The sequence below is a fragment of the Sturnira hondurensis genome, unplaced genomic scaffold (assembly GCF_014824575.4).
Source record: "Sturnira hondurensis isolate 20B ecotype Veracruz unplaced genomic scaffold, ASM1482457v3 Scaffold0021795, whole genome shotgun sequence".
In the NCBI taxonomy this organism is placed as follows: Eukaryota; Metazoa; Chordata; class Mammalia; order Chiroptera; family Phyllostomidae; genus Sturnira; species Sturnira hondurensis.
Genome location: NW_028094426.1, coordinates 9,165,882 through 9,304,637, shown reverse-complemented (window position 1 = coordinate 9,304,637; position 138,756 = coordinate 9,165,882). Strand labels below are relative to the sequence as shown.

General features: G+C 38.1%; 1 protein-coding gene across 1 annotated transcript; it reads right to left on the bottom strand.

Moving 5' to 3' along the window:
• Window positions 1–18,848: 18,848 nt before the first annotated feature.
• On the bottom strand, window positions 18,849–103,221 carry SLC15A5 (solute carrier family 15 member 5). The gene is given in 14 exon segments (XM_037033952.1): window positions 18,849–18,915; window positions 18,917–18,994; window positions 23,561–23,666; window positions 50,503–50,639; window positions 58,282–58,372; window positions 58,375–58,467; window positions 69,066–69,252; window positions 75,720–75,931; window positions 83,321–83,422; window positions 83,425–83,489; window positions 93,942–93,950; window positions 96,731–96,944; window positions 102,859–102,898; window positions 102,901–103,221. Coding segments are annotated over 14 exon segments (1,722 nt in total).
• Between the last annotated feature and the right edge of the window lie 35,535 nt (window positions 103,222–138,756).

Below are 138,756 nucleotides of genomic sequence, written 5' to 3'. Positions count from 1 at the left end.
AGCCCCGTTGGAGACTAGGGGCAGATCAGTGAAGTTGGCACCTAGTGAGAAGTGGCAGGACGGAGGACCAAGGAGACACCACTCCTTTCCTCCTGGGCTGCCCCTTTAACAATAGCATTGACTCCCTGTACTGTGTAGTGCCACGCCAGTGCTGTGCACTACAACCAATCTTCTTTTACGTGTAGAGATACTCCTACCGGCACTCCCTTTGACTCTTCATGACTTGGCACTATGGGCGCACGCTTCCATGATGTTGGGTCTTAACATTTACTCTACTCAAAGGTCAGATATTGGGCTCACTTAAAATTTGGATGTTTGCCTTGTAATTGGGCAAATTTAATTTCTTTTTCTATAGCACAGATTTTATCAGGGGAGGCATTTCCTCACTTGGGTAATGGAATCCCTATAATAATTAGATAATATTAACACTAATTGAGATCCAATTGGGCTGTTTTAGTAGAAAGGCTGACAACTAAGTTACTTATGGTTGTGACCTGGGAGACTAGTCTTGTGGGTCCCAGTTTTGTCCTGTGGATGGAGAAGAAGGAGGCAGGCTTGAATCAGAGTATTGAGTTAGTTTTCAAGAAGCACCAAATTTGTTTTAAGTAGCAAACTATTTATCTGGGCTAAATCCTTGAACCAAACACATGCACGCGCACACACACACATCTATCAAGAAAATCTGATCTCTGCCTAATTATAAATAGAGGGCAAAGGGGTCAGCAAGATTGTTCTTTAAATAATATACAGGTTCTGTTTAGTTGCCTGAGGACAAGATCACACGTGTCTCTCAGTCATGTCCTTAGAGCATTTTTGAGTGACTCCTACTTAACTTTTCTGCAGTTTTTCCATTATTAAAATGACCCAAACCTTTACTGTTTTCTGTTCAGTGAAACTCTTCCATATCTCTGGAGAACTACATTTGGAGGTGAGGTCAACATCTGAGGGAGCTGTAAAACAAAGAGATGTGAGTTCATCAGCTTTCTGGAGTTATATCTGAGTTTTCAGGAAATAGAGCAAGTGTGAGAGAGGAAATCATTTAGATGAGAACATTCCTTTTAGATGGGTCACAGATGAGAAAAATTCAGTGGAAAAAAATGGGAGGAGCCAGTGTATTTGCAATGGAAAAGAAGATGTAAGACTTTGGCTTTGTTATATCAACCGAGGGAGTAGATGCCAATCAAAATGTTCAGGATTTTGACAGGTTCTTTCGAATATTTCTCAAGAGACTACAGAATAAGAAGTGATCTTGATTGTATGCGGGCAACTTTTCCACGCTCCAGGACAAATGTGGCTGATGCCAGAGCTCTGAGTGTCTCAGCAATCCCTGCCCCATTCTTGTGGTTTTTCCAGTAAGAGGAAAAAGAAAGAAATATCAGGTTCCTAGTTCTAGGTTTGCCACTTACTAGCTGAAGAAAAAGTTTCTTCATACGCTAAGAAGAAGGCATTGTACTAGATGACATCTAAGTTCCCATTCAGAGCTAAGTTTCTATAAAACTTGAGTCCAAAACTTTTTATGACAGAAGCTTCTGGGGGAAATAGAGCAAGCTTTCTATAATTTATATCCCTGTAACTCCTAGTTCTGAACTAAACCTCAAGCTCAGACCTTTTTCTGCCAAAATTCATCATTAGAATTAAATGACTGCTAGTGAGTTCCAACCTTGAGTCTAAGATGCTGTCACTGGAGACAGTTGGACACATCTCCTTTTGGCAAAACCAAGCCAGTGAGATCACTCAGCAAGAGCTTATTTGCACAGTAGATCTGTCAACTCTGTGTCTTCTCTGTCCAGGAAAGTAATTCTTAGGGAAGTGAGTTCTAGGCACCCAAGATTGCTCCAACTACTAGCATTGGAGGTTGAAAGGATTTTGAATACATAGGTTGTCTATGATTTCTATTTGCCTCTTTCCACTGATATCACTGAAAAAGCTAAAAGTGCCTGGCTACTTTGCTTTGGTATGTGTGTGGCAGAGCAGAGCACAAGATGGGTAACCTCCTTGGTAAAGTACAAATACGTGGCTTTGGCAAATCGAAAGCCTTCAGAATATAAACTCTCAAAGGTTCTAACAGAGTAATAATGTCAGGAGCTGTCAAGATACCTAAAGGCTCCAACAAGGTGGTCTGGTAGTGGTGGTACCTGAATGGGGTGGTCTTGGGCATGCTGGGAAGCAGGACCCTGGCAGTTGGTGGCCTTACTTGGATACCGGCTGCAGCTGTGCCAGTGAGAGCCTCTTTAGTGGCTTTTTAGGGAGTGTGTGTGTTGAGGGGGTGGGGCACAGTAATCAGTACTCCACATGGGGTGGAGAAGGCTTCTCCATGAGAAGTTGTTGGTCCCTCAGGGTAAGACTTTGAGTAGAGCAGATGCTCCAACAATCGCAGGTCTAGGGGTGAGTTGGACAAACATGGTATATAACTGGAAATGTGACCTCATTTTCATACTCCCTCCTCTTCCTCTAACACCTCAGCCTCCTCTCTCTGACGACCTCTCGTCCCACAGCTGAACAACCACTTGGTCAGGAGTAAAATCTCATGAGAAGTCTGAACAGACCAGAGCTAAAACAGTTGAGGTGCTGGGCATTGCAATATTTGAAAGCAGTTCTTTCATAAGAGTTAAAAATAGGAATGGTATTTTGGGGTCCAGGTTAATCTGATGGTAAATGTATGATGATAATGGTAAGAATGCAGGAAAAATGCTAAAAGAAGCATTGAAATGGGATATTCTGGAACATGGAAGTAAGTAAAGAGAGATTAAGGAGAAAGAGACATTGAGTTCTGATGCAATCGTGAACTTTCCATAACATCATATCAAGAGACCAGGACTGGTTTCACGGGTGTAAGTCTTGTGCAGATGACCAAGGCCCTATGCTCAGAAGGACCCTGTATTTGGTTTAGTGCTCAGCTGTTGCAATCTTGACAATCTTTTTTTCATTTATTTATTTTAAAAATAAAAAAAGATTTTATTTATTCATTTTTAGAGAGGGGAAGGGAGGGAGAAAGAGAGGGAGAGAAACATCAATGTGTGGTTTCCTCTCACACACCCCCTACTAGGGACCTGGCCTGCAGCCCAGGCATGTGCCCTGACTGGGAATCGAGCTAGTGACCCTTTGGTTCACAGGCCAGTGCTCAATCCACTGAGCTACACCAGACAGAGCATAATCTTGAAATTATTAATACATTTTATTTTTGAACTTGTGGTTTGTAAGTGAAGCTCAATGAGGCAATAGAGCATGTGTGTGGACAGAGGAGTGTACATAGTATGTGTCTGCCATTCCTTGCCACCTCTTCTGCACACAGCATTCACGATGAACCAAAAGCACAGAATTCTAGTGAGCTCCACAATGTGCAGAGGTTCAGTGAGACTGAAGGCAAGAACAAGGTAAGCCTGTCATGTTTATGACTGAGTAAGCAGGGTGCTGACAGTCCGGAGAGGCCAGGCTTTCCCTTTGAATTGGAATTTACTTTGAATGCCGGAGGAAGGCAGTGGCATTCTAAGAACCACAAATGACCAAAGCACCCAGTCAGATCATCTCTTACTTGTGTGTTACTTCCCTGTATAGGTCAACCACTTACACTGAAAGTTGCGACAGAAGGAAAGAGAGAGAGAAGAACCTTTACTTCCTTTTCCTTTTAGTTCTTCCATGCTTGTCAATAAATCTAGGCTAGTGAGTGCTGGTAGAATGAATATCGAGAAATGAAATAAACACAATTAAGTTAGTTTCCGCAGCATTTCCATTGTCCTGGTGAGAATGACGAACATACATATGCATGTGCAGGCTACGAAATCGTAGTTGTGCAATATCGGTGATGTGGCATGGAAGTTAAATGTCCCTACATTTACATTTAAAATTGGCATTGTACATTGCAGAGATGAACGGTAATCTTCAGGCTAATAATTTAACATTTTCTTTTCTTTTCTTGGAATCACTTAAATGGCACAAAATAAAACAAAAACATTCAAAACAGCCAAACAACACCACTACCAAGATATGTTAGAGGAAGGCAGAGGAGAAGGGGGGAAAAGCCTAGTGTTTCAGTGCCTTTAGTGGCAATTTTTCTTCCTGCATTTTGAAACAGAGGCACAACATTTTCATTTTTCACTGGGTTTTGCACATGATATATTCAGCCCTGCAAGGGACTTGTATTATTTGCTAGGGCTGCTATAACAGAACACCTACCAGACTCTGTTATGTTAGCAACAGAAATTTATTTTCTGGAGGCGAAAGACCAAGATCAAGGTGCTTTCAGGGTTGGTTTCCTCTAAGGCCTCTCTCCTTGGCTTGCAGATGGTGCCGGTCTGCTGCCTCTTCACACGGTCATTACTCTGTGCGTGTGCATCCCTGGTGTCTCTTTGTGTGCTCAGATTTCCTCTTCTTATAAGGACACAAGTTAGATTGCCCATATGACCTGATTTACCTTTAATCATCTCTTTAAAGTCCCCATCTCCACGTTCAGTCACATTCTGAGACATTGGGAGTGAAGGCTTGGACATTTGAATTTAGAGGTGTTGTAATTCAGTCCACAACTAGACTTTTCAATAGCATGAGCCAATACATTACTGGCCCCCCTTTTAAAATATTTTATTTATTTATTTTTAGAGAGAGGAGAAGGGAAGGAGGAAGAGAGGGAAAGAAACATCAATGTGCAGTTGACTCTTACATGCCCCCTACTGGAGAACTGACTGCAACCAGGCATGTGCCCTGACTGAGAACTGAACCAGCGACCTTCTGGTTCATAGCCTGTGCTCAAACCACCGAGCTACACCAGCCAGGGCATATTACTCCCCCTTTTCAATGTCAAGAATATTGGAAGGCCTGTAGCTGGTGTATTAAATTAAGAGTATGCAGATTATGGTGTGTTTGAATGAGGAGTCACGAGCTACCCAAATGGGGTTGGCAGGTCGCTCCCTTAGCATCCAAGCTTCCATTTGGGAGAAGTGAAAACCCCTGTATCATTTTGGTCAAAGGTGCAGTTTCAATACATTCACTCAAAGGAAGTTAAATCACAAGATTTATTAGAGACTCCAGAAATGAGGTGATCTTGGGCAGGGTTGGTAGGTGCAATGAGCCCAGGAAAGGGCAGTCTTTTGTCTCAAGTCATGAACAAGCAGGAGATAGAGAGCAGGGTAGTAACAATGCATTACTTATAAAGTGGTAAAGGCAGAGGTCACTAACTTTTATTGGGGCCCAGTGCTAAGAGGTTATTTTAAAGGGATAAAAAGGCTGTGGTGCACTCATATATACACAATGGAATACTACTGGGCCACAGAGAAGAATAAAATCTTACCTTTTGTGACAGCATGAATGGACCTAAATGGTATTATGCTAAGTGAAGTAAGTCAGACAGCGAAAAACAAATGCCGTATGATTTCACTTAAATGTGGAATCTAAGAAACCCAGCCAACCAACCAACCAACCAAATAGAAACAGATGCGTAGATAAAGAGAACAGACTTACAGAGGGGAAGGAAGGTTAGGGGCTTGGGTGCCAAAGGCGAAGGGATTAAGAGGTATAAACTGGTACTTACAGAATAGTCACAGAGACGGGGAATGTCGTCAGTAGTCACGGTGGGTACATGTGGGGCCAGATGGGTGCCCGAGGTATTGGGGTGAGGTTGAGGGGACCCCTCTGTGGAGTGAGTGGTTTTCTTGCCGCTTGGCTGTGCACCTGAAGCCGATGCAGGATGGTATTGAACACTAACTGGAATTGAACATTTAAAAGGTAAGTATAAAAATGGAACAACAATAGAAGAAAGGTGCTTTGGGAAAACCAAAGCAGGAACTTGTAGGGGGGGTTCCTACACTAAGGTCTTAATCTAAGGGTTCAGACCCAGTGTGAGCAGTGTTGTGCTGTGAAATGCCTGGGCAGCAATTCCAAATGCTGTTTTCTCATCATGTCAGGTTAGGTTGCTTGTTTTGATACTGCATCCCAAGTGTAGACTCTCAGCTCCCCTCCTCGGTATTCTGCTCTCCATGACAAAATATTTGTAATGTTCTTAAGAGAATTGGAAACGAGGGACTGATAAAGTAGCCATAAGTGCAGCAAGGTGCGTATGAAAATATACCTTCACACTTTGAGCATAAAGCTCCAAAAATATCAGTGGTAGTGGCGATCAGGTGTGCAACCACTTCATTTTCACAGATAATAGAGGAGAGCTTGGGGAAGTCAAATTAAATCCACATAGTTTGGGAAGCAAATACTAGAACCCACATCTTCTGATGTCTAGGATTCTTTCTGTAATACTCAATGGTATTTACCTTAATTGTTCAGAGTACGGAAATGAAGAGTATAATTTTGACCCCCCGAATTAACTCTCCTGTTTGATTAAAACCTCACCTCTTTGTAGAAGCCAAAGGACTTATATGTACAACCCATGGACATGAACTTAAGTGGGGGGAATGCGGGTGGGAGACAGTGTGCAGGGTGGAGGGGAATAAAGGGGCAAATGGGACAACTGTAGTAGCATAATCAAAAAATATATTAAAAAACCCTCACCTCTCAGGTGGTGTTTGTTAATGTCTTTAAACAAGAATCATTTGAATGAAATATGCACTGATATACAAAGATTCCTAACTGAATTCATACTAGCAAAATATGTGCTATAGGACAGTGTTTTCTCATTCATAAACAACTTTTTAAATGTATAGAAGTGATGCAAATAATTGCATTTCTCATTCAGGAAAAAAATCACAAATGCTACATAAACAGATCTTTGTAGATGTGACTTCAATTACAGTAAGTGAGGGGTAATCAATAATTATAGAAGGCAACTTCTCTAAGGCAGCATTGCACTTCAGAACCAGGATTGAGATTTGAAATTTAGAACACCCTCTACCCATCCCTGGAGTCAGTTCCACATGCACGTCATAGACTTTGGTCTCAAGAAGGAACAAGGAGCAGAAAAACACTCTTTTACTTGCATAATTTTCAAGAGGAATCACGTACAGGGTGTATGGATATTTTTTATTTATTGAATGTTCTCAGCATATCATATTGGTGTCTCTAAGCAGCAGAACTAAGATCAATAGTAAAACATAAAGTTGCAAGATGGGAATGAAAAATGAGATTAAGAGCAATGCTCATAAAAATGCAAAGATGCCTGTAGGAGAGACAGTGCAGGCCGTAGGACCAAGACCCTTTCTGGCTCCTCTCTTCTTGCGTGACAAGCACTTATGCCGTGGCTTTCTTGAAAAAGCTCTTTCCAAAGTGAGGAGAATTATAAGATTCTGGAGACTGAGACAGTGACAGAGAGCATGTGATTTTAAGGGAAATGACCACTCAGTCAAAGTTGAGAAGTTTGTCACTGCCCTAAATATCCATGACTAAAATAATGTGACCATTTTTTCGGATTGGTTCTTGTTTTTCACAAGTATACTAATTCATCCACATTAATGCTTTCATTCCAAATAGTCATCTTGACAATATATGTATTACAAAAACAGCAGTCATTGCTTAAAACAACTTTGGGATTGCTTTCATTCTTTGAGTATTATACAGAGTTAATAAACATGATGTGTTTATTGAATTTTGGAAATGGCTTGTGCCAAGCTTTGGTGAATAAATCCATGATTTAAGCAAATCATTCACTCTCTCCTTTTTTACTTGCTTTCTTTTATAATTGGTAATCAAACATGGAGAATCAATATAAACTAATGGAATTGATTTCCCTGTATGGCTTATACAATAGTGCTGAAGGCTTAAGAAAGAGTTTGAACAATGACAACATCATAAATAGAACCTCCCAAGGTGGCAGTTCTGAAGGATCCAATATTCAAGTACATTTGGTTATGTTTGTAAACACATACACACACACAGCTTGTATACAGATTGTAGTATTTTCAAGTGTCTTCACTGTATTAGAAAAGATCTTAGCTTTATATATTCAACTAAATATACATTCAAAGACACCATTAGTCCCTGTTTATAAATAATACAGTCTAAGTCAATTCTGCATTTTCTTTATTTTTGGTTTAAATTCCATCAAGCCATAACTTCTCCCTTTTTCCTAGGACTAATCTAAGCTGTAATGTTTTCATAGTTCCAGAATAATAGCGAAGAGAGAGCTACTCCTTGTCTTTGCTTGTCCTGCACTGTTTTCTCTTAAGATACACAATTCCTTCATGCTACTTCCTGCTTCTGTACCTTTCCTCATGACTGTCGGGTCCACTGGGGCCCTTTTTTTCTCTTTCTTACTTTCACTTTTCTTTCAGAATTAACTTCTGTAACCTGAAAAGACGGGAATATGGGAAAGGTCAGTGTGTCTCCCACATTGTCTGGAGTGCTGGAGACTTGGAGAATGTTGGGACCTCTGCCCCAGAAATCCCATGAAGACGTCTGGCTTCACTGCTGCCTTGCTCTAGTGGCTAAAAAGGAAAGTCCTATATAGATATGCCCGGCACCAAAGGGTCCCTCTGAATATCATTGATTACTGACTGAATGGATGCGCATGCTGTCTCTCAGGGTTCTAGAAGGGATGCAGGGAGCCTATGGCTTCTTTTGGAGTCCCCAAATTATCCAAGGATTTTATTCTTCTCTCCAGTCTTTTTGAAACTAATCCTAGAATGGGAGTAGAGAGAAGAGGATGAGCTCCCTGCCATGAGTCTTTGCAAGAATAATTCTAGATCTCCAAGGACTTCCTGTATCAATGTATTTACTTGAGGAGCCACCAAATATCCCATCTTGCTGGGTTAAATTGTAGCTGTTTTTTAGGGTTTAGATGAGACCTACCTGTTTCTTTTTCTCTAGACTGTGTGCCCCGTGAGTAGTCTTTCCTGTCTTCATCACCTTAGTGTTATTAAGTATTGAGCTTGATACCAAGCAGTCAGTACATATCTTTGAAATAATATGAATGTGAATAATTGAATTATTTGAATCAAGCTATTTTGACATTTCAGAGGGTTATTGGTGCTTTCCAGGTTTTGCTAGTTTGGTTCTCTCAGAAGACAAGAAGTATTGTCTTGGTCCTGGCTACAACTTTTCAAATCTGGAGATAGCTTAAGAAATCCGGCTTAAGAGAGTATTCCCAAGGAAACATCTCTGATACAGCCCAAACATGGGGAGATGATCTGGTTTTAGGATGTTATTTATTTAACTTTACAGATAGCGGGTCAAAAATTATTTCTGCACACATTTAAGATCCTATCAGAGTGTTTTGGGACAACTTGAGAACCAACAAAGTCTGTAATTGTATGTAAATTTTTGGTTATATAACCAACAATCCATTTCTTAGAGTTCAGATTCCTCAGTGACCATAAATGACTTTGAAAGGAAAAGTAATCCTCACCAACTACTACAGGGAAATCTCCAATGGGCACTTTGCACAGTGAAGATTAGGAATGGCTGGTAAATCTTTAATGGGCAATTGGCTCCACTCTTCCTGGGTTTATGAGAACATCTGTACCAGACTTACTAAATTGTGATGTTCTGCTTTCTTCTGAAAAGGGTCAACTTTTCTGCCTTTCTTCCCTTCTTCCTTTCTCCTAGTCCTTCCTCCCTTCTTTACTTTCTTTATTTTTATTTTCCCCACCTCATTTCCAACTCCCATGTCTTTAATCTACCTAATTAGATCTGCACATTTAAAGTAATTCTACTTATGATTGGCATGGGGGGTAAGAAGAGTACTTATTTCCACGTGTTAAACCTCATCCATGTCCAATTCAGCTGTACGTAAGAGCTATATATATTTAGGAATGAACTTAAAAGCCAAGGGACATATCAGTAGACTGGAATTTCCTCTGAACATATGCCTCCCTTATATGAGATACCAAAGACAGGGAGTTATTATATATCCTCAGAGTCAAGACAAACGTTCATCACGTGCATGTGATATATGTTCTTTATTAACTTGGGTTCATCACAATGAAGCAGCACAGTCAACAGGAAGGATGGGAGTTAGACAATGTTCATCTTCTATTTTAGATCAGGGCAGAATATTTAACTGTAGTTTTGAAATCTGGAGCTTCTTTCACTGGGGCAAATATACACATTTAATATTTTTTCCCACTTTCCTTTATTTCTGACAGTGGATCTCTCAAACATTAGATGAAAAACACCAGGTTATCAAGAATCATCTATTAAGCACCTTTATGCCATTGACATACTGATAGCCTTATAACCAAGCACACTTTAAACAAATTGTTTTTGGCATGGAATGTTTCAAACACAAAATACTGAGGCTGGATTATAACTCTTATGCACCCAATACAACTTCAACATTTGTCAACTTATAGCCAAATTTGATTGATCTCTACTCTCCCCACTTTCCCTCACCCTAAATTATTTTGAAGCAAATACTAGACATCACAGCATTATATCTATCAGTATTTCTATGTGGATATCCAAACATAAGAAGTCTTTTAATAAAACATAACCACTGTGCTTTTATTACATCAAAAATGAACAATAATCTCTTAATATTATCAAATATAGTCAGTTTTCAAATTCATTCCCATGTTTTGTAGTTTTCAGTATATAAGTCTTTCATCTCCTTATTCTTATTTTATTTAATTTTGTTGCTATTGTGTATGGGATTCTTTATCTAATTTTATTTTCAGAAAGCTTGTTTTTAGTATATAGAAATGCAACTAATTTTTAGTTGTCAATTTTGTAACCTGAAAATTTATTAAATTTGTTTATTAGTTATAATAGCCTTTTATGGAGGCTTTGGAATTTTCCACATATAAGATCTTATCATCTGCAAACAAGGACAATTTTGCCTCTTCCTTGGTTGCCTTTTATTTCTTTTTCTTGCCTACTAGCTGTGGGTAGAATTTCCAATACTAAGTTGAGTAGAAGTGGAGAGGGTAGCATGCTTGCCTTGTTATTTATTTATTTATTTATTTATTTATTTATTTTCTTTAGAGAGAGGGGAGGGGAAGGAGAAAGAGAGGGAGAGAAACATCAGTGTGTGGTTGCCTCTCTGAGTCCCCTACTGGGAACTGGCCCGCAACCCAGGCATGTGCCCTGACTGGGAATGGAACTGGCGACCCTTTGGTTCACAGGCCTGTGCTCGACCCACTGAGCTCCACCAGCCAGGGCTCTTGCCTTCTTCTTGATCTCCGAGGAAAAACTCAGTTTTTCACCATTGAGTTGTTGACTGTGGGCCTTTCATATATGGTCTTTGTTGTGTTGAGGATATTTCTTTTTATTCCTAGTTTATTGAGAATTTTTATCATGAAAATGTGTTAAATTTTGTCAATGATTTTCTTCATGCATTTCAATAATCAGATGACTTTTATCCTTTATTCTGTTAATGCAGTGTGCCAAATTAATCCAGTTTCATATTTTAAGCTATCCTTGCATCCCAGGGATAAATTGCACTGGTTTTAGTAATCCTTTTAATGTGCTGTTGTATTCAGTTTGCTAATATTTTGTTGACGATTTTTGCATCTATGCTTATGTGGCCATACAGTCCTACCAGCATTTCCAATGAACAACAAAGAAGACCAGTGCTGAGAAATGTTCTCTGAGTAGAAAATTGTATGTCCACAGGGATTTAAAAAACTCTGAACAGCAAATACATTTTCTTAGTGATTTTCAATGTACATAATAAAGTTTCTGTGCAGTCCTGAAAAAGTCATACAAAATTGATAGATAAATCCAGCATTTGCCTATGGACACTTTTCTTCTTCCCTGATAATTCTTTGGCGAATCCATACCGTACTAAGCTAGACTGTGAGTAGGAAGTCCTGGGAGCTTTACCAGTTAAATAGGTGTTTATCTATGGGCGAGTTGCCTCACCTCTGTATCTTCATTTGTAAAATAAAAAGGTGGCTAGATATTGCCTCATCCAGGTATCTTCATTTGTAAAATAAAAATGTGGCTAGATATTCCTTAGGATCTGTTTTAAGTATAAATACTTGATATTCTGAAGATAATAATAATTCCAGGATATAGAGTTAGTGAAAATTATATGAGGTGATTAAATGTACAATGGAAATTCAATGAACGGTTTCTTCTTACTACCCTGCCTCTGAATCCCTTAGGTTCTTCCCCTTTCCCCCATCCACAGCACTGCCACCCTAACCTCAGATCTCATTATCTCTTAACCAATATTCACTTCCAGATCGTCATCAACCTGGGCTAACTCTTATCTAGTTCTGACCAACTTATCCTCCCCTTATTTGAGAGAGTAATCTGTTTGAAACACAAATTTGTCCTATTGTTCTGTCCTTGAATTTTGTGCCCCAGTCAAACACCTCTTTGAGGCAGAGGGCCGAATGACTTGCAGCCATTGGAATGAGCTGTGCTCCTTCACACTTTGCTATTTTGCTTATGTCGCTTCCTGATGGCGGTTGAAGAGCTCCTGCCACTGCCCTTCGTCTATCAGATATCTGTTCCTCTTGGAACTTAAAATGCCACAGCAACATTTCTGGTCCCAGCTGACTTTCTAGAATCTCGCTCCTTCTCATCCTGTCATGAAGCTTGTTTTCCCTTTCCTTAAATCTAGAAAGTCCGGACTTTCTGATTACCTCAAAACATACAATGCAGAAGTGATGTTGTATAACCTCGCAAGGCTAGGTCATAAAAGGCAATAGGGTTTCTGCCTGGAGTTCTTTTAAGGGGATGATGCTTGCCCTGGGATAGCAGCCACCCAGCTCAAAAGAAGCCCAAAGTAGCACATGTAGAGAGTCAACGTGAGAAAGTCTGTAGGGAAAGCACAAAGGCTCGTAGCCAATAGTCAGCATCAACTACAGGCTGGAATTCTCTCTCTCACTGTATATGTATGTGAATATGTATATGTGTATGTATATATATATATGTATATATATATATATATGCACATGTGTATGTATATGTATATTTGTGTAGACATATAGATCCACAAAAATGTCTGCCTACGTGAACCACAAATCCTCTCTAACCTTATGTCCATGTGTAGGAAATAAGGATGCTGGAGAACAAGAGATGTCCTCAGTGAGGCAAGAAGAGAGGAAAGTATCATTTTAAATGGACTTACTCATTAATGTGAAAAGTCATTTACAATTTAGCATAAATTAGAAGAGAAAGCTGGAAGGAAAGAAGCCCTTGGATTTTTTCCACCTGCTCATCTAACCAGTGAACTTCACGGACAGTGAAACATTCAAGCTTCTTCGTAATGTCAGCCCTATGTGTGCTGCATATGTCGATCTGAGCTAACCGTCTGGGATGTGGCTCCTGCTTCAAGAGAAACAATAAAGTTTCTAGCACTCAGTGTGGTTGTGGGAAGCAGACTGTTCTTGAAATGTTATTATTAATGAGAATTACTGCTGGACAGCTTGAACTACAGGATAATTTATTCTCCGTGAACTTCTAATTGCAGTAAAATGGTTCATTCACTGCCACACTTGTCCATCTTGTTTGTCCCTGTTGTTCAGGCATGGTTGGCTGCAATGCAATAAGGCAGAATTGCACATGGTACACGAGAAACAAAAGTCTGCATTTCTGGAGATGCCATAGAGCCTAGTAGGAAAGGTTTAATGCATGTAAAAGAGGCTTGGGAAAGTGCCCAAAATCATTCCAGCATGCTCAAGGGGGCATAATCAATGAATATGAAATGAGGTACCTACTGTGTGCAATGTGTTATGTCAAAATGGGAAGTCAGTGTTTCCAGATGGCCTCTTGCTGCTCTCGCTTTTGGAGCTCATGCTTTCTCTCTAGCATTTCTCAGAGCTCTTTCTCTTATTTTTAAAATATAGCATATCCTCTCTACTGTCTTTATCATTTTGCTTCAAGAGATTGCTTTGGGGAAATAAAAATTGTCTGTGATAACATGTGTGCTTTCTTAGCAGTGTCTTTGATGTTGTTGTGTCTTCCCCCTGATTTTTGCCAAATTTCTGCCTCATCTTGATTCAATTTTTCTCTATCTTTTATGTCCAATAGAACTGTTCCCTGCTCTTTGCATAAATGTCGTGAAATGTGCTGCTGACTAGCTGCTACCATGGTAATAGGCACTTGTCATAGGTTATTGAGTCATTACTATATTTATATGCAATTTGGTCACTTGTGGTTTAGCAGGCTTAAGAAGCAACCTGATTCTCAGCCAGCAAGTGAATTCAAACCTGTCTAAGATGGATGATAGATTGGGGTTTGGATGCTATCATTATTTAATAGTTAGTATGGTCTCTGAGTGGAGAAGTGACAGTGTAGCACCTTGGGATGTGATCTTGGCTGTCAAAGAGCATGCATTCTAGACAACCTTAGTGGGATACACATCCAGGGAGAGAGAAATGGAGGGAGGGAGATAGAGAGATAGATAGATAGATAGAGAGAGAGAGAGAGAGAGAGAGAGAGAGAGACTGAGTCTTGTCACCACTATCCATGATTATCTTTGACAATTTTATACTCACTGGAGAACAGGCCTGGAGGAATTCCAGGGAATGTCTGCGTAGATGCTAAGGAAGCAAAGAACCTAGTTGACCTCAGGTTTCCATATTGATTCAATATGACTTTTATTTGAGAAAACATTGGTTTGTACTGTGATTTAAAGAACACTGGAAAAGTACGCATACAACAATTCTCAGATGCACTCACTCCTACACAGCCTGAAATTCTGCCTTTAGAGTCATACCATTGACTTTAAGCAGAAGACAGCAATTATTCATGAAATGGGAGGGAGGGGGCACAACCTAAGGATGTTAAGAATAGAAAAGTGGGGATAACTGTAATTGAACAACAATAAAAAATATTATTTCAGTTGAGTAAATACTGGATGGAAAGAGTCATATTCTTGTTAATTGGGGCAGAGGAAGACTGAAAAATATTGGACTAGGTCACTGTATTCCCTGGAATCCCCCTGAGGATATATAAAAGCCTATTGTAGACAAGAGCTGAACTAGAGGCAGTTATGAAGAAAGGGCCAGCCCCCAGATTTTGCAGCCAGACTCTCTGGGTCCAAATTTTCACTTTGTCCATAATGTGTATAGTCTTTGAAAACTTATTAATTGCTCTATGCTTCATGTCTCTCATCTGTAAAATGGTTTTAACAGTTGTTCTTAGCTCAGATGGTTATTGTAATAATTAAATGAGCTAATATACGAAAAACACTTAGAATGGTTTGTTGCTCTGAGCAAGTGCTTCAGGCATCATCACAATTATTAATAATATTTTTGGGTAAATTTGTTTTTCTCAAGTTGTCCATTTTAAAGGCACTTTGGATTGATTGCTGCATCTCCAGGGTGTTTTGAGGAAAAGGATATTTGTGAGCCTGAGATGTCCTCCCCGCCCTCGCAGAGCATGGTCAGGCCGAGGGCGTCTCTTCAGTGGGGTGTTTCTGACAGACTATGGTCCACACGAGGGCAGTGCACAGCCTCCCAGGGAGACTGAGTGAGGGGAAGAGATGTGAGGAAGACACTTGTTAATCATTCCGTCAAGGTCTCCAGCTCCCAGGGGTCTTTTCTTATGGGTGATGTAGACACTGTTTGGTCTAAGTGCTTGGGGATGATCCAGTGTCGGTGACCTTTTGAGCTCTGTTTGTGGAAGGAGCTGGCACTTTAGAGACAGACCCATGTTCAGGTCCTGTCTGTGGCATCTACTATCCCTGTAACTAACTCTTGATTTAATGACTTGGAGCTGCAGTTTCTCACGGCCAAAATGGTACAGAATGTACCAGAATGTACCAGAATGTACAGAATGTACCTATGTCTCAGAGGGTGGTGCTAATCAAAAGTGATATGTGTGACGGCACCTGGCAAACTCTAAGGGGACATTCAAGCAGATCTGAATTTCAGCAGCACCTGTGTGCCGTCATCACCAGGCTGTTGATTATGTTTGAAGGCTTCACTCTTCAGCCTGTGACCAGCCATTGTACTCCGGCTTCTCTCGCAGTGGAGACAGTATTTGCTCATTGCTGGACTGGTTCAGGGCACAAACACTGAAGCTCTGCCCCATAAAATAAGGACACTTGATAGTATTCAGGAGGGGCGATTCTCCCTCCTTCCAACTGTAAATCACACAATATTAACAGGAAACTTTGGAATCGTGAGCTGTGTTTTGGTGATACCATTAATCTGGTACTCAATAACCCACTTTCAGAAACCAAGAGAATTAGAGGTTGGCTAGGGTGGAGTGAATGGTATAAATCAAGATTACCTGGAGGAGATATGAGAGGTTAGGGATTAAGCCAAGTAAAGGGATATAACAAGAAGAAATATCCAAGAGCTTGGACAAATTTCTGAGAGCAGATATTTGAGTGCAGTTTAAAAAAATCACTCTAATGGAAACATTTTCATGTAGTAAGAATAGGGTTTTCTTGATTTTGTACACAGGCTGCATGTAGTGACTTTTGGCTGCATTGGATCACAGTGCTGCCAGAAAAAAAGATGAAGAGATGTCTCCGTTGGTTGTGGACAGAATCAGATGGGGTCAGGCCTGTGCTCTGTGGGTCACAGAAGATGTTCTCAAATACCTTGCCTTTCAGGTCTCCATCATGGGGAGAAAGAGAGCACAGAAGGGGCTTGGGGGGAAGGCTTAATTTTCCCAATCTTTCACATCTGAAAAATAGAGCAAATGAGTGGCTGGGCACAGACCCTTGGCACCGAGTGGCTGGGAGTAAATGGAACACTGCAGGGACACAGAACTCTGCCTGCCACTGAGCATATTACCAGAGAAATACAGTAGACCCAGCAGGCTTCTGCAAACAACGCATCCCTTTAAGTTAATTGGTGTTATATAGAAGCTGAAATGCTCCGCTTATTTACAAAGCTACAGATTTATGTAAAGCAAAACCAATTACACTTAATGCCTAAACTATTCCAGGTGCTCAATGATAATGTTGCTAGGCACTGGAGAAGAAACTGCTGTGTGAATGCATCCCGTTCCGAGTGGAAGCGTGTGTAGTTACTGCAATTTAGCTAATCACGAGTGTCAACTCCAACGTGAGAATTCTAAGCTCTTTTGGTGTTTGCTTTGGGTCAGCTTTATAATTCTGTAGCTCTCTTTTCATCTCTAAGGGTGAGTGAAAGCATGACAAGAGCCTTTTTCTGTTATGATATAGAAATTAAGAGAGGAAGGCACATTTGGGGGGGCATCAAAATAAGATAGACCCCTTTTCTAATGGTGAAGAGAATGTTCTAATGTTCTAATGTTCTCACCCCCTACTGAGGTGAAGTATTTAAAGTTTTCTTGATCTTTTGGGTGTTCATTAAACTCAAGTTGTAAACTTTGCATTTAACCTTTTGTAGCAAAGAAAGCATCTAAGGCATATCAGGGGTTGGCCTCGCTGTTTTGTCTGAGAAAAATGCTAAAAAAGAAAAAGAGAGAGAGGGATTCTAGAAAGTTACAGGGCAAGACTTTATGTCTGTAAGAGCCAGTTTCTTCACTTGTCCTCAAACAAGCCGGCAAACAAATTATAGTTTGAGGAAGAGAAACACCTGGCACTTTACAGCTGCTCTTCTGTAATTAAAAATGCATATCGTACCTAATCAAGACGAATAAATCTTTTATTGTACAGATCTCAAATAATTCAGGCATACACAAGGGACGCATTTAATGGCAGAATCATGTGCAATCAGTTGATAGACCCTCCTATCCTGTCCTACCCTACCCTACCCTACCCTACCCTATCCTATCCTACCCTATCCTACCCTACCCTACCCTACCCTACCCTACCCTATCCTACCCTACCCTATCCTACCCTATCCTATCCTATCCAATGGGAACTATCCCAAAAGAAGTGGCACCCAAACTTCAGGGAGCGCAGTAGTCACCTGGGTGAGTCTGCTCACACCACTGGTGGCTGGAAGGAGATCTGGGTAAAGGAAGTCTGTGGTGGGGGCCAGAAGGTGCGCCTGAAGCAGGTGGTCTTCAGCCAAACTTTGCTATAAAGGCACTGCCACAAAGATATGGGACATTAGTTTCATTTACTTTTTTTTTTTTTTTTAGAAAATGAGTTTCCGCATTATTTTGATTAAATGGTAAAAATCTCTTTGGGGAGATAATTTTCTGGACATGTTTGAATGGGTTGCAGTAGTGACCCAAAGATATCATTTGGGCTAGCGTGTCCTTTAAGCCCCTCTATTTGATGGGCCACTTGCTTTCCTCTCAGCGTTCATTAAGCCTTCCTTAATTTTCTTCTTTCTTTTAACCTCAGTTATTCCACAATTTAAATTTATTGTACAACTTTCTCAGCATGTGGACATTTGCTGTTTCTTAAAGTCCTCTATTTTAGTAACATTCCCTTTCAATTCTGAGAATATCGATATCAAATAGTATGTAGATTTATTATTTGCTTGGACACAGTATATGATCAAATTGCATATAATGAGTGCTCAATGAATATATTAAAAGGAAGAATATAACATACTGTTATTTTGATTCTAATGGCACATTAGAACTCAACCCCCCGCAAAAGCCCCCATATACAGGGTCTGGCACAAATAATGCCCCCATTTTTTATTGCAAAATCTTTTATCACAAGATCATAAACATATAATTCTGTAACATAGCAATATCATACTCAGCACATCATATGACATTTTAGGCCAAATATTCAAATTAAAGCTGTAAATTATTGCACCCATATCCTTACCCTACCAACCACACTCAAGCAGGTGTTACTTCTGCTGGACCTTGTATGTTGCTTTTACTGGCCAAACCATTGTAAAAAGTTGTAAAATATTGTGCTGTATAGGAAACTGTCATTTTGGTTTTGCAATTATTTAGACTCTGAAATCACTTTATAATTTTAATGCGTAGCACATTAATGCAAAAGCATAATGGTTTATTAGAGTCATAATTAGTCTTTGTAAATATAGTACACAAATAATATTCAAAAAGCCACTCCTTTACATATTGGCTCAAACTAAAATGCATAAAGTGTTCCGCTGAAGAAAACGATGAATATTTTGCTCATAAGACAGGTGGCGTCAAATACAGTTTCATAGGGCTGTCTCCCAAAGATCAATACTTGAAGAAAATTCCTGCGTACTGCCATAAAATTTCAGACTTTTCACGGAGGAGAAGTGTTTCTTCCAGATTACTCCCACTGATGTTCTGAGCATTAAAGTGATTTAGAATACAATATCTAAAAAAGAAAGAAAGAAAACTTTTTTTAGGGCCAGATGTAGATGACTTGATAAATCATTTGCTTTGCTCCTGAGAATGTCTACCTTTTATTACGGGCCCATATATACAGGCCCAACAGTGACGATTATTTAAGAGCACTGCTCACCACAACAGTCTCTATGAAACAATAAAAGGAGTTTTAGAGTGTATGAAGGTGTCTCACAAGGACCTTTAGATGGCGCTATTTTACAACACACAGTGAGTCTGTTAGTGAGAAAGCAAAGTCTGAAACTCCACCAGCGTTGTCGATTTCAGGACAGCCAAGGCTCCCAAAAGATTTATCAGACGCCATGGGGATTTGTAAATTTGGTGCTGAGACTATATGGAAAACATCAGCGTTGAAGAAATCCATGAATATATTTCTACAACAGCATGTGTACCCTTGCCCCAAGAAAAACCTGCTTTACCTAAGTGCCCTCTAAGTGCCAAGCACCATGCCAGGATATAATACTATACTCACTCAACTTACTGAGTTCTCACTACAGCCCTGGAAAGATGGGGTCATTCCACTTCACAGGTAGGGAAACAAGTTCTAGGAGGTGAGGTAACTTGCTTAGGTTTCCTATGGATAGTAGTTGGCAAAGTCTGGGTTTGAGGTCAGAACTCACTCACTGCTTAGACTCCTGGCCTTTTCCCTCTATGACAGGCTGCCTCTAAAGGCACACTATTTTGTTGGACACTTCTGAGTAAGTTCCAGGGTAGGAGTTTCAGACTGCCTTACTCAAACTGCTGTATTCCTAGTGCCCTGACCAGTGCCTGGTACACAGCAGATGTCCAATTTATATTTGTTGAATGAACAAGTGAATATGGGTCATACGTTCAGTTCTATCAAGTACATATAAGTCTTTGAGATCAGACATCTATTTTTGACTTGTGAAGGTTTCCAAAGATGATTTTACCTTCTTTTCCTTCTCAATATATGGCTAAAAATAACTATAAGAGAAGAATATGCATAAATAACTGGACATTTGTATCTGACTTATGTTGCATTCAATGACTGTTTCAGGTTATGCACAGAGGTTACTGGTGTCATTGAAAAAATAAGTGCAATAATACATATCAACTCGATAAGCTGTGTTTTGCAGTGTTGGAGGGATAGTGGGGTTGTGATGAAACACCTCCCGTGAAAACATCTATAATACCTGTTATTATTAGCATTCAGTGAGGACTATATATTTGTATTAAGTACTATGGGGATGCTTATCTAATAGTTTTCAGCAAGAAAAAGACTTTGTTCGTTCTTTCTTTACCTACAACCTGGAGATCCTCAGGTATGACATGTCACCATTGCCCCATTCAGATTTGATTGAGAGGAGGACTCTGTACAAAGCTTTTCTTTGACCAAATGAAAGGTGAGCCTGGCCTGACACTCACAGATAATTCCTAACTGTACTCAGGTGGTAACTCAGGGACCCAGACAAGACTTGGATGATTTTAGCACTTACACCAGGATTGCATCACACTAATGTAAACTTGGCAGTGGGGTGGCCTCTGGTGCTAATACAGACCCAGTGGCACCTACGTATTGATGACTATGCTTTTTGATAATTAATCTATCATCCTCAAAGTCTTGGGGACAAGAACAGCTTGGGACTGTGCTGTTCTTAGATGTGTCACTGTTATCTGGCTCTGAACACCTTCAGGTTTGGTAAAGATTGAATTATGATTAGAGGTGTATTGCAATGTATTGCAATCAAGCACTATCTGACTCATAAATAATATGTTTCAATAATACTGTCCCTGAGACACGTGTTTCCTCCTGTTTCTTTGCACACTTATTGACAATAGCAGTCAGTATAGAAAGAAATCAGAATCACACACTCCTCACTGAAGTCACTGACTTTTCCACCTTAAATTCCATACAGTTTCTTACCTAACTCTTCTGAGTCGGCCCATTTCACCCCAACGGGCAACAGGTACTCAAAGCAATGGGTGCCTTTGCTCTAACAGTTGGTTCTAGCAACTCAGTCTTTGCAGGCAAAATTTTCAGACTCTCTTCTGTTATGTGATACTCATTCTTTTCCTGTGGAGTGGCTGATTAACAGATGGTGGCGGTTTTAGTTATTTTAACTGAAGGGACTGGTTTCCTCCCTACCTACCAGAGTTAAGGGGTTGTGTGTGTGTGTGTGTGTAAGAGGTGTAGGGGGAGAGAGCAGGTGGAGGGCTCTTCTATGGAACTTAGAAGCGGTAGAGTATAGGAGAAGGTGTATGGGCTTTAGACGCAAACTTGGGTCTGAATCTCGGTTGTGTGAATGTACTCAATTTACTTACCTATTTTCTCACTTTATTTTTTAGAGTAGGTAGTTGGTAAAGATTAAGTGAGGTTACTTTTCTGTATCTAGCCATGTACATTAAAAATTAATTTTTCCTTCTTGCTTGTTTCATCCTCTCTTTTTCCCCTTCCCTCAAAAAGCGTGCAGAAAAAAAAGAGAAAAGACAGTATAAAAAAGATGAGGAAGATGGTAAGAATCAGATTCATTTCTAAATAAGCCCTATATTATCATTTAGTCCCGTCTCATCTTTGGTTTCTCCAGTCTCTGGTGCTTTGTATATTTTTATTCTTGCCTCTTCTGCATCCCACTCCACCATCTCTTACTTCATAGTAACTCATTTGCTTGACAACCACAGAGAAAGAATACACTTACATATTTTAATTTGAGAACTAAATGTTAGCTTCATGTAGACTGGGACTTTGCTTTTTTCTATTCTACTTTTCTAGTTCCTGGAACAATACGAAGTATGTTGGTTGAATGAGTGGATGAATGAATAAACGAATGAGTAAATCCCTTCGCTGATAGTTTCTGGTCCTAGTGCTAGTTCTACCTGAAATCAGCTCATAATCATAGTCCCTTGGCCACACCTCAGCACTAGTCTAGAAGAATACAAAAGAAGAAGAAGGGAGCCTGAGGCAAAGTAGGAGGCTATTATTATCAATGTTGCTGACTTTCTGAGCACTTACTCATCCTCACAGCTTTGTAACACAGTTGCTATTTATATTGTTTCCATTTTACAAAGGGAGAATCTGAGATTTAGCAAGGTGAAACAGTTTGCTGAAGTTAGTACAGCTAGATTGCGGGACTGAATTCAACGGGGCTGGCTTCAGGGACTGGCTTTTAAACTACTTAAGAAAGGCAGGGGTCAAATCTTACAGCGAGGGAAAAAGTAAAAATTGAGAAATAGTACAAGTCTGTGAGAATTGGCAGATGGGCACCAGTGATACGTTTGCAGGCAATTGGTGGAGGGAAAAAAGACCTTGCTTTAGCTTCAGATTTTGTTGCTGACTCTATTTTTACTATAAAGCTGGGGATATTCTTGCTGGGTCCTTCTGCAAGACTTTGGTTTTCTAATTTTATTTTCAGCCTAAGGACAAAATAGAAATTTTAGGGAGATTATACATTATGGAGGGTCAATTTGATAACTTACACTCTTTGGCAGGTAAAAATTATGAAATTCATGTAGCCATTAAGATTTTTTCATTTGTTTTTGGGCTCTTTAATTAAATTTATTGGGGTGACATTCATTAATAAAATTATATAGATTTCAAGTGTATTCAAATTCTATGATATATCATCTATATGATTTTGTTATTAATCCTGCCTCTCATACTGGTCCATAAGCTCTGTGTTAGCAGGATTACATGGGGCACTACACATTATTGACTTACTGACTTTGTGTCTTTCTTCTTGACTGCAGTACCTATCACATGACTGATGTTCCAAAAGAAATGTATTAGATGAATAGAAGAATGCTATAGGCAGGAAAGAAGTGGCAATGGATGGGATAAATATGAGTAAATAGACAAATGAATGGAAGGAAGTGAGGAAAATGAGTATCTCTTTTGTCCCCACTATATGATAGATGTTGTGCTTGGCCCTTGATCAGAATTCATCTCCCTAAAGCCCATAAAAGGTTGGTATAATTGTTTTGATTTAGCTATGTGAGAACAGGGGCTCAGGAATGTTAAGACAGTTTGTTCAAAAGCTCACAGCCATCCAAGAACATGTCGGAGAGAGAGAGGTGCACTGGCAATGGAGGAATGGTGGACGAAACACGTGAAGTCACTGAGTGGTCTCAGGTGACTCGCTAAATGACTTTACCCAGTTTATTATTGACCTTGAAATGGTCACTGCTGATTTAAAGGCCTGAGTAGAATCGAAATCTTAAGCATCATTAGATTTCTAGCTATTTATTTAATGATATTTGCTTTTAATGATAATGATTCATTCATTTTTATTTCCAGTATGGTCATTTCTAATTCCAAAGTGGTACTACATAATGGAGAAAATAAGTTTTCTTTAGACCATGTTTCAGAATCAAGTAAAGGACTGTTTTTATTATAAGGATTGATTGAAAAAGTGAAGTCTAAATGGGAATTTCTTGCTCTGGATAGTGTTAAATTTGTCTAATGTCTAATATGCTAATTTGTCCAGTCATGGCATATGAGATCCCTGTTGGCTCGGTGATGGTTCCCAAGTCAATATTTCATGAACTTAGACAGTGTTCACCTTACCACACACACACTTACCTTTGTGAAATACTCCAGAATCCCAGGATGTTCAACAATGTTAACGATGCCAAGAAGAAAAAGCTTTCTAAATTACCTTTGTTTAATGTGTTTGGAAACCAATTGCCTCTTTGAAACAAATGTAATTGTTATTCAACTGCAGAGTTGTACGTTTCTGAGAATATTTTATCATTCCACGATTCATAGAGCTTTATTTGCTTCAATAATATCCACAAAGAAAAAGGGCTCATCTGAAACTCATCGTCAAAATTTATTTAATTCTGTAAATATCAGTAAAATGACAAGCAAAACACTCCAAGGTCAGAAGAACTTAATTTTCATAACACAGTTTAGATGTCGGAGGAACTGGACTGTAAAAGTCACCCTGATTATCCTATTAATTTTCAGGAACCATCTTTGTCTTATTCATTTCTAGTGTGTAGAACAATGGCTGGCACATAAGAATTGTCTAGTAAATATACAATAAGTGAATTAAAAATATTTACCATGACCAGAGAGTCTGTTTCATATGCTAATTTTAAGGTTAGTAAGATAATATGTGTAGATGCCAGATGTTACATTATTTTTGATGACTTATATAAATCTAGTGTTATCTTATAATGTTGATCAAATTACTTGCAATCTCTGGTTGACAGGAAGATATTTTTTGAACTGATGCTCAACGCCTTCAGTTTAATACTTCAAAATCCTTCTGATGTTGAACTAGTATATATGAAACCATTCAATAAGTATATATGAAACTATTTAGGATTCAAGGTAATTGTTTTTAGTTTGCTCTTAAATTTTGACTTTTGCTTTGGGTGTTTGCCATAATTCTCTCTCTCCTCTCTGATTTCATATCCAAATCTATATCTGTATGTTTATCTCTACCTCTGCATCTCTTTCTCTCTGTCTCTGTGATCTCTATCTCTATCTATAGCATCTATTTTTGTCTATGTCAATATCTATATCTATATGTCCATCTCCATCTCAGCATATTCAATTTTCCTTTGGTGGATTTTGAGATTTAATCATTATATGAAATATATATTATATATACAACACTTATGTTTATGTAATACTTTCAAAACAGCAATGGGATCTTAGTATCAACAAATATATAATATGTAACATATATTATATAATCTACATAGTATTTCAGACTGTTTAAAAGGGTGTTTAAAAGCCAGAATCTCATTTCATAGAGAGAACTTTAATTCAATTGGAGTTCTGCATGTGCAGAATATTCCTAAATAATGTTATGCATTATGAGAAGAGGAATCGATCATCTTTGAAAAGTCAGATGTCAAAGTACTTGGCATTTTATTTTTTCATAGGAGCAGCTCCTACAGTGGGTTGTGGAGAGGGTGTGGGATCAGAGCAATCAGTCTGTATGCCAATAGACTTGATTTCCAGGGCCATCTTCGGCACATGGGTTGTGGGTTGCTTCCTGAACTAGAAAATGGTTCTTGGCCTCTCCCTTGACAGTGCAGACTTTTAAATGGGATTTGAATTAAATGCTCTGTTCAAGGTTGATAGTCAGCAAGTGCATAAGTATGACAGTTGTGATTAATTGTGCCACTTCCCATTTAAAGCTGTTTCTTCTCTGTCATTTAGCTTCTCAATGACCATTATTATGGATCAACCATGAAAATAAGCTTTTGTCCATTATAGTCTTGGACCTATAAATGAAACATGGTATCGAGTTTAAAGTGATTCTGTAAGTTCTACTTTCCCATTTTACTAATTTGTGTTTCATGACAATAGAAATTTATGGTTTTATTGCTATGTTGACATGATACCTTCATTGGCTGTTTAGGAGCAGTTTCATGGAATGTTTCCTTCTGTGTCTGGCTATTGCATATTTTGTAACCCTCTCAATGTGTGTGTGTGTGTGTGTAAAAACTAAGCATTTAATTGTGCTTAAATGGGAGGGAGTTGGGGGTGGAGGCCAAAGTAAATTGAGATAATATCACACATTTTCAGAAAAAGTTAAACCATCCGGCTAAGCCAATTCAAACAGTCCTGTTTTCTTATTACTCTTGAATTAATATCCCAATCATATTTCTGCCCTTTTCATTTCACATCAGCACTTGGCATGTCATACAATTATATCATTTCATCACTGTGTTTCTCTGACTAGAGTAAGAGGAGTTTGCACAGAATATGTGAAGCCTCAGAATTAACATGACACTAATTCTTGGAGCACGAATTTTGGTCCATAGTAAGTAATAGAAAAGACCATCATTATATTATAACAAAGTCAGATGAGAGAAAAGAATATACATTCTGTAAGCTCTTTAAAGGTAAAACATAATTTTTCTAAGACAGTATGCAATTACAGCAAATACTAGCCTATTGGGAGACAGCACCAGGTCCCCTGGGCACACCCATGTGCGTGCGTCTGTCATTGGGGACATGGGGTGGGCACAGATGAGAACCACTATGATTTGGTATTATGGGCATGAGGGGTGACAGCAGAAAGTCTTAGTAGAAAGGTTAGAGGAAGGCAGTGGAAATTTATAAGTAATACAAAACATTTTGTGAGTATAGTTATTTAAAATTAAAATGAAAGGTTGCCATATCACTTATTTAAACTCTCCTAACACTCACATTCCTTCTGAAATATCATTTTTAGAGTTCAGCTTGCTTTCTAATGCTGCTCTTCACTTTAGTCCTATAGTTTTCCTTACTTAGCAGTAATTTAACATTCTCTGTGTAGCTAATTTATGTGGAAAGCTACATGGTAAAGAGAGCCATCACCTGAATTGATAGTGTGGAAAAAACACTAGCAGCAAGTTGGGAAAAATTTTTAGAAAGCCTAAGATTTGCTTTATTTTTATGAAGATTATCTATGTATGCAAAGAGATAGCACTGGGTATAAGGAACTATAAAAAGAGCATGGGCTGTGGAATCAGAGAGACTTTTGATGTCAAATATTGTCTCTATTATTTAACAGTTTTGTTGGGTTTTAGCCCAACTCAACCTCTTTAGCTTTGATTTCCCTTCTCTAAAATGGAAACAAACCTCTCTCACTGAGCTGTTATGGGAAGCAAAAGGGGTAATAAAATTAACAGTCAGACATGGAGGAAGTAACCCACAGACATTAGATTACCCCCTCCCCATCCTTACTTTTAAGTGAGCTCACCCAAAATCATGTAGCCTGAGCTTGATCTTGGGCCCATCAGGATCAAGTTCAGACAATTCCTGTCAGATATTTCTTCATGTTCTCTGTGCTTTTTTTCTTTTATCATTATCCCAGGACTGGTTGTAAAATGTTCCATTTAACACTGTCAGTTGACTCAGCTCTTAGGTACTATAATTTTATTTTAAGAGCTTATAAACTTTTATTGTCGTAATTCACATTTGTGCCATTTCTCATCTGACACTTCTAATAGCTGATGGGAATCAGGAGTATCCTTGAAGAAGCAAAGAGAATTTGGGTCTAGAATGGTACTAACTGAACTCCAAATTGTAGGTGGGATGGGTAGGATGGATTAGAGCGTGAGAAGAAAATGTGCCTCAAAAAGAGCCTGGGGATCAGTAAGTGATGTTCACTGATGTTCACGGTGAAATTTAGTTAATTAAATACTTTAATGGCATAACCAGCTGGTAAATAATGAGTTTAGGTCACTGAGATAATACAACCCATGAAATATTTGGACTCACTTAGAAGTCCCCCGAATATTTTCTGTTCAGCTGTAGTTGCTTGTTTTCAGATCACTGAAGGAATGTTCATGGAGTAGGACATGGACATTCCAAGTTGCTTAAGAAAAGAAACAGATCAATAGGGGAGATATACAAACAGGGGATTATTCTGGAGTATTAATTAGACTTTATAGACACTAAATAAAATATTCCTACTTAAATTATCATGATCATTTTAGAAACAAAAGGACTGTAGATTACCTAGACTAGTTCTGGTATTTTACAGATTAAAGGGTATAGGTACAGAAAGGTAAGGTGAAGCATCTCTCAGTAGAACGCTCAACTTCTTAACTGTTTCAACTGTACCACTTGTATGACTTTTCCTAGCATCTTCTCAATAGTTTAGGAATGTTTGGACAGCAGACTTTGAAATAGCTTACCTCAAATATTCTCTAAAGTACTTAAGAGAACATTTCCACCTAAATCCCTGGATTGACATTCAACCTATTGTGAAAGTCTTAAAGAGTTATTTACACTAAGTTTAAGGCTTTTGAAATTGGACTGAGAAACATATGGTGACTTACACATGCTGTGATACTATTATAGAAACAGCACAGAGTTGCTAATACGAAAGAGGAGTATTTTTTATTCTTGTCCCACATTATGCCCTATATTGTAAGGCCCAAAAGTTCACATCCTACCTTTATGTCTTTGGACTTCACAGGGCCTCTAATGTCTAACCATATTATGTCCCTGCTCTCATCAGATATGCTTCCCATCCAGTGGGAAATTCTGTACCCTGGCTAGTCAGTCCTCAACAACTTTCACTTCCCTACCAGACTTGTTATTCAAACAACAATCACATCCTCCTGCAGGAAACAGGGGGTCATCTCATTGCTTTGTTACCACAAAGCTTGCCTCCTAAGACCCTGCTTGTTCAATTTATTCCCCAGTGCAACCCCCATATCAGTTCTAGACAGAATATTAGTAGCTGCTCTTGCATGAATGCAATCTTTTTCTTGTTGCAGCTTGGGTTTTGATGGGGGCACTTTCGCAGACGACTTTACCAAAAACATGGAAAGAAGACTATGGACAGAAGACTGTGGGCTAAGGGAACCCACACACATTTTTAACTGGTAAATACTGCCTCTCAGAAAAATCTCTTCTTTTGAGGATGAGTATATAGAAAAAAAGGCCAATATGAGGAAGAAAAAGTGACCATAATACATATTATATTGTGTTGGCCAATAAGTCTGTATTTTTTTTTCACAAAATAAAAGACACATTTTTCATTTTCACCATTAATTTTATTGATTTCAATATTGTGAATATGTTGACTATCTTCCCTGTAGTAGAATGTTGATTGTTCTCAATTAATGTCTCGATGTGATCACTACCAGCTTCACCTGGTCTACCCACTAGGAGCATCATTGTCCAGTGAGAAATCCCCAGCATGAGACTTCGCAAACCACTTTTGACACATCTGAGCAGTCAGCGCGCCTCCTCCATACCTGCACAAATCTTTTTATTTTGCATTTCAGTTGTGTTTTTACCTTTCTTGAAATAATTAAGCATAATATTTTGGAGATCAAACCCTTGTCCAAGGTATCATTTGCAAATATATTTTTCTGTATGGAACTGGAGTACATTATGCTAAGGGAAATTAGCCAGGCAGTAAAAAACAACTACCATATGATCCCACCTGTAAGTGGAACCTAGTCACCAAGACAAACAAGCAAGCAAAATATAACCAGAGACATGGGAAGAAAGAATTAACTGACAGTAACCAGAGGGAAGCGGGGTGAGGGATAGTGGGGGAAAATAGGGAAGGGCCATCAAAGAACGTGTGTAAGGAAGAACACTTGGACGAAACCAAAGGGGTAGGTCTGAGGGTGGGAGGTAGCGATGGGTGAGGCTGAGGGAGGTGGTGGGAGCAAAATGGAGACAATTACACGTGAATGACAAAAATAAATAAATAAAAAGGAAAGCATAATATACTGAAAATGTTGTGTTATGTTCTTTCATCTTCAATATTAAAATGGCTACAGAAAACTTCACTAATTTTGAAGTTTTTTAAAAAACACAGTGATATGACTACTGTCACAATACAATCTAAGAAAATTGTTTTGAGTGACGTTAAAGACACCTAAGCACTACTAGAGCCATCTTGTGAAAAAAACAAAAGAACTTTTTGGCCAACCCAATAATGCTTGCTTACCAAAAACACATCTAAAACAAAATGACAAAGGCAATAATAATAATAATAATAATAATAATAATAATAATAAAAAATAGAATAGAATTAGAAACAGATAAGAAAATGACAAAAATAAAATAGAAAATATGTATTTTAGGTAAAGGTGAATTTATAGGAAAAACTATGTCAAAGGGACACTGAGGATCTTTTTGTATTGATAAAAAGTACAATTCAAATTGAAGAAAAGTCAAAAAACATCTAAGTGGAGAAAACATAAAATCTGTTGGAAGCACAAGAACAAAAACATGGTAAACAATTCTAGTGAATAATTACATCACACTTTGATCAGTTTTTGATAAGACTGTTAAAAATAAAATGTATAGAATTAGAATAATATGATTGATAATAGTTTAATAAAGATTACATTTTTTAGTCCAAAAAGATAATATACTCTTTTGTAGAGCTTTAAATATTGGTTTGGCCAAAAAGTTCACTTGTTTTTTTCCATAAGATGACTCTAGTAGCACTTAGTTGTCTAACTTCATTTGAAATAATTTTGTTAGATTGTATTATGACAGCTGTCATATCAATGTGCATTTAAAAAAACTTACCAAAATTGATGAATTTTTCTGTAGACATTTTAATATTGAATATAGAAGAAAATATACCACATTTTTGGCATATTATGCTTTATTATTTCAAGAAAGTTAAAACTGCACTGAAATGCAAAAAAAAAAGATTTGTGCAGTGTATGGAAGAGGGATGGATGCTGACTGATCAGATGTGTCAAAAGTGGTTTGTGAAGTTTCTTGCTGGATATTTCTTGCTAGATGATGCTTCTGGTTGCTAGACCAGTTCAAGTGGATAGTGATCAAATCGAGACATTGAGAACAATCAACATTCTACCACACAGGAGAAGCTGGCATACTCAAAATATCCAAATCAATAAAGTTACTGATGAAAATGAAAAATGTGTGTTTTATTTTATGGAAAAGAACATACAGACTTTTTGGCCATCCCAATAACATCAATAACAAACCAAATCTAGAAATTAAAGATGCTGCCTCTAATACAGTTGGTCCCTGAACAATGTGGGCATTAGAGGTACTGACTCCTTTTTCAGCCAAAAATCCACATATAATTTTTGGACTCCCCCCAAATTTAACTACAGTTATCTCTAGGTATCCATGGTGATTATGTTACTGAACAGAGGTACAAGGGGGGGGGGCAATATTTGGCCCACCCAGGGATGCCAAAAACTGTTACAGAACAACAGGGGCCCCTCCCAAGGACGGTATACTAATACCTACTGGGCTCGTCTATCCACCGCCAGAGTAAAGACATCTCTCAATGCCAGAGATTTGTAAAAAGGAAAGGAAAGTTTTATTAAAAGCTATACAGACTTGAAGTAATGACCCGGTGTCCCCATTAATATATCAAAGTCCTTTAGGATAACCACAGACACCTACAGTGCTTCCTCCCCTCCTGCCCGAATTTGGGGTACCGTATCTTAGGAAAAGAAGCACACATCTGTGTTTTAGGCTGCTGGGACCGTCAGCTGTGTCACCGTCCAGGCAGGATTGCTAATTACGCCAAAGCCATGTGGCACCTTTTCATGGCCTACTGGCAAAGAGTTTCTTCACCCTTCTTTCAAGCAAAGTCTCTCCTGCTTCCCAGGCCACGCAGCCAAAGGGAGCATCCCAAAGCTGTGTGGGCCTCTTCTACCAAAGCTGCAGGGGTCTGCAGTCTGGCCAAAACTGCCTGGTTCTTACATGTCTGCTGGGCTCCCCACCCTATCACAACTGCATGGCTCTCTCCTCACATGGCTGTGGGGGTCCGGACTCTGGCAAAGCTGTGTGGTTCTCTCCTTCACCTGGCCAAGAGGGGGTCCTCACTCTGCTAGAACCACATGGCTCTCCCCTCAACGGCTGCCGCATCTGCGTTTAAATCCCCACGCCAGTCCTCCTTTGCAGACCCATTTCTGACTCTTCCTACAATTGGCTGCACCTGCCAGGACTCCCCTATCCTCCCAGCTTTACTGGGCTGCCACAGTGAGTCTGGGCAGGTGTGGCCCCATGGTGTGGAGCCAATCAACTCCAAGCTCTCACACAGGCACTGTAACCAGGGGGTGTTGCGTCCCAATTACATCCTGGGTGGAATTCACTCCCTTGTCCCTGGCTCAAAGTCTGGCCACAGCTACTTAACATATCTATGAAACCAGTTAAAGGTCACAGATATGTTAAATGACTACTCTAGAGGTTATCTGCAAAATTGTTGCGATGCAAAACAATTCTCAATGGCCCTGCTCCATTTGTCCCTTCCCCCAACTGACACCTGTGTGTTTTGAGGGGAGAGGGGTGAGGACATCTTATATGTCTTTCTAATATTTCATGGACACCTTGAGTTCTGGACCACATTCTAAATCCCTTTTTTGCCCCTCCCCACTCTTGGCCGTGCCCTGTTTTGCTTATTTTCATGACCGCTGTGGGTACCAAAATCCATGGATACTCAAATTCCTTATATAAAATGGCATAAAATAGCACACATAGTAGGCCCTCTGTGTCCTTGGGTTCCCAATTGCAGGTGGAAGGTATTGTTTTGGATTCACAGTTGGTTGAATCTGCAAGTGCAAAACCAACAAATAGGGAGGACCAACTGTAAATTAAAAAAAATCACGCATAAGTGGATCAGTGCAGTTCATACCCATGGTTGTCAAGGATCAATTATAGTTAGTCAAAGAGGAAATAAAACCAATTGCAAAGTATTTAGAAAATAAAAGTGAGGAAATTGCATTTACAAGCTTAAGGGTACAGATGTAAATTCTACTTAGAGGCACATATGAAACATGTTTGTAATTGCAAAGTAAGGATTGTTAAACACATACATACACACACACACAAAGCCCCAAGAGACCCAAAATGGAGTCGCTTGCCCCAGATCAGCAAACCAAAACTTAATTTGGTTCTCTTAGGAATTTGACCTTTAACCAGTCAATCAGCAGTTTCCTGACCCGCATTAGGTAATCTTCGTGATAGACTCCTACCCTTCCTCCAAAAGGTGACTTTGTCTGAACAGATCTTTTCTTTTGCTCATAACTTTCTTGTCACACCCCTTTCTAAGAAAGTCTTCTATTTTGAACAGCTTCTTAGAGCTTCTGTGTACTAGATGGGATGCTGCCCGATTCACAAATCATTGAATAAAGCAAATCAGATATTCACATTTACTCACTGCGTCCTGTTTTTTAACAGATTGAAAATAAATGGATTCAACATTAAACACACAAAAATTAGAAAACAAATAAAACATGTCTAAGGAAAATAAAATGAGAGGAAATAAAGATGAGAGAGGAAAGTCAATATATTAAAGTATATCAGATTTAATAGTTCTAAAAGCTGACTCATTACAGAAAAAACATAACAACGAAAACCCTTAACAAGTCTGTTTAGAATATGTAACAAAAGTGTTTAGCTGTGAGCAATCTATCTTATTGTCAAAAATCTTATAGAAATGGGATAATTACCTAGAAAACTGTTAATCGCAAAAACTGAATGAAGAAGAAATAAACAATCTCAGTGGCAAGAAATAACAGGGAAACGTTTCACAGAATTGTCTTCCAAACAGACAGTAGGTCCTGAATGTAGCTTTTAATTTTCATGAAAGAAGTGAACCTTTCCTAGATCTTTCCAGAGTGTAGCAAAAAGATCATCAAGTATTGATGCTGTCAAGTATTATTTATTCCTTGTAGGTAAAGATGATTTAATATTGAAACATCTATTAATTAAATATACTACAATGTCAGGAGCAGTAAGAAAATAAAATAGCTCTTGAGAAGCTGTTTAAGAAGAATTCAATAAAATCTAACCTGATTTGTTTAAATCTCAGAAAACAAGAAATAGAAATTTTCTTATGCCAAAGAATATCCCTTAAAATTATCTTTGCATATCTACAAATATGCTGCACAGAAAAATAAGAATGATCTTAATCATGAGCAAGATAAAATGTGATTGCCTTCTGGTATTACAATTGCCCTAGCTGTTCTGTGTCCTGATAAAGACACAAAACATAAGAGGTAATATTAGAAATATGGATAATAAAGTATATTTAAGATGAATAATTTTGCTTTTAGTTTAAAGACTAAAATACTCTCGTAAATTTACTAAGGAAGTTAAAAAAGTTCAATGAAACTGTAATCTTCTTATATAATAGGGATTATCTCATGAGTTGTAATGAAGGGAAATGATTCGGTTCACAACAGCAAAGGAGAAAACGTTCCTACAGTAACTCTGACAAGAAATGTTTGGGATACATACAAAGAGAAGAAAATCTTGTTGAACCGAATTTTTAGACATTGACTAAAAAAGTTATGTCATAGATGTAGATGGTGCACTAAATATTGTAAAATCTTTATTTTCTATAATTAACAAGTTTTACTTGTTAGAAATAAGATTGGGGAAAACCAATAAAATCATTCTAAAATTCATCTGGAAATATAAGCTATAGGAAATATTATCTTTATTTACTGAAGCATAAATCATAAGGAGAAGTATGGTTGGCAAAACCTGATATGTAATTTAAATAGCCAATATGTAATAATTAAAAAGAGGGTGATACTAAGTGCAAAGCAAGAGGCAGCGGAAGAGAATAAGACGAAGATAGCTCCCTGGCAGTCCTAAGATCACCTGAACACTAAGAATACGTTAAAGTACACATCATTAGCTGATTGGTTTCATTCCATACATTTCATGTTTGAGTAATATTTTTGGTTTAACTAACTTTTCACAACTTATATCAAATTATGTTGTAAAACTTGGTTACATGAAGCAAATAAATGCTTTCCTTGCTTTACACAAAAATAAAGTACACATGGCTGAGAAAATTGTATTCAAAAATTAAATACTAAAATTCCACAACCATAGATAAATGTAATAAAATTAATCACAGTGAAAATGGTTCATAGATTTGATTACACAGATCAGCAAAATTGTGTAAGAACAAACTCAGCTATAAAATTGTAAGGTGAGTTAAAAGTTGAAAAATATTAGCAATAAATAGGACTAAATGATAATATCCTTAATGTATAAATAATATGTACATAAATAGGAAAATAACATGGTGAAGAAGTGGAGAAAAGGGAATCCTTGTGTACTGTTGGTGAGAATGCAAATTAATGCAGCCACTCTGGAAAACAATACGGTCCTCAAAAAATTAAAATAGAACTACCATACAACTCAGCACTTTGATTACTAGGTGTTTATCCAAAGAAATCCAAAACAGCAATTCAAATATATGCGCCCCTTTGTTCATTACAGCATTATTTACAGTGGCCAAGACAGGGAAACAACCTCTAACTGCCCATTGATGACGAATGGATAGAGTAGAAGTGGTACGTGCATGCAATGAAATATTACTCAGCCACAAAAATAATGAAATCTTGCCATTTGTGGTAATATGGATGGACCTAGAGGGCATTATGCTAAGCGAAATAAGTCAGACAGACAAAGACACATGCTTTATGCTTTCCCTTATCTTTGGAACCTAAAAAATAAAATAAATGAATAAAAACTGAAATAAGCTTATAGAGAACGAATGGGTAGTTGCCAGATGGGAGGGAGTTTACAGGTATGAGTGAAAAAGGTGAAGGATAAGAAATACAAATTAGCCCTGGCTGGTGTAGCTCAGTGGATTGAGCACAGGCCCTGTGAACCAAAGTATCTCGGTTCGATTCCCAGTCAGGGCACACGCCTGGGTTGCAGGCCAGTTCCCAGCAGGGGGCTCATGAGAGGCAACCATACATTGATGTTTCTCTCCTTTCCTTCCCCTCTAAAGATAAATAAATTTAAAAAAAGAAGTACAAATTAGTAGCCATAAAAATAGTCATGGGGATGTAAAGTATAGCATAGGGCATGGAGCCAATAATATTCTAATAGCTCTGTGTGTGGTATCAGGCGGGTTTCAGACTGATCGTGGTGACCACTTTGTAAGTTATAGGAATGTCTAGTCACCATGCTTTAAACTTGAAACTAATATAATATTGTATGTCAACTGTTATTAAAATAATAAGATTATTAAGAAGTAAACAACTACCACCACAAATAAAACAAAGCAAAAAAGTACCCAAAACACAAATACAAGTCTACCAAAGGAAAAATGGGGCAGAGGATATGCTTAAGCATTCTGTTGATGGAAGAAAAATAAAAATGTTTATAACATTCCAGATGTCAATTTCCTGTTCTAAAAAACACAAGTTAGCTCTGGCTGATGTGGCTCCAGTGAGTTGTTCACGTGGTCAGTTAGTTCTTGGGATTTGATGTGTTCCTGGGAGTGAGGAGTTGTCTCCAAGCTTTGTGGTGCCCAATTTGGACTCCGCCTTCTGGTTGGGAGGGGGTCTTGTTCAGAATATGGTCTTTTCAGAAGGGTCGTGGTTTTTGTCCCCCTCAAGCCTCCTTCTATTTGTGGTGTCAGTTTTCATTATAATGATGATATACTGAGCTTTAGCATCATTCCCTTTCCTTCATCTTGGATTAGCCTGGACTAACTGGTTTTTGTTGTCTGTCTCCCTGACTATGATGATTTAAACCATCTGCTCTTATGCATCTTCAGTGAGGGAGGACAGGGTCTTGTGATTTAGTAGTTGGCTATTAATTGCTTAGCCCTCTGGCCATTATTCAACCATTTGTCTCAGTTTCCTCATTCCACTTGCCAAGGTATTTTCCTAGTTTTTAACTAACTTGTCTCAGAAAAAACAATCCCATTTCCAGGATGTTTTTCAAGGAGACAATAAGGGATGCATTTAAACATTATATAAAAGAATGATAGTAATTAGTAATATTTACAGCATTGAAAAATTGGGTAGTGTGGGACAAAAAAAAAGGGAAAATTGGGAACATCCTAAACATTTCTTAAGAAGGAAGAGGCAAATTATTATTAATATTTTAAAAGATTTTATTTATTTATGTTTAGAGAGAGGGGAAGGGAGGGAGAAAGAGAGGGAGAGAAACAGCAGTGTTTGGTTGCCTCTCTTGTGTCCAAGCTGGGGACCTGGCCCACAATGCAGGCATGTGCTCTGACTGGGAATCGAACCAGTGACCTCTATTGGTTTGCAGGCTGGCACTCAATCCACTGAGCCACACCCACTAGGATGGAAAAGGCAAATTCAATTAAAATATAACCATGCAATAAAATAAACCATATAATTGTTAAAAGTGAGCTGCTTTTTAAGAAGAATTTCAAATGGCATGGAAATATGTTCAGAATTTTATTTGAAGGAAGAAATAAGGTGGATACTTGATAGAAATTTGTTTATTAAATATTCCATAGGGTTTGTTCAGACCCTAATTTAGTGTAAAATCCACACATATATAAATTTAATACGTACACATGAGCACACAAATGGAAAAATACTATAAAAATGGAAGTGAATAATAATTTTCATCACCTTTTTGAAGTCTTTCCCCCCTCTCCTTTACAGTGTTAGTTTATTTCATCATTTATAGCAAAAAAGAGAAAATAATATTTTAAGATCACTTCATCAAACATACTCTTGAAAAAATTTGATTTCTAAACGTCATTTCTGACTTACTCTTGTACAACTGCAGGAAGGGGGGTTTTCCATTAAAACTAATTCTTCTTCAGCAACTGACGTCCTGAATTCCACCCTGGACGCTGTAACTTGGAAGTTCTGCGCCATTTATGAAACTGTCCTAAGATGTTCTTTTGAACATCGTGATACCACAAAGTAACAACAACAGTTGATTCTGAACCCTAAGATTCACTCACTTGAGTATACATGAAGCACCCGAAGCACACATGTCATTATTTTCTGTGCTAGGCTTTATTGCTTTTGATTCAAGACAGATTTCTGCCATCTCTTTTTACAAGAATAGCATTTCCTCTTTTTTACTAATTACTGTTCTATTTTTAATCTGATGGAAGTTTGAAAATCTTAAAATGTGCCCTTGGAATCTTTCAAATAATAATAGTTGAATGTAGTAAGCAATTCTTTTCCTCAGACTTCACTAGTGTTCTTTTCTTTAAAGTTGTTTTTTGTGGTGCTGGTATTTATCAATAATCCAAAATCAGCCCTGGCTGGTGTAGCTCAGTGGATTGAGCACAGCCCTGTGAAGCAAAGGGTCACTGGTTCTATTCCCAGTCAGGGCACATGCCTGGATTGCAGGCCAGGTCCCCAGTAGGGGACACATGAAAGACAACCATACATTGATGTTTCTCTCCCACTCTTTCTCCTTCCCTTCCCCTCTCTCTAAAAATAAAATAAATAAAAGTGAAAAAAACCACAAAGTTATTTAAAAAAATCCAAAATTGTGGAGACAAAACTGAAATGGATTTTATACTTGCTTTATTGTAGACACAGCTATGCTTTTTGGATGGGAGTGAAAAAGTAGACAATTAGAAAGATGTAACAGTTGCTCTCCTGGGCGGCTGTGCTTGTGTGTCGTGGGAAATCAACACTGGGCAGTAAGAAGGGCTTTGGTCTCGGGAATCCACCATAGCTACATGATTTAGGCAACTTATATAACTTTCTGAGCTCACTTTCCACATATATATATGATGAGGCTACAAATATCTACCATCAGAGAACCGTTGTAAAGATTTAATGAAATAATATCTTTGTGAAAGGCATACAGCAAGGTCTGCATATAACTGACACTTAATAAATGTTAATTTCTTTCCTTCCTCCTTTCAGTAACCTGATTTAAATGCTTCATTTGAGATTCATAGCTCTCCTACCTGAGTTAATTTTTAAAACACATTAATTTTCATGATACCTGAAGGAAATAATACTTAACAACTATTTCTACTTTGACTTTTCTATCATCTTCCATATTCATCTCATAAGTACTCAGATTATCACCTTCAATTTACAGATGAGGAAACAGAGGCACAGAAAGCCTGGGCTGTATTCTGAAAGTCCTGTAAAGAAGGCGGAATAAATATGTATTGCATAAAATGGGTGAACTGAGATTGGGTCCCAAATTTGCAGGAGCTCAGTACTCTCCTCTCATAACAATGTCTGTGTGGAGACTGTAATTTGCATTTCCACTTCTTGGGAATTGTGAATTAAAATAAAGCTTAGTTGCTGTTTCTGGGAAGGGACACTGTGCCTTTCAAAGCTGTAGAGAAATTGCTATGCATTGTTCGCCTGAACTGTACAGAGAAAGGGCATCGGTAATATTTGGGATAATAAGCTTTCTTACTCCGTGAGTTCCTTCTCTGGAAGAGCACTGGGAGGTAAAAACCCATCAAGATAGTGTGTTCTCGTGATGATTTCAATGAATTATCATGGAAATGAGTTTTAGAAGAGAGGTAATGCTTTGTGATAATAGCCTGATAATGTCATTAGCTATGAACTGTAATTGTAATAGCATTAGTCAATGAATATATCTGATATTAATTTGAGTGTCAACTATTTCTATAAGGTTCTCCTTGTTAATTAAACATCAGGTTTGGTATTAATTCAGTACTTGCACATAGTAGGGACCCAGTATGTACTTGTGAAGTGAATTAATAAGTTAATCTCTAAGTGGAGCTACTTAAAATAGTAAAGTATTTGATTTAAATCAGATAATGGGTATAGCAGGAACTGACTTTGCCCAATATCTGCTTGTTTGTATAACCTATTCTCTTATTTGCAACTCCAGTTAGACAATGATGTAAACTTATTTATTTCAGAATTGGTGAAGCAAGCTTTCCTCTTTTTTTTTTGCATATTTGGAAAGAAATGACCTATAAGATTTACCAATAATTACTGTAATTTAAGAGTAAAATTAGTACCTTTCTTCCTGTGTCTTATAGTCTTTTTTTAAAGATTTAATTTATTTATCCTTAGAGGGGAAGGGAAGGAGAGAAGGAGAGAAATATCAACGTATGGTTGCCTCTTGTGTGTCCTCTGATGGGAACTGGCCTGCAACCCAGGCGTGTGCCCTGACTGGGAATCGAACCACGATTGTGTGGTTCTCAGGCCCGCGCTCAATCCACTGAGCCACACCAGCCAGGGCCTGTGTCTTACAGTCTTTAAAAATCTACCAGGCAGCTTCACACCTGCCTTGAGCACCTGAATATCCCTAGGCAAAATCATGCTTCAAGTAGTTTGGTATTATTCTTCATGATCACCAGTATTAACTGGACCTTCAACACTGCCATCAGTCTTATCATTTTTCTTCTAAATCAGCTTTGCTCACTTTTACAATAAGTCAGTTCTTACTCCCCTGTTCTTCATATTCCTTCATTTCTTAATCCCCTTTTGCTCTCAAAGCAAATTGGAAGCTTTGAAAGGAAGGGTCCAACATCTTTCCAAAATGAGAACAACACATCTACTCACACTGGCACCAGCCTCTCCTTTCTGTTTCAGTGCAGAAAAGAAGTATCCATTCCTTGATAAGTCCATTTTCCTTCTTTAACTTGCATTTTTAACTTCCTCTGATATTTTCTTCACTTACATATGCCCAAGATCTCTCAAAATAGGAAACTATCTTTTTTTAAAAAAATATTTTATTTATTTATTTATTTTTTAGAGAGAGGGGAAGGGAAGGAGAAAGAGTGGGAGAGAAACATCACTGTGTGGTTGCCTCTCATGTGTCCCCTTTTGGGGACCTGGCCTGCAACCCAGGCATGTGCCCTGACTGGGAATCGAACCAGCAACCCTTTGCTTCACAGGCCCGTGCTCATTCCACTGAGCTACACCAGCCAGGGCGAAATAGGAAACTATCTTGAACCCACGTCTAAGCTTCCCTGATCAAACACAATTCACAGTTACATTTGGATTTCAGAATAATAAATTATTTTTAAGATGAGTATGCCCTGAATATTGCACAAATAATTCCTTGCTTATAGTAGGTTCACAATATTTCATGGAACATACACAAAAAATTATTTACTATCTACCTGAAATTTAATGTAACTGGGTCCCCGTGTTTTTATCCAGCCACCATTTATCTCTTAAGTCTTCAGTGCCAAGTTCTTCAAAAGAGGTGTTTAAATGCAATACCTTTATTTCCTCACTTCATAGATGTTTTTGCCTTATTCCAATTTGGTTTCCAGTCCCCTCTTACCACTGAAGTGACTCTTACTAAAGTTATTAGTGATTATAGTTGCTAAATCTATGAATGCTCTTCATTCTTTATTCCATTTGATTTCACAGTGGTATTCAACACAATTTATTACTTCTTAATTGAAATAACCTTCTCTTAATCTTCAGTGAGACATATGTATCTGCATACACATGCACAGATGCACCTGAATGCACGCACATATGTGTGTGATATAAGTTTTTCTCCCACATCTCTGGCTGCTAATTATCATTCTTTGGCAGACCATTTCTCCTCTATCTAACCTCTAATATTGAGGCTTCTTGGGTCTAGGTCCTGGGCTCCTTTTCCTCCTCATTCTTAATGTTCACACTAGGTAATTTCATTCATTTCTATGGGTTCAAATGTTATTTTTGTGTCAAAGATACGTATTTATGCATCTGACCCAGATCTTTTTCCTGAGCTCCTGATATTTTTATTTGGATGTCAAACAAGTGTGTCAAATTTAATGTGCTAAAAATGAATGGGCAAGATGCAGGACGGCAGCAGAGTGAGTAGAAACTACACTCACCGCCTCCCAGGACCAAATTGGAATTGCAGCTAAATTATAGATCAATTATCCCGAATAACCAACTGGAGAACAGATGAACAGGAGTCTGACAACCAAGGATTTACTGACTGCATAAGAAAACAAGACCCATAGTTCTGCTGTCTGCAAGAGATCCACCTCCTAATGAAAGATACACATAGACTAAAAGTAAAAGAAGGAAAAAACACCTCATGCAAATAGAAAAAAAATCTGGGGGTAGTGATACTTATATATGAAAAAATAGACTTTAAAACAAAGGCTATACTGAGAGACAAAGAAGGACGCTGCATAACAGTCAACAGAGCAGTCCAACAAGAAGACATAACCCTTGTAAACATTTATGTGCCCAACATAGGAGCACCTAAATATGTAAAGCAAATCTTGATGGGCATTAAGGGAAAAATTGAGGATAATACAGTTATAGTAGTGGTTTTAAGACCCCACTGACATCAATAAATAGATCTTCCAGACACAAAATCAATAGGAAAATGATGACCTTAAATGACACATTAGATCAGATAGATTTAATATATATGTTCAGAGCATTTCAACCTAAAAGAACAGAGTAAACATTCTTTTCAAGTGCACATGAAACATTTTCTAGGAGAAGCTACATGTGAAGAGACAAAATAATTTCAATAAATTTAAAAAGATTAAAATCATATCAAGCATCTAGGAATAAAATAAAATACCCAGGAATAATTTCACCCAGCATAGAAATGATACTAAGGTTACTTAGAAAGGATACCAAGGATACTAAGAAAATTATAAGGCACTGAAGAAAGAAACTGAAGAAGTAGAAATAAGTGGAAGCATATACTATATTCATGGATGGGAAGAATTAACATTATTAAATTTGGATATTAACATTATTAAAATGTTCATACTACCCAAAGCAATCTATAAATTCAACACAATTACTATCAAGATATAAATGTTATATTTCAAACAACTAGAACTAAATATTCCAAAAATTTATATGGAACCACAAAAGGCCCTGAATAGCCACAGCGATACTGAGAAGAAAAAGAGCCAAGTTTGAGGAATCACACTGCCTGATTTCAAAGCACAGTACAGGGCTGTGGTGATCAAACTAGCACAGTACTGGCATAAAAACAGACATATAGATCACTAGAACAGAATAGAAACCCAGAAATAAACCTACACCTTTATAGTCAATTAATATTTGACTAAGAAACCAAAAACATACATTGTGGAAAATATAGTCTATGCAATAAATGTTGTTGGGAAAATTGGACACATATGTGCCAAAAAATGAAACCAGCCCACCTTCTTACACAACACACGAGAATAAACTCAAGAAGGATTAAAGACTTGAATGTTAGACTTGAAACCATATAAACCCTAGAAGAAAACATAGGCAATAAAATATCATACATCTCTTATAGCAGTATTTTATCTGGCATATCTGACATATTTCCTTGGGCAAGAGAAACAAAATAAAAAATAAACAAATGGGGCTGCATGAAAACATCAACAAAATGAAAAGATAGCCCATTGAATGGAGGAACATATTTGCCAATGACACATTTGATAAGGGGTCAATACCCAAAATTTGTAAAACTCAACATCCAAAAAAAAGCCATCAAATTAAAAAATGGGCAGAGGACCTAGGCACTTCTTCAAAGAGGGCATACAGATGGTAACAGACATATGAAAGGATGTTCAATGTTACTTATCATCAGAGAAACATATACTAAAAGTACAATGAAATATCCCTTCTATCCTATTCTCACACCTGTCAGAATGGCCGTCATCAACAAATCAACAAAGAATAAGTGTTGACAAGGCTGAGGAGAAAAGGGAACCATAGTAATGCAGATTGGTGCAGCCACTGTGGAAAGCAGTATGGAGTTATTTAAAAATTAAAAGTGGAACTGCCTTATGGCCTGCCATTTTACTTTTGGGAATATGCCTAAAGAAATCCAGAACACTAGTTTAAAAACATATATGCACCCCTATGTTCACTGCACCATTATTTACCATAGCAAGATCTGGGAGCAGCTGAAGTCCCCATCAGTAGATGAGTGGATAAAAGCCCTGGTACATTTACACAGTGGAGACGAACCTGGAGAGCACTATGCTAAGTGAAATAAGTCAGAAAGAGAAAAACAAATAGCATGTGATTTCATTCTTATGTGGAATCTAATGAACAAAATAAACCAGCAAAAAGTAGAAAGGGACTCATAGAGAACAGATTGACAACTGTCAAAGGGGAGGGGCCCTGCAGCATTGGCTGAGAAGATAAAGGGATTAAGCAAAAAATAATAATGACCCTTATTGACAGACAACCAGTTGGTCATTACCAGAGGGAAAGTGGGTATAGGGAGGTAAAAGAGGGCATAGGGGGTATATATGGTGATGGAGGAGATTTGTCCTAGGGTGGTGAACACACAGTACAATGTATAGCAGTATATTATAAAATTGTACATCTGAAACTCACATAATGTTATTGACCAATGTCGCCCTGATAAATTCAATAAAAACATGAATGGGTGACACGTTTTTAAATCTAGTCAACTTCTAGTGTTCTTCACTTAGAAAATGAAAGCTTTGCCTACACAGTTGCTCTCAGCAGAATCTGGGATTCCTTCATGATACCTGTCTTTTCCTTGTACCCTATTGTCCTCTCACTCTATCAAAACAATCACTGAGGACTTGATTCTACCCTTAAAATCAAGATTACATCCATTCATTTCTCTCTGTCTGCGTCCTTCCCGTTTAGTTCATCACTATCTAGATTTGCCTGCGTGGCTTTCAATGTATTCTTCTTGCTTCTCCCAAACCATTCATTTTCCATTCCAAATGGCATTGCATCCACAGTGATCCTCCAACCAAATAGATCATGTCACTAGCCTGATGCCTGTATGATTTCTTATTACCTTCAAATTAAATAAATCCCTGTAAGCCTAGCTGACTTCATCTGATTCTCTCCTCATATTCTCTCTTCAGAAAATGTTTGGTGAGTATTTTCAGGTTATTGGTCTCCGTGTTTTTCTGACGTACCTCAGGGTTCTCTACTTCCAAGCCTTGATACATGTACTCCCTATCAGAAATACTTTGCTCCTATGCTCAACAGGCCAAATACCACCCATTCTTCCATCGCATTTCCAGGCACTCAGTGTGAACATGGATGTGATGCTAACTCTACCTAGACTTCGAAGTTTGCCATGCAAAGGAAGCTACACTAATGACATGGGTCCATGAGGCCAAGAAGAGTCTCAGAGCACTGATTTATTTCATCTCATCCCGAAGTAGATCTGCAATGGAAGCTCAATAGGACAGTGGAGCTTTGCATTTATGGAGCACACTCTTTTCTGCAGAATTATTAAAGTGCCTTCCCAGAATAGCATATCCATGATAAACCTTGCACACTCCAAAATTATTGTGATCTCCCTCAAATTACAATGGCAACAACAAAAATCCCTTTTTTGTGCTTTTATTTATCTGGTACTTTATATTTACTTCTTCTTGTCCTCATAGAATTCTTAGAAGCTATTAGTGACACCATTCTAGAAGGAGAGACACTGGCACTCAGAGAAGTTATATAATGTGTTCAAGATCTCACAATTTTTTAAGAGTTGAGTCTACACTCAGATTTGTCTGACTCAGAGTTGTGCTTTTTCTATCTCTTATGGACCAATAGAAATTAACAGTTGTTTTCCATAGCCTACCGCGTAATTTGGGCTCTGCCCTGATACTATTCTGAACCCTAAGGCCCCTGAGTAGCATTACAGATTTTTTTGTGGAGCCAAAGGTTGAGGGTGCAGAGTAAATTATTTCTGAAATACATAACCCCACTGTACAAGGAGGACTCCGTATCTAAGTCTGACTGAGGACCTACAAACAGGGTTTGCCTGTGGGAGCTGCTGGGGGCATGCCTAGTTAGCCACAGAAACTCTGGCATGGAAGTAGTTCAGACAGCAGAGTATTGGCTGGCTAACGGTTTTCAGGAACATCTATAAAGGACACCTGGACAAAACCAAAGTCAAGTGGAATCAAGGGTGGGAAGTATGGATGGCTGGGGTGAAGGGGGGAGTGGTGAGGGAAAAATGGAGACATCTGTACCTGAACCACAATAAAAAAGTTAAAAAATGAACATTGCTTATATATTAAAAAAATAAAGCTAGATTACAGGGTAGTTGCCACCTCTTTTTCCCTCAGGGCTTAAAAATCTGTCATCTTAAAACCCATGCGAAGTTGGACCCGAAGCTTTGATCTGGATTTGAAGAAATGTATCTCTTGGAAAATAAGCACGGACCTGTGAAATCCAGATGAACACCTTTCCAGATGCATAAATATTTTCTTTCACATTTACTGCAACTCCTATTTCAAGAGCAACTAGGTGATTCACGCTGATGTGGCTGTCAGTGGCCTCAGTTACCACAAGCATTTAAATGAGTTTAAAAGATCACATTTTTTAATGTAAAATGATCTTGTTCCTTTCCAGAATTCCGTGGAGGGAGGACCAGCAGGGACACAGAGATGTACACTCTGACCTCTTCATTCTGTCCAACTACACCTCTTCCCTTGGACATTTTGCTTTGGATCTTTCAATCACCTGCACCTCCATAACAAAGATGTCGTTTTCCACTGAACGCTATTTTGTTATTTTCGTCAAAAAGTAAGCTCGAACTCTAGAGTGTGAGAAAATTGATCTGGTTGCTAATGGGATGTAGTTGAAATAAGCAGTTTGACTGACTGACTTCTTCACTTCTTTATATTAGCATTGCTACTTTTAGATAAACTATTCCTGAAATGATTAGTGGAGGAGGATGGGTTTAGTCTTGTATCTTCTCCTTTAAAGCAGTCGGAGTTAGAGATCCCAGAAGGATCAGTTTTCTCACTTGTACTGAAAATGTCACTCTAACAGTTATCTGTCTGCACAGTCAAGTTTTGAGAAATCTTTTGAATTTACCGCATTCACACCATTCTCCATCATGGTGCTAAAAATGACTAATGCAGCTTGGAGACTGGGAGACTGTGATAGCTGATTATCTTTTCCAATCATGCACTAACACTTACACACACACTCACATACACACATGCTCAGCTGACATGAATCCTTAAAGGTTTAAAATATCCTATGTGCTAAATGGAACGTGGAGGCGTGTGGAATGCTTAAGCACATAGTAATAGTGAATAGTGTTGGTTTCGTTGTGGTCGGCTCAGTTACAAAATTGGTCTGGTTGTTTGACTAAATAGAGTGATTTTGTAAAACCAAATAGACGATCTTTATCCGTATTATAATATATGACTTAATTTTGTATTTAAGATAATCTCTGACATTAAACTTTTCAAAAGCCTTATTTAATTTTATCTTTTTATCATCTCTGAAAAAAGTGAAGTGCAGCATTTCCTTTGATAAATAAGAGGTAACAGTCTTAGAGGCATGATGAGTTACCCAAAATCCGGCATAGGGTCAAAGGATCCCTCTCTTTTAAGGGCCCTACTTAGTCACTATAAGTCAGCATAAGGTCACTAGAACCAAATCATGTAAATGAACTTCATTTCCTTAATTGGTGAATGCTATTCTGATGACTAAAAGGACTGTCATAAACACAGCCATATCCTGTTCAGAGAAAAACATATGACAACGTGTCCTGTGCCCATCAGGGAATGATGGAGAAGTACGTGGGCCGAATACAGTGATTAAATGCAGTGGGACCTGACTCAATCCGAAAAGAAAAGTTCAGTTGATTGTCATTAACTTGCAGTGAGGTCTCTAAGAATTTCCCATAGGCTCTATTTTTGGTTGTATCCAGTTCAACAATTTATCCATTGCCTGGAAGATGTATAGGTACTTCCTTACTAAATGTACAGATGACAGAGTTAATAAAGAAGGGAAGATTAGTAATTCAATGGATGACAGGACCAAATTTTAAAAAGGTATTATTTAGAATGATGGGCTGACATTTATTAAGGATAATGATAAATTCCTGCATTTAATTAGAAAAAAATTGTGATGAGTGGAACTGAATGGAGAAAGGCTGCTAAAAATAGAAAAACACCTTAAAGTTTTCATTGACCATAAGCATGATGCAACTACTTAAAAAGTCAACAGAATCCCTATTGGCATTCAGAGAAAGGGACAGGGAGATGGGAGGCAGGGGAGAAGGAGAGAGAGAGAGAGGCTAATTAAAGTGACATATCTGTCCACCTTGAGTATTGTGTTTGATTCTGGACACCATATTTTAAGAAAGATACTGACAAATTGTTGCTTGTTTAACGGATGGAGGGGCTCCTATAGTAAAAAAATCCATGTAATCATGCAATGTGAGAAAACTGGGGTGGTTTGTCTATAACATCATAATATTTATCTTTATTGAGCACTTACCATGTGTAAACCTTAGAACAATGTGCTGAATTATTTGTTGTCATTATTGGCATGGAAACTGAGGACACATAGCGAGACTTTTTGGATTCAACTCCAGAACCTACTTTCTTATGCCACATTATTTCTCCAAATATTTATCAAATGTTTCAGGAGTTGCTATGTGGGTAGAAAATTAGACTTATTCTGTGGCACATAGTTCTCAACAGATGGGCAGACTCAGGTTATATCTCAAAGTAAGGTCTTTTTCTAGGTAGTAGCAGATTGGAGTACATCTAGTTTTTAGTACGGTGTTAGACTAGATGACCTCTAAAGTAATATCCAATTATAGGATTCTAACTTACGGGGATGTGATTTGATATAATGAGGTTATTATGACAGGAAAACTCTCAGATAAGAAGTAAATTAAATTAATCAGTGGTAATTTTACATGGTGTTCTCCTGAACACAAATTTAGAGTGCCCCACTGCACATCTCATTTGGCTAAGATGTCCTCGCCATATGTCCTTAGTAAACTTCCCTTCAGACTCTGCCAGAATTACATAAACTTTCATTTATCTATTTTCTCCTTCATCTAGAACATTACCAATAACGTTGTATGCAGAGCCCATCCGAGGCGGTCCTCATAGCTGCCCGGTGTGTTGCAGGCAATGCTGGCATTGGTTTCAGAACACTGAGAGGGTGAGAGCTGTCAGATTCTGGCTGTGATAACGAGCATTTCATTTCCTTTTTTTCCTGCCTTAATTGTTACATTTTGAAACAAGGACCATTATATCACCTTTACAAGATTGTTGGAATTAATGCAACAATGTGTATAACAGCTCCTCCATCTTTTGCGAATTCTCAATAGATATTTAGGTTTTGAGTGAAATTCTTACACGTAGTGAAGAATTTGCTTGGCCTTGTCCCTGGTCCCTGGGATGTAAATTTTAGACTTCTTGCATTTCCTGAGTAATTGGAGTGTCTTTATTATGCATGGTGGGCCTCCCAAACTTCACCTGATGCTAAAGAGTTGACTCAGGATGGAGGCTGGCCAGCCAGGAAAACTAATCATGGGACTAGAGGATTGCAGCTCTGAGCCACACCCTATGGGCTCAGCCTTAGAGGTGGGAAAAGATGCTGGAAACTAAACTCAACGGTATAGCCAGTGATTCAATCAACTCTGCTTACATAATAACAGCTCTATAGAAGCTCTGAAGCTCAGATGAGTTTCCCCGGTTGGCAGCACTCTGCATGCTGTCACGCAGTGATGTGCTGGTTAGGTACTGACCCAGTGAGTCCCTGAGGGTGAAGGAAGTTCTCCTTCTGGAACCTTTTCAGAACTTGTTCTAGGTGTCCGTCCCTTTGGCCCATTTTGATTTCTAGTCTTTTCCTGTCATAAAGATGTAGTCGAAGTGTTGTGCTCTCCTGAGTTCTGTGAGTCATTCTAGCAAATTAGAAAACCTGAGGGAGTCTGTGGGGACCTCAAATTCACAGCCAGCTTATCAGAAGTGATGGCAGTGTGGGGTCTCTGAACTTGGGGCTGGTGTCTAAAGGGGAGACAGTCTTGTGGAGAACGTACCCAGTGAGGTTTGGACTCACTCTGGGTAAGTTGCTTAAGCACGCGAATGGAAAATTTAGATTTATATAAAAGATAAACTGGTATTAATGCTTGACTTTATAGTTCTTCTAGAATACATCAAATATGGTTCGATAATAGAAATTTACATGTTTAGCAAGAAACATCTTCATTGTGTAATGTGAAGAAAAACCCACACATTCTTTCTATCTAATACGTTTCAGGTAGAAATATAGGTAAGAACTTTTCCGGTCTATAAAATTCTAATAACAATGTTTTATTTCTTGTTTATGTATAAAGATTTGAATCACCAGAGAAGTCAACACAGTTCACACAGTTGGTTGTGACAGTTTGGATTTGAGCTCTTTGAGGATTGGATCTATATCTCACATAATTCAGTGTAGTACAAGACCTGGCACATAGTAAGTATTCAATACATATTTTTGCTTAACTTGCTCAGTTAACTGGGACCAGGGCAGGGTGTGATCTTGTTAACCAATCATAGATTGTATATTTGTTTCCTACAACTTTATTTATTGCACTTATCACTCTTGATTTTATTGTTTCCTTGCAACCCTGGTTGGAAGGAAATTTTATGAGAGTTTGGAAGTATTTGTTTTGCTTTTTTTTTGTATCATTAGTGCCCATTTTGGTGCCTGGAACAAAGAGGCTCCTTGATAAATATTTTTTGAATAGAGACCTAGAGTTAAAAGGAGTTTCTAATTCATAGCAGTTATTTTTTTCTGTAGTTCAAAAGTAGGTAAATTAGATTCGTTGGTTACAAAACTATACAAACCCATATTTTTTGTATTATTTTAAGTGCACAACATAAGTATTTTTGAAAATAAAAAAGAATAAAGCTTGTGATATTTTCCATAAAATAAGCAAAAGTAAATTAAAAAAATTAAATTATGTTAACATTTTAGAACAAATAAAGGAAAAAGTTTATGGTTTTAAAATATAGCCAAAGACATTTCACTGTGACAGCTAATCATTATTTGCACCATGTCAGATTTTTCTACCAGAACGTGGAAGAAGAGTATTTTTTATGTTTGCATGTGATTTTTTTGTTTGTTTTTTTCTTCTGACCAAACTTTGCATGGGAAAGAATTTCCAAGATCATTTGTATTCATGCACAATTTCTCTTTTGTTGCATGTGCCAGATTTCTGGCAAATTACCAAATCACCCCCACCCCAAAAGAGATCATCCTGATACTCCTATTTACACAGAACTCACCTTTTCTGAGGGTTATCTATGCCGGCTCTGCAGCATTACTGAATAAGACCTAATATGATTATAATAACTAGTTTGTTTTAGAATACATTAGAGAAAGACAGCAGGTGGGGTCTCATGAGAAGTGACATTTTGTAATCACCTCTTCCTATCAAAAGAAAAACAATTCTCAGAAATTGGTGAATATAGCAAGAGTCTATTTCCTACCTTAATTGCAAAAGTGGATCAACTGAAAAAGAAAGACTACACTGGCAAAACACCTCTTAAGGTTTTGTCCCCCAATTCTCTAGTCATCAAATCTATCTATCTGTATATAAGCATAACATAAACCTATTTTTACCTTCTAAGATGAGATATACCAGTTCCACCAGCAGTGCCCCCACGAAGCAACCAAATCCACTGAAACAGGGTCAAAAACTCATTAGGTTTCTTCTGATGGTACTTGGAACAAATCTGTATGATACAGAAACTGAGAGGAAAAGAGGTCAGAATTTAGAACATTCTCTTTAACATACTTTCACAGATATTATTCAAGTTAGTGTTGTTTATATCACAAAGACATTGTACTGATATAGTTAAAATCTTGGTTAGACTTTGTTAATATTACTATAGTAAGATATATTATGATCCTAAAATTTATATATGTCTAAAAATTAAAATATGGGAAAATATATCTTGTACAGCTACAAGAAAATTTGATCGATTAGTGGTTGGGTGTCCCAATATACTGCTCAGCCATAAAAAAGAATGAAAAATTGCCATTTGTTACAACCTGCATGGACCTGGAGGGTATTATGTTAAGTAAAATAAGTGAGATGGAGAATGACAAATGTATATGATTTTACTTATATGTGGAATCAGAAAAACAAACACAATTCATAGATACAGAGGACAGATGGTGGTTTCCAGAAGGGAAAAGGTATCAGCAGGTAGGTGGAATTGGTGCAGGGTGTTGAGAGCTACAAACTTTCAGGTATAAAATAAATAATAGGGGTGTAATGCACATCACGATGACTGTAGCCAGTAATTTTGTAGTGCGTGTTTGAAAGTTGCCAAGAGAGTATGTCTTAAAAGTTCTCATCATACACACACACACAAAAAACCCACCAAAATTTGTAATTTTGTAAGGTGACTTATGGTAACTAGACTTACTGGGGTTATACTAGATTATTTTGTAGTGTATACAAATATTTAATCATTAGGTCATATACCTGAAACTAAAATAATGTTATACGTCAATTGTCAATTATACCTCAATAAAAATTCAATTAAAATAATTTTTGATATCAGAAATCAATGAAAATAAGTATATATGACTTTGTACATACCATATTAGCATAACTACTAAAATATGCATGGCAATCTTAGTCACATATGCTAAAATATTTATAATATTTATTATAATATATCTGGGATGTGCTTCAACATTGCACCACAAGGAGGAAGTGGGTGTGCAAACAAGGGTAGAGATAAAACAAGTTTGGATGTGAGTCAAAAATTTTTGAAGCTGGAATGTGGGTACACCAGAGTGGCACAAACTCAAAAGAAAATACACTGAATAACAGGAACAGTTTTAGCCTAGATTACTTGAATTATTGGATCTGTAATTTTTTTTCTCCTTGCTCTTTTGTACTTAGCAAATTTTTCTACAATGAGCAATCATAAATAAACATTATAGCTCATTTTAAAAAGTGGTGATAGAGCCCTGGCTGGTGTAGCTCAGTGGATTGAGCGCGGGTCTGTGAAGCAAAGGATCACGGTTTGATTCCCAGTCAGGGCACATGCCTGGGTTGCAGGCCAGTTCCCAGCAGGGGACTCACCAGAGGCAACCATACATTGATATTTCTCTCCTTCTCTCCTTCCCTTCCCCTCTAAAGATAAATAAATAAAATCTTTTAAAAAAGTGGTGATAGAAAACTAATATTCAGTGACCACTAAACCTTTAGTTTCCTTGTCTATAAGAAGAAAGAGATCTTATCTTCTCCCTACTTTACCCCAGGAAATATATTTGTCTGGCTCTTTTAAACCAACTTACTAATACATAATGTAAATGCACTCATGTTCTTTCCTGCATTCATTTAACATTTCTGTTTTGCTTTCTGCATGTCTTCCACATGTTTTTACTTATCATCCAATACATTTTGAAAGGTGTCTCTATTTGTGCCTAGGAAACACGCTGAGTGCCCGGGCGGAGGGTGGGAAAGGCATGGGTACCTCCTTCCTGGGTTTTAAACTCTGAGAGGGCAGAGAGCAGATATGCATGATATACTGAGGGCAGTGCTAACCAGGCACTTAATACCACAAATACTTATTAGAGACAAAGATAATGGTGGTGATAAATACAATACTGTGGAGAAGGCCTTCACATATTGGTGACCAGTGGCTGTGGGTACCCCAGGTTTCTTGGGCAGTGCCAAGTACCAGCAGGAGCCTGGGGCCAAATTGTAAGTATTTTCAGGAAGATTCAAAGGCGGGGGCATGAGGGAAACGCTAGAGAGTCATTGGAAGAAAGGATTTACAGTTATAAAAAGGATTTGGCTTCTGAACTTTCCTCACTATAAATATAAGGAGACAAACAATGGGCAGGAAGACTAAGTTGGCTGATTTCTTTCACAGAGAAAAAGCAGAATGTAGGAGCCTATTATTACTCTGCTAGTTAATTATTAATCCTACGCTTTTCTCTTGCTAGAACTTCTGGTGCTGTATATAATTCATGAACACACTTTGCCAGCCTCTGCCTGCTGGTTAATCTCTCTTTGGTGTCATTTTAGTTGTTGTGAAAGCCTCTTGTTCCCTTTCACAGGACTTTGCTTTTCAAGTCTCGGGCTCTTCATATTCAGGCACCTCCTTGCGTGGTCTGATCTTTTTAGACTTTACTGATCATCACTTGATGTTTTGCACTCCACAAAACCCCTTTTAGCACATTATGCTATGGATATAGTCAACAAGTCTTCCACTATTGTAAAATTCTCATTTTACCATGAAGACACAGTAAAAGTTACTCCAAGTGGATGCAAAAGCTGGTTCTCTTGCCAACGATAGCTGAAATGTGCCTCCAGGTGGAGGCTGATGAGTGTTTGCAAAGATGTCCCATCACAGCATCTGCAGAATCTACAGACTCTGGGGCCATAAGCACCTTCCTGAGGCACCTGGTACTGGGGACTCATTTCTAGAAATCACTTTAACTCCAATTGTTCTTAAACAGTTAAGATGTGTGTACTGTATTTGGTCAGAAGTTATTTTGGCCATGTGGAGAAGTACCACAGTCCAGAAAATGGAACTCTGTCCGATGATTACTTTCAGATCTTTATTACTTTTTTCATGCCTAAAAAGCTTCAGATTTGAACCTCAAATTACCTGATTATATGACCTCGTACTTACCTTTTGTGTTATCATCTGCCAATTTTTAAGCCACTTTCCTCCATTATCTAGTTATCAGGTCATTTCTCACCATCATACCTTCCAGTACTACTCCTGCCTTAATTCTGGGCAGTTTTAACATATATATATATAGAGGCCATCCTGTCAACCTTCCATTATGCCAAATCTTGGTTTCTCATTCCCTGACCTTCTGTCCAATCTCTGTCCTCCACTCTACTCTGGCCATTGGTCACACTCTGAACCTTGTACCCCAGACCGGGAGTTGGTGAACAATGGTCAGGAATGATCCAGCTTGACCCATTTATAAGTACAGTTTTATTAGAACATAGCCACATCCATTTATTACGTCCACAATCGTTTGTGTGTGACAGATTTGAGTGGTTGTAACAGACTGGTGTGCAAAACGTAACTATTTATTGCCTGACACTTTCAGTGAAAGTTTGCCAACCCGCACCTTAAACCAATAACTGTAAGCAAGCACTCCATAATCTCCTCTTTGTGCACTCCGCTTTGACTTGCAGCTCCTGTCTCCCCAGCTTCCTCCGCACCACATCCATACGAACTGTTGCACTCCTCCCGGGACTCTACTCCATCGCTCCTTTTATTACTTTCCCCTCTCCCATGCCCTCATGCCCTCACTACACTTTTTACCCACGTTAAGTTTCATGGTCAATTGTTATCGTCACAGTCATTTACAATACTCTCATTCCCTTGTCTATCTCTTGCTTTCTAGAACTTCATTGGTAAAACAATTCACTGTCTGCCATCTCTGCTCCTATATCCATGCAGCTTCACGTGGCTGAAGAAAACTCCGTAACCATGTTGTCCAGCTTATTTTAAATTCCTGCCCCAATCCTCAAATGGCCTCCTAGTGCTCCCAGAAAACATTTCCTATCTCCCTCATTTGTTCACTCTCCCATTGTCCTAGACAATGATTTCATACCTCTGCATCCTGCTTCACTGAAAAAAATTGAGTCAGCCAGAAGAGCATTTCCACAGAATCTTCACGCTGTATTTATGCACACATGAGCTTCTGAACCTACAGACTCTGCCTTCCAAACTGTTACTGTTGATAATGTATCCTCGCTACTATTTAAAACTAAATTCTCAGCTTGTAAATTCAATCTTAGCCTCTTTCTCTCCGGTATTTCCCCTCTCCCTGACACCATTAATGTCCCTTCCCCGTAGAATTATTCCCACCAACGTACTGTATGATTTCATTATTTTTCTTTCCTTTAAAACAAAATATAAAAAAACAAACCTTTGCTAATCTTATCCCTTTGTCAGCTACTTTTCCATTTCTTTGTTTCGCTTTGAAACAAAATCCTTTGAATGAATTGTCTCCAATTCTCCCTTCCCACAATCTCTTAAACTTATTCTAATTAGGCTTTTGCACATGAGAAAGCTCTTGTTAAAATCACTAATAACCCACAAATTGCTTAATCCGTGGTCAATTCTCGGTCCTCAGCTTGATTGACCTAACAGCTGCATTTGCCAAGGTTGATCACTCCCTCTTCCTCGATACCTTTTTCACACTTGACCTCTAAGATAGTACTCTTGGCTTTCTTCTTTTCTCACCAGTCACTTCGTTCTTCCCCCAACTGATAACATTCTTTATTATTCTCACACACACACACAAAAAACACCTCAAATATTATTTATGGTGAAGTTGTGATGTACAAAAGTGTTTCATAGCTGTGTTTAACTTGGGAAAATTGCTCAGCCTCTCTGAACCAAAGACTCTTCTTTAAAACTTGTAATTGAGTTTATTGAGGTGACATTGGTTAATAAAGTTACATAAGTTTCAAGTGTACATTTCTATGCTTCATCATCTATGTATTGCATTGTGTGTTTACCACCCAAAGTCAAATCTCCTTTCGTCACCCTCTGTCTGACCTCCTTTACCTTTCATGACCTCCTTCCTACCCTCCTTTCCTTCTGGTAAGTACCATACCATTGTCTGTGTCCATAACTTTTTGTTTATTTGTTTGTCAATTTATTCATATGTTGCTTTCAGTTTTATATCTCACATATGAGTGAAATCATGTGGTTCTTGACTTTTTCCATCTGACTTATTTCACTGAGCGTGATATTCTCAAGGTCAGTCTCTGTTGCTGCAAATGGCAGTAGCTCATCTTTTCTTATTGCTGAGCATTGTATGTTTGTACCATATCTTCTTAAAGTCACTTCTCTTTTTATCTCCTTTGCAAATTTTCTCTGGAGGGTCTTAATGATGGAGTGCCTTAGGGCTCAGGTTTTTGATTTACTTCTCTGTCTACTCAGACCTCCTATGTACCCTAACTCCCTTGGTGATGTCACCCAGCTTTGAATACTATTGATATGCTCATGACTCTCAAATTTACATCTGTCCCTTATTTCAATACCAAATTACAGACTTGGATATCCAATCCCTATTTGATATCTCTATTTGACATTTTATTCTCTAAATGTCTAAAACGAAGCTCATGACCTTCTTCCCCAAACTGGCTTCACCTGTAGCCTGTGATGGCTCTGTAGATGGCAACTTTCTCCTTCCAGTCGCTCAGGTCATAAACTTTGATGTTGCTATTAACTTCTCTTTTTCTCATACCCTATTGGTTCTGTCTTCGAAATAAAAATAAACTTTTACTATATCTCACCAAGAACCCTGCTGTTTCCCTCCTCTGAAACTCTTGTCTTCCCTGGATTACTGTCTCCACTCCTTTAGCCTTTTCCTCATTATTGTGTGCTCTCCTCACACGAAGAGGTGTTCTTTTAAAGTGTAAGTGATATCATGTCACTCCTTTTTATCATTTTATTTGGAGCCCAACTCAAAGTCTTTATAATGGCCTTCTACCTCTTCTTTTACTATTTTTTCCTTCCTCACATTCCTCCAGCTGCACATGACTCCTTGCACTTTCTGGCCAAACACACTTCCTCTTTGTATATACTGACTCCTCCACCGGCAATGATTTTCTTTACAGATATCCTTGTGGCTGACTCCCTCAACTTTCTCCAGTCTCAGCTCAGAAATTAACCTTTCATTGAGGTTTATCCTGACCAATCTCTTAATGTTACAACTTTCTACCTTCTATGCATGGCATTCCTAATTCCCTTCTCTGGCCCTACCCTCTGTTTTTCTATAGTACTCATCACCTTTTAACATGCTGAAAATTCCATGGTGCCAGATTTTCTTTAAACTGATGTGTCTTAAGCATCTAGAGCAGTGTCAGGCATATTGTAGATACCCACACGGTATTGTTGCAATGAGTAAATAAGCACAAGTATTGAGATAGTTGGGCTACATACTGCTATAATTAAGACTTAATTTGAAAGTTTTCTGTTTTTTTTTTCTTGTAGATCATATCCAATATGTTTGATATCATGTGATCTGCCTCTTGTGTATTGACCCAGCGTTGCTAAGTTGTCAGGGGATTTTCTGTCTGTGTTCACCCATCACCTTTATTCACTACATTTCTTCCTACATAGACCACAAAATTTTGGCTGACAACTTCCAACAATTTTCTGGAAACAACATCAGGAAAGTCACAAACATTTGCGTAGTGGCATTTTTTATACTTTTTTTCATTCCTCACAGTGTCAAATTACATCCACATCTTAGACTCTCATAAAATAATTTATTTACTCAAATATAGGCAGTGAGATGATTTAAAATTATAAAAAAGTCTCACACATATGGCTATAATTATACAAACTTAATTTTATTTTGACATTTCTCAATGAATTGCTTTGGTATATATGTATGTATGTATGTGCATATATTTGTATACATATATCTTTATTAAATATATTTAGTTAAGAAATTTGAAGATAACTCTGAAGATAATAGAGTAATTAAAGTTTTAGACATAATTGAAATGATCAGAATTATCACTTAGTATGATTACTATAAAGGTTGTGTGCTGAGCAGATAGAATGTGAGAGATATTGAAAGTAGAAAGATAAGAAATTATAAAAATAATCTTGGTAAAATATAATTGGGCTTGAATTATAATCAGAGCTCTCACTTCAGGGGAATAGAAAGAGGTAGAAATATAAGACAATATATTACACTGATAAATATACTCACACATACATACACATTACTGTATTTCAAGAAGTCACTGAAATATTTTGATGAATTTTAAAGTGACTATTTTAGTTAATAACAGCAATCTAGACAATCCAGACAACTGTTGATATTTAATAAAGTTATTTTGAACCTGTCTTATGAAACACTAGTGATCATACTTAATTTAGTGTAATTTAATTTAAAGACACTGAGTTGTCTAGAAAATTGCCTCACATTTTCATTTCATTTGCATGTTCATAGACTCCCAAAGTACATTATGAATGTCATTTTTGGAGGGAGTATATATGTGAATTCAGCTATGAGTGAGAAGGAGGGAGGCGAAAGGAGGGAAGGTAGAAGAGAATTTTCATCTGAGTGTATTGGAGTTTTCTTCTAGGTTTTAGCAAGATTTTTTTTCCCTCCTCTCATGTATCTGACCAAATAGTTACTGCTTTTAATGAGGTTAGTAAGTCTTTCTTTTCATTTACCTTTTGGTAAAACTCATAATTGTTCTGTATGTCATAGAAGAGTGAAGAACAATTAAACATTAAAAGAGGGTGATAAATATGCCTGCTTTGAAATATGGGCAATTTTCAGGCAGTGAATAGATTGCCAGCAGCTTGAGCTGGTGTGTTCTGTGTGGAGACTCTGTGTGTTCTCACTCAAGGCAATAAGACTGTTACTCGGGTTGGGTGGACCAGTGTCTCAGCCAGTCCCAGTGGGGCATCCTGAAGAACCAGGTAGAAACAGGGCTTGGAGGAAGCGGTGAGAACTTTGCTGAAAGAGGCTGCTCCACTGGAGGGAAGTGCTTTCTGTGTATTTCAAAGAAGCCAGCTACTATCACAGACAAGGTGGCAGAAAGATTTCTGGAGACTGAAGGAAAAGAGTGCAAAAGGAAAAAAAAAAGGAAGAGATAGCCCCAAATCAGTGTAAATGGCTGTAGAATTTCTTACACATTGACTCTAGGGAATGTTTGTTTCTTCAACATTTTTTTTTGTCTTGAACATATTCAGGTGCCAACTAATTGTGTTGTATGACCATCCTTTGCTTAGGTCCTGATAGGCTGTGGCTGCATTGCTTCCCCACATACTGGTTGTGTGACCTCAGGCAAGTTTTTTAATCTCATTATCGCTTTTGTCAGCTCTAAGGTAGGGGCTAATGATACTTACTTTGTAGGGTGGCTATGAGATTTAAATAAGATAATGTACTGGTATTATTACAACCAGTCCTGTTAGTAACTGGTAGCAATTATTATTAAAGATAAAGCAATAATTTTTAACTTTTATCCTGAGATATGTCATTTTTATCACTTTTTTTAGCTATATAGAAATTAAAAATAATTTGGGGGGGGCATTTAAAATAAAATTATCTCTTCATAAGATTTTAAGAGTTATTTTTAAAATGGTTTTGGAATAACCTGTAAGCATTATCAGTTTTCAGTTGTCTTACAAAGTAAAGCAGCTATTAGAGAATTAAAGACTAGAAACTTCTCTATAGGAAAAAAATATTACAGGTGAATTAACTAGGTAAAGTGTATAAATGGAAGCAATTGTTTGAATGGTGGTCCAGCTCTCTCTTTTACTGTTGAGGAATTATCTAGGGAATTTTGGTTGGAAATGAGTAGGGGTTTTGTTATAGTTTGTATTTACTGCAATGATTCCATTTGTCCTTCATATTACTGGGCTTAGTCCCATCATTAAAGCACAGGCAAAATTTAGCTGGATGAAATTTAGTTGAAATTTAGAGATAGTCACATTTTGCTAACTTGCATGGTATTTCAAATAATACAACGTTTTTAATTCAGAAAAACCAACTTAATTATTAAATAGTTTAGTGTTTGTTTTGCTTAATAGAGAAATTGGTAGATAATTTTAAAAAATTATATCTCGGTATTTAAATGTATCCACAAATTTTGTTCTTTAATACGTTCCCAAGAAATAGAAGGTGTAAAAATAAGAAGGAAATCTGAGTAACAGAAAATTTGGGGGATTGTTTATTTATTATTATTTTATATTAAGTTTCATAAAGGCCCATTTAGAGTGAAGTCGAGATTTTGGTTTTGAAAAAAGCTCATAAAAAAAGACATGAATTTCAATATTATCTACCTTTAAGCTCAAATTTTATTGCATAATTGCATTTATCTAGATTGCTTGGCAGGCCACAGGCTCATCAGAAAGAGAGCCAATAGGTCAGTTCCCTTTAATATTTACTGTGTTGTTGCTATAGGCAAGGCGTTACACTAGGTACAGTGAGGGGATATATGGTAGGATGAAAAACACCTGTCTTCTGTCATGCAGACTTACAGTCTATTGGGGAAAATAAGAAGATGAACTTATTTCAGGTTGGAAAGGTGAAGAAGGATCATTTTATGCTTTAAAGGAGGAAGGCTTCAATATGAAGAGGTAAAGGCAGCACAAATCGCATGAGCAAAAGCACAATTGTGAATATCAGACAAATTTTCAGGATGGTGAGAAACTCAAGTTATTGGGAATCTTGGGAGAAGATAGATTGGGATCTGATTATGAGGCATTTAGTATATTTTTGAGGAATTTAGAAATTATTCTGAAGATAATGGAATCATTGAAAATATTAGATACAGATAAAATGATTTGAATTGTCATTTAAAATTATTACTCTAAAGGCCATGTGATGCTCTATAGGATGGGAGATATTGGAGGATGGAAGATAGGAAGTTAAAAAATGACCTGGTAAAGTGTAATGGGGGCCAAATTACTATCAGGACACCCACTCCCAGGAAATATAGAGGGTAAAAACACAGGGTACAACAGACTCCAACATTAACATTAGCACCTGACAAAACCATAGCCCCTGAAGCAAGCAACAAGGAGGCACAGATGTCAATGTTGACTATGAGTTCAGGTGATGGAGAAGGTGGTAGTGGCAACCATATAGATGAGACCCACAGTAGACGTGGAGAAAATGAATTTGCTTTTGAGTTGAATCAGAGGTACAGAAAGTTAGATGAAAAGTTAGTCTGTGACAATCTTCAATGATATTCCTCATTCTAACTAACTCAGGGTAATCCAGATAAAAAAAATCATGGTCACTCACCCCCCCACTTTGTTTTTGTTTATCACATGCACTGTGTAAAAAGGCTTATATTTTATTCAGGAAGTAGCATTAGAGGCAATAGTTTACATAACAGATCAGCAAAAAAATTTTTTTCTAAAAAGCCAGTAATAAACATTTTAGTTCTATGGAACAAAGACAAATTTTGAAGATATGTAGGTATTTATGTAACAAGAGACAGAATAAAGTTCTATAATTTTTTGATGGAATTCAATCATTTAATTGATTTTCTAAGTTATTGTTTCTTATCATCAAATTGCCAACATTCATCTCTTAAAAATTTCTTAGCTTGCAGGCAGCACCAATGGCTGGCCAGACCTGGCCCGTGAGCACAGTGGTTAAGTCATCAGCTTTTACTGCCTACTCTTGAATCTCAGCTCAGACCCGATGAGAAGCTGTGGTATCTTTATGTGGGTCATGGCTGCCTGCATATAGGTATAAAATATGAGAGAGCCATCTTTTCTTCTTTCCTCTGTCCTCTGTCCCTGAGCAGTAGTATAAGTGTCACCTAGGAGATCGCTGGCCAGGCAGATTCTCAGCCTCCACTGCAGGAGGACTGAGTCAGATCTGCATTTAAACAAGATCCCTGGAAGAGTCCTATACACATTAAACCCTGAGAAGTATTGCTCAAGCATAGAGCACTCAGAGAACTGATCTAGCAAAATTCAGTGAAAGACAGTTCTCCAGACAATTTCAAGCAAAGCACAAATATTTAACTTATTTACCCAGATGTTTTAAGGGAAAGCATATTTTTCCTGAAGGGTCTAGATAACCACATTTGTGTTTTATTTGCTACTGCACTCTGGTGCCAGTGAAAAATGAGTTTTTTGAAATTCAAAACAAAGTGTGATTCCATCCTAAATTTAATCTGCTCCATTTTTATTCTTAACTTCTATGAGATCATAACTCATCCAAAGCAGAGTGCATTTTATCAGAATGTACACATTTTAAACCTCTATCGGACCTGTATTTACAAGATAAAGCACATGGTTCCTAAGAAGATATTATACTCAGATAAATAATGTACATTTTAATATTGGCTGTGTAGTTGTAGACAAGTCCATAAGAGTATTGAAGCTCTTACAGTTTATTATTCTGCCATGTAATAATTTTCCAAATTAGATCACAATGAAAGAAAAGAGAGTCAGAATTTACTCAAACATTAAGGTTGCACTTGCTATTTCATGCTGAAGCAAAATCTCACACTAAAAAATAAAAACGTTAAGATTCTTCAGTTATTGGTTAAATTTACTCACTGAGAAAAGTATGAGTTTTTATGGGTAGTCTGATGTATGAGTCTGTGATATGTAACACAACCATAATATGAAAATTCAATTGAGTTCTTGAGAAATTGTCCTTGAATCCATGATTTTGGCAAATTTCCAGAATAAGAAATTTGCTCATGTGTGGATATCCATAAACCACTCTCATAGAGACAGCGATATTTTTATTGCTTTATGTATCTGCTGCATTTGTGGAAGGTATTTCTCATCAACTGTTAGAATGGCATATGTTTTTTACTTTTATTGTTTCTACGATTAGTCATGTATTTCTCTGTTTGAACTGAGCTATCCATGTTCTGTCTCTTGTTTCTCTTTAGACTACTGGAACTCATCTTAGGAGATTCAACTTGCGTTTTAACTTCTGAAAAAAGGAGTGGATAACTCATTTATTTACATGATATCAGATACATGAATGTATCCATGAGCCATCAATTATTGTTTCAGATGGTGTACTAGATACTCTACTTCACCTCAAATATAATTACAGTATTGATGTCAAATTTAAGAATAAGAACCTGCCCTGGCCAGTGTGGATCAGTTGGGTGGGGCATTGTTCCATCAACCAAAAGGTCACGTGCCTAGGTTGCTGGTTGGGTCCCCTTTCAGAATACATACAAGGCAACCAGTCAATGTTTCTTTCTCACATTGATATTTCTCTCCCCCTGTTTCTCCTTTCCTTCCTTTCTTTCTCTCTAAAATCAATAAGCATGTCCTCGGGTGAGGATTTTTTTAAATAATATATTTTATTGATTATGCCATTGCAGTTGTCCCATTCCCCCCTTCATTCCCCTCCACCCTGCACACCCCCTTCCCACCCACATTTCCCACTTTAGTTCATGTCCATGTGTCATAAGTTCTTTAGCGTCTACACTTTCATACTACTCTTGCCCTCCCCTGTTTATTTTCTACCTACCGTCTATGCTACTTATTCTCTGTACCTTCTCCCCTCCTCTCCCCTGTTGCCAACCCTCCATGTGATCTCCTTTTCTGTGGCTCCCCTCCTGATCTAGCTGTCCTCTTAGTTTGCTTTTGTTTTAGGTGTGGTTGTTAATAACTGTGAGTTTGCTGTCCTTTCACTGATCATATTTTTTGTCTTCTTTTTCTTACATAAGTCCCTTTAACATTTCCTATAATAAGGGCTTGGTGATGATGGACTCTTTGAACTTGACCTTATCTGAGAATTGCTTCATCTGCTCTTCCATTCTAAATGAAAGCTTTGCTGGATAGAGCAATGTTGGCTGTAAGTCTTTGGATTTCATGACTTGGAATACTTCTTTCTAGCCCCTTCTTGCCTGTAAGGTCTCTTTTGAGAAATCAGCTGACAGTCTGATGGGAACTCCTTTGTAGGGGACTGTCCCCTTATTTCTTATAGAGGACTGGTTTCTTTTAGTCTGGCAAATGTGACTCAGCTTTGTATGGAAAACCTACAGAAGCAAAGTGGTGGGCAGGAGCCAGACCTTCAAACTGAGTTTTCCCTTGGGAATCAGGCCTAGAAAATGCATATAGACTGTTATGGCTTGATCTTGCCAGAACTCCATCACCCTGGTCTAAAACAAGAAATGTGTATTGTCTATCTTCAAGATGATTTCCAAAGCCTGTATAAATTTTCCCAAGGACAGAGCTAATTGGCTTGTCGCCATTTCCTTCTGTGTGTTATTTTCATTTCCTTGATTGTACCTAAAATGTAGACAATAATGTTCTATGTAATAATAAATCTTTCTGTAATGTAAGACCCAGAGAAAACAACAAAAGCTTGTCTAGGCAAGGGTTGAGGCGCTCTCTGCTTGAGAGAGTGGCTGAGGTGTCCATAGACACTCTCCCCTTGAGAGAGTAGCCATGCCCTTCCCTTTTTCTCTGTAAGATTGTTGTTGCCTGTGCATTTATTCTCATTGTCAGCCACAACAGGCGCACTCTGCTGGTCAGAGTCCGCCACAATCTCTTGCTGCTTCAGAATTCTCTCCTTCATTTTAATCTTGGGTAATGTAATTATGATGTGCCTTGGTGTGTTCCTTCTTGGGTCCACCTTCTTTGGGACTCTCTGAGCTTCCTGGACTTCCTGGAAGTCTATTTCCTTTGCCAGATTGAGGATTATTTTTTCAAATAAGTTTTCCACTTGTTGCTCTTCCTCTTCTCCTTTTGGTACCCCTATACTTCAGATGTTGGAATGTTTAAAGATGTCCTGGAGGTTCCTAAGCCTCTCCTCATGTTTTTGAATTCTTGTTTCTTCATTGCTTTCTATTTGGTTATTTCTTTCCTCCTTCTGGTCCACTCCATTGATTTGAGTCCCAGTTTTCTTTCCATCACTATTGTTTCTCTGTGCATTTTTCTTCATTTCGCTTAGTGTAGCCTTCATTTTTTTCCATCTAATTTGCTACCAAAATCAACCAATTTCTGTGAGCATCCTGATTACCAGTATTTTGAACTGTGCATCTGATAGGTTGGCTATCTCTTTGTTGCTTAGAAGTATTGGCTCAGGGCCTTTGAGCTGTTCTTCTTGAGCCATAATGTTTTGGTCGTTCGCACGTGTTACATATGAGGGCCAGAGCCTTAGGTGTTCACCAGGGCGGGGCAACCCAGTTGCTGGGTTGTGACTCTGTATGTGGGGGTGGGGTCAGAGAGGGGGCAGTGGTGCTTGTTCTGCTCTCTCTTAGATTTCAGTTCCCTCTGCTGCTTCCCACAAGCGAATTTGGCCTTTCTGGTGTTGGTTTCTGGGTGGGTGGGCTTGTGTATGTTCTAGGACCCTGTGGGTCTCTCCAATGAACTCTCCTGTAAGGTTAGGAGTCTCTCCTGGCACCTCAGCCCCCACAAATGTTTTTAATCAGTGCTTTTAGGCTTTATTTCCAATCACTGGGGGCCTGGGTTGCAGAGTCTGTTTCACTGACCGTTTTTGCCTAGTTTATCTTCGCGTGAATATATGACTGTGGTCAGCCAACCGCCTTGCACACCTCATTGGGTTTGCTCGTTTCCTCCCCGTGTCTGGGTCTGCCAACCACTGCCTCTTCCTGCCAAGATCCCTCTCCACCACCAGCCGCTGACTCCGCCCCTCTTACAGTTCAACTTTTTGTCTGTTCTGGTTGTGTTTTTGTTTCTAAATCTTTGTTGTCCTTAATTTTGATTGTGTGAGGAGGCAGAGTATTTCCACCTACACCTCCATCTTGGCCGGAAGTCAGATTTTTTTAAAAAAGAACCTGAGAATATTAATGTGTTTTTATTAAACAAATGAACAGTTGATCAAATGAATTATCCAGAATAGATATTCACACATTTTTTTTCTTTTAGTGTTCACATTGTTCCTCCCATCCAGTATATACCTGCAATGGGTATATGCTGTGGTGTTTCCTGGAAAAAATCTATCAGTTCAGAAACTATAATAGAGAAAAAGTAGTTTTGCTGAAGTAATCCTATTTTCAGTGAAGATAATTGCATCCATGACTCAATTTTTAGTTTATCAAGCACCTTGGATTCTACCAAAAAATAAAGTTTGTTTTACTGCCAACTATTAGAACTAGTAGAAGTTACTGGTTATGTAAAAACTGACCAACACCTTGGCTGTAGCTACTTCATAAAGGACTTAAAGTAAGAATTTGAATTTCAAGTTTTTATTTCATAGAGGAAGGTCTGGCATATATTTGAATGTACTTCACCCACATTTCAATTTAAATGTCATTTAAAAGCCAAGATAATTGCTACCTACTGTGTTGTACACTTCTGCTTTGTGTAAGGCTTAATAACAATCTTAATTAGGCTAATTTTAGGCAGATTAATACTCGTGTGTGTCAGCACTAACTACTAAATGCCACATACCGCAGGGTCTTAATTAATGCTAAAGAAAGGAAATACTCATGATGTAAACCTTTTTTAACTGAAAATGGCTAAAATGAAGTATATCCCATTATGGCATACAGATTAATCAAAATGGTCTCAGTGATTCTAAATATTTGGTGAATTAAGGTTGACTTTTAAATAGATAGATCTTCTCATAGGTAATGTTAGAAAAGTAATACGGTCTTGATAAAACACTGTGAGCACGTCAAGACTTTGTGTTTCACAGTTCTGGAAGTTTTGGAGATTTAAAAAAAATACTTGGTAGTGTTATGTAATTCTTGATTTCTTTAGGTGATTAAACTTGTGAATGGCATACCTGGAATCAGAAACTCTTCTTTTGCTGCACTGCTTATAAGATAGATAAGAAGATGTAAGTTCATTCTTTCCTTTCTTAAATTTTTACTTTGATCACCTGAACGAGGTTTCCCCATTCCTCACTCATGTGTGGCCTGGGCTGCGATTGCAACATCCTACACGAAGCGGTGACTCTGTCTGCACCGTCTGGCTCCTTAAATGTCACAGTCCCTGGAGGGATAATGACTGAACGTGGAAGGGGTGGCAGTCTAAGGAGTAACTGCCCATTGTGGTGGCAAAATAATTTTTTCATTCACTTCAGGGTCTTATTTAGAAATAACAGTAAGGATACCAAATTAACGCTGATAATTCAACTTACATAACCTAACAGGTATGTATAGGTAGTAATTGGAATGATAATAATAGAATGATTCCTGGCCGGGTGCCTCAGTTGGTGAGAGCATTGTCTTGTACAGCAAAAGAGGTCGCAGGTTTGATCCTTGGTCGGTTCTCAGGAAGGATTTCTTCTTCTTCTCAGGAAGGATTTCTAAAGTAATTCATTCAGCCATGTTGTATAGCATATTTTCACAAAGTCGCCATTTAAGAATTTTCTCTGTAATCAAGTACAATTGGAAGCCCAGACTAGATTTTCATGGTACTGTACAAGACTGCAAAAGTTTTGGCATTTTGCAATAGATTTGCCTCCATTTAGTCCTGCATTCATCTGGTTTAGTAGTATACTTGCTGAAGGTATGTACATCTTCAAATAATGCTGGACAGTCACTAAATACTGGTTTAGGGATTTCCACATTGGCACACACACAAATGCTTTTTAAGACTTAAGGGTAGTCAAAATTTATTAATATTTATAGTTTGCCTAAACCTATTACAACAAATAATATCAGGGTTTGGCTTAGAAAATGAATCAGAAAAGTTTACATGGTGAAGGCCTCTATAATTGAAGACAATAAGAGAAGATAAACCAAGTTGAGTTTAGGCACTTTCCAAAAAGAAGTCTACCCTGTGACATGGTCGAGCATCATTTGCTGATGGCCTTCTTTAGTAGCAGGAATCACGCACACCGCAGTGTAATTTCTATAAGCAGAGAGACAGCAAAAAATATAATAATGGATACTGGAAGACTCCATGGTCTCTAGTAACTCTCTTCCAGTAACTCTCTAAAAAAGGAGGAATTAAGAACTAGAACAGGTTAACAAGGAGAAGAGAATCTTTGAAATGCTTGGCCCTGACTATTTTGATAGAATTATTTCTCAAGCAGACAATAAGACATCGGGTTATCATCACCTTGGGTGGTGTGCTCAGTGGATTGAGTTCTGACCTGCGAACTAAAGGGTTGCTACTTTAATTCCCACTCAGGGCCTGTGCCGGGGTTGTGGGCTGGGTCCCCTGTTAGGGGCGTGAGAGAGGTAATTAAACATTGATGTTTCTCTCCTTTTCTTTTCCCTCTCTCTAGAAATAAATAAATAAATATTTTGGAAAAGAGCATCTTTAAAAAAAGACATCACATTACCATTATATGATATTTCTTAAGAGTTTCCAACTCCCTTTGCTTTCTGTTTATGCTTACCAAATTGCAAATGATGACTCAATACTTAGTCAATGTTTACAGGGCTTTCACCATGTGTCAGGACCACATTCCAGGCACTGGAATCATCCTGAGCGGTTTCAAAAATCTTACAGAACAGAGGGACCTACAGTTTATCTAGGGTGCGCCTCTCAGTGAAGATAACGAGAGAACTAGAAGACAAGAAAGCTGGCTTTTCAGAGTTACCCAACGGCACCTGCGTGGCAGAGCACAGACTAAGACACAGTGCTTGGGTTCCTTTAGACTGAGCCTGATTTTACTATCCTCTTGCTCCATGTCAGGACCAGGGGTCCACTGTGAAGGAGAGGAGAGGAGAATGTGATCAAAATAGACTTCAGCTCCTCCTGTCTCATTTTAATCAGAGAAAAGTTATTTTATGGCCCATTAATTGTGTTCTAAGTAAGATATCCTAAATTTTTTTTTTTACTAAAACAATGAGAGTAGAGCTTTAAAAGATTTTATTTATTTTCAGAGAGAGGAACAGGGAAGGAGAGAGAGTGGGAGAAACAGAGCCAGAGAAACATCAATGTACAAAAGAAACATCAATAGGTTGCCCCTGGCACTGGCCAGGGGACCTGGCCCATAACTCAGGCATGTGCGTCGACTGGAAATCAGACCAATGACCCCTTGGTTCACAGGCTGGCACTCAGTCCACTGAGCCACACCAGCCAGGGCACAAGTGGTGCTTTAATGCTCCCAGTCACAACGACAACAACAACAACAATGGCAAGAACAACAACAAAGTGGTCATTACATGAGGTACAGTATGTGTTGATTAACCTTTCCCTGGTAGACATTTTGCAAAATGTGTTCCAAATTATCACATCCTACACCTTAAACTTACACAATGTTTTATGTTCATTATAGCTCAATAAAGCTAGAAAATTTTTTGAAAATTACTACTATATATTTTACTATTTGAAAAAGTACTATACTGAATCTGTTAATAAAAGTACTAATTTTTAATAAATGTTGCTACTGGTTCAGAAGTTAATGCCTCCCAAGTATAGCCTCACATTATTTTTTTAGGTTCATTACCTGTGTTAATTTTTAAGGGCATACTCAACATGAACTTAGGAGTGAGGACCACCTTCCTTCCCTGAAGGATAGACCATTTGGTGCAGAAAGTTTTACCATGACTTTCTAACAGGTGTGTCAGCTGAGGAAGCATAGAAGAATGGGAAGAAAATGGCACACTGATGTCTGCATGGAGATTCGGGAGGATGGATGTTATCACTCTCAGATTCATCTTTTTCCCAGTGTGTCAAAATCGAACTTGCTGTAGAACCTATCACTAGCTTAGATCTTAGCAGAGTGTATTTTTATTCTAAAAGGTTGCAAATCATTCACTTGTGATGGTAAATTGTACTTACTAATGCACGCCAACAGAAATGATCCATCTCTCTTATTGGAAAATAGGCAGGTCCTGAGATATTGCATACAAGGAGCCAGAATTAATAGTGGTAGGGTGTTAATGACATTCATTACTGCAATTGGCAGAAGAAATCCATCCAAGTCGAGGTTGGAGTTCATGGTCTGCAGGCAATCCCCCGAAGGAACCTATATTTCAGGGGCAAGGGAGTTATGCATTAGGACAGTGGTTCAACTTGAGACAGAGTCCTGCAGCAGATATCTCCCTTCTTGCATGGAGTCTTTGACGGGGGGCGTGGGTGTTTCCCAGGTCTTTAAAGCCCCAGTTATGAACTGTCAAAGGGTGGGCAGCAGGAGCTTTACCTACTAATTCTTTACAGAGGCATCTTTTGTCGTCTGGTCTAGCTTTTAAATTTTCCTATGAAAAGTAAAAGTGGCCCTAATTTTGTGCTTAGGATGACACATAAGAAATGAAATGATTTAAATTTTGCACGCAGCTTTTTTTGAACAATAAAGCAACAGCCAGTAGAAAGTATTAAGGATGTTTGTTTGCACTCTAATGAAAAAAAAAATGGCCGGGGCTAGAATAGATCCTTTAAATAGTGTCTAGTTCAGTGGTGTGGTTTTTTTTCTTAAGACGAGTGGCCCAGGGTGGAAAAACGTTGCTTGTTGGAGGCTTGTTTGTGGCCTCCCTGGACTGGCCTCGTTTCTAACATGAGCCAAGCAACACGAGAAAAAAGAAGGCCTACTTGTGTCTATACTCTCTTTTTAAATCAACCGTGTAGTACTACCCAACCAAAAAGGGAACTACATGACAGAGGTTTGCAAAATAAAGCAGCAGATAAGAAATGAAAAAACAAACAGAAAACTTCTGTCCCACTCCAAGCACTCAAAGTCATGTTAGAATTTCATTTTTAAAATAACCCGAATACTGACTAAAACTCCAACCCTAACATGGAGCCTCTTCTTATATTTCAAACCTGCTTTTAGGTTTTAACATCAGAACTTAAAGCTTATTGTCACAGAAATGGGCCTCTTTTCACTTTTCTAGTTAATGAGGTTTGTTGGAGTAATCACATCTTTATCATTTTTAGCAGCACAGAGCATTTCTTTAATCCCCAGTGGCACACAAAACTACTAACTGTCTAGGAGAAAAAGTCAACCTGAGCCTTGCCCTTGAGGAATGTATTCTCCAATTTTTCTTAAAAATGTGTGAACTACCCTAAGATTCCTGCCTTCCCACCATCTCGAGAGAACAGCTTTGCTTAAACACCTGGAGGATAACTTCTTGTTTGAAATCTGCACTAACCCCTTCTCTATTGTCAATTATACATTTTGAGAAGTTATAGGAGAATCAAAGGCATAACTCAGTACAGCTGTAAACGAGCTGACTGCTTGTAAAATGAGCCTATTGCTCTGTTAACTGCTTAAACCCAGGAATGGGCCAGGTTCTCCATGAGATTTTTTTCTACCTGTATGAAATATGGCCTGATGATAATTTACCTTCCAATCTTTAATTTGAGCCATGAGGTTATAAACAAGGGTTGTGTTGGTTGGGTATGGATGGCAAGAGTGAAGGGAGCATTAGCTAGTTCTGCCCTAGTTCAGAGAAAATTATTAGGCACGTATCGCCCAATCAGAGCAAAATGAATGATGTTTTTTTTTAAAAAGGTGCTGGCAGCAGACCCACAGCAAGACTGAAAGTCTTCAAGCACAACCTGGAAGTTTCTGTTACTGATTTCAAATGAGAATTATTGTTAATAGAAATAAAGTTATTATCAGCATGAATCACAGACATAGAAATCTGTTAACTTAATAATGTGGCAAATGTACTATTAATCTTTAGTGAAGCAATATTAATATATTGCCTAATCTAAAAAAGGCTCCAGTGTCTTGAAAGCTTGAAATCATTTCTGCTTCTGCCTCAAGTCCTGAAATCATCCGCTTTTAAAATTTTAAATACTTTTATTTCAGACAAGCCTCCGAGTATTCAGAAATAATTGCTGTCAATAGAGATTCATTTTCACCTTTGAATGCCCAGTAATGTCAAATGGCAACATCATCAGCCTTAATGTCAACATATTTTAAATGTATGTCTTGGAAGTGAAGGTCAATAATGGCCACTAAATTTAAAATATGGAATTCTATGATGCTTTATTCTTGGTTCTTTGATTACTTTTATATTGGTGATTATTTCTTCTGGAGGCAAAAATCTAATTCCAGCCCATCTCAATGGAAGTTCCCTTTGCTTCTCTTGAGAAGTACATTCTGTGAAGTAATTTTCTTTGAAGTTTCTGGCAAATATGACTGTATATACTTTGGAACATATAGAGTCTGTATCAGGGATTTTTAACCAAGTTGCAAGAGAAGCACTAAGGGTAACAGAGTGTTGGTGTTGATACCAGCCCTGAGTTGGGATGGCCTCTCTGCCACATGCTGGTAGGGTGACTTCGAGCTATGTAGGCTTGCTGTGGGGATTATATTAGATGCTGCAAAGTCATCTTTCAGAAGCTATGACACATATAGGTTATCAATAAGTATTAGTTTTTTTCTTTGCAGTAAAATGGGGCATCTAGATTTGATGAGATGTTTACAAATTAATTTATCAGAATTTATTGTAATTTAAGTCAAATTAAAAAATATATGACATTTTTCAGAGAAGGCTCAGTCAAAAGAAATATCAGGTGTTACTCTCTATGAAGATAAAGAATCAGTAATTTGTGTTATTTGCGCAGAAAATTCAAGGCTAGCTATGAATCACTTAATAAATATGTACTTATTAATTTTTTCATTCTAAAACATTTTTATGATATTAATTATCATATATGTGGGTAATATTTGGGTTTTTGTCCCAACTACTATTGTGGAGTCAGGAGGGAGTGTGAATCTGCTGAATCATCCTAGCTTTCACACACCGTTTAGAGTAAGGGTCACCAAACTTTCTTTAAAGGGTCAGATAGAAAATATTTCCATATATGGATTTTACTGCAAATGCTCAATTCTGCTGTTTTTATGCATACGTAATACATAGTATGACAAACAAGCAAGAATGGTTATGTTCTAATAAAACTTTATTTATGGACATTGAATTTTGGATTTCATATATTTTCATGTGCTACAAAATACTCTTCTTTTGATTTTTTTCAACTAAGTAAAACTGTAAAAACCCTCTTACTTTATAGACATGTTAAAAAAAAGACAGTAGGCTGGATATGGCCTGCAAGCTGTAATTTGATGACCCTGGATTTAGAGAAACAAGTATTACAGTAAGAGTCAGAAGGTATATTCTGCTGCTCCTTTTGCTATTGTCAATTTGTGGACTACTCACCCCATCCAAAAAAACTTAATTTTTCTAAGCCTCAGTTTCCTCTTTCAAAAATGAAGTCATTGAGTAAGTTAATTACTAAGTTTCTATCCATCTCTGTTGGTCTGTGATATATAGATACAACCCACTCATTAGCCACCCAAATTCCAAGTTGGGGGTGCAACAAAGTCCCAAATTTCTTAAATGACTTTTGTGACCATTTGGTATATGATCATAATATTTCTTCAGACTACCAGTCAAGAGGGAGGCATAGGGGAGCACGTTTTGCCTCCTTGCACAACCATAAGAAGGATCACAACTAACTTCAAAACAAAAAACACACAGAGCTGCTAGAAAATTGAACTGTATGGAGTTCGAAAAGCAAGGATGTAAAGAAGCCATATTCATCCAGACAGGTAGGAAGGGCAGAGATGGGGAGCCAGGGCAGGGAGGATGAGGTGTGGTGGTGGCAAGGCGACAGTGGCCGCGGCTGGCAGAATGGGTGGCCCCATGTTCTCGTGTGGGGGATAAAAACCAGGATGGACACCTTGGGAGCATGTAATCCCAGCCCCAGGCCAGACCATACAGCCCAGGGTTCCAGTACCAGGAGATAAATCTCCACAACTTCTGGCTGTAAAAACCAGTGGGGGCCGGGGCAGTGGAAGAAACTGCCGGACTTTCAGGAAACTTGCTTAAAGGGCCCACATAGTCTTAAAATGTGCACAAACCCACCCACTGTGGGATCCAACACCAGGGCCACAGCTGGGATGATGCCAGTTGCCTACAGGGAGTGGGTGACATGACTGGAAAAGAGGTGTGGGCCAGACAAACCCTCAGAAGATGAGCAGTATCGTAAGGGCCTCTTTCTGGCCCAACACAAAGCCCCAAAATGGTGAAGCGGGTTGCCCCACCTTGGTGATTACCTAAGGCTCCTCTCCACATAATTTATACGTGACTTTTATAGAGACTCAGAATACACAGAAACAAACACAGGGAGGCAGCCAAATCAAGAAGATAAAGAAATATGGCCCAGATGAAAGAATAGAACAAAACCCCAGAAAAAGAATGAAAGAAAATAGAGATAACCAACCTATCAGATACAGAATTCAAGACACTGGTGATAAGGATTCTTAGAGAACTCACTGAGTATGCCAAAAGCATAGGGAAGGAATGAAGGCTACGCTAAGTAAAATAAAGAAAAATCCATGGGGCCCTGGCTGGTGGGGCTCAGTGGATTGAGCGCGGGCCTGCGAACCACATGACCGCGGTTCGATTCCCAGTCAGGGCACATGCCTGGGTTGCAGGCCGGTTCCTGATGGGGGACTCATGAGAGGCAGCCATACATTGACATTTCTTTCCTTCTCTCTTTCCCTTCTCCTCTAAAGATAAATAAATAAAATCTTAAAAAAAAAAGAAAAATCCATAGGGAACCAACAGTGAAAGGAAGAAAGCTGAAATTCAAATAAATGATTTGGAACATAAGGAAAAAATAAACAATCAACCAGAACAGAATGAAGAAAAAAGAATAAAAAAATAAGGAGAGAATAAGAAGACTCTGGGACATCTGTGAAAGTGCTGACATCTGAATCACAGGGGCACCAGAAGGAGAAGAGGAAGAACAAGAAATTGAAGTCACAAGGGAAAGGAAGGAGAAAGAGAGGGAGAGAAACATCAATGTGTTGTCAAATTTGATGAAGCAAATAGACATGCAAATCCAGGAAGTATAGAGTCCCAAACAAGTTGGACCCAAAGAGGACCACACCAAGACCCATCATAACTAAAATGCCAAAGGTTAAATATAAAGAATCATAAAAGCATCAAAAGGAAAGCAGAGACTTACCTACAAAGGAGTTTCCCTAAGACTAGCAGCTGATTTCTCAAAAGAAACTCTGCAGGCAAGACGGGACTGGCAACAAGCATTCAAAGTGATGAAAAACAAGGACCTACAACCACGATTATTCAGCAGAGCTATCATATACTTATTTATTTATTTTTGAATATTTTATTTATTTATTTATTTAAAATTTTAGTCACAGGGGAAAGGAAGGAGAAAGAGAGGGAGAGAAACATCAATGTGTTGTTGCCTCTGGCGTGTCCCCTACCGGGCCTGCAACACAGGCATGGGCCCTAGACTGGAAATTGAACTGGCGACCCTTTGATTTTCGGGTTGGCACTCAACCTCTGAGACACATCAGCCAAGCTATTGTTTAGAATGCAAGGGCAGTTCTTCCCGGGCTGGGAGGAACTTTACCTCTACAATGTAAAGGTAAGGATAAAGTGCTTCCCAGACGAAGTAAAGCTAAAGAACTTCATCATCAGAAAGTCCTTTTTATATGAAATGTTAAAGGGACTTAAGAAAAAGAAGATCAAAACTATGAAAATTAAAATGACAACAAACTCATGACTATCAACAACTGAATCTGAAAAACAAAAACCAAAAAGAATGAAGGAAATAACTAGAATAAGAACAGAATCATAGATGTGGAGATTATTTGGAAGGCTATCAGCTAGGAGGGAGCAGGGGGTGATTGGGGGAAAAGGTACAGGGAATAAGAAGCATAATTGGTAAGTACAAAAAAGACAGTGGAGGTTAAGAATAGAATAGGAAATGGAGAAGCCAAAGAAATATACATGACCTATGGATATGGACTGAGGGGTGGGATTGCAAGAGGGAAGGGGTACTGGGCAGAGGGGTGTAAAGAAGGAAAATTGGGACAACTGTAATATTTTATGGGGACACATCAATAAAATATACTTAAAATAATATTTCTTCATAAGTAATTTAATCTTTAAGCATTACTACATCAAATCACCTTTATTTATAAAGGACACTTTGGATGTAGTGTTTTTCCTCTGATTTCTCTGCAGCATAGGGACTGATTCATCAAGGAACTAAGAGTGGGTAGGGAGAGAGTCACTTGCTCATTAGTACTTAAGAGTACAGTGGGGGCGGTACTCAAATCAGTCATTTTAACTACTTGTTAGTACCAGGTTTTAAAGGCTTAATGAGGGAGGAAGGCAAAACCTTCGGTGAAATGGAGGTTGGATAATTGCTCTTAGATCTCATATTTTCATTTACTGCGCTTATGCCTTATAACTATGCACTCTGAAGTATTGCCCTCACCTACTCAAAGACATTTATAGTTCTACAGGAGAAACAACATGCCAAGATGTGCCTCCACCTGACCCCACTTAGTTCTTGAAATTAAAGCCTATAATGATTAGAAGCATTTATAGTTTAATTGCCTGGCAAAGTATATGGGAAGTGCTTATTGGGATAAAAAACGTGTTTATTTGTTAACATGCAATTATTTTATTGGTTTTGGGGGTAGTATTAATTACTGTCCCTTACCTGCATAATGTATATTTTATGAAGAAGTTGAATAAAGAGACGGAGAAGGGCAAAGGAAAATTTTATGTCTTCCACATGGAGCTCACTGTAGGGGCAGCCATTTTTCTCCTTGGCATGGTCTAACCAGCTTGTCAGATCTCCATGAAGCGGTCGCAGACTGCACATTTTCTGTGCATTAACAAACACCCCAAAGGTTGTCAGGAGGGAGCAACCTGCAAATAATTGGAGGTATTATGTATTTGTAAAAAAACTGTTCTTTTGTTTTCCAAGATGTTAGTCAGAAAGTTGACAAGTGCATGGATGAAGGACAGTCAAGTGATTGAGAAGGGTTTAACACCCAAGGGGTTGAATTCAAAGGAACGAGCTCTGACAAGGGCGCCAGCATCCTGTGACCAGCCTAAGGTGGTGCCTGACAGCTGATGTAAGACATGAAAAAGTTAAGATCAGTGGGAACATGTTAAAAAGGGAAGAAAGGAGACAAAACACCAAAGTAAAAATTTTAAAAATCTCTCAGAAGTCTCTAACTTTAACTTGTTAATGAATAAGACAACCTGAACTTTCTTTTACAGCTTTAACACAAAGAACTGGTACAATTTTTCAAATATAAAATGTTATATAAATAATCCTCACTTTACTTGTCATGGGGAAGGTGGTGTCTTATTTTGACATGGAGATGAAGGGAAATGTGTTCTCTGCTTTGACTTTATCCTTGAATCTCAGACATAAGGTTAAACTCTGAACTCTTCAAATGCTTTTATACATGTTGATAGTGTCACTAAAAGTTCAGATTGGATTAGCTGGTTTTTGACTTTTCTAATAGTTACCTCTGGGTTTAGACGGCTGTCTGTTGCTTTCGAATCAGAAGCATTTTATTGCGTTAGATGTTTGCAGTCCTCACTGCTAGTGATTTGCAACGGCATCGTTGCTTCTTTTATGATTCAGATTCCACCTTTTTTTTGACTCCATTAAAACTTCCTGATACAATGACTGATAAGAGACCCCTGTTTATTTAGCAGTTCACTTGTGCCATTATGATTGTTAAAAGTTTTTACGCAACCCCTTTGACCAGATAAATCCTTCTGCAAATTATATAGACATCAAACCATAGTTTAGGGATAAATGGTAAAGTAAATGTGAAAACATTTGAATTTCTCCAAAGGAGGCTGCTATAGAAACTCCAAATATAGTTTGGTTGTCATTTTGATTATGTTTGAGTTTCCTATATTAAAATTCTACATGAAATGCATTCTAACCAAGTTCATTTAAATGCGATAGAGTTTTGAATTTTATATTTAAATAAACTATATTAAGATTTATTTTTAAGGTTAAAGAGTGATTATGTTGATTTGATCTGGTCTTTTCTCTAAGAGTTGTAATAGACCTATTATGTCAGTCTTTGATTAATTGAGAAAGCTGAGGGCTTGGTAATTGAATATGGAGCCTTTTACCTCTAAGTCACTGAATCAAATCCAGTCAATCGTTAGTGACCAGGAAAGATTATAGCAGTGGCTCTTTGGTGGCCTCTGTGAAGTGTGTTGAGGTCAAGTGTGACCTCAAGTCATACTTGAAAGTGTGTTGGGTAATTGCTGACAGGAGATGGGCTCTTAGTCACCATTGACTCTTCTTTGACCATCTTTCCAGACACAAATAAAAGGCCCAGGGACTGAGAAGGCCAAAGGGACAGAAGCACCTGTGAGTGGCCAATGTTTGTATCTCTTAGGAAAAAAGTAATAGGAAGACCTTTATTATTGCAGAAGGAACTGCTCTATTATGAGACTTTTCTAGCTACTTCAATTAGTTTACTTAAGGTTTTAGTAAGATGAGAACTGAGGATGGTTTGAGGAACAGTCTAGAGACTGTTCAGATTTGAACAGGTCTGGCCTAGGAGGCTCAACTTCCTGACATCTCCTTATGATCTTGTCTGTTTCTTATCAACCCGTTCTCTGCTCAACTCTTGCAAAACAGTGCTGTGTAGATAGTAGGTTTAGTACTGGCATTGATCCAACTTACTCTATGCTTTAAATTAGGCTTTATTATTAAATGATAACTATTTGCAAGATGAAAGACTACTTTCAAAATATCATCTTCAATTTTCTTCCTATATTTCAAATTCAAGAACTTTATTGAATGTATGTTTTAAATGTACTATTTTTTGTATAAACAAATCAGTATTTCTTGCATAATCAATTGATACCTGCAATTTTATTAAACACTTAAATACCACCATTGTACTATTTCTAAAGAGAGTTAGCTTAGATTAGTGCATCTTAGACTAGCTGTGTGAAAGATCAATTTTTCAAAAAAAATTCTCACCTATCATGGTCAATACATTTGCAAAATGCAATAAAAATGAAATACCAAGAGAATAAAATAAGAAACAAAAACCATACACAATATAAGTCCTTATATTTTTATTAGTAGATTCAACAGACATAAAATGCAACTTCTCATAAATACTTCATGTTTTCTCTCAGTCTCTGTATTTATTTTGTTGCATACCAGTAAACAAAGAATTTATTGATCAGCTCTGCTCCATGGATCAGGCTTTGAGTAGAGCTGGCTTCAACTGAATATACACTTTGAAAAATGAATTTATTTAAACAAGTAAAATTGTATCTGATGTGGTGATATAAAAAAAAACAACAAAAACAAAATGGTTAAGAACAAGAAATGACTAAGCGTTAACGAGGTCTAAAATTTTAGCCAGCACTGTGAATTCTCATAATTGATGCCATACAAATATGAATGTAATTATTTATTCATTTAACATATATGTTAAGTAACTACTGTGTGCTAGGGACTTTTCTAGGCCTTAAGAATATAGCGACTAACAAGACCTACAAGTTTCTCACTTTTCTTTCTGGTGGAGATGACAGTAAACAAGCAGGAAAATATTAGGCAAATTCAATAATAAAAATAAGTAGATAAGATAGAGATTCATTGTGGAGTTTTGTGTGCAGACTTTAAAAGTTGTGCTGAGGGTTGAACAGACTGGAAGTAGGCAAAAAGCCTTGGAGGAAACATATGCCGGGCATATCAGGAGCTGGGAGAGGTTCAGGGACAGTGCAGACCACTGAGGCAGCAGCTCAGTTAGTGAGAAAACTGGGAGGAGATAAAGTCCAAGAATTGTTCAAGGGTCAGACTTTAGGTCAAAGTAAGAATCTCTTAAGTTGTGTCCTCAGTGTGATGGAGACCATTGAGATGTTTTATGCAGAGTAAAGATATCTTATAATACACGTTTTTAAATATTCTATTCTGAAATTCAGTAGCTGTATTGATAATGGATTTTAGTGAACAGAGGGGAAGCTGTGAGATAGGAAGAAGTAGTGGTAATTAGGACATATAGTAATTGCAATGAAGAGAAATGAACAGGATGGGATGTGTTTTTGAACAATCAATAGGATTTTCTGATATGGAGAAAGTTTGAAGAAATGAGAAAATTGAAGAAGGCTACTTATTTTCCCCTAAAACAACTGAGTGTTGGTGACTTACACTGAGATGGGAAAGACAAGCGATAAGTCAGTTTGAGGTTGGAAGAATCAAGACTTGAGTGTTTGTCAGGTTAAGTTTGGGACTATTAGATAACTAAATCAAAATGTTGAATAGGAAGTTGGATATATGAGCTATAAAGTGATAAGGGGAATCAACATGGAACTGGGTGCTTTGGGTACAGTTAGCATTAAAAACTATGGAACGAGAGGTAACTTAAAGAAAGAGGGTGGAAAGAAAAGAAACGGAGTCCATACAATAAATAATCTCAGGGCTCTACATCAACTGGCAGGAGAAAACTTAGTCAAGGAGAGGGAGGAATAATGAACAATGTGCTTAGTAAGTCAGAAGGAAGGAGTAATAACCTAAATTGATCAGCTGGACTAGAGGGAGCCAATAAGCTGGTTAGAGAGGGCAAGCAAAGGAAATGTACAGTAACATGCCTGTCCCATCAAACCATGGAGTTATCGCCAAATGTTGGAAGTTGAAAACCTCTACATCTACACATCACACTGCCTCCTTGGATTAATCCATTAGACTAAATAGAAAACTCATGCCTCTGTACAAATAATTTTGGGTGTCATGTAGACTCAGCCTTTCTTTAAAAAAATCCATTGTCATTATAATTCTCAAATTGCTTTTTTGCACCAGGAGCAGAAATGGGAAGTTGGAAAAAAACTGGGCTGAAAATGCAACTGAGACTTCCAGCTCCTATTTAATGTGCAAGCACACCAGGCGTGCCCATTCTAAAGTAAAACAGATGAGCTATTTAAAATGTTTTATTGCAAAACTTAAAGATTGTCACCATTACTATTAAAAAAAACTTTAGAAAGCAATTTTTCTATTCTTTGTACCTTTAAGTCCTTGGCTCTGATGTTCTGCTCCTCTGACCTTGATCTAATCTTGAATATCTATGCTACTTAATTATAATAAAAAAGCCTACATTGCAGTCTGGATGGTAGACACACATTTTTTTCTTCTTTGGTCACCTGCCAGTTCTCAAAATTATAGCAGTGGGAAGAAATGCAAATGAAGGCTGTGCTTGACAGCTAAACATAATGGAATGCATGGTCCACATTTGAAAAGTTACCTTAAAATAAAAGGTAGCACATAAAAAATCATTTCTTTAAGGTCACATATGGCTTTGAATTACGGCTTTGAGGAATTTCCAATTTAGTCATCAGAGGGTAAAAAGCCAAAATAAAGACTATGTACTTTGCTAGAGAGAAGATAGAGTTTTACTTCATCAGAGTTGGGTGATCTTATAACTTGGAAACATAACACAAAACAAAACAAAAGAAAAAACCTCCAGAATATTTATTTGATAGAGTATTGTGTAAAGTAAACCACTGATGAATGAATATTTTCTACTAAAATTTTACTTGCAGCTAATAAATGTTTTTGTATATGTCCAAAGAAAGCTGACCTTATCACATGCGGAAAAAATGTAACATGTAGACTAGAATGGGCTGGCAGTTAATTACATAGATCTGTATAACATGAAGAATTGTATTTCTTTATTTAAGTTAACATATTTTCAAATAAGAGATTAAAAAGCAAGGGGATTGATATTAAATTATTATTTAGAAAATTTGAATCTGAAAATAATATGTATGTATGTATGTATGTATCTACTGTATTTGTCATGTGTAATGTGTACTTTTTTGTTCAAATTTTTGAGGGAAGTATAAGGATGTGCATTATACATGGGTAGTACTAATTCCAGATCTTTATAAACATTTTAATTCTTTAAATTCTCTTTAATGCATAAGCATAAATTCTCTTATTTATGCTTATGCATTAAAAGGATAACATTGGAAAGTGATAATGATTTCTGCATGCAAAGTAATACCCTAGAATTCAATAACTGGCTTTGTTCTAAATATAAACAAATAATAATTGGATTGAAAATATAAAAAGGAAAGATTTTTTTCTTGGAAGTTGGTTGGGCCAAAAACATGGGTGTACGTTATACATGGGAGCACAATATATACACATACTGACAAAAATCAGAATTATTTGATAATTACACATTCCAGAAAACATTAGAGTGGTCTTTCAATAAAAGTTTATACTTTAATTTTTGTTTCTATTTGGGCTGAGAAAGGATGTTTCAGAGACCTTCCTGCATGGTGGACTCATTTTAAACTACCAGGAGGCTGTGTGCTGCTTAGCTCTGAACCACAGAGCTCTGAGAAACAGGGCCAGAGGCTTCTGGGGGTGCTATTTTCTATGTTTGACTGCTTCTGTCTGTCGCGTAACAAAATGATAAGGCCTGGGTTTCGGTTCCACTTTAGGCATTTTTGTGAGGTCTTGGGTAAGCCATTTAACTAAATTATGTCTCAGTTCTGTACTCAGTTCAACCATAACAAACACTGAGCATTTATATTACTTCAAGTATGTATATAACACAGAAATTTCTAATTGTATTAAAAAACAGATCGTTTCAATATAATGTGGTAGATGGAATCATAAAGATGTGCGTAAGGCGCTACAGGAGCAGAGGCAGAGTATACGGAGTCTCATCTGTAAAACAATACACGGTGCCCTTCCTACAGCTCACACGGGTGTAGTAAAAGTGAAGTAACACTGGTGAATGTATTTAATTTTTAAAATACAGCTCATTGCATTGTGATTAGTGGTAGTTGGATAGGTAAGTAGTAGAGACAGTGATAGTAGTTAAAGTACTATTAAAGTAAAATATGTTAGAAATTAAGGTCATAGTTAGGCAAGATAGATAGATAGATCAATCAAAGGAGCAAAATAGAAACTGTAGAGAACGTAAATGGCAGTACACATGAAGGTGGCGTCTCAGATTAGTGAGGAAAATACAGACTTTTTACTAAGCAAGGCTGATGACGTTATAGTCACATGGAAAAAAGATAAATCAACTCTTCAAACCTATTCTAATAAAGTTTCCACATAGATTACAGATTAAAGGTTAGAAATAATAATGTGAGTATCAAAAGAAAGTATGAATGAATTCCTTTGTCATCTGAGGTTGAGGAAAACTTTTCACCATGCTTCAAAATCTGAATCTGATTAAGTGTCTAAGTCTACCGAGCAATTTATGGGAAATAAGGAAGAGGAAAAGCTGCTGGATGATACCATGTGGATGTGATCAGCAAAAGACTATGTGAAATACTGTATTAAATGGTCAGGTTTCTTAAAAAAATTTCTTTGAAAAGAAAAAGACAGAGACCTAGGGGGAATATATGTGGCTGAAGACATACTGTTTGGACTATATGAGCCTTATTTAAATTTTATTTGAATTAAGTATAAAACAATACACACCAATTCAAAAAATGGAAACAATTAGAGACATTTTACAGTGACCAGGTATTTAATGATGTTAAGAAGTTCTATCTGTTTGTATGCATGTGTATGAGATAATTTTTGATTATTTGGAACAGAATGACAGAGTTCAGCAGGAAGAAAGGAAAGCGGAACTGGATGAAAGAAGGTGAAGGGATTAGCCAGGCCCATAGACACAGACAACAGTGTGGGGATGACCAGAGGGAATGTGGGGGGTGAAGGCTGAGTGGGAGGTGGGCGAAGGCAGGGGAAAACAGGGATATCTGTAATAGTGTCAACAATAAAAATAAAGTTGAAAAAATCAGCCCTGACAACATCTTGATCTTGAACTTCTAGCCTCCAAGACTGTGAGAAAGTAAATTTCTGTTGTTTAAGATAAAAACCAAACAAACAAAAAAGTAACACGATATATATATTATGTACACACATACACACATTTAATGCTGTAACATTTAATTTTTGCCTCAAAATTGCCAGGAGGGATGGGAAAAAAAAGCGAGTAAAGATAAATTGGTAATTGCTGAAGCTAAGAGCTGGATAGACAGAGTTCATAAATATTTTTTCTACTTTTTGTTTGTTTAAAAATTCCACTATTAAAACTATTTTAACAAGGGAAAACTAAAAGAAGATAGAGATTATTGGTATTCTCACAGACTCTGTTGCTCCCAAGTGGAATAACTGGCAGAATCTGCAAATTCTGTGAGTTGAAAGAGAACTTACAGGGAATCAAGGAGGAAGGAGATATGTCAAGAAAACCATAAAACCCCAAAAGTTAATATAAAGTGTGATTTACTTACATTTTTCTGGCTGATAAATCAGGTTATAATGCACCATGTGAAGAGTTATCAGAGCCGTAAGTGTAGGCATAAAAGGAATAAGTAAAACCAGGGCCTGAGCCCCGAGTGCCGAATGTAAGATATTCCCAGAAAGACAACAGTTGCATTTCGGTTCATGATCCAATAAAACCTGAGGTCCACAGACAGACAAAAACAAACACACCATGGAGTTACGTCAGATAACAACTTCGAATTTTAATGCTTTTACATAAATGTGAGCTATAAAATAATAGCATGTTAGCTGAACTACATTTTGCAAATATTTTTTATTAGCTTTCTAAATAAGTTTATACTTACCAGCTGTCTTAACAGTTTCCTTCTCTTTGTTTCATTGCTATTTAGAAGAGGTGTAGAAGGAGTGTGTTCTGTGTTGTCTAAAGCAGAAGCGGACAGGTATTTTCTGTAAAGGGCCTGATAGGAAATAGTTTAGGCTTGGCAGGTCATGAGGTCTGCAGCAGCTACTCAGCTCTGTTGAGGAGCTACAGGAACCGTAGCTGAATACACCCAATGAACCTGGAAAGGTTGCGTGGTGAAAGAGTAGAATCTTTCTATTTATTCCTGGGGAAACACAGGCACACTCAGTTAATATGGAGACTACGCATTAAATGAAAGGAATGTGTGTCATTTGAATAAAACTTTCAGGGTCTCCTCCTTGTCAATAGTATTACAAATAAATACCTATCCCAGTTGTCTGATTTGCAGGTTGTAGGGAAATCATCTGTATCTCTCAGCCTTTCATTGGGTCTAAATCCTGCTGTTAGGATCCCATCGCAGAGGAGGGAATCTGAAAAATGATTGAGGTTAAATTAATTATAATAACATTCACCTATTTAGATATATAGTTGATGAGTTTTGATAGATGTTTTAGTTGTGGAAACACTAATAGAACTAAGTTTTAAAACACATTATCACTAAAAGTTAAAGGTCTTTATCTGATTAGATCAGGCCCACCGAGGGAACCAGGATTATGTTCCCTTTGAGTAACTCAAAAGTCACTGATTAGACCTTAATTACATTGCAAAATCCCTTCACCTTTTGTCATATAATATAACAGAAACATTGGGTGGTATCTGGTCATCTTTGCCGAATTTTACCGGGTAAAGACAGGTTACAGGTTATTCCCATGGTCAGGGGGATGGGTCTGTCAAAAGTGTGACCTACTGGGAGTCATCCTGTGAGGTTTCCTGTACATCTTCTAATTGATGGAGAGAGAAAATGAGGATGCAGAATCAGGTTGTTAATTACCTAAAGAGCGACCTCCTTACCCTACCTCATTCCGCTGGCTGGCTGAGGATGGAGGCTTACCTCCCTGCTGTGCCCAGCTGGTGCTACCCAGTGGGGTCAATTGGCACACTGCCTGTTTCTGCTGGGCAGGGGCTAGAAGACCGGCCCCTCTGTAGGCCTCACTAACACCATCCAGACTGGGGAATCAGTGCCCTGCCTGCTTCTGCTCAAGTGTGTGTGTTGAAAATGTTAGATTACTGTTTTCTGCTCTAAGTATGGGGCCAGAGGAGGTGGGGGTGTGGGTGGCAATTTTTCCGTAGTACTCAGCTGAAGTAGGGCAGGAATTATCAACAAGATTTTCTTTCTTTATTTAGTAGTTTTGTGGTCTGAGATCTTATGTTAGGACAATGATCTACTTTGAATTAATGTAGGGTATCATGAGTAATTTTTCTATATGATATATAGTTATTGCAGCACAACTTATTAAAAAGATGATCTTTTTCCATTGAATATTTTTCAGCACCATTGTTGCAAATCAATTGACCATATAAATGTGATTCATTTCCATTCTGTTCCACCAATCTATCCTTATGCCAGTATCATACTGTCGTTATTACCACTGTTTTTTTCTTATGTTTTTTTTAAAGAAACAGTTTTATTGATATAAATGACATATAGTAAATTGCATGCGTTTAAAGTGCATGATTTGGTAAGTTTTGAAAGTGCATTCGCCCATTACACAATCACCACATTTAAGACAATGAACAGATCTGTCACTCCCGGAAATCTCTGTCCCTGCTGCCACCATCCCTTCCTCCAGGAACTACTGATCTTTTTTCTGTCACTATAGATTAGTTTTCAATTGATAAATTTTTTTTGTAAGTGCAGTTATCAAATATATACTCTTTATCTGGCTTCTTTCACTTAGCCTGATTATTTTCAGATACTTCCATGCTGCTTTCTTTATTAGTAGTTGATTCTTTTTTGTTCCCAAGGAGTGTTCCTTTATATAAATGTACCACATTTTATTTATCCACTTATCTGTTGATGGACACTTTCCCCATTTCATGGCTAATTCCAAATAACGCTGTTTTGAACATTCACACAAAAGCTCTGCGTACACAGATTTTCATTTCTCTTGGGTAAAAACGAAGGAGTGGAATAGCAGGGTGATATATTAGAGGTATATTTAACATTGAAAAAAATTCCAAATGGTTTTTAAGTAATTGCAACATCTTTATGTCACTACATCCTATATATCAGAGTTCTAATACCTGTGTATTTTGGGCAATACTTGGTATGGTCAGTCTTTAATTTTAGCCATTTTAAAAGATGTGCTGTTTTATTTTATATTCCCCTAATGGCTAGCGATACTGAGCATATTTTCATATTCTTTGGCCATCTGTATATCTTTTTTGATAAAGTTTCTGTTCAAATCTTTTGTCCATTAAAAAAATAGGTTATTTTCCTATTATTTAGTTTTAAGAGTTCTGTATATATCCTGGATATGTGCTTTATCAAATATGTGATTTAGAGTTTTTTCAGCTTGTATTTTGTCTTTTTGTTCTTTTAATAAAACTATCTTTGAAACGGACAAATTCTTAATTTTAATGAAGTATGGTGATCATATTTTTTCCTGTCATGGGCCATATTTTTAGTGTCTTATCTAGGAAATCTCTCTTCATCTCAAGGTCATAAACATTTTTTTCTCTTCTTCTGAGAAGAAATTTGAGAATTAGAAACTGATTTACTCAAAACCTCAGGGCTCTATTGTTGCAGACTCACGAGCAGAAGCCAAGTCTGGTGAGGCCTCAAAAAGACGCTACCTGGGCGAGATGTCTTTTCTGTACTTTGTTCCAGGTCTTTCCAGTTACAGATGTCATGACACCGCCATTTCCTCATTAATTACCTTTCAGTCATGCCTCTTAACATGTTTTATATGCCATTAATTATAAATATTGTCCTTTCTCTTTGGAATGGTTGTCAGAAGACTTGAGTTTGAATTACAACTCTGGTAATCAGATGATCTATGATGTTAGGCTTTCTGGAATTCTGAGTCTTTATCTTTAAAATAAGCATCATACCCTTTGCACAGAATTTTTGTAAAGACCGAATGAAGAACACATGTAGTTGCTGTTCATTTTTTCCAATCTTGATTTCAGGAACAAAAAGAGCGGTGCGACTAGATCATAGTGAGAAAAGAATATAATGTTAGGGGAGGAGGTAAAGCAGTTAACTGTAGTCTAGATCTTTTAAGTCCTTGAAGTTCAAGGTAAGGAGTTTGGATTTTATTTCTAGTGCATTGGGGAGGCATTTGAAGGGAATTAAGCAGAGGACTAAAATGATCTGGTGTGAAATGGGAATTTAAAAACCCAGGTTATTGTGTCAGCTCTGTGAATTTTATATAGGGCTTGGTAAGGAGACCAATCAAGGAGCTATTGTAATAGTCTGGATGAGAGCTAAGTGCGAACTGGACCAGAGTGGTAGCAAAGGAAAGAGAGAGAAGTGGATAGCTATGTGGTATCTATTTGGAAAGATGTGTCCAGATACACTAGCCTCCTTCCTGTCCTATACACCTGCCAGCTCATTTTCACCCCGGCGACTTGTCATTTTCTTCGGCTTGCCCTGACTCACTTTCAAAGTCCCATATCAAATGTCTTTTTCTTCATTCATTTTTCTCTTGAATATTCCACTTGTTCTTTTCTCTGAATTTCTAAAGCAAATACTCCTTGTCTGATTTTCACTTTTTCAGTTGTGTCTTCTCACTTATAGATCAACAAGATCTCTGACAGCAACATCTTATACCTTATATCCATGGGACCTAGCAAAGTTCTAGCTCCATAATAAATGGACAGTACATAACTAACTGATGAATAACATGGCATCTCTTCCAGAAATTCAACAATCAATCAAACAATAACATCAAAAATCCAAATGTTTAATAATTGACCTAGGAAAGTAATCACATACCCAAAACAGCCATGCTGAGGAAACTGACTTAGTATAATCCACTAATAGAATCTTAACAAAATGTAGGTGAAGTACAAAGTGAGCCTTTTCTAAGACAACGGGGCACAGTCCCTAGGCTCAGCCTCGGGTCATCCTTTCATGCGGTTGCAAGCTGCATATTTGAGTTGTGGCAGCAGCAACTGAGAGAAGCTGAAGCTGAAAGCAATGCTATATTCCTTTCAATTTTTAGAAATTATATTTTTATGTTAAGCATTGCTGAGAAAATCCAAGAGGACACTGTGTGACTGTTGAGTATACCATATGGTGATGCAAATTGAATTCTCTAAGGAGGGTCAAGGAAAATGACAAACATTCTGAGATTTAAATCTTGTGAAAGGTAGTTAGAAACCAAAGAATTATTGGCTGAATATCTATGTAGAGAAAGAGATTTCACATAAAGTACAAAATGTATTTGAACAAATGCCACCCAACCTATTTAATTGTGTAATATTCTGAAAGAATTACCTAGTCCAGGCATGTTTTATGTGTGTCTTTGTTGATCCATGAACAGGACAAGCTATAGATAATTAAGGGTGAAGTTGTATATATATATCAATTGTAAAAAAAATTAAAAGAAATAAAAATCCACAGTCTTCAAACTTACCATTAAGACTCCTTTCATCTCATAGCTCACTAGCAAATTGAATATATAAAGCACCTTTCACATGGAAAGTCAGAGAGCAAAGCACTAAAGCAAAACAAATACCAGTGATTAAGGAAAATTGAAAGCAGCAGTAAAAATATGTTTCTTTAGTTTACTTTTAAATACAGACTTGGAACTGCAAATAACTCGGAGTGTATATAGGAGGTGATTATTTTTTGTCTTCATGATTTTATGGTGTTGAATACAAATAAGTAGAAAATTCTTATTGCTGCAAAAGTCAGCAATATTTTTGAGATTATTTATTTTAAATATTTACTTAATTTATTTAGCGATGATGTTAACACTTATTGAAATATTTTGCCGTTTCCTAGACTGAACAATGTTGACATGCTTTAGATTGATTTTCGTTGATTTTAAGAGAAATGGTTTAAAATAGTCTTTCCTAACCTAAGACGTAACAAACTGTCAGGTCTTCATAGCATTACCGGACAATTTAAACATTTCAGAGTTAATGTTTTATTCTGCACTGAATAATATTTAGGTGCTTTATCAGGGAATTTGAAGCTTTTCAATGGGATTAAGCTGGGCTGTGTAGAAGACTCGGTGAAACACTTGGGTGCTGAGTTCATGGTGAATAGCTGTGGTCAGTCCTTGCTTCTTTCAGCCTAACTGTGGGCCCATTGAGCTGCTGCAGAGAATACTCGGGCAGCCGTGAATTTGGAGAAAGAAAGGGCAAATGGAAATTTTATGGTTTTTACTTTTTATCTATAATTTTTTCAAGAGTACTGTTAAAGAAAGGGCAGTTTAATAAAGAACGATCATTGATTTTGGAGAATAGACAGAAGATTAAAGGAAAAGGTATGATTTTGTCAGGAAATGTGGGGGCATGCGTTACTCTCTTCCCCTCACTCTCACGGCCTCTCTTACTCCTTTGACCACTCTCATTCTCCTTCTCTCTTTGTGCACCTTTTCTGTCCTTCTTTTTTATTCTTATATTATTATTGTATTATTTTATATTTTAATTGAATTTACTGGGGGTAACAAGGTTCACAAAACCACATGGATTTTAAATGTACAACTCAATAAACCATCACCTGCACACTGCATTGGGTGCTCATTGCCTTACGTAAAGTCTCTTTTCTTGTCCACATTTCCCCCTTTTCCCAACTCTGCCTACCCCCCAACCTTTCCTTCTGGGTAACACCCTGGCATTGTCTCTTTAAATATCCACTCATTTACCGGTGGGCAGAGATCTTGGCTATTATGAATAACACTGCAATGAATGTAGTGGCGTATACAGTCTTTCAAATAGTGTTTGCCAATATACCAGTTTTAACAGTTGTTTATGTGTCTCATTTTCTCATTTTTTGAGTTTAAGATCTTTAAACCAGCTCATGTATTCTGCTGAACATAAACCCTTATTCATACACCTACCAAACTTAAAGCTACCAAGCAGAGCTTAAGGAAAAGCAGGAGTCATCAGGAGCAACAAAAAATATAAGAAATTAGTTTATTTCCCCACTTCTATATTCTTTGGTTTCTGGAGTTATATGTTGGAGAAAAATTCTGAGTGTATTTCCTGAAAGCTTATAATTTTGCCAGAAATAAAAAAGGAGGTGCCTTTTGTTATTAGGGCGAGTGAGCATTTGTTAAACTTGGCTAGAGCCCATGCAAACATTTCTAAGCTATTTATAGACTATTCCTCATTATGCAGCTCAGAGGATGCTTTGAGTATTAATGAGTATAATAATATTATTCCACAAAGTACTTTGATTTTGTTGGTCAAAGTGTACCTTATCAATTATGACTCCACTACTGCAAAATGTATGCAGATTCATATTTTTTCTCAAGGATTATGTAGAATTTCTTAATGAGGTAATTTTAAAATGTGAATATTGCAATGAATTAGCAAAGTTCCAAGGCCGTCTGGCACACAGTAGGTGTGTTCAGTGTGTTTAGTGCCATTTTTTTCAAAGATATCTCTAGACTACATTTGGGATCCCCAATCCTTATGTCTCATGATATTTTCAAAATCATGAAGCACTTGCTAAAAATGTATATTCCTTAGCAATGCTCCAGAAAATTCTGATGAAGGTTGGAAGTGAGGATCTCAAACAAAACTCAAGTTAATATTAAATTAATAATGAATTTTAATAATAAATTTTGCCTCTATTGTCTCCCTATGATAACAGATACTGTGTTTGAGTAAATGGTATTTTTTTAAAGATTTTTATTTATTTATTTTTAGAGGGGAAGGGAAGGAGGGAAGGACAGAAATATCAATGTATGGTTGCCTCTTGTGGGTCCCCTGCTGGGAATTGGCCTGCAACCCAGGCATGTGCCCTGACTGGGAATCGAACCGTGATCGTGTGGTTCGCAGGCCTGCGCTCAATCCACTGAGCTACACCAGCCAGGTCTTGAGTAAATAGTATTAACATCAGAACATTTAAATATGAGACAGATATCATATAGGGTCAATTTCAGTACTTAGACATTAAAAATTTCTGGAATTAAGTCTCTAGACTTTTTAAGATCTTTATTCTATTTGGCCCTTTAAATTATGTGCGATTCACTCTGATAACTACTTAGTAACAAACTATGATATGCAGATGTGATGTAAATTAACAGGTGAATTAAATAAGAAATGTGGAAGCAAGGTTTGAGGTTAATTGTGGTAGAATTTAATATGATAGTCATGAACAGACTTAATTATCCAGCTTCTTTTTGTTTTCAGAAAAGATTTTGCCAAATAAAATAGAAGTGGGCTCATAGATACAGAGAATAGACTGGCGGCTGTCAGATGGGAGGGGATAAGAAGAATGGGTGATAAAAGTGAAGAGATTAAGCAAAAAATAAAATAAAATAAAAACCGAACTCATAGACAACAGTATGGTAATTACCACAGTGAAAGGGGGCTGGGGAAGGTAGGAGAGAATTAAGGGGGGGATAAACGGTGATGGAAGGAGATTGGGATTGAGGTGGAAAACACACAATACAAATGATGGACAACATCTGTGTGGAAAAAGTCCAGCCATTGTTAATAGAGAATGGTTTGCCTGACATTGATGTAACCTAGCAGCCGAGAACAGTGGACTGGAATGCGTGTATGTGAACAATGACAACTTCACTGTATTAGTCAGTGGGGGTGGTAGATGCAGTTGGGTGAGCATGGGTACTATGCGGCTGTCATGTTCAAAATGACTGAGTGGGTATAGCAACAAATCTGTATCAAATTAAGCTTGAACATTCCTCTGTAGAAACTATTGGAATGATTCAGAAGGCCACAGCTATGGGCAACTGGTGATTAGCAGCTTCATCACAACAATGCACCCCCTCATGCATCATGTCTCATGTAGAGTTTTTTTAGCGAAACATCAATTCACCCAGGGACTCAGACCTCTACAGCCCAGATTTGGTGCCATATGACTTCTGGCTTTTACCAAAACTAAAATCACTTTTGAAAGGGAAGAGATTTCAGACCATTGATGAGATTCAGGTAAATATGACAGGGCAACTGATGGTGACTGGGAGAACTGTGTGACGTCCCAAGGTGTCTGCTTCGAAGGGGACTGAGGTGTCCTTGTCCTATGGACAATGTTTCTTGTATCTTATATTTTTTTCAATAAATGTCTTTACTTTTCAAATTATATGGTCAGATACCTTCTAGACAGACCTTGTATTATAGAATTCTACTCCCAAAACTTATACAATTTTTAACCAGTGTTACCCCAATAAATTCAACTAAAAAAGATTCTGCACAGGTGTACAATATTTACCTAGATCATCTGCAGTGTGTTGACTCTTAATTGTACACCTCAGATTTTGGAAAATGCTGAAAGAGCCAGGTTCTGATCTGGATAATGGTGCAAGGATGCTGGTAGGTTATTATGCTTCTTGATTTTATGGAGGTTAGCTTTATTCCTTCTATGAGGTACACAGTTGAGGAAGATCCAGTACCAGATGGTGACGTCGGCTGGGAATGATTTTACTCACCTATATTTGGCAGCTCTACTCAGAAGTGGTCCTTTCAGTGCCTGAAACTTCCAGTCTATGCCATTTAACATGATCATTGAGAAGCTTTAGGTGGTATAGATGCACTGACATATCCCATTAAAGATCCTGTAACTATGAACATCTGACATCTGTGCTGAAAACAGAACTGGGTGCAGCCTTCAAGCAGTTCTAAATTCAAATGGCATGTTGTTTTTTAAAGACTACTGAAACTCATTATATTAACCAGGCTTGTAATTTCTAGCGGCATTTTTCACTCAGAAAACTAGATTATGAGTGAATGGGCTGCCTACTTGAAGGATAGCCTCCTCTTAAATGAGTTCCTTCTCTTTCAGAATTTAGACAGTGATTTTAGCTGATGACTTATTTGTCATTTAATAATGATAGTAGTGGCTATCCTGATCTGAATACTTGTAATGTACTAGGACAGTTTGTATATAAGCTGTACAACAGCCCTCCAAGCTGTTACCATTTTGTGATGAGATCTAGGCCTCTGAGAGGTTACGGAATTTGCTGGAGACCAGGAAACTCCTAAGTGACAGAGCCGGGGTGCTTCCAGCTGTCTGGCTGCCTAGTGGGGTCTTTGTCAGTCTTGCCACCAACTCCTGCAGTATGAACGGGAATAATTAACATTCATTTCTATAAACTGCAACCAGCAGCTGTTCGTAAAAGTTATCCTGCAGTTTAGTGTTTAGACTGAAAAAATATTCTTTAAAATGGAAACAACCAGATTCAGTCTTTAAGGACCTTATTATTCCAATAATCCTTTTCAACAATAATAAACAACACCCCATTCTTTGTACACATTTCTAGATGCTTTAACTTTAGATTTTAAAAATACTGCATAGGTCTTCTTGTTAGAGATTTTAATGACATTAGAAAAGAATAGTCAACCAAATTAAAGTGTGTTCATCCTAAATTCGGTCTGGCTCCTCACAGCTGCAGAAACTCATTTCCCCCTGTTCCCCATCCCCCTTTGCAAAGTCCTAAAACACAAAACCATTGAGAGTTGCCTCCATTTCCCAAAGGAAATATTTCATTCATATAATGTCTCCTTTGTAATCAACACTGAGAAGTGTCACTTTGATTAAACACAACTCAATGACTAAGACCACAGTACAATAAATTCTCCAGAGCTATCTTTCAGAACAACTCATTGCTCTCCAGTCTTAATCCTCCAGAGTCTTATTTAATCAAAATGATGTTGCTAATTAAGGATTTAAACTTCCGAATAGAATAAAAAAGAAGGATTTTTCTTTCTCCTTTGGGCAGGTCAAGGAGGCAGAATTTGCTATAAAGAAGTGAAGAGTCCCTTCCACCTTTGGTGAAACTGCATTATTCTCTGACATTTGGACTAAATCCAAAATAGGCCTGAGTGCTTTGTAATATTAATATAATTGGAGAGAGAGAGAGAGAGAGGGAGAGAGAGAGAAACTGCCTTGGATAACTACATGTACTTAGCTAACATTTTTTCATTTAATGATTTTAATATAAATTTTCTTAAAACATTTTGTCCGATGTTCTCTGTGCACTGCTTTATCTGTTGCTAACATTACCCATTGTTAGCATTGGAAAGACAGGCTATTTTAGAAGAATGTTGGCAACCTATTTCACAGAGACGTGTGAACAAAAAAGTGAATGGCCCTGGACAGGTAGCTCAGCTGTTTAGAGTGTTATTCTGATAAACCAAGGTTGTCGGTTCGATCCCTGGTCAGGGCACATACAAGAGTCAACCAATGAATGCTTAAATAAGTAAAACAACAAAACTGATGTTTTCTCTCTTTCCTTCTCTCTTTATCTAAAATCGATTAAAAAAACGAGGACTTCCGCCAAGATGGAGGCATAGGGGGAAACACTGTGCCTTCTCCCACAACCAAGTTTGGATACAACAAAAGTTTTGGAGAACTAAGACACACCCAGAGACCAGAAAACGGAATTATATGGAAGTCCGACAGCTACGAACTGTTCAACGGGGACGGTAAGAGAGGCAGAGCCAGCAGCGGAGCTGGGTCGGGCAGGACAGACCTAGGAGCGTAGGCAGTCTGGACCTAGTCGGGGTGCGGGGCAGACTGACCAAGGTCGCACATTCGCGCGCAGTGAGACGGACCACGTAGGCCCCAGGGGGCAAACCCAGTGGTGGAGGGCTGACAGCGGTGGCACACTCGCGTGCAGTGGAGTGGGGCGCATGGCCCTGGTGACGGTGGTGGCTGCAGTGCTGGTGGGGGTCGCGGAGGCGGGCGCCGGAGGGAAGCCATTGTCCCTCTTTGACCCCGCTCCCACATACAACGTCACAACCCAGTGACTGAGTTGCCCTGCTCTGGTGAAAACCTAGGGCTCCGTTCCTGCTACTTAACAGGCACGAACAGCCCAAAAGATGGTGCAAGAACTCAAAGTCCCAGAGCCAATAACTCTAAGCGACCAACAGATTGCCAGCCTCTCAGAAGCCCAATTTAAAACACTATTTATCAGGATGCTCACAGAATTGGTAGAGTACAGTCACAAATTAGAGGAACATATGAAGGCTAAACTAATTGAAATGAAGGGAGATGCACAGGAAACCAATAGTGATGGAAAGGAAACTGGGACTCAAATCAATGGAATGGACCAGAAGGAAGAACAAAACATCCCACCAGAAAGGAATGAAGAAATGAGAATTCAAAAAAATGAGGAGAGGCTTAGGAACCTCCAGGACATCTTTAAACGTTCCAACATCCGGATTATAGGGGTACCAGAAGGGGGAAAGAAACAGCCACGAGTGGAAAACTTATTTGAACAAATAATAAAGGAGAACTTCCCCAGTCTGGCAAAGGAAATAGACTTCCAGGAAATCCAGGAAGCTCAGAGAGTGCCAAAGAAGTTGGACCCAAGAAGGAACACACCAAGGCACATCATAATTACATTAGCCAAGACTAAAATGAAGGAGAGAATCCTAGAAGCAGCAAGGGATAAGGGGACAGTCACCTACAAAGGAGTACCCATCAGACTGTCAGCGGATTTCTCAAAAGAGACCTTACAGGCAAGAAGGGGCTGGAAAGAAGTATTCCAAGTCATGAAATCCAAAGACCTACAGCCAAGATTGCTTTATCCAGCAAAACTTTCATTTAGAATGGAAGGACAGATAAAGTGCTTCTCAGATAAGGTCAAGTTCAAGGAGTTCATCATCACCAAGCCCTTATTATATGAAATGCTAAAGGGACTTATATAAGAAAAAGAAGATGAAAAATATTAACAGTGAAAGGACAGCAAACTCACAGTTATTAACAACCACACCTAAAACAAAAGCAAACCAAGAGGACAGCTAGATCAGGAATGGAACCATAGAAATGAAGAACACATGGAGGGTTAGAAACAGGGGGGTGGGAGGAGGAGAAGGGGGGAGAGGGCACAGAAAATAGCATAGATGGTAGGTAGAAAATAGATAGGGGGGAGGGTGAGAATAGTGGGGGAAATATAGAATCTAAAGAAGTTGAGACACGTGGTTATAAACTAAGGGGGGGAGAATAGTGGGGGAGGGAGTGTGCGGGTGGAGGGGAATGAAGGGGGGAATAGAACAACTGTAATGGTATAATCAATAAACTATATTTAAAAAATAAAATAAAATAAAATAAAATCGATTTAAAAAACAACAACGTGTCTCACATCTGTTTGACATCCACTGATGAATACCAATAAAAACAGCAAACTTCTCTATTAAATTGAAATGCTCTGCCTTAAAAATCAAAATTTCATTTTTTGAAAATTTATATTTGATAATAAAAATTGATTCCTTAAAACCACATAAGACTGAATAAAAACTCATGGGAAAAGGAAGATCCATAGAAAGGTGGTATGGTTTTCAGGGAACATAAATTTTTAGATGATGGGTAAAGTGGATGCAAAACAGAGGTACTGGTTGATGACTGTACAATACTCTGTCCTTCCTATCTTCTCTCTGTATTTCCCTCTGAATGATAATCCCTGCCAAAATAGAGTAATCCAATATAATAGCTACTAATAATAACTACCACTTATTGATCACCTACTATGTACTAACTAGGTTCTCTGCTGGCAATATGCACATTATTACCTCTAAGAAAAGCCAAGAAGTATTCTTATAACCCTTTAGAAAGGATTCCCCTGAAGTTTATAAAGAATACATGACTTGACCAAGGTCAGGTGGTTAGTGTTAAATAAAGTTGAGACTTCCCCCTAGGCCTGCTTGGCTCCAAAGCCACATTCTATACCTGATGTCGAGCCATTTCACATCTGTTTATTTAGAGGATAAAGTATCAGTGTGTTTCCAGAAGGTGCTGGTAAGTGGCATCGATGTGTGTCTGACTCATATTTCCTTGCAGTTAGTGACTGAATCATTGTCACAGGCATGGTCACACTGTGAACTACCTAGCCTAATCAATGATGGAGATTGAACTACTACCAGCAGAATAGCATCAGGGAACAAACAAGGAGAAACCACAAAGGGAGAGGAATGTCAGAAACCTCGGTTTTCTCCTAACCAGTGCAGCCTACCAGTTAAAAAACAAAACAAAAACATTTGCTTCTGTGCTCCATGCTCCTGAAGGCTGTAAGCACCCAGTGGGCAAATGATGACTCTTACTCCCCCTGTGCTGAGGCAGATGGCCAGCAGGGCTACATAAAACAGCCTGTTCTTCTCCTGTTTTGGTATGTTGTTGATCCTATGGTGACTCCCTACATAGAAATCTCCCAAGGGGAAAGCAACCACAGATAACAAAGCAGTGCCTGTAAACAGAGGGAAAAAGGAGAGAAATATGGCATAAACTAATGAAATCACCAAATCACATCATACATAAGGGTTTTCCTCTGAAAGTAGCTTGATTATGTGATTGTCTTATTAAAATATGTTGACCATTGCCATCCCAGAGATAGTGTGATTTTTCTAAATGTGAAGATTTCCTTCAATATATATTTTATCTGACCCAGAGTCCTCATTCTGCCCCCTGTTAAGCTTGAACTATCTTTTTTTCCTCAGAATATATATACAAATCATGCCCATTTTAACAAAATTAAAATAATTCAGAAATATATCATGTAAGAAACTGAAGGTGCCTGTAATCTCACTCCCAGAAAAACCACTGTTAACAAGGGTTACTTGTTCTTAATCAAGAGAGTGATAAAAATTGTCATGATCTCAGACATCTCAGAAGCCTATTAAGTAAAATGTTTTAAGAATAACATCATTGTAGTTAGAGGAGAACATAGCCTCTCTTTTCCTTTTATACTTCTCTTTCTCCTTTGAATGCCCTTCTTTCCCTCATTTCTCACACAGTAGGTGGTGTCTTTGCAGCACACAGAGGCAAGCAGCCTGGACAGAGGGTTGTGAGGTGGGTGATGCAGTTCAAGGTGGGAGGAGGGGAGGCCTGACAGTGACAACGGAGCGATGAGCGTTCCTCACAGTGGCTGCACTTGAAGACTTTCCTTGTCTAATAGAAATTACAGTTCACTTCTATACTTTTAATAATCTCTTTATAGCTTGAGAAAACATTCTTATTTATTATATTATTCCCTCTGGGAAAAACTTTGTGATGTCAAAGAATAGATTTTCTAATTCCACTTTTGCAAAAAAAAAAAAGAGGAAGAAATAAAGGAATGAAGGGAGAAAGAAAGAAAAAAAGAAGAAAGTTTTAGTGAGGTTAAATGATGTTCTCAGTGCTACCAGATAATTCAGGTATAGTCTTCCTTTTCTTGGAGTTCCTGTTTTCAAATAGTCAAATCATCAATTTTTAAATTAACTCAATTAGTGAAAAGTGGCTTCTGTGTGTTAGTATTTGTCCTCCATTTTATTAATTTACCATTCATATTTTTGGTATAAATTTTACGTGGTTAATTTTCTCAATTAGACTATAAGCTTCTTAAAGGCACAAAATGGTTCTAACAATTCTGTTGCATTCGCAATGTGAGGAATAGTTATCTGGTAACAAACTGATTTATCAGGAAGATAGGCCCTTCAAACAGTTGACTTTAAAATATTTCCTATCAAGGTTGGTCAGACAGACATGAAACCAACTGTTCTGTCTCTGCCACTCAATGCTCATCTCCGGAAGGGTGCAATGAAGCCTGGCTAGGCTAAGGTTATCCATAGAGGGTGGACAGAGGAATTACTTCTTGCAGCAACCATTTATTGAAAGACAAAGGACTTTTAGTTTTACCATTGTGTGACAAAGGCACTTTACTTCCATCTTTTTATAGCATGTCATAATATACTGATTTCATTAGCTCAAAACTGTATTTCCATCTGCTACAAAATTGAGGTAATAAAAATACACATCTATGACATCTATGATGTGTGCTACTGCGCACTGCATAATCAACGCACTTGAACTTGGTAGCTTTGCATAAAGCCTCAGGATGTGTCATATCCCCTGTTAGGAGGCAGGATAGAGCGGGCCCTGGCTCTTCTCTTGACGAGCAAATCCAAGAAAAGCAATCATGCAGGTGGAGAATTGTATTGTGATGTGGTAAATGCACTCGTATAGGTAAGATCAGAGGGTGGTAGAGCACAAAAAATAAGCAATAAACATTACATAGGACTTGAAGTAAGAGCAGGAGTATTTAAGCATTGAATATAGGGTGGAAAGATATAGGAAGGCTGAGCATTTTGGGCATGGGCAAGAGCATGTTTCAGATTAAGAAAATAAGGAACTAGGCAAGGAGAAGTTTATCATGGTTGTGGTTGTATATACAGACAGAAGTCTGGACTTCTAATCAAGATGGAGGCGTAGTTAGACATGCTTTCCTTACTTTCATAACCACGAAATGAATTACAACTAAATCTCGAAGCAAACAACACCCAGAGCTGTCAGAAAATTGAGCTGTATGAAAGTGTGACGACCAAGGGTTTAAAGAAGCCACATGCATCCAGACAGGCGTGGGGGGAGGGGGAGGGGGAGATAGGGTGGAGAAGTGAGGAGACATGGCACGGTGCAGAGGGGCAGTGGCAGTCGTGGAACTGGCACAGGCTGTCCCACGTTCATGTGTGGTGGGTAAAAATCAGGAGGGATACCCTGGAAGCAAATAATCCCAGCCCCAAGCCAGACCACACAGCCCAGGGTTTCAGAGCCAGGAAGAGAAATCCCCATAACTTCTGGCTGTAAAAACCAGGGGGTTGGGGCAGTGGAAGAAACTGCTGGATTTTTAGGAAACTTCTCTTAAAGGGCCCACGTAGTCTTAAAAAGTATGCAAACCCACCCACTCTGGGATTCAACACCAAGGCCATAGCTGGGATGGTGACAGTTGCATACAGGGAATGGGCGAAGTGACTGGAAAAGGAGTGAATGCCGGGCAGACTCCCAGAAGACAAGCTTTGGCACAGTCCCCTCTCTGAACACCCTCACCCACACGAACCACAAGATAGTGAAGCAGGTTGCCCCAGTCTGGCAATTAGCTAAGGTTCTGTCCCACACAATTTACAGGTGCCTTTTATAGGTAGACAAAGCAGCTCTACCTAATACACAGAAACAAACACAGGGAGGCTGCCAAATTGAGGAGACAAAGAAATATGACCCAAATGAAAGAACAGAACAAAACCCCAGAAAAAGAACGAAAATAAATGAAGATAGCCAACCTATCAGCTGCAGAGTTCAAAATACTGGTGATCAAGATGCTCCAAGAACCCACTGAGTAAGGCAACAATATAAAGGAAGAAATGAAGGTTACACTAAGTGGAATAAGAAGAATTTATAGAAAACTAACAGTGAGGGGAAGGAAGCTGGGGTTCAGATTAAAGATTTGAAACATAAAGAAGAAATAAACAATCAACCAGGACAGAATGAAGAAACAAGAATTCAAAAAAATGAGGAGAGTTTAAGAAGACTCTGGGTCATCTCCAAAAGGGCCAACATCTAAATCATAGGAATGTCAGAAGGAAAAAAAGGAAGAATAAGACAGAAGCATTTGAAAAATAATTAAAGAAAACTTCCCTAATTTTTTGAAGGAAGTAAACATATAAGCTTAGGAAGCACAGAGAGTCCCAAACAAGTTGGACTCAAAGAGGACCACACTAAAACCCATCATAATTAAAATGCCAAAGGTTAAATATAAAGAAAGAATCTTAAAAGTAGCAAGATAAAAGCAGAGAGTTACCTATAAAGGGGTACTCATAAGACTTAGCTGATTTCTCAAAAGAAATCTTATAGGCAAGAAGGGGCTGGAAAGAAGTATTCAGAGTCACGAAAAGCACAGGCCTCAACTTAGATTACTCTGTCAAGTAAGGTGATCATTTAGAATGGAAGGGCAGACAAAGTGCTTCCCAGACAAGGTAAATCTAAAGGAGTTCATCATCACCAAACCATTATTATATGAAACGTTAAAAGGATTGATTTAAGAAAAAGAAGAAGATAAAAACTGTGGACGTGAAAATGACAGCAAATTTACAACGATCAACAACTGAATCTAAAAAAAAAAAACCTAAGCAAACAATCAAAACAGGAACAGAATCACAGGTAGAGGGTTATCAGCTGGGATGGGGAAGGGGCCGAGTAGGAAAAATGGTGCAGGGATCAAAAAGCATAATTATTAGATATAAAATAGGGTGATGTTAAGAGTAGTATAGGAAATGGAGAAGCCAAATAACTTATATGTATGACCCACGGACATGAACTAAGGTGGGGAGGAATGCTGAGGAAAGGGGGGTACTAGGTAGAGGGAGGGAAAATAGGGAAAATTGGGATAAAGGTGATAACATAATTAATAAAATATACTTTAAAAAGACAGAAGTCTGGAGAGGAAATTCGGGACAAATTGTAAAGTTTATATACAAAATCAGATTTTATTTTTTAGATAATTGAGCCAATGTGTAGATTTATTCTTTCCGGAAGTCAGTGTTGTTGATGGAAAGATATATGTACTGGAGTCACACTGACAGCCAAGCCCAGTGAATGGATGATTGTGTGGTCAAGTAAAAAGCTGCATTTCTGGGCAATTTAAACAGAAAACACATTTTTGATAGAACCTGTGATATTTAGTAACTGATTAGAAAATTGATGGAAGACATGAGAGGGAGACACAAGGAAATAATTTTTAGTTTTTAAAAAGAATGGGCATGGAGTTTAGCTTAGATGTTCTGTCTACCAAATTACAAAATTTGAAGTTCAGTTCTAGTCTGATGATTTATACAGAAATTTAGAATAAAAGAATTTACCATGTTAACTGTTACCAGTTAAAAGTAAATCATTCAGGTTCTTGCTTAAAAGTCTCCTTATCAGAAAACATTCCCTGATACAGATCAGCAACCTTGTCACTGTCTAGTCCATCCTGTCCCCTTACCTAGCATATTTTTGATCATGACATACATTGATCTGACATAATATCTATTCACTTATTTCATCTCTTCCTGCACCAGAAAGTCAACTTGGGAAGAGAAGAGAATGTTTTCTTCTCTTGTTACACTTCCAGGTTCTAGAACAATGCCTGGGACAGAGTATCAATGAGAAATGTATGTTGAATGAATATTTGCCCTGCAGGGATTTAGTTTTTATCTCCCAGAACTGAAGCAGTAAAGAAGATTGCAAGTTTGTATCACACTCTAGTCTATCCAGCGAGCATTAATTTACCACCTGTGGGAAACTGTGTGGTGTGTTGTCCATCCGCTACCCATCCCTTCCTCATTCCCCTCTCCCACCATTTCCCCAGACCTGCACTTCTCCATGTTGCTGAACAGCATGTGCACTACTTTCTGAAGGTCCTCAGCTAAGGAGCTTGGAGCTTATTTTTGTTCCTCCACCATTTTAATGCCCCTATTTAGTTGCCTAGTTTTTATGGGATTTTTTCCACCTTTTGTTGTCGATTGACACTTCTCCATTGCCTGGATCATCATCCTGAGATTTTTCTGGTCTCTCTCTATTTAACTGTAGTTGCCCATCCTATTTATAGAAGAAAAACATTTCCCAAATGTTTTCGTCATATTATCAGTGACTCCTTGTTGCCTAGAAGAACAACTTGAACTTTTCAGCCTATAATTCTAAGCTGTTTATCAACTTGCTCTCTATACCTCAAACAGTCTTGATATTTCCCTAACATTTCTGGCAATCATGTCACTCCCAAACTTTAGATATATTTATTTTTCTCTTTGTAAAGAGGCATGATGTAGTATTTGAATTCGTCAATTTTTTAGCATGCAGCCATATTTCATGGTATGAAAAACACATCTTCATATGCAATCTTAATTACTATACGACTAATTAAAAGATAGCCATTTGATGAAAACATTCCTCATTTACTCTACATGAACTTCAAAAACGCTTTAAGCACATTTAATCTTAGTTTTAAAGTAAATGAACTACATGTTTCACATAACGTTTTTCATGAATTTGGACTTGAGGTAGGAAAGGGGGTAGGAAGGAGGCATTCTAAGGAGTACACAAGACAGAAATATATAAAGGTAATTACTATAAAATAACCAGGGCAACCAGATAATATCAAAGCATCCTCCACACACACACACACACACACACACACACACTAGCATTCCTCAAATAATGCAGAGAAGGTGGAGTAAACTGAAACAACATTCTTACTTCATTGATGGCATTTTACTGTAAGATCAAAGCAGAAATAATATAAACTAAAAATTCTAACAAAATTCTAACAATCTATTTAATTAAGTTGCAAAACAATCAAGTCAGAAGAGGACACTCACCCAGAAAATGTAGAAGTAAGCACATATATATGAGCTTACTTTTCTTTCTAAACAGACATCAGCAAACCACCCCACAAACACGGGGGTAGTTATTGAAATTCCGATAAAACACAAGTTCAAAATGGCTACTTGGTAACTGTGATAGCCAAGCTTGACAGGGCAAAAGGGGATCGTATTGCAGACGACTTCAAAGAAAGGGAACCTCTTCCACAGCTCCACCAGAAGCAAATGGATTCCAACCTGAATTTTTTTCATGGAGTACGATGAAGAATAGTGACCAATATGTCTTACATTTTTCTCCTTCTCAGTGCTGTGATTTAAGGGCACTTTCTCCTCAGTTATTTTAAAGCCGACAACAGACATGACTACCCTCCTTGAGTACAACTTGTGTCAGTGATTCGAACTTGGTGATATTTTTTACCCCTACCCCTTTAATGGAAAAATAAATAAGATCTTTGCTTTGAATTTCACAATTCCATGCTAAAGTTTCATAACGTTTTTCACACATTAATGTCGTTCGTTTTAATGATCCAGGAGCACAAGAAAGAAGACTAGAGTTTAGATGTTCGCGGTAACCCAGTGTAGCCAAATCTAATTTGTTTGCCTAATTACTCAGAGCCTAAATTAGGCTTTTCCTCCAAAATGATATCGAATTATCTGAATCCAGTTGCATATGTGTGGAACCTCATCTGCCACGCACTGATAAAGGTTTAAATACTGAGGCAGAAGAAGCAGTTTTCCGGGAGAATTTGAGCACTAGATCAAGAAATAATTTGAGTCTAACAATTTCTGATACTTTAATTAAACAAGCCAGAACAGTACCAAGAGATAAAGTGTGAAAGGAAATCTGTTTTGAGGGGGCAGGATGCCTTATCATTATTACATTTCTTGTTATTTTTGGTTGGAATTCTGATAAGAAAGCTAATTAGGTAACGAAAGTGCTAGTACATTTAGGTAACAAGCAGAGTTTGCAAGAAAGTAATTTAAGTGCACTAATGAAAGGAGAAAATATTAAACAAAAGCCCTCTTCCTTTAAGTTGACCCCCAGCTCACGGAGCAGCCTCTCGGAGGAAATCAGAATCAAAAGGCGCTATTTGACTCATTACTAGTCAGCAGCAGGGGTACAGCTACCATCCAGCACATGCTTTGGGGAATATCGGATCTGGTATCCCCCTGACCCTCCAGCTGGGTGAATGGATGTTAGCATTCTATTTTGGAAAGCAGGAGGGCACCAATTAAGCTAAAAAAGCAGCAGTAAAAGCGAACACTTTAACATTCAGGGGTTTAGCTGCAAGGACATACAAAGACAAGGCAATGGACTGTTGGGTCAAAGTCATAATGATTCAACTCAGAGAGTGAGGAGAGGAATGTTATTTTCATGTTGGAGTCAGAAGCAAAAGACTGATAAGGGCTTTTGACTCTGATTCTTATCTTTTGACCTGAACCATTGGAGCAAAACACTTTGTTTTGACCCCTGCTAATAGTCGCATTGTAATGGTAGCTATTTTCATCTGCTCAGCATCACTTCCCCTCTTTGGTAACAATGCCCTATTTTTCCTTTGTGTAGAGTGATAATGCAATTTATTATCCAAACTTGGACACTTTTGTGAGTAAAAGTGATTCTATTTATAGCTATTCTTGAAAAATAGTTATAAATTGGGGCTGTCTAGGGCAAACCCCAACATGTGGTCATTCTACTTTGGGGGAATGAATTCCATCTATTACATGAGATCCTGGTGGGGCAATTAATCAGGGTATCTCTTTCCTTCTGGCCAAGCAGATCAGCACATGGTCAAAGGCAGTCCTTTCACTTTTTTCAATTCCTGAAAGGCATTCCTTTCAGGAATTTGAATCATGAGCAGAAGACTCAAGACTAGTCATGGTGGAGAATTCAGTGCCTCCTGGGTTCTTTTCCTTCAGGATGCAGAGTAGTTTTTCTTTCTGTGAAGGTCTTAATCTCCAGTTAACTTCGATTTGATCAAGTCAGCGGCCTTTGGTTTCTATGGCTTACAAAGAACCTCTACCATGAACAAATATGATAGTTCATGTTTGCCCCGGGTGCAAGGGACAGTTTTTCTGCAGCCACAAGCTGAGACATTTATCCAGCATCTGACAAGGAATTCCCGGAATGTTATTTCATATTAAAAATTATGCTGCCCTTCCCAGGTCCCCATGGTGGTTATATTTGAATTCCTTGGCTCCTCTGTGTATCCTTGCCTAAGAACAGGCCACAGGTGGTAGGAGCCTGTGGTTTGGGGGTGGTTGAATTAGGTAGAGTAACATTTGCTGAGTAGAGTTGAAGCAATAAGGAAAACACTGCTTTCTTAGTGTTTCTCAATACCAAGCTCAGAGTGAACTTAAAGAACAAATAACAAGTCCACTTGAGAACAATTGACAGGGAAAATTGAATGCCACCATCTTTATCAGCAAGCTTGAAACCTTGAGTGAGGACAAACACATACTGTGGTTTTATGTAACTCTCCCCACACCCAGGCTTATTTTCTGTCCCTCTCCTTCCCTCTCCTGACCTCTCTGAACACAGTGATATTTTTCCTCCATTATAGAAGCAGTAGATACAATTTGGAAACCATCGAAAGATACAAAAGAGAAAAACAAACACTGAACATTTTTGGAGCATTTATTTTGATGTTTTTCCCTTCATGACTATTTTTTATTCGTAGGTTTTAAATATTTAAATTATATAATTGTATACAATTACTGTATAATGCGTATTTTACTCCTTTTGTAGGTAATGCTATAAGCACTTTAACATGCTATAATGAACTCTTGGTAAATAGAAACTTTTATGGTTGCATTAATAGATGTATTATTTACTTAACTGTTTCTCCACTTTTGGTAACCTTTGTCTCAGGTGAGTTATAAGCAGTTTTTCTTTAACTTTTGACCATGAACTCCCATTTAAAAGAAAAAAAATGCCTTTATTAAAATTGTTAGAATGGATATATGTGCATAAAGCTTCCCCTGTGCCCACGTTATATTTTTAGGCTAGTATTTCAGAGGCAATTTTACTGGGTCAAGGTGTAGGGAAGTTTTTAGGTGTCTTAATACATAATGTCAAATTACACTACAAATGTCAGACTTTATTTTTTTAATTGAAACGTCTTTTTTTAATTGTTTTTGGAATGCAGAGATGATACTTAACAGAGAGCATGCTCTTTAAACTACAGACCAAGTTTTTCTTGAAGGGCCTCAAGAAGTTGTTTTCACTGGTTCAAGGCAGGAGCAGATTCAGAAGGCCTAGACCAGGGAGCCAGGGGGATGTGGGAAGAAAGGAATGATGAAGCTGAAGAGAAAGAAAAAAAAAGCCAGATCACAAAGTCTGGCTTCATAAGACAGACTTTTGATTGGTTCTTGAAGACATTCCTCTTTTATATGGTGGACCTGTCCAAATAAATGGACTCTACAGTAAAGCATGGAGTAAAGGACTAAAGTCTTTCATAACAAATCATTTTTTTTCTATTCAACATCAGAAGTATGAGCACCAGTTAAAGAGGCATCGACAAAACTTAATAATCCTTAGCTACTTATTTTACTAAGACCATCCCCTAGAATACTAGTGTAGTAGTAGACACAAACATGAATGAGAAAAAAAAGTACTGGAATCTGGAAGAAATGGGAAGCAGAATTTTTAGGACTAATTGGATAGGTGGCATGAGGAGGACATGGAGGATGACATGCAGGTTTCTAGTGTAGACACCGCAGTGGATGGTGATGCTATTCAGTACAAAGGGACAGGTCTGGGGTAAAGTAAGGTGACTTTACTATCTGACATGTTGTGTCTGACACACATATGGCACATCCAATAGATGATGAAATCAAATTCCCTTTCTTGTGTGTGTGTGGGAAGCGTTTCTTTTTGCCTTGGGTAGAGGTGACGCATAACCTCCAGAGGCTCTTTGTATAACATGTTAAGCATTTTCAAGGCAAAGGCAGCTTAGAACATTACTATTTAATCACCTCTCCTGAATACCATTCGGATTTCATGAGACTTTATGAAGACACTGTACTGATCCTGTGCAAAGCAACCAGACAAAGCTGTAGGATACCATAACCAAGGCCAAACATAAACTATAAAACAACAATGACATTTTTTGAAAAAAGACAGGTTTTGTTAAAACAAGAAAATGGACGTTTTAGTTGTTTTGAAATGAATTACAAAACACTAATCTGATTCTATTTTAATGTGAACTTCTTGGAGTCACTTAAAAATTTCTTATAGAAAACTAAAAAATTTGGCTGTGGCTTTAACACTAGATTATATTTTAAAGAAGAAGCACATAAGCATTTGAATCATGCTCTATTAATGTGACGGCAACATTATTTCATTGTCATTCATTTAAGATTTGGGATTTGCCTGTGCCAATTATATATGTAGGAGGAAACAACTAACATTTATAGGACTGGTCTTAAAAATGTTGATGAATGTTGAAGGTTTTAATACCAATCATTTGCTTAGAATATGGGCTAGACCAGTTTAGAGGCATATTTTGAAGGAATGGTGATTTTCTTAATGAAGGCATCTTGCCATTGGGGAAGGAGAACTGGAGATGCTGAATTCAAAGGTGACACCTGATTTTAAAAATTTACAATTTTAGACCAACTGCCCCTTAATTTCAAAATGACACAATCTTAGGCCTGAAGAAAGGCATTTTGGACAAACCCCTTGTTTTCCAGTGTTTTACAGCTGAAGATCTGAGAGTTAAGGCCGCAGGTCTAAGTTAACTTGGCTAATCAATAGCCTGTCTTGCAGTAAAATTTAGTCCCTTTGCTGCCAGACCAATTTGTATAGCACCGTAGTTGGGTAAAAACCTGTCTTAGAGCTTTTAGGTTTGAGTACCTACAACCTGGAGTATTTTGGGTTTGAAAATTAGAAACTGACTGGGGCCAAGAGAACTTCAGGTGAGTCAAATGCATACTGTTGTGGAAATCCTTTTAGACTCAGTTCTACTATCTCCACAAATTTCTACAGTGGCCTTAATACATAAGGGCCTCACGTTTCTTACCCAGCTGACTAAGGACTTTAGACTGGAGGGTATTTAAGGCCCTTTCCAATTCTTTGATTCTAATTTCCCTTCCTAAAGACCCTGAACATTTGTAAGAAATATATTCATTTCATAGTAGTAATAAAATTGAATTCCTATAAACTTTGCTTTTCCTATATGTAAACTATACAGAAGGCATAAGACTTAACTATTTTGAAAGTTGCAATTACCATGGTTATGGCTCGATTTCTGTCTGTGTAGTGATGTCCCTGTGGATCCAGTATGAGAGGCGGGGAAGGTGGAAAGCAGAGAAGGAGATGTATTATTCTCCCTCTCTGGATCCTAGTGTTAAAAAATTATCCCCAGCCTTTCAAAATTTATACAGGAGGGAAAACAAAAATTTAAAAAAATATAATTATAAATAGCGCTTTGTTCCTGATTTCATTGTTTCTTCAAACTCTGCAAATTTTATTCTGGGGACTTTATTTAAACACATGTAATTACCTAAGCTAAGCAGTTTTTCATACTTTTAAAGCTCTTGCATTATTGCACCTGTACGACAGCTTTATAATTCAGTAGTAATTGAACAGCAATTATTTTTCATGATGCATGTACATTTTTATATCAGATTGTTGGCAGATATTCTTTATGATGAAGTCGATTTCACTAATGAGGAAATTAGAGTGAGTTATCTCAGGGTGAGACGTCTTTTTCTGACTCATTTCCTAGCTCTTAGATTTTAGAAAAGTTTTTGTATTGTAAAACAGCATAATCAAATGGGAACAATATTATTTCTGAATCCATGGTGGGTAGTGAAAGTGGGGAACTACTTTATTTATCTGGTAAGATTCTGTCTGTCTCACCCATATGATGGACTCTGATATTAAGCATATACACATGCATCTATGTATACATTAAGATTGCAAAGTTCTGAGAGGACAAAGACCAGACCCTTTTTTAGGCTTTTCATTGTGCTCTGCCCAATATGAGTCCGCAAATGACAGGTTTACTTGAAGGTTTGGCATAGGACAAGAGAACAGAGGGCTGGCATGATTTTCCAATGAGCTGAGGCCCCAGATCAGCTCAATCTAGGCCATTTAGAACCAATAAAAATGCAACAATTATTGAGCACCTTTTATATGTCAGGCGGTTCAATAGTGACTAAGATCTGATCTTTAACTTTCAATTTCCTGCAGTAAGTACATTGTGTATTTTAGATATGCCATGTATATGTATATGAATATAACTATGATAAGATTACTTTATTCATTCAAGAAATACTTATTTACTGTGTACTAGAAAACTGTAATAAAGAGGAAGGACTCAGAGAAAGAGACAGATTTGAATTTCAAGGAATTCATAGTCTGATAGTAGAGATCAAAATAAAAATATAATTAGAAAGTAGTGGCAATTTTTCTTATAGATGTACACACAGGGCACTATGGAATAACAAATGGAGTACACTGTGTCGAAACTGTACAGAAAAGACTTTCTGGAGGAGGCAATGCCTCAGTGAAATCTTGATGAGAAGCACAGGGTTTTCCAGGTCAAGAAGGAAGGGAGGTGCGTTCTGGGACGAGGGAGAAGTGGGCCCCAGGCAATGATGTGTGAAACAAAAAGTGAGCTTGAGAACTGCAGATACTTTGTTAGTCTTAGAGCACAATGAAAAGAGGAGTGGAGAGAGAAGAGTTAGATGAGACCAAATTGTGGAGTCTTGTGTTACGATAAATAGTTTAGATATTATTCTGAGCTCAGTAGCAAGTCCTTCAAAGTGTTCCTCTGTGAATGATGGAGCAAGAACTATATTCTGAGAGCAACGAGAAATGTTTTTCTAGAAGCAATGGGGAGGAGGAGACCATAGAAACTGGCTGGTATATAAGTAACCTGTGTGATAAGTGGTGAGATATTTATATATGTTTAATGGGGATAGAAAATAGGGTACAGATTAGTGAGTCATTAAAAAGAGAAACTTTACAAAAGTTTTTGACTGATCTAAATTATCTGTGATGGAGTAGGGGAAATCAGTCTTGGCACCCAGGTTTCTGGTTGGAGAAATTTCACAGTATTGTTGTCTGAGACAGGACAGTGGACAGGGTTTGTAGTGGGAGACTAGATGGGGGTGATGGAGATAATGAACTAAGCTTTGATCTATTCCTTTGAGAAGCCTGTGGGCATACAGAAAGTGATGTGTAGAATATTCATATCTGAAGTTGAGGAGACAAACCTGCGCCTGAGCTATAGATTGAGTTGTCTGTTTACTGATGTTAGATGAAACTGTAAGAGTGACTGAAGCCATTCAAGGAGTATGGGGAGAGTCTGGGAGCATCTGGGAGGATTTCAATATTTAAGACAGCAAAAAAGATGGCTTATGTGGAAACATGGAAAGAAAATGGGAGTGGCAACAAGGGTGGATTCCCTGGGAGTTTTAGGAAGATCTGAATAGTCAAGTTAGGTAAGAAATGAAGGGTATTTTTGTCATTTAATAATAAACAAGATGTTAATATCTGATGAGGGACCGATTTCTTTGGTACATTGAGTACTATATATTGAAGATGTTTTTCAAGTGCTCACAGCATGTTACCTGATGCCTCTATGAGAAGGAGGGGTTAATTGCCCTGAGCTGAGGAGACATTCAGATAATACCTGAGCTGGGCCTGAAGAAAGTGGGAATTTGCTTTGTACGAACAGTGAAAAAATGAATTCTATTCAGATAAACAGTATGAGTGAAACCCTGAAGCCTGATAAACATGCGGTGTTTGGGTCTGTGTGTGACTAGAAATAACCTGACTCCCTGCCCTTCTCCAGGCCTTCAGTTTTCCACATGTCTTCCCCCTTCCTCATTGATCAAATGGAAGTAAAAGCTACTTGGCAAGGGAGTTTCTGGAACAGAATCTCCAGAGGTCAGCCTTCAGTGATCTAGAGCAAAGCAGGTGGAAGGCCAGGTGTGGCCCGAGGGCAAGAGGTACTGGAGATGGACAGAAAAAGGTAAGTGTTGATATCTAAATATGCTGATTGGTTGGAATGGGGCAGGAAGATGTATGAAAGGTGACTTCCTACCTGTTCCCCAGGACCCCACACACTTTGGGTAAGTGATGTTTAACTAGGATGGAGAATGCAGGGGAAAAAGCAGGTTGGGGTCCGATACTTAGCTTGAATGTAAGCATATGGATGAAGTTACCAGGAAACATTCCAGTATTGATAGAAACATGGGCCTGGGACACAGGATATGAGCCCTGATGACAGTGATTTGGGAATCACCAATGTATAATCACTAGAGCCAATAGAGTAGATAAGGTCATCGAAGGAAAGTGCACATGGTAAGAAAAGAAGACTGTGAAGGACACAGATCTGTAGGGGACTCAACAGTTCTGGATTGGGTGTTTATAATACCTGTTTTCATCACCCTTCCAGAATCAGAAGTTGCCACTGAGGGGTATCCCTGGTAATTAGCTAAGTGATGTGGAAACTTGATGTTATTCTAATATTGCTAAGTATTCTGTTATTTATTTTTAAAAAGTACTTCTACTACTGAGAGAAAGTAAAACTTGGATTGTTAAATTTTTTATTTCCTTGTATTTTTATTCTTTTTAACAAAATAATCACACTGATCATTTGGGTCCATTCCATTTCAGCATCTAATTTCTAAACACTTCCTTTTTTTTTGGCTTGTGTCCTTATAATCAAATCTGCTTTAAGAAAATCTGCTTTGGGCCTGACTTTGGCCACCTCTACTGAGAGAAATCAATGATGATTTCTCCAATCTTTTTGTGCTTTGCTGACAATCTCCATTTAGCACCCAGAGAGCACAGAACATTTAGTTGTTGCATTGCCTTACATTTGCAATTCATTTTCTGTGTCAATTCATGTGGTTGATATTATAAAAATCATTTTAAACCTAGTTTAACTTTTCTTTTTTAACGTTTGGCTTATTCATAATTTTATGAGCTATAAATTTTATTGCATTGTGAATTGCCTTTCCCATCTGCAGATAACTCTGAGGAAGTCCTTGGAGGGATTGCTTAGGAGGTGGTGAAAATGAAAAGAAAGGGACTTCTATTGTGATTTGGTACACGTTAGGCCAAAATATATTCTTGAGTAGAAAATGACCAGGGAGGAAAGATTTGGAGCTCTGTAAACCTGGTTTTATCTGAAGTATACATGGTTAAAAACTGTTCACAACATACAAAAGGAATATGAAATTTAATGCAATTGCATGGTTTGCTGAAACAATACTTCTAACTAATTCATATAAAGTCCTTCTCAGCTAGATTCTTTTTACTGAATTATCCTGAGAACCTCTCAACAAAATAATGAGAAAATAGAAGTTTCTGAGTTGTGTGTGTGTGTGTGTGTGTGTGTGAAATGTTTACTTAGTCTTGCTACAGATTAAGGTTGAGGTTATTAGAGTCACACCAAATATTGATTGAATACTTTAGGATTCCCATATCTATATTTTGTTGTTAAGGCAAAAGGCAGAAATGTTCAGAAGAAAAATTATATTAATTGGTTTTATGTTGGGTTTATTTATATTGGCAAAGTCTAAATGACTCAAAGGGTATTCAAGAAGAGCTGCAGTAGATTTTTGGTCTAAATTCTGGTTTGCTGATTCACTATTTAAACCTACTATTTTTACATTTCTAATAATATGTAATTATCCCCCTAGAGAGTTTCGAGAGGTCCAATATCAGAGTATTAAGATGTAGAAGATCCTGGATTTATCCACTCGTTATTTAAAGTGACTATTTTTTTATATTTCTAATAATGCATAATTATGTTCCTAGAGACTTTGGAGAGGTCCAATATCAGAGTATTAAGAAGTAGAAGATCCTGGATTTAAATGTTCTTCTGACTCAAACCTTAGTCTTTTAACTTTGCTGCCTTGTAAGCATAGTCCTGTCTGATATATATTTTCGCTATGTCCATATATCCCACATGTATCCCCAGTGTGGAGAGCCTTTTCCTAAGTTCTTTCCTCTGTCTAGAATGCTTTTCCTGAGATATACTCATGTCCAACTTCTTCATCTCCATCAAGACTTTACTCAGATAGCATCTTCTCAATAGGCCTACACCAAGCTTCCTCTTTAAAATTGTTTTTACTGTGTCTCTGCTTCATACTTGTCCTGGTTCTCATGAGACTTTCCTGGTTTTAACACTACAGACCTCACATCTCAGAAAACCTTTGTCCAATATCCCTAATTCTGACCAAGTTTGTTATCTAACTGTCTATCTATCTATCTATCTATCTATCTATCTATCTATCTATTCATCCATCCATCTACACATATAAACCCCCCTCCATTCCACACACACATTTAATTAAATGTTCCCCTGTAGTTAAATTAAATTCCATAATAGCAGGAATTTTTGCTGTTGTTTTCTTTTTACAGAAACATTTAAGGGCCTCAAAATAGTGTCCAATGAATGCTTGTTAAGTGAATAAAAATTTTTATATGTCATGGCAGAATAGTAAAAGCCAGAACAGAAAAACCAATGTTGCTGTTCCATCTGTCTAAATAGCTACCAGAATTATGTTTTGATTTTTATCATTTCTTAACTCATACATACAGGTCAACTTGAATGAGTCAGAGATTCTAAATGGCAGGAAATATAATGCCTTGTAACTGGAAGCTTGAGCTGAAAATTGAGATTTTATGTAATGAAAATGCTGATTCATATCAGAATTGTGCTGCAAGATGATTACATTGGATAGAAGCTTTCAGCTGTGTCTCAGTCCATTGGAGATACTGGCAGAAAAATAAAGAAAAGAGAAGGACATGATGGGCCTAATTAGGCAAGGGCATTATAAAACCAGTTTGGCATCTGACTTACAGAAGGCATGGCACAGCGCATAGGAGCTGAGTTAGGTTCAAATTCAATCAATCAAAATGTGCTTAGACATTTTTGTATCTAGCATACAGATATATATTATATATTGGAAAAAACAAAAAACAAATGTAGTAGACCTGGATGTGATATTAGGTGTCCTCACATCAAATATTCCAAGGAAAGTGAGGACATTCGTTCATGAAATGGCGTGGTTTATTTATTTATTTATTTATTTATTTATTTATAATTTTAAAATATGTTTTATTGATTGTGCCATTACAGTTTTCCCATTTCCCCCCTTCATTCCCCTCCACCCTGCACACCCACTCCCCCCACTCCCCCCTTTAGTTCATGTCCACGTGTCACAAGTTCTTTAGATTCTGATTTCCCATACTATTCTTGTCCTCCCCCCTATTTTCTGCCTACTCTCTATCCTACTTAGTCTCTGTACCTTCTCCCCCCCCTCCTCCTCCCACTCCCCTGTTACTAACCCTCCATGTGATCTCCATTTCTATGGTTCTGCTCCTGATCTAGCTGTCTGCTTAGTTTGCTTTTGTTTTAGGTGTGGTTGTTAATAACTGTGAGTTTGCTGTCTTTTTACTGTTCATGTTTTTTATCTTCTTTTTCTTAGATAAGTTCCTTTAAACATTTCATATAATAAGGGCTTGGTGATGATGAACTCCTTGAATTTGACCTTATCTGAGAAGAACTTTATCTGTCCTTCCATTCTAAATGGAAGCTTTGCTGGATAAAGCAATCTTGGATGTGCAGGTCTTTGGATTTCAGGACTTGGAATACTTCTTTCCAGCCTCTTCTTGCCTGTAAGGTCTCTTTTGAGAAATCCGCTGACAGTCTGATGGGAACTCCTTTGTAGGTGACTGTCCCCTTCTCTCTTGCTGCTTCTAGGATTCTCTCTTTCATTTTAATCTTGGCTAATGTAATTATGATGTGCCTTGGTGTGTTCCTCCTTGGGTTCACCTTCTTTGGGACTCTCTGAGCTTCCTGGACTTCCTGGAAGTCTATTTCCTTTGCCAGATTGGGGAAGTTCTCCTTTATTATTTGTTCAAATAAGTTTTCCACTCATGGCTGTTCCTCTTCCCCTTCTGGTACCCCTATAATTCAGATGCTGGAATGTTTAAAGATGTCCTGGAGATTCCTAAGCCTCTCCTCGTGTTTTTGAATTCTTGTTTCTTCATATTTTTCTATTTGGTCATTTTTTTCTTCCTTCTGGTCCACTCCATTGATTTGAGTCCTCGTTTCCTTCCCATCACGATTGTTTCCCTGTGCATTTTGCTTCATTTCACTTGGTGAAGCCTTCATTTGTTCATCTAATTTGTGACCAAAATCAACCAGTTCTGTGAGCATCCTGATCACCAGTGTTTTGGACTGTGCATCCCATAGGTTGACTATCTCTTTGTTGCTTAGAAGTATTGGCTCTGGGGCTTTGAGCTTTTCTTCTTCTTGAGCCATAATGTTTTGGTCTGTTTGCGCTTGTTACATATGAGGTGTGGAGCCTTAGGTGTTCACCAGGGTGGGGCAATCCAGGTTGCTGGGTTGTGATGTGATCTGGATGAATGGTTCATTGTTGTTGGACTTTGGTACAGTTTAATTTTCTCTCGGCTTTGGTTGCATTCTAGTTTTTAAATGTTTGTTGTTCATAAACTTGGTTGTGGGAGGAGGTACAGTGTTTCCACCTATGCCTCCATTTTAGCTGGAAGTCTGAAATGGTGTGCTTTAAAAGAATTACTCAGATAGTCTCCCTCTTTCTACATGTCTTTATTATGGTTTCTTTTAGCTTATTTCCCAGACCTATGGCTAGGTGTTGTTACCTTTCATTATCTCCTTATCCTTTTTTCATTTAAACTTCTGAGGTTCCAGATATTCTCTTTCATTATCATCCTCCACATCCCATCATGCATCAGGCTTCACCCATTTTTAGCCACAGATGAATGCTTACCATATCTCTACTTACCATATCACTCTCCAGAATGAAGCCTTGCTACTTGAGAAGACTCCCTTTGTTTCCATAATCTGGCCTCTACCTGTTTTCCATTCTTCAACACTCTCTCTGCTTCAGCACTGAGTGACTTGTAGCTCCCAACACAACTCCAGCCTCAGTTTTTTTCCTTCGGCCTGTACAGTCTCCTATTTCATTAATCCTCTCCTCTAGAGGTGGCCAAGTTTTATTCATATTTCAAAATTTATTTCAGGTATCCTGTCCTCTAGGAAGATGTCCCTGTGCTTTAGTCCATGGCAAGTAATATATTTTTTGTCCATGCTCGTATAACACTGTTTCAAGGTTTTACATTATAATTATTTATTTATATCTCCAAAATTCTTGGTTATAGAGCAACTGTTTGTGGGATGATTAAATACATGAATGAGTGTTTATATGACTTCACTGTTATCAGGATTACATTGATGGACGCATTCAAGCCATTCATTGGTCAGCAAAGAGCTTCCTTTAACTTTAACTCTCTTTTCAAAAGTTTCTGTTCTGTTTCTCTCATGGAGAATCCTCTTTTACTCCGCACCTGACAAATGAGTCACACCTCAGTTGTAATGAAATTTTCCTCCTACTGCTAATTCTCTGTTCCTGATGAAAGGATTCATGTTAAAACTTTTTATTTTATTCTCTTCAGACTATTATAATGGTCTTTTGGCTGGTTTCCCAGTACACATAATTAATAGACTTCAGTTGGTATGAAATGTTGCTGCTAAAATCCAATCCAACATTAGATCAAATAAGCACATAACTCTGGTTTTCATGTCATCAGAATCAGAGATGGAAAATTATTATTAGTTCCACATACACCCCCCTGCTTCTCTGGGGAGTTGAGACAAAGTTATCCTTCTCTGGTGCTTTGTCTACTCAGCTTAAGTGATGCAAGCAACAGGTCCTAGCTCCTAGTTCCCTTGGGAAAGTCTCACTGTCCAATAAAAGTGATTTAAAAAAAGAAAGAAAAAAAGGAAAAGAAGAAAAAAAACCTCTTCAACTTATATTTGGTTTTCTTTACTTTTTTCATTCCCCCCCCCATCAATTTTTTCATTATCTGTGTATATCAGGCTTTCTTAACTGTTTTTTTCCTAGCCTCTTCTCAGTTGAATTCTGAAGCATGTATACATGACAGAGTGAATCCTTTGGCCTCTTAGTTTATTTTCCTTTGTGATGCTTTTTGAAGGCTTTGCCTTCATAATGACCCATTTAATCCCAGTCACTTGGAAATGAGTTAAATACTACCTCCTTCACACAATCTAAATTGGTTTAACACCTTTCAATGCAAGTGGTTTGTGTTAATTCTCTGCACACGCTAATGTATACACACCTCAATCTGACTACATAGACATCAGGTCCAAACAAATGATTTCAGGGGCCCAGGAGCGAATTACTGTATTGATCTATTAAATAGACCTAAAACGCTTGTTTGGATTGGAAGTCACTTGCAATCAGCAGCACTTTAGTGAAAAGCTTAGGCTGGGCCTGACCTAGTAGTAGGAGGCAGAGCCCCGTTGCTTAACTACCTAAAGGGATTGGTATTCCAGGAAGATTCCCAAAAGGCTATCACTGCTAGCAGGCTTTGCTATGACGCTTGGTGTCTGTTATCTCCATTAAAATAATCCTGGAAATTAGATTATGAGCATACAGGAAATTTTCCCATTCTAACTCTTCACAGTTGCATACAATACAGTCATCGGGGGGGGGGGGGTATTTTAACACAGGGGAAAGTAACCTTGCTGGAATTTGAAGGCTGATGGACTTCGGTTCAAATACTCATTCTCCCACCTTCTAAATGTTTCTTCACCTTCTGTGAAACATTTAAAAAGTTATTTGATTTTCTAAATCTCTGATTTCCCACTTATAAATTGGGGTGGATGATATAATACTCATGATTGTTGTGGGAATTAAATGAAATAATGTATAAAATGTGCCTTGGAACATGGTAAAAACTCAAATAAAGTTTTTATTTCCTTTTTCTGTCCCTTTTGCCAGGAAGACTACTCTACTACACATATTGGTGAGGGTATGTTGGAAAATGTAGATGGACATCTGGAATGAATTTAATATGCATTTTATAGGAATAGAAAATCAAGGTACATTTTACATTTAATTATTAATAAGTTACCACTACTGATAATAAATATAAAGTTTCATATAAGTTCAAGATACTGCTGCTACTGCTAATAATTATTATCCACTTAGTGATCAGTCACATTCCCTTAATTGCTCCCCCTTGACCTATGAAGCCCTTTAAACTTTTTCCAGTATATCTTTGTATCTTGGAATATTATTTGGGGCACCTCAATCTTTTTGGTTTGTGTCAATGTCATGTAAGTATTTCATTAAAATTATTTTATACATTCTGGAAGACTTTTTTCTCTCTTGTTTACAATTAACTGGTCACTAATATTACTTAAGTTCTGAGAGCAAGCAGTGTGTGTGTGCACACGTGTGCTTGCTGGGGGTGCGGAGGAGTGTTGAGCAAAGAGTGAAAGAAGTATTATGCTATTTGTCTTCATCCCATCTCCCAAGCTTCCAAGACTCTCCAGACTGATTTTTCAGGCCCTCAAAGCTTTCATATTTGTTTTTTTATTACTGTATGTCCTACTTTGTTGCCTAAATAAATATGGGAATCTTTGGATTTAAGACGTGGGTGTGGTATAGGGGTCAAGGAGGGGGGCTCCAGCCTCAGACCACAGGATGGATTTCTCGCTAGTCCTGGCTAAGCCTGCAGGAAGCCAGCCTGATCAAGGTCCCATAGGAGACCCAGGAGAGGATGAACTGCTGCATGAATTGTAATCTTGGGTAGAAGAGCTGTAAAAAAGTTGGTGGTAGCAAAATTTCTAAGTTGTTTCAAGCTAAGTTATGATTTAGAGAAAAGAATCCAACCTTTTTTTGCTCTCTTATTTATTTTTTCAAGTTCTTTTTGTTCCCTTAGCATTTTAGTTGCATATTTTACTTTAAGAGGTTTTCTAATCTTTTAAAAACAATTCTCTGTGAAACAGATCAAAATCAACCCTGGTTGAGGAAAATCAGTTTTTAAAGGTGGACGTTTACTGTAACTTGTTTCTATTTGGAACTAGGCCCCGGTTCTATTCAAAAAGTGTCAGAGGAATGTTCATTTGGTTACTTTTACACATATCTGCAATAATATACAAGAAACCCCACTCCAGGTATGCAAATAAAATAGCTGTTAAGTAATTTGTGCTACCTCTGAAAACTATACTGAAGCCCAAGATTCACAGTGTGAAAAGAGGCTGAAATACACAACGTATTTAAATCAACCAGTGGTAATTCATGCTTAGAGGAAACATATGAAGGAAGTTTTCAGACATCTACACACAAAGAGGGATTTCACATACAGACACCCTCATGTTTGTAGCTGGAAACAACTCTCCACCCCCCCCCCCAAACTGCCACAAATAACAACAAACACATAAGGGCTGGAGGAATAGAAGTCCTTTGTCAATAACCTAATAAAATCTCCATACATAGTTTTTCCAATTTTATTATTATTGCAGTTTTTAGATATGCCCACTTTCAAAAAATAAGGTATAGAATTAAATGTAGGGATGGCAGGTAGCGAGAGCTGAACTGTTCTCCATCAGTAAACTGGAGATGGGAGGATGAGGGGGAGAGAAGGGAGGAAGACTGCAGGAAGGAGGGGCAAAAAGAAAAGTCTGATCAGTGAAGGCAGAATTGCTGCAGTGGCTGACTCTATGCTTTGGCTCACACGGGCAGATAATATTACACCAGGAGAAATTGTAGAACCAGAAAAAGACAAACCTTTGGGGAAAACAGAAATTTATGAACAGGAAGAGGAAGTACCAATGAAGAAGATTTAAAACTAGTTTTTCTTCTCCCAAATCTGCTCCATCTTTTAAATTTTTATGCAGACATAGTATGTAGCTCAGGGCAAGGTTATTCTCTGCACTTTGGAGAAAAATTGAAAGCAACCTATATATTCACCAACGTGGGAATTAATAAATAGCTTGCATTGTATTCACATATGAACACTATACTGCAGGTACATTGAGTGAACTAGAGCTACATATACTAACAAGGAAAAACTCAAAAAATAAGAATGAATGGAAAAAATGTGCAAAAGTGATACATGCAAAAAAAGTGATACATGTAGTATGATGCCATGCATATAACATTTACAACTCTAAAAAATCAACAATTGTCATGGATACACACATATGAATGGTTATGATAAACAGCAAACACAGGTTAGAGATTATCTTCAGGAAGAGTGTGAGGGCAATGACATTGAGTAGATGTGGTTACATGGGGCTACATCTCTGTCTTCCATATCATATCACTCCTTTCTTTTCAATAGCAATAGAACTTTTCACCCAAGTTGCAGAGTTGTGGCTCCCTAGCTAAACCTTGCATGTTTCAGTCTTCCTTGCAGCTGTTGTATGCTCATGTGGCTAAATTCTTGCCAAGGTGGTATGATTAAAAGTGATGTGTCTGACTCCCAGGTCACTTCCTTAGCAGAAATTGATTGTCTTCGCATCTTCTCCTTCCCCACGTGCTGGAATGTGGATGTACTATCAGTAGTTCCGTCCCCATCCTGAGGACGTGGACAGCACTCCAGGGCAGAGATCATGGTCCTAGAGCCAATGGCCTTGTGTGATGCCTATAACTGAAATTCATGGACCATCACTCTTAGGTCTTATTTACTGTCTGAATACACCATAGTTTACCTATTGTCCTGTTGATAGGAATTTAGATCATTTCTTGTTTGGTGTTTTTAAGAGTATTCTTATACAAGTCTCCTTCTCTCACAGAATAGAATTTATCCACAGTATTCTCTTAGTCTGTTTGGGCTACTATATCAAACATACCATAAAGTATGCAGCTTATAAACAAACATTTACTTCTCAAGTGCAAGAGGCTGGGGAGTCCACGCTCAAGACACCAGCAGATTCAGTGTCTGGTGAGGACCCACTTCCTAGATGGCCCCTTTTTCTCTGTATCCTCACATGGCAGAAAGGGCAAGGGGGTCTTTTAGGCTGCTTTGTCTAAAAAAATTTTTAATATAGTTCATATATAATATTATATATGTTTCAAATGTAAAACATAGTGATTTGACATTTATATGCCTTATGATATGATCAGGATAATGTCTGGTAACTGTCATCACACATACTTACTACATTACTATTGATTGTATTTCCTGTGTTGTACATTACATCCCCATGGCTTATTTATTTTATAACTGGAAGGTTGTACCTTTTATTCCCTTGTACCATTTTCACCCACCATCCTAGCCCCTCACCTCTGGCAACCACTTGTTTGTTTTCTGTATCTTCAAGTTTCTGTTTTGTTTAGTTCGTTCATTTGTTTAGTTTTTTTAGATTCCACTTTTACATAAAAACTATTTTAAAAGATTCTGCTTTTTATAGGGCTCTCTGAGGGCTTTATTCTCATGATCTAGTCACTTCCTAATAGTCTGGGGGTTAGGTTTCGACATAGAAATTTTGATACACACATATGCGGGACATATGTGTGAATGAGGGACACGCCCATTTAGCCAACAGCATAGGTATTCAGGAATGGAACTGCCGAGTCATAGGGTGTGTTCATGTCCAATGTTCCTCAGCATTGTGAGGATAAACATTTTTCCAAGTGGCTATAACAATATAAGTGATTACCAGCAGCGTGTTGGAGACTTTAACCTTGCTGTTGATTGAATTCTGATTTTTTAAATCTTTTTATATTCAAAAACCAATTACTTATTTCTCATTGTGGTTTTAATTTACATTTTTCTGATTACCAGTGAGGACAGTCAGCTTTCCACGTGGTTAGAGCTCCTTGTCTTGCTTGTGCTGTGAAATGCCCAGGCACAGTTTTGCTCACTTTTCTATTGTGCTATCTTTTTCTTATTTATTCTACATATAAAAATAAGTATAGCAAACCCCTCCAACTCCATGATTTGTCTATCTTTTTAACTCCTCATGTCTTTCGATGAAGAGTTAATGCATTATTTTAGTTTTGATGCCGTGATCTACTTACCTTTTACTTTATGGTGCACAGGGTTTATTATTGTTTAAAAACTTCTCTGCTCTCTCAGGTTGCAAAGATGTTCTCTATTTTATTCTGTAATTTTTGTAGTTTCACCTTACATATTTGTTTTAAACCTATAGCTAGTAAGTGACTTTTGGATATGATATGGTTTAAAAATAAAATTTAATTAATTTCTTTATGGATAACCAATTCTCCCAGACCCACTGACTGAATAAATATTATTTTCTTTCCCCCTTCTCAGCCCACTGATCTCTAATTCCTGCTCTATATTATTTGCGTGAGGTTATTTTAGGGCTCTTTTTCCATTATTCTGTCATTTACCCCATGCAAGTGCCATATTGTCCTGGTGTAGCTTTAATAAAAACATTGGTGTTATATAGGCTGAGGTTCCACTCTTCCTTGTTCTTCTTATTGAAGATTTTCTTGGATAATCTTGTTTCTTTGCATTTCTATCTTACTTTCAGAATGAGATCATCATATTGTTCGACTGTATTTGTAGAGTCCATTGCTTTTATGGATTAATCTGGGGGAAATTTCCAGGTCTAGTTCTTTTTTTTATGTTTACTTAAACATGTTTCTTTTATATAAGTTTCTTATAAGCCTGACTTGTATACTTTTTTGTTTTACAGGTATTGTAATTTCAGTTCAACATTAGAGAAAAAGTAAAGAGATATTTGGTATATAATTATTTTTAAAAGGAAGAAGGTTTTTTGTCGTTGCTTAAACAAGAAATTTGCACATTCAGAAAAAAAGCCCTTAGATGGAAATAATAAAAATATGCATCATAAAAGATGAGTGTGAGGAGCAAAACACATGCCTGCTCTTGAGCACAGTAGAATGTGAAGGCCGTGCTGGCTACCAGCTGGCCCAGGTTGGCTTAGGACAACCAACTGAATTCTGGAGCACTCCCCGAGGGAGAGAGCAGAGCATTCTGTGGTAAACACTGAGGGTGGAATAGAACGAGTTCATTATGTAAATAATAGTCGCAAGCCAGATGTTCATAGCTTGGGTATACCTTACTTGCCTCAGGCACGTGTACAATGCATTTTGAGTGAGTTTCATATCCTCAGGGGCCTTGCTATCAAATTCCAAAATTACTCCCTCTCCTCAGACAGCTTTTCTCGCAACTGCTGAAAAAAGAAACTGTTAGGAAGGTCTCGCATTGAGGAGATTTGGGTGAAGTGCCTTACATACAAGCAGGAAGAGAGCGGGACTTAAGCAATTCAGTTAATTACTGTCATGAATGCTGGACCATGTGAAAAAGAGGAAAGATTTTCTCTTTAATGTTTACACTGAAGTAGATAAAGTGGAAAAAAGGAGGCCATAGAGTTAATTTTTTAAAAAACTAAGCAGGCTTTTAGCTGTTCAGATCTCATATAAATCAAAAGAATGAATGTGCCTTAAACTTATTTTACTGAAGCAAATTTTCAGAATCTAGCATTTAAATTGAGCTTCGGGGCGCTCCAGTAATCCCACAGGCATGTAAAACCTGATACTATATCTGCATCTAAGCATTCTGCTCTGGGATTTGGAATCCCAACTGGCCACCTGGGAAAACCATATTACTTACACTACTCAAATAGTCTCTAATTAGTTCTTCCGACCCTCTTGTATACTAATAAATGGCCCATTACAAAACATTAAAACTGAATTCTTTCCATTAAAAATGATTTTCTTGCTAATGAACATGATCTAGGTTTAATGTACAATGTTGATTAACATTAGATTGTTCTAATGTACAGTGAATGCTTTCCAGTATGAAGTGATTGTAGCACTAATTAGACTTTCCGGTTCAGTCAGTTAGCTGAGAGGGGGATGAGTCTTCCAACAGTGGTCTAAATATTGCTTATATTCTTAGTTTGTTTTTGGCCTATTACTTTTTGATCTAAAGAGCAGAAAACTCTAATGTGAAATTGTATAATGAGCCTTGGAAAATTATGAGCCTAAAGAGACTTTTAGATCACCTCATCAGGTCAATTTTCAAGTTTTATTTGGCCAGTGGTATGAAAAGGCTGATGCAATTGGAACTTCTTTCGGGATTCTGGCACACTCCGCGCATCAGCGGAGGCTCCCCCTGGTACCTAGCACAGCATCGCACTAAGTATGTGTCCAGTGACTGCGTGCTAGCTTCATGTCGTAAAGGGCTTCTGATTTACTGGTAATTAATATTTCTGAAATGGTTATCTAACAAATCAATAAACATATTTATTGAGCATCTATATGTGATCACAGTTGGATGTGACAAGCCTCAAGGAAAATTTAAAAGGTGCATTAAATAGGGCTCTATGAAACAGTATCATAGACACTGGATTTTTAAATTTTTTTTAGATAAGTAAGGGTTTCCCAGAAAACCTGCGCCATAGGCTCCCTAACCGCACGTTATTCCAAATGTGGAATAGGAGATCAGGAAAAGTTTTAACACAACAACCAGGGGTTTTTGTTTTTTTCTCTCCTTTCCCTAGCCCCAGGTCCATATGGTGGGAATTTTACTCACTAAACTAATGTCTATTAAACACCTGGGGAATGCCAGGTGTCCTGCGAGGCCGGAGGCCCGTAGACGAGACATTATGACTGCCATTCAGAGGAGCACGGTCAGATGGGGAAGATGGAGACATGCAAACAAATATTACAGTAAAATGGAATAAGCATCACAGAAGCGAATAAGCATCACTGTTACTGCAAGTTTAGACAGACCGACCCCATCTCCCCACTGAGCTGAGTTTTGCCTCTCCAGATGGAGAGGAAAGAGTCCTGTGACTGTGCAGGGATACCAGGGGAGGACACAGGGACTGGTCAGGGATGTCGAAGAAACAGAAACGTAGGGGGGTAGGGAGCGTGGCAGAAGAGGTATTTGTTAGATGGCATCAAGTCCGGTGGAGCTTTGGGGACTCGGTTGGCACCCAGTTGTGCAAGAGCTTCTTAACAGCTTTCTATTTTCTGCCTAAACTCATTATCCAGTAATTTTTCTTAAAAATATAACACATATGTGCATCCTCCCAAAGGTCTCCCAATTTTTAAAGAAAATAAGCCCCAACTCCTCATTTTATTTTTGCATTATCCTTTAAACATTTTTTCAATTGCAACTGACATTCAATGTTGTTTTGTATTAGTTTCAGGTGTACAGCATAGTGGTTAGATAATCATGTACTTAACCAAGTGTCCCCTCTTATTTCCAGGACCCACCCGGCACCCCACATAGTCGTTACAATATTATTGACTATATTCCCTATGCTGTTCTTGATATCACTGTGACTGTTTTGTAGCTACCAATTTGTACTTCTCAATCCCTTCGCTTTTTTCACCCGGTCCCCCAACACCATCCTTTCTGGTAACCGTAAGTCTGTTCTCTGCATCTCTACAGATTCCTGATTTTGCCGTTTGAGATCTTCTACAGTTTGGGTCCAACATACAATTTTGACCTGCACAGACAGCATTTTGTTATGTTTCAACCACATAACTTAGTCTCCCTGATCCGCAAATATACTCAAGTTTAGTCAAGCTTGATTCCTTTAATGTTCCTGTCTATTTAAAAAAAAAAACTCTGCTCATTGCTAAAAGCCTTTTCTAATACTGCTTCTCTAGGAAGCTCTTCCTTGTCCCCCTCCACCCCCATCCACAGTTGGATTTCTTTCTCACCTCAATACACACTGTAATGTGCTTCTCTTTATAGTGTCTTCAGTCTTAAAATTATTTATATGCACGTTTTCAACCTCCTTCATTATAAAAGATTCTTATTGTACTCAACGTCTGGTCTTTTATCTCACTATTCTTATAACAACTAGAATAATGTGAGACCAAAAATAACAGTTACCAAGAACAAAAGTAAATGCTTGATAGAGTTGGTAGCGAGAAACTTCAAAATTCAGCGCAGAAGTGAAGCGCAGGAAATATGTTGAATTTCGATCTGCTGGAGAACTAATCGAAGAATATTCCTCTCTTACTTTCACCTATATTTGTGTTTGAAGGTTTTCCAAATATTTAAATTAAGATTAGGAAGTCTCTGCTAAAAGTATTAATAGCTTGTCTATGCATAACCATTATGTTCTTCTTTTTAAATTATATTTTATTGTTTATGCTATTACAATTGTCACAAACTTTTCCCCCTTGTCCTCCTCACCCAGCCCTGCCCACTCTCTGGGTCTTGCATATATATTCTTTGGCAACTCTATTCCCTGTGCTGTGCATTACACTCTCTTGACTGTTCTGTAACTACCAATTTGTACATCTTAAGCCCTTCACTTTTTTCACCAATCCTCTAATGCCCCTCCCATCTGGCAACCAGCAAAATGTTCTCTGCATCTATGATTTTGTTTCTGGTCTGCTTGTGTGTTCATTTTGGTTTTTAGATTCAACTGTTGGATATGCATTTATTGCCATTGTATTGTTAAAAGTTTTTATATTCTTCTTAAAGAAGATCCTTTAACATTTCATGTAATACTGGTTTGGTGATGATGAACTCCTTTAGCTTTTTCTTGTCTGGGAAGTTCTTTATCCGTCCTCTGAGTCAAAATGATAGCTTTGCCAGGTAGAGTAATGTTGGTAGTAAGTCCTAGCTTTCATCACTTTGAATATTTCTTGCCAGTCCCTTCTTGCCTGCAAAGTTTCTTGTGAGAAATCAGTTGACATTCTTAGGGAGCTTCCTTGTAAGTATCTAATTATTTGCTGTTGCTGTTTTTTAAGATTCTCTCTTTGTATTTAACCTTTGGCATTTTAATTTGATGTGTCATGGAGTAGGTCTGTTTGTGTCCATCTTGTTTAGGACTCTTTGTGCTTCCTGTACTTGCATGTCTTTTTCCTTCACCAAGTTAAGGAAGTTTTCTTCATTATATTTTAAATAGATGTCCAATTTATTGTTCTTTCTCTTCTTCTGGCATCCCTATGATCGGAATGCTGGAATGCTTGAAGTCATTGAACGTAGCAGTCACAATGGATGCTTACACTATCCTTGTTTTTTTTAAGATTCTTTTTTCTTCTTGTTGTTTTGATTGGTTGTTTTTGCTTCCTCGTGTTCCAAATCGTTGATTTGAGTCTCAGCTTTATCCATTGTACTGCTGTTCCCCTATAAATTGTCCTTTATTTCAATTCATGTATCCTTCATTTCTGACTGCTTTTTTATGCTGCTGAAGTGCTCACCAAGTTCCCTGAGTATCCTTATAACTACTGTCTTGAATTCTGCATCCGATAGATTGTTTTTCTCCATTTTGTTTAATTCTTCTGGAGATTTGTTCTGTTCTTTCATTTGGCCTATGCTTCTAGTCTCATTTTTGGCAGCCTTCCTGTGTTTGCTTCTATGTATTAGATAGAGATACTACTTCTCCCAGGCTTAATAGAGTGGCTTAATGGTAGTAGGTGTCCTGTAGGGGCCAGTGGCACAACCTCCTCTATTACCCAAGCTGGGTATTCAAGGTGCACCCTTCATGTGTGCTCTGCACTCCCTCCCATTGTAGTTGAGCCTTCATTGCTTTTGGAATGTTGAATCTCATTCACTGCCTGGGTTAAGTTCTGAGTCATATGGTGAAAACTACAAAGCAATTTGAAGATGGGGTACTTGTGCTGGGCTTCAAGGTGCCCAGGAGAGGACAAACTGTGAACCAAGGCCTGCTGCCACTAGTGCTGGGCCTGGGACCACTTAGTGAGAGGTACAGGGCTCACTGGAGGTAGATGCATCTCATTTGAGAGAATTTAGGGAAATCTGAAGTGGAGGCCATGACAAGCCATTTATATGGAAAATCCACCGAACACAGTATGGGTGGGTCTGAAAGTTGGGTGGACAGGACCTCAGGGAATCAGCAGGGTGGGGAAAACACTGTGATCCAGGTGATAGAGTCTGAGATATGTCACCCACCTGCTGGCTCTGTAGGAGGAGGACTCAGAAAAGGAGCAATGGCCTCTTCCAGCACTTCTGTTAGGGAGAAAGCTGTCCCATAGCTCTTACCCTAGTGCTGAACAATTCAATTCCTCCCCCTATGTTTGTTTCCGATGTCTTTCAAGCTGCTATTCTGGTGCTGGAGCTTGGAGGGAGTGAGTCTGAATAAGTCTGTGCATGGACCCTTTAAGATGAACTGCCTGGGTTTCCAGTAGTTTCTACCTTCCACCGCCTCAATTCCCACTGGTTTTTACAGCCAGAAGTTATAGAGACTCATCTTCCTGGCACTGGAACCCTGGGCTGGGGGCCCTGGTGTGGGGCTGAGACCCCTCGCTCCTGAGATATCCCTCCTGATTTTTATCTGCTACACAGAGGTGTGGAACCAGTTCATTCCATGTCTCTACACCTCCTACCAGTCTTAATGTGGTTTCTTTTTAAATTCCATAGTTGTAGGACTTCCATTTAGGTTAATTTCTTATTTAGATTTAATCTTTATTGTTTTTTCTCCATTATCACATAGTCCCCCTTTACTCCTATTCCCCCAGCAATTACCACACTGTTGTCCATGTTTGTGAGTCCTTCTCCCTTTTTGCTCAATCCCCTTACCCCTTCACCTCCAACCTACCACCGCTGCCATCTTGCTCTCCATGTATGCATCTGTCTGCATTTTCCTGTTAGTTCAGTTTATTCATTAGATTCCACATATGAATAAAATCACATGGTATTTGTCTTTCTCTGATTGCCTTATTTTACTTAGCATAATGTTCTCCAGATCCATCCATACTGATGCAAAGAGTAAACTTTTCTTCTTTTTTAATGTCAAGTGTATTCCGTTGTTTAAATGTCCCAGAGATGCTTTATCCACTCATCTACTGAAGGACACTTGGGCTGCTGCTACATGTTTGCAGTTGTAAATTATGCTGCATGAACATAGGGGTGCTTATGTTCTTTTGAGTTAGTATTTGGGGTTCCTTCAGATATATTCCCAGAAACAGGATTGCTGGGTCAAAAGGCAGATCCATTCTTAATTTTTAAAGATATCTGCATACTGCTTTCCACAGTAGCTGCACCAGTCTGCATTCCCACCAACAGTACAAAAGTGTTCCCCTTTCTCTGTATCCTCACCAGCACTTGTTTGTTGATTTAGTGATGATAGCCATTCTGACAATTGTGTGATGATATCTCATTCTGGTTTTAATTTGCATCTCTCTGATGGCTAGTGATGTTGAGCATCCTTTCATATGTCTCTGGGCCCTCTGTGTGTCCTCTTTGGAAAAGTGTCTGTTCAGGTCCTTTGCCCATTTTTTAAATTAAATTATTTTTTGTTTTTTTGGTGTTGCATTTTGTAAATTTTTTATAAATTTTGGATATTAACCCCTTATCAGATGTATTGGTGAATAAGTTCTCCCATTCTGTGGGTTGTCTTTTTATTTTGTTGATGATTTCCTTAACTGTGCAAAACTTTTTAGATTGATATATTCCCGTTTGTGTATTTTTTCTTTTGGTTCACTTGCCAGGCAGATTTGGCCAATATAATATTGCTATAGCAATGCCTGAGATTTTGCTGCCTGTGTTTTCTTTTATGATTTTTATGACTTTAGGTGTAAAATTGAAGTCTTTGACTCAATTTGAATTAATTCTTGTATGTAGTGTAAAAAGATGGTCTAGTTTCATTTTTCTGGACATATCTGTGCAGTTTTCCCAGCACCATTTATGGAGTAAACTATCACCCATTGTATGTACTTACTTCCTCCATCAAATATTGATTGTAAAAGTGGGAGTTTATTTCCAGGCTCTCTATTCTGTTCCATTGTCTGTTTTTATGCTAGTACCATGCTGTTTTGATTAGTATGGACTCATAGCATAGTTTGATATATGTAGTGTGAGTCTTCCAACTGTGTTCTTTCTCAGGATCGCTGTTGTGCGGGGCCTTTTGTGGTTCTGTATAGATCTGTTGTGTGGTTGTTAAACTAGTCAATGATATAGCCTCAAGCTATAATCAGCAACCCAGCTTAAGTACCACAGGGTGGGGCAGAGTAATTCCTGTGGGCAGGGCTGTTGCTTCTGCTCAGGCTGATGCCACTTGGAGAGGGGCGCTCTGCCTGAGAAAGATGGCTCCTTCAGTGTGGGGAGTGACTCAGCACAGGCATCCAGGTGGCTGTTACTTCACTTCTTTTCCCAGAGCCACCAACCTGATTCTCTTCAAGTGTCTCTAGTCCAGTCTTCTTCCTGGTACTGGCCCCACTGAAGCCCAGGGTAAGTGACTGCAAACAAAATGTTGTGGGTTTACTTTAAAGAGGTTCTCTGCATCTCCAGCTGACTCTCCCTGACAGACAGGGACCTCGCTGCTGGATGTTATCTAGGTTCCTTTCTGGCTGTGGTGCTGTAGGCTGCAGAGCCCAGTTGGGGTGCAGACCCCATACTTCTCACAGGGTACTCCCCAGATGCTGATATATCCCACTGGAACTTCAGCCGCTGCCCATGGGAGCTCAGCCAGTCCTCCTGCATCTCCTCTGCACACCCTACCAAACTCATGGTAAGTGGTTTCTTCTGTCTGTCCTTGGTTACAAGGCTTCTCTCCAGCTAGTGTTCAGTTGGTTGTTCAGGATGATTTCTCTACAATTTAGTTGTAATTCCAGACTGGTCTTGGGAGGAAGTTAGTGTAGCTTCCATTTACTCCTCTGCCATCTTGGATCTCAATTTATGATGGTTCTGAATGATGGTTGTTATATAGTTTAGTTGTAATTTTGATGTGGTTGTGCAAGTAGGTGAGCCATGTTTATCTATGCTGCCATCTTCTATTCTTATTTATAGTATAACCAGATTGAACCTCATTTAAATATTGAGAATAATGAAAAATGTGCAATTTAGTTGGGGATTCCAATGTACAACTTTTTCAACAGTTTCAATAGATGAATACAAAGTATTTTCAATGCCAGCTATTTCTGAGAATGATTTGACTCTGCTTGCATAAAATATTTTTATGAAGAAATATTGTATTTTTTAAAAAAATTACTCAGAAGTGGTGCAGAATACCTGTGGATATAAATAGATAATTTTAATTCAGTAATTTTATAACAACGGTAAGTATCAAAAAAGTAAAAGGAAACCAGTTTGGAATAGAACAGCCCATACATTCCAATAAATGGTGCTAATCTGCCTTGGCCAACATGCTTTCAGATATAGCTAGTTTACCACTCAGGGTGTTTTTCTTATACTTACCTATAGGAGATTAAACAACTTGTCCAATGTGGAAGTGGTGGCTTAGAAGGATCATGTAATATGCTTGAGTTTTCTTTCGTTCTTGGTTTTGCTTTCTCTCCTTTCACCATTGAAAGAGAAACTCCTTACTATTGAAGAACTCTTCATTCTATACTCTTTTTATATTTCATACTGTTGCTCTATTCTATGTGCTGGCCATCATTTTAACCCCAGATTCTTCTCTAAAAGAGTGAGTTTGTTCAAACATAACTCTTTTGCCTAATAGTTTGACAAAATTCCTTCTGTTTTGATCCTTTGTCTTTCTCTGCTATTTCATCCAGCAACTTTTAAATCATTACTGCTGGTCTTCAGTCAAACTAGGTCTTATACCTGTATTATTATTCCTATTTTTCTGATAGAAAAACGAGGCCCAGAATATTTATGAGACTTCCCCAAAGTCATTGGGTTTCTGGGGTTACCAGTTGAAATGTGTCCCTACCCTCATGCCCAAATTTATAAGCTGTACTTCTAAGTCTCAGCACTTCAGAATGTGACCTTATTTGGAAATATAAGGTCATCGTAGATGTAATTGGTTGAGATGAGACAAGTTGATATTGGAGTAGGGTGGGTTCTTAATCCAACAGCATTGGTGTTCTTATTAAAATAGGGAATTGGAGACAGACACACACAATGAAAACACCATGTGAAGATAAAGGCAGAGTTCAGACTGAGGCTTCTACAAACCACAGAAGTCCAAAGATTAGCAGCAAACCCCCAGGAGCACAGGGAGAGGCATGGCATAGATTCTACATCACAGTATCCAGAAGGAACGGACTCTGCCAACATCTTGCTTTTGGACTTCCAGCTTCCAGAATCGTGAGATGATACATTTCTGTCTTTCAAGCACCCAGTGATGGCACCATGTCATGGCAGCCCTGGAATGCAAATACAGGCTCCAGCTGAAGCACTGAGGTCCTGTGCTCTTGCTAGAGGTCTCTTTGACTCGGGTCTTTTAAGGTCTGGGTTTTTGATGCAAGGTTATTGGGAAACACAGAAGAGGAATTGACTTCTTCTGCCTGGGTGTTTTAGCCTAGAAGGTTTTGTTGAGAAGTTATCATTTTTTTTTAGAGCCTTGACTAAAGGGTTGTAATCTATCATATGTAGGCAGATTCTCACCCTTTGGAACAACAAGTCTTTCATTCAAAGATAAGAAAGGGGAGGCATAGTAGATAAGAAAAAAGATTTGGAAAAGTGGATAGATTAGGAAAGAGTCCCAGAACTTCCTTGGCATTTTGCATGTATTTATGTATGTATATATGTATGTATTTATTTATTTAATTCTCTTCCAAGGACAGGCTTATTGATTTTAGAGATGGGGAAGAGAGAGAGTGAAAGAGAAAAACATCGGGGTGAGAGAAACACTGATTGGTTGCCTCTTACATGTGCCTGGTCTGGGGGCTGAATCCACAACCTAGCTATGTGCAAAGCCTTGACCTTATGGTTCATGGAATGACACTCTGAACAAGTGAGTCACATGGGCCAGGGTCTTTTTTGGCATTTTGACAAAGTGCGAGAAGGCTCAGGGAGGTGGGACTGCTTGAGTGGTTTTGTTAGGTAAGATTCATCATTTGACTACGGTCCGGGGGCAGGGCCTTAGCAGGGAAGTGAAAGAGAGGATGTTTTTCTTCACTAAGGTGATAAGGCATTCACTAAGGTGGAGGATCTGAAAATCTGAGAGATACTTTCTGGTTGCTGTTCTCTGAAGGCTGGGGTTGACACTAAAATATGCCATGGAATTAAACTCTCTATTATCTGTCGGGATATTGAGATTCCAGAATGCCAGGGACCAGGTGGCAGCACTTAACCATCAGCGACAAGATGGATTTAATTACAGAATAGGAAGTAAGTAAATGGAGCAAATCAACTATGGCAATCAAGGTTTGTTTACCTTCAAGAATCTGTGGCAAAGGCCAATAGGTCATGGCGTTCCTGACAATGAGATATAGAAAGAGCTAACTAAGGTATTGCTCAATTTATGTAATAAAAAATAAAAACAGAGCTGGCAAGTGGAAGTTAGTTGCAATAATGGAGAACTGAAGCCCCTCATTTGGTTTCCAAATCTAAGTCAGTACACCGACATAGATCACATTGATCAAAGAGGAAACTGAATTCCTCTGAGGAAAGACCTCACCACGCCACCTCAAGTATACTCGGTAAATATTCTCTGAGCCTTCAGAAAAGGCCATGGGCCCGTATACTGCAGAACAGTGAAAGGGAAATACAAAACCTTTCTCAAGAATATTAAATTTGTGATGTGATATTTCATTATAGTCCCTTAGTTAGAATGGGGGCTTATAGAGGTGATAATTGAATCGCTGGGTTCATAGTGGATTCTGTGGATCTATGGTTTCGATTTGTGGTCGTCTTCCCATTTTCCTAAAGAATAATTGGTATAGATATGCTTAGCTGCTAGCAGAACTCTCTCATAGGTTCTTTGATCTGTGGAAGGCCCATTGTGATAGAAAGGGCCAAGCGGAAATCCCTATGACATCTTCCATTCCTCAGAAAACATAGTGAATCAGAAACAATATAACATTCCAGGAGGGAAGACAGAGATGGCGGTTCCACTATTTTCCTGCTCAGTTCATGTGCTTGGCCTCTGCAATAACCTGACAGATGACGACAGGTTCACCGTAAACTTGAAGCCCCAATTGCAATGTCATATGTAAACTTTTTTTTACTGTGTCTATCAACATGACCTTAGGACATGGTATGAGGCTATTAAGGTTTGATACCTGGAGGTTCTGACCTCTCCAGCGGCTACCCAGAGAGACCCAGTAACCAAGATGGAAGTGTGGGGGAGTTAAAGCCCCAAGGGTTGCACTTTGAGCAATGAGACATGGAAGACAGGACCATCAGGTAATCGGTTTATCCCTTTTTCCTATAGATTCTTCCCAGCAGTGCCTTCATCCTGCCACGTGGAAGTGAGGAACTTGTTGGATTTCTTTGAAAAACTGTGCTAATTCAGTACCTGATCATCTTGTATTTGCTTTTCCTTCTTCTCTACCTCACTTTTTCTTTGCCCTCACTCTTGTCCTCACTCAAATGCTAGCAATTAGGCTTTGCCTTAAACTCTGCATGTTTGAAAACCTGAGATAAGATATTGCGCTTGAGACAAATTGAAAACTTGAACTCCCTGAGTCACATTGCAGATGGTAAAGAAGGGTAGATGTGTGAGATGATTAGAAGAAGTTTCTGTATTTGCTATTGCACTGGATTAGAATTGGAGAGTGAGGGTAAGGAGGCAATTATGAAAATTTGGAGTTCATAGCATTGGCAAACGGCTGAAATGATGCATTAACTGAGATTTCATATATGAAAACTTTAGGGAGAAGGTAATGAGCTGAATTCTGAATATGTTCTGCTTGGTAATAGCTGTGGGACATCCAGGTGTTGAAGTCTTCGAGCAAGTTGGAAGTGTGTTCTTGGAGCTAAGATGGTGGCTTAGTAAATAAAAGGTTGAGGTCAGCCTGCTACAGTGTAAATTTTTTATATACATAGATTTTTTTATGGCCACATTTCTGGCAGACATGTAGGTGTGTTTCAGCAGTGAATATAACACCTTTTAGAAAATAAATCATCCAATAGCATTTATCTGAATGTCTCTTGCCCTAAAACATTTTTATACCCCTGCCATTTATTTCTTCTAAATCATCCATCATTTATCCTTTCTTGGCTAAGGGCACATTTATCCACAGGGCTGGATCTGGTGTGTCTGAGGCATCTCTAAGGTAGCTCTGTCTCCGAAAGCATCTCTTCTACTGCCCTGCCCAAGCTTGGTTTTCACAATTAGTGGTTCTACTATTGGAATGAAGGATGTGATTCATCAAAACTAGGTAGGTCATTAGGGGTTTTGTAGAGTCTGAGAGTAATAAATTCTCCCTGAGGAGAGATTTGTATTAAAAAGAGAGGGGTGTGTGTGTGTGTATGTGTGTGTGTGTGTCTGTGTGTGTGTGTCTGTGTATTGGGGGGCGGGGAGAGAGAGATGGGAGGTGCCGTCAATGGTGTGAAATGGTGGTTGTACATAGTAGTTAAGAGCTCCGGCTCTGTGTCAGACACCTGGGTTCGATCCTAGCCATGTGCTCCGTGGCTCTATCACCTTGGAAAAGTTACTTCACAGAGATTCATTTCACTGCATCTGTAAAAATGAGCGTAATCATAGTAAATGTTGATAGGGTTGTTGTTTGAATGAAATGATAAAATGAACGAAGGGCACTTAGTTTCCATAAGTGCTCAAAATTATTAATAACATGTTTTAAAGCATGGATTGTGATGCCAAAGACAAATATTGCCTACCTCATAATTATGTCTGGAAAAGGCATTTTTGATCGTGTACAATTATTTGCAAGTAAATTTTTTTAGTAAATTTAGATTTGACATCCAATTTTTAAATTTAATTTGTTTAGGTTATAATCTAAATAAATAGATTGGTTCCAAGTGCCCTTCTCCTTCAGTCCTACAGAAATCTCGCCAACCTACCTCACTTCTTGGCTCACTGAGAAAGCAGCTTCTCTGTGTTATGATGCTCACACATTTTCTCGGAAGGGGTACTTTCTGCCTTATCTCTAAAATATACCTTAAATTGTCCACCCCTCAACACCTATGTGGCTTTGACAATGACAGTGACTTCTAGATGGGACTCCAACTTTTGTCCCATTCCTAAAATGTTCTCCTTTTAACACAGAGACCATATTTAGAAACTTTTATTTGATTCCTGTTTTGATTAGAGTAAATTCAAACTTCTAACCATGGCCTCCAAGGCCTTCCATTAATAATACTCCCACTGAGTACTTAACATAGAGTAGGTGCTCAGTAAATATTTGTTTAGTGAATGCACCTAAGGTGGTATTATTGCCCATCCATGTCTCCATGGTGTCAGAAAAGGAGGTAACAAAGAAGACCACCCACATGACAATAATATACAAGGTGTATCTGTACCTCCAGGTAGTTAAAATAAATATGAAGGATTTAACAATTGAGAAAGCAGTGCATGATATAAAAAGCACTTTGCTTTTATTTGTTAGGAATTACACCAAGAAATTTAAGCATATTAACTCATTCAACTCTCACTATAACCCCACAAAGTAGAAGCAGTTATTAATATTCTTATTTTATAGATAAGGAATTGTGATGCTCAAAATCACACAGTTAGGAAAGGTCAGGGCAGGGTGCACATCCAAGCTGTCTAGAGCCAAAGCCTACAAACACGACCACCTCACTCTGTGGCTCTAAAGCAGCCTAACTGGCTTGTCAGCATGACCTTGATCCTAGATGTTGAAATCCAGAACTATACTTTATCCATGTTTATATACACACAGCAGTTGATCCATTGCCTTACCTGTGATGGTCATGTATCAAATTGAATCAGACATTGAAGTTCCTGGAAATGCCAGCAGGGTAGGTGAGGGAAGAAAGGTACTAACGTAGATGTTAAAAATCAACAAGTTAATTGGGAAAATGCCCAGAGATTGACAGGAAGAAATGATGATTCAATTAAAACGAGGAGCATGGGGATACTAAATACAACCAATAAGGTTCTTATGGAACCTGGGAAAAGAGTAGGGTAAGAAAGATGTGTTTCTAGGGGAAAAATGCTGTTCCCGAGGAAGAGGGCAGCTTGACTGAGGAACACAGATATGTGATTAAATTGGCAAACACAGTCTTTTTCTGGAGAAGAATGACTCATTGGCTTTAGAGCTTGATGAAAATATCATCTCTTGAGGCCACACAATTTTCATTTCTCCGATTCCATATTTACCAAGCAACCTTTGAATTTAAATTCAGTTTCTCAGTGTTTCCCTATCAAGATAGGAAAGCACTAAGAAACAAAAAACCAAAACCACAGTCAAGCTGTCTGTTTTAAAGCAGATTTTTCATGGGAAACTATTAGATTTTTCTCTCTTATCAATTTAAGCAATGCTACTTGTCACTTAATCTATACAAGGAACTCTTCTAGGTTGTGGGGTGATACAAAGCTGATGGGAACTTAATCCCTATTTTCAGCTTGCTTACAAAGTTGGCAGGGCCAGATTGTGTTTGTTTTTTGGTATAAATGTGGGTTTTATTAGACACCCAGAGGAGCTGACCATTAAAATCCTTGACTTGTAGCCTCGGGGGATCAAATTGGAACCTGTATTGCCTTGTATTAACATGTCTCCACCATAAATGCTCCTATTTCCGGGTATAAACATTCCCGTTCACGCAATTTGCTCCCTTATCCCTGTTCAACTTTAATTCCTGCTCCTCCTCTATCCTGTGAACTCGTTCTGACTCAGTGTCAAGCAATAGACATTTTTCTAACTAAAAACTGAGATAATATGTGGCTTTCCATGGTAGTAGCACCATAATATTGAGGCCACTATCCCCTTTTTAGTTGTGGACTTGGGAAAACTTAAGAGACAAAGGTTGTGTGATCTTCACCATAACTGAAAAATTTTAAATTATTTACTTACATCAACAAACCACAGAGGAATGAAGCATGGAAGCCTGTTTTAAGAGTGTTCATTTGCAATCAAGAATTATGTAGCTTGGTAACTCCATCATACACAAGTGTGTGTGCATGCACACAGAGACAGCCTTCTCTCTGAGCATACCGTTATATAATCTCCCGGTTTGATTATACCCCCCAACCCAGGCTAGAAGCACACAAATCACATGGAGTGATGATTTGGTAAAAGAGCATGGAGACAGCATTATCCAGAAAGACAGGAATGAATTCCTTTACCACTGTGACCTTCAGCCTTTGTCCTACTCGTGGCTCCCGACAACATGCAATTTTCGGCATTAGCCCATGACCTTGGTGCATGGTCTCTCCCAAGGCTAATGTTAATAAGTTGACACAAAATACTCAAAATTACATGGATCTTAAATATCAACTAGGATAAAGATAAAACACATTCTAAGGCAAAGGGAGTGGAGTTTATCACACAATGGCTGAGTTTCACAGATAAGGAACGTAGGCTTGATGGGGTTCGCTCTGTTTTTCCCTCTAGCATCTGTGGCCTTCTCCCCCAGGCTCTCGTGGCAAGGCCTGAGACTGTCCTTTAGCCTTGATTGGGATCAGTCTGAACTCCATAGAAGTGTTTTTTCCTTCCCACCCCCTTTTCTGCTCCATTCCACATCTTTTTTCATAGTTAATATCTATGTGGAACTAACTCACTGCACTTGTTTTTCAATTCGTACTCCCCGAAGCCTCCTCTGGAGTCATAAAACCATGAATAAGAGGAATTAGCAAACAGAAAGCCTGTGATTTTAGAGTATCTGGGGTAAATGGGGGTATAATTAGGCTAGTGCTGGTTTACAATTAGAAGAGGGATTATATCTGCCTTTACTCTCTATCTACCAAGGTAACCTGGAGAAATATGACCAATTTAGGGGAGAATTATTACATTAGCCCATTGCTCTAGGTCAGCCTGTCTCTCCCCCAGCTGTGGTAACCCTACAGGCCCTTCTGACGGAGAAAGCGCCAGCTACCACCCCTGCTGCTTTCTAAATGCCCTCTTCAACCTGAAGGGATTGTGCTCACAGCAAAGTGCAATTTTCATTTAGAAATGGGCTTCCAATTGTGTTGACACACCCCATTAGCTAAGCCTACCTTTTTAGTCAGGAACTTTCATACAGGTGTTAAGTGCTGGAGGGAAAAATATAAGTAAATGAAGAAAAGCTTCATTCTTCACTTAAATAAATAAGGGGGGGGCAGTGTTCCTTATTTCAAGTCCCTTATACCATGTAATTCTGTTTATTTTTGTTGTAGTTGCTATTGGTTTATTTTATTTTTTTCTTAACTTAGTGTTACATTATCTGCAGACGTTACATTCTCTGCAGATGATGATGGTGAGGTTAGATATGGATTGGGCTCTTTAGAATTATAGAAAAATTGCTCAATATTGTTTTTCTGTCCATAGCTT